This window comes from Cervus elaphus, chromosome X, assembly GCF_910594005.1.
Source record: "Cervus elaphus chromosome X, mCerEla1.1, whole genome shotgun sequence".
Lineage (NCBI taxonomy): Eukaryota > Metazoa > Chordata > Mammalia > Artiodactyla > Cervidae > Cervus > Cervus elaphus.
This window is the reverse complement of record NC_057848.1, coordinates 33,273,843-33,418,021: the sequence shown is the minus strand read 5'-3', so window position 1 is coordinate 33,418,021 and position 144,179 is coordinate 33,273,843. Positions and strand designations below refer to the sequence as shown.

Genomic DNA, 144,179 nt, shown 5'->3' with positions numbered 1-144,179 from the left:
GTGCGTTTTTCTCAAAGCCTGTATTTAACAATGTAGTGTGTAAATGTGCAGTTTAAGGCAAATTCATAGTTTGCCTAGATGATGAATGTCTTATTGAATTCTCAGCTGTAAGACAGAATGGAAAGCTAAGTATGTGGGCAGAAAGGAAGTTCTTTAGATAAGTCAGAAGGAAAAACAAGTCATTCAAACTATTACCAGCTTTTGATCTTTTTTTTTTCCTGGTGGGTTCCAATATTGAGAGACTAAATGAAAAAGAAGACCAGAGTGGAAAATCAGTAAGTTCAAAAAAGACCTTGGGACGCTTACTAAATACAAAAGTAACTGTTGATCTGGTGGATAAAACACTGAAATAACTATAGTAATTAACCTTTTGTGTTGAGAAGTTACCATAATAATTACTCTTTTGAATAAGAACCAAGCCTAAATAATTGAGAAATGCCAAAAAGTGATAGCCCTGTATTAAAAATAATTACATTTATATAAATAAACCCACAAATGAGAAATTAAAATTAATGCTTCCAGAACAAGCAAAATACACTGTGTCAATTTCCAACAGTCCCAATCTGTCTATGTGCTATTGATGGAGGTGTCAGAATTCTGGGCAAGTATTCACAAAGTTCAAAAGAGTCATAACACTGAAGAAATGTGGTTATAAGAGAAGAATATGTGTATAGACGGAATCATGGAAATCATGGAAATATTGCTCACTGTAATATCTGAGCCAGAGGACAAAGCAGTCAACAATTAGAAAGTACAAGGCCTTAACTCCCACAGAATTTTTGGTATAAGCAGCTCTGACAGCACACAGAACTGTTGTAAGATACTTTGTGAGAAAGCTTTGTCAGTGGTAACGCCTTCCTTAATGACATCTGGAAACAGCTGTTTTGCTCCCAAAGGCAGCAATATGTCGAAGCCTGCCAAATACAGATAATAAGAGATACTTACCTATCATTAACAAAATTATGCTTTCTTTATTGACAGAAAAGATCTGTTCACATTGTGAGAGGAGTACATTACAGAACTAGTGAAAAGCTATTGAAAAGTATCATATGGATGGCTGCAAAGCAGTGATTCCCAGCCCTAAATTTGCCACCCTCTAGGATCATCATGCGGAGAAGGCAATGGCACCCCACTCCAGTATTCTTGCCTGGAAAATCCCATGGATGGAGGAGCCTGGTAGGCTGCAGTCCATGTGGTCGTGAAGAGTCGGACACGACTGAGCGACTTCACTTTCACTTTTCACTTTCATGCACTGGAGAAGGAAATGGCAACCCACTCCAGTGTTCTTGCCTGGAGAATCCCAGGGATGGGGGAGCCTGGTGGGCTGCCGTCTATGGGGTCGCACAGAGTCGGACACGACTGAAGCGACTTAGCAATAGCAGCAGCAGCAGGATCATCATGAGCTTTCAGAAAACGTCTCAAAACAAAATTAAATTTGAGGCACTTTAATTTAAAAAAATTATATGCCATATAGCATTTTAAGGAAAAGGGGGAGATGCTATAAAATCAAGCTAACAATAGCAATGTGTTCTAAACTCCCACGAGGTTGGGAGCCAATGATGGTCAGACTGGTATATAATATAGATTCAGCAGTAGTTTTTTTGAATTCAGAACACTCTACCAAGGCACATGATCAAAACAGTTACAAGCAAATGCATGAATTTTCTATGTTTTTCACACAAATAGTAATCTGTGAATTCTGTCTCCAAGTTTTGGACAATTTTTGTAGTTAAATATTTCCTGAATGTCTAAAAACATATTCCAACCCTAGCAACGAAATCATTCATTCATTAAAGAAATATTTATTGAGAGCATGCTATAGGCCAGGTACGATATACACATTGCTGAATAGAAAGTTTGTATCAATCATGTATAGGAGTGTCTATTTCCTTAAGCTCTTGGAATAGCATATTAGAAAATATCTGTAGCAATAGATTAGTAAAAATAGTAACTCATTGTCTTTACCATTTCTTTGAATACCAACCAGTAAGATTGGACACTTTTTCATATGACCATTTGTCTGGTCATTTGACATTTTGAATAATCTGCTCACATCCTATGTCCATTTTCTACTGGTCTTCTTTTGATTCTTTTAACTTCTTTTTTAATTGGAGGAAAATTGCTTTACAATGTTGTGTTGGTCTCTGCTGTACAACAACACAAATCTGCCATAATTATACATATATCCCTTCCCTTTTGAGCCTCCCTCCCCTCTCCCCATCCCACCGCTGTGGGTCATCACAGAGCGCCAAACTGGGCTCCCTGTGTTATATAGCAACTCACCAGCTATCTATTTTACACATGGTAGTGTATATATCGGAGAAGGCAATGGCAAACCACTCCAGTGCTCTTGCCTGGAAAATCCCATGGACGGAGGAGCCTCGTGGGCTGCAGTCCATGGGGTCGCTAAGAGTCGGACCCGACTGAGCGACTTCACTTTCACTTTTCACTTTCATGCATTGGAGAAGGAAATGGCAACACACTCCAGTATTCTTGCCTGGAGAATCCCAGGGACGGGGGAGCCTGGTGGGCTGCCGTCTATGGGGTCGCACAGAGTCGGACACGACTGAAGCGACTTAGCAGCAGCAGCAGCAGCAGTGTATATATGTCGAAGCTACTTTCTCCATTCGTCCCACTCTCTCCTTCCCCCACTGTGTCCACAAATCCATTCCATCCCTGCAAATAGGTATCCTTTCCTTCCCTGCAAATAGGTTCATTTATACCATTTGTGAAGGTTCTTTACATAATACCATGCCATCTATCTGACCTTACTGTCTTTGAGTAGGAGCTTCCAGAGACAGGCAAACTCGCTCCATAACTATCAGATTTGAAGTCAGTTAATGTTGTCAAATATTTTTATAAGGTCTTTGAGTATTCTGGAGTCACTGTATTTCTGTTCACTTCTATTTCTGCACGTAATCTAATTTTATGTACACTAAATCAGGTTATGCCATAGCTAAACGGATTCCAGGAGTGTCCAATAGGCAATATTGTTCAATAGTCAATAAAGAGGAAATTGGACTATAATCTTGCCAGTGATTTAAAACAAAACAAAACAAAAAACTGAAAGATCTTACTATGGTTGCCACCATCAACTGGCTCATCATTCTTGAAGTTGGCATTAACGGCAGCATCTTTGGAATATTTCAACACATTTTTAGAACTGTGTATATTTAGAAAGGACTTCATTGCCATCTAAGGCACATTCTATCACCCTGCTTTAAAAAAATCTTAGCAGGCACACACAATTAGGTTCTAGAGATTTGCGGATTTGAGAGCAATACTGACCTTTTCACCAGAAACAGCAGAAGCTAATTTAAGGTGATATCAGTGTGGCCCTGTAACTTGAGCCATCATCCTCAATGACAGATAGGTATTAAAATTTCCATAGAATTCTTTTCTCTCTGTGATTCAGACTCAATAAACATTTGCTGATCTTAATAGGTGTCAGGTACTTTTATATATACTCTTCTGAGCCTCACCACCAATCTATTATTTATACATTGGCATCTTGATGTTCATATGAGGAAATTGTAACTCAGAGAGGTTATATGATTTGTTCATGGTCATATCATAGCTATTAAGTGGCAGAGATGGAACTTGAAACCAGATTTTCCAAGTCTGAGTCTAGTGTTCTGATGATGACACAACTGCCCTCCTCAGCAAGACTGGCCAGGACATGTATTAATAAATGCCCCAGGCAGCCTCACGTTCTGGTGCCTCTTCAATATTTTAAAAATGTATGCTCAAAATTTATTTAATGAGAGTAGGGAGAGACTGAGATTCTCTTAATAAAAGTGTAAACCTTTTGCATTATGATCAAAATAAAGAATTTACCACATATACTTGCCACAATAACAGCTGCCATTTATTGAGCACTTACCATCGTCAGGTATGAACCAGTCCACATGAACTATCTCCTTTAATCCTAAGAGACTGGCATCATCATCATCACCATCACATACTGATCCCCATTCAGTATGTGAGGCCCTAGGTTAAGTGACTTAGCCAAGGTCATACAGTTAGTAGGGAAGCCAGGATTTAAGCTCAAGGCAGTCTGACACCTGAGCCTTTGAGTTTAACCACTATGATTTACCGACCTCAACTACAGTAAAATCCTAAATTGGCATTTTAACCTACTCATTTCTTACTTTCATTTGTTTTGTTTTGTTACTCAAAACTGAATATGGTGGAGGTAATTTACATGGAGATAGTTACAAAATTATATTTAAAAGATTTTCGAATCCCCCCACCACCTTTTTCATTTGTTTGCTTTTGTTTTCTTGATAACAGACCATTTCCTATTTTCCTTTAGTTTTTGTTTTGTCTTCAGTTTCCTTTTGCAATTTTCAAACCAGGCAACTTTCAGGGAAGTGTATTAGAGGATTTAAAACTCAGATAAGAAAATAAACCCCTCATTCTTGATAAACAGCACTGTGGCAAGCATTATGGTATTTCACAATCTCAGCTCATAGTGGAGCATTGCCCACTTTAAGCAACTCCCAGCTTTCTAAATCTCACAGTTGGTGGCACGCCCTCTAACTTGCATGTGCTCATCAAAAAAATTATATGGTTGGCACCAGTGAGGACTGCTGGCTCTTTTTGCTTTTGACTTTTTTTTTTTAACTCAAGGACCCAACAAACTTAGCAAGAGAGATGGCCAATTTCCATCTCACAAATTATTTTGGAAAGAACTGGAAGAAACCCAAAGTGGTCGGCACCATATTTATAATTTATCCCAGAGGTTTTCTAACACCCCTTTCAAATTGGCACCCCAGGCAGTTGCCTGGCTGGTCCTTTGCTTAATCGCCATTCCTGTTTCTGGAAGCTGCAAAGGAATTGATGGGTCTAATCAAATTTTCACAATTATGCAGAATTCAAGAGTTGAAGAAGAAGGAAGGTATGGTTTGGGTACATGCATATTGATTCATATATTAAAAGACAATTTTCTATGAGTTTTGGCTGAACCTAATGGACATATAGATTCCAGAGTAAAACCCATTTGGTGGGTTTCCTCACCTTGCTATTTGTAAACAGGTAAAACCTGATTATAATGAATGTCAGAGGGCAGCTGTAGCCTGCAGGTTGAATACTGATGCTGAGAGCTGTGTAATTACAATGCAGTTTTATTACAGGCATTGCATATATATAATTATAATGAAGTTTGGATAATTCAGAAAAATGACTGATTGTTAGCAATGTCAGGCCATCTACCATCTGAACTTCCCTTTGTGTTAGAGCAAAGCCTTCAAACAGAACTGGAAATGAAGGATCATGCCTGGCAGAAAGACTCTCCTACCCTGGCTTCTAGTTTGTCCAGTAATTGTGTGTACTTCTATGGAAAGCTACAGACTTTACCGACTGAGTACTTCTGGGATCAAGATCATGCCACTTCCTTTGCCCCTGGCCCCACTCAGCCAGTTTTTCATGGGCACAAGTCTGCTTTGGATCTTAATTAGATGTCTCTGACTAGAACTGAGGGTTTCAAATCAAGTGTAGGGAGTGGAGGCAGTTTTATGTCTTGGTGCCTGAGAAAACAAAGCCTCCCTCTTATGCTGATGAGAAATGCACAGTGATCACAGTTTGGAATTTCAAATGGGAACACATAGTCTGAAAATGGAACAGAGCATCTGAAATCAGAACTGCCCCAGAAAACTTGGATAATTATAGGCATCATGTATTTTGAGTACCTACTATCTGCCAGGCACTGGGGAAAGTCCTTCCCAGGCATATTATCTCATTTAATTCTTTCAACAAACCCTAAGAAGTAGGTCTTAGAATCCTCATCTCTGCATATGAGGAAACTAAGGCACAGTGAGGTTTAGACGACTTGCCCAAGGTCATACAGCGATCACGTGGCAGAACTGAGATTCGAATCCAGTTCTGACTAACTGTGAAGGTATTCTCATGATTACCAAGGGGCCCTGACAGTCTCTGAGATGTTTGTGCTGTGCTGTGCTTAGTCGTTCAGTTGTGTCCAACTCTTTGCTACCCTGTGGACTATAGCAAGCCAGGCTCCTCTGTCCATGGGGATTCTCCAGGCAAGAACACTGGAGTGGTTTGCCATGCCCTCCTCTGGGGTCTTTAAGATGTTTAGGGTCTCAATAATTTCTTTGCAGAAAGTATTCAAGGTAGAAGCCAAATAAATATTCCATTTGTATATAATCTGCACGGTTTTCATCCAAAGACTACATAAATTACAGGCAGGATGTTCAGACATGCTATGCTCTCTCTCGTTCCCTGAACATAAGGGGTGGCAACTTTCCCCACCTTAGCCTCATCCCCATAAGCCTACCCAGGATCTGTTCCTGGCCAGCCAATTTGGTCTCTGGAAAGTGAACTGCCTTGGCTCAACCTCCTTTAATCTCATTTTAAGCAACAGTAACTATGAACTCAGAGATTGGATGTTTAGATATATTTTTAATGTGCATCAAAATAAATAATGTTCTTCTATGATTATCCCAAATCATCTTGTGCCACCAGGGAGACATTTAGCCACATACAGGAAAGCACTGATCTGGGTGATCTCTAAGTGACCTCCCAACCTTTACATACAATGAAACACCCTCTAAAAATAGTTCAAAAGGGATGAGACAAATTTGAGTAAGATGGCAATTTGCCCATCCTTGCTCATTTTCCTCTCTTAAAGTCTCCAATCTCGGCTTTACTGTCCTCCACTTGCTGAGAATTTTTTTTTCATAGCTTTTCAGAAAAAACTGAGCACTTCTCAGGGAGCAAGCTGCTTCTATTTCCACAACTGCTGATCTTCAACCTCTAGCTAAGGTTTCATATCCTTAGAGAAGCTTTCTCTGACCACTCAATCTGAAGTAACCCCTTATAACATTACCCTGTCTTATTTTTCCCTTAACGCTTATCACTATTTGAAACCGTCTTACCTGTTTTTCTCCTATGAAATACTAAGTTCCAGGGGGTTGCTAACTTTTAGCATAATGCCTGGCATGTAGTAAGTGCTCAAGGGGTATTTCTCAGATGAATGAAGTAGGGAATCTAAAGTTAGGGTAGGGCTGTGAAACTGATGAAACAGAGAAAACATAAGGAAAGCCAAACTTTGGGTGATGTAATTCATCCAACAAGGCAAAATGGGCAATGACTTGGGAAGGTGTAAAACTGTCTCAGGTACTCACACAACTCATTGCATCTTGAGTGCTTACTACTATTTGTGCTATCAGAGCATTGTGCTAAGGTATCCCCTGTGAACTGGCTACAGTTAAGTTCTGGGGCCTATGCCATTGGTAAGTCTCAGTTGCATTCTGTAACTTCTGTTTATTGAGTGACTACTACAAGTCAAGCACTGCTCTATGCTAGGATACAACAATAAAGAGGACAAAATTCCAGCCCTCTGGTGAGGGTCAAATTAGGATCAGGCATGCATCTTTATGGGCTTCCCTGGTTGCTCTTGCCATCTCCTATTTGACCACTTCCAATTTACCTTGACTCATGGACCTAACATTCCCAGGTTCCTATTCAATATTGTTCTTTACAGCATTGGACTTTACTTCCATCACCAATCACATCCACAATTGGGCATTGTTTTCACTTTGGCTCTGTCTCTTTATTCTTCATGCCAAACAGGAGATGACAAGAGTGAACATCGACATTTTAGGAATCAATGAACTAAAATGGATTGGAATGGGTGAATTTAATTCAGATGACCATTATATCTACCACTGTGGGCAAGAATTCCTTAGAAGAAATGGAGTAGCCTTCATAGTCAACAAAAAATCCGAAATGCAGTACTTGAGTGTAATCTCAAAAATGACAGAATGATCTCTGTTCGTCTACAAGGCAAACCATTGAATATCACAGTAATCCAAGTCTATTCCCCAACCACTCATTCGAAGAAACTGCAGTTGAACGATTCTATGAGGACCTACAAGACCCTCTAGAACTAACACCAAAAAAGATGTCCTTTTCCTCATAGGGTACTGGAATGCGAAAGTAGGAAATCAAGAGATACCTGGAGTAACAAGCAAGTTTGGCCTTGGAGTACAAAATGAAGTAGGGCAAAGGGTAACAGAGTTTTGCCAAGAGAACACACTGGTCATAGCACACACCCTCTTCCAACAACACAAGAGACGTCTCTGCATATGGACATCACCAGAGAGTCAATACCTAAATCAGATTGATTCTATTCTTTGCAGCTGAAGATGGAGAAGCTCTATAAACTCAACAACAACAAAAAAAGACCAGGAGCTGACTGTGGCTCAGATCATGAAATCCTTATTGCAAATTTCAGAGTTAAGTTGAAGAAAGTAGGAAAGACCACTAGACCATTCAGGTATGACCTAAAGCAAATCCCTTACAGTTATACAGTGGAAGTGACAAATAGATTCAAGTGACTAGATCTGATAGACAGAGTGCCTGAAGAAATATGGATGGAGGCTCATGACATTGTATAGGAGGCAGTAATCAAGACCATCCCGAAGAAAAAGAAATGCAAAAAGGCAAAATGGTTGTCTGATGAGCCCTTACAAATAGCTGAGAAAAGAAAAGAAGCTAAAGGCAAAGGAGAAAAGGAAAGATATACTCATTTGAATGCAGAGTTCCAAAGAATAGCAAAGAGAGATAAGAAAGCCTTCCTCAGTGATCAATGCAAAGAAATAGAGGAAAGCAAAGGAATGGGAAAGAATAGAGATCTCTCCAAGAAAATTAGAGATACCAAGGGAATATTTCATGCAAATGAGCACAATAAAGGACAGAAATGGTATGGACCTAACAGAAGCAGAAGATCTTAAGAAGAGGTGGCAAGAACACACAGAAGAACTATACAAAAAAGATCTTCATGACCCAGACAACCACGATGGTGTGATCACTCATGTAGAGCCAGACATCCTGGAATGTGAAGTCAAGTGGGCCTTAGGAAGCATCACTACAAACAAAGCTAGTGGAGATGATGTAATTCCAGTTGAGCTATTTCAAATCCTAAAAGATGATGCTGTGAAAGTGCTGCATTCAATATGCCAGCAAATCTGGAAAACTCAGCATTGACCACAGGACTGGAAAAGGTCAGTTTTCATTCCAATCCCAAAGAAAGGCAATGCCAAAGAATGTTCAAACTACTGCACAATTGCACTCATCTCACACGCTAGCAAAGTAACGCTCAAAATTCTCCAGAAAGGCAATGGCAAAGAATGTTCATACTACTGCACAATTGCACTCATCTCACATGCTAGCAAAGTAACACTCAAAATTCTCCAAGCCAGGCTTCAGTGTTACATGAACTGAAAAGTTCCAGATGTTCAAGTTGGATTTAGAAAAGGCAGAGGAATCAGAGATCAAATTGCCAACATCCACTGGATCATAGAAAAAGCAGGAGAGTTCCAGAGAAACATCTACTTCTCCTTTATTGACTATGCCAAAGCCTTTGACTGTGTGGATCACAACAACCTGTGGAAAATTCTGAAAGAGATGGGAATACCAGACCACCTGACCTGCCTCCTGAGAAATCTGTATGCAGGTCAAGAAGGAACAGTTAGAACTGGACGTGGAACAACAGACTGGTTCCAAATTGGGAAAGGAGTACATCAAGGCTGTATATTACCACCCTGCTTATTTAACTTATATGCAGAGTACATCAAGCAAAATGCCTGGCTGAATGAAGCAAAGCTGGAATCAAGATTGCCTGGAGAAATATCAATAACCTCAGATATGCAGATGACACCACCCTTATGGCAGAAAGTGAAGAAGAACTGAAGAACCTCTTGATGAAAGTGAAAGAGGAGAGTGAAAAAGTTGGCTTAAAGCTCAACATTCAGAAAACAAAGATCGTGGCATCTGGTCCCATCACTTCATGGCAAATACATGGGGAAGCAATGGAAACAGTGACAGACTTTATTTTTTGAGACTCCAAAATCACTGCAGATGGTGACTGGAGCCATGAAATTAAAAGATGCTTACTCCTTGGAAGAAAAGCTATGACCAACCTAGACAGCATATTAAAAAGCAGAGACATTACTTTACCAACAAAGGTCCAACTAGTCAAAGCTATGGTTTTTCCAGTAGTCATGTATGGATGTGAGAGTTGGACTATAAAGAAAGCTGAGTGCCGAAAAACTGATGCTTTCAAATTGTGGTGTTGGAGAAGACTCTTGAGAGTCCCTTGAACTGCAAGGAAACCCAACCAGTCAATCCTAAAAGAAATCAGTCCTCAATATTCATTGGAAGGACTGATGCTGAAGCTGAAACTCCAATACTTTGGCCACCTGATGTGAAGAACTGACTCATTGGAAAAGACCCTGATGCTAGGAAAGACTGATGGTGGGAGGAGAAGGGGACAACAGAGGATGAGATGGTTGGATGGTATCACTGATGCGATGGACATGAGTTTGAGTAGGCTCCAGGAATTGGTAGTGGACAGGGAAGCCTGGCGTGCTGCAGTCCATAGGGTCACAAAGAGTCGGACACGCCTGAGCAACTGAACTGACTGGCTGACTGATGGAGAATATATTCTTTTCTTTCTCTTTTCCTCCTTGCATTCACTCAAGAAACATTATATGCTAGTCATGGGGCCAAAGGACCTAGAGAGACGGCCCTTGCCCTCAAGAAGTAGAAACTAAGTAGAGGAAGACAATAGAGCTACAATATCAGAGTGGCCTGAAAGAGGAGGCAATATTTAATTCAAGACATAAAGGATAATACTAGAAAAGAAGTAGGGAGGAAAATTCCAAAAAGAACTAATAACATGGGTAAAGAAGGGAACAGAATTCCCTAAAATAAAAATCGGGAAGTGATAGAGCATAGCATGCTGAGGGAACTATCAATAATCTGACTGATATAAAAAGTTTGTGGGGGATAATGGTGAGAGACAAGGCAAGGGAGTTAGTCCGAGGTGTGATTGAAAATGTTCCTTTCTGCAATGTTAAAGACTTTGGGATTCTCCTTAAAGGCAATGAGACTCTAACGAAAGGTTCAAGTAAGGATGAGACAACAGCAGGACAGCATTTTTTTAATGCTCCTTCTGATAATGCTGCCAAGAATGGACTATAGTGGGGGTAAGACTGGATACAGAGAGAATAATCAAGTGGCTCTTGGTGAGCATTGATGACATAAGGCTATAGAAATGAAAAGAGATTTGAGGTAACATTGGTGTACTAAGTGTAAAAGGTGAGACATAAGTAGAAGTTACAAATGATTCAGAGGCCTAGGTAATTGAGTAGATGGAGACAACATTAACTAAAATAGAAAATACCCAATAGGGCCATGTTGTATACAATGAGTTCTGTTTTAGATATGTTGAATTTCAGGTGTCTTTGGGACACCAGGTGAAACAATCTAATAAGTCAACTGAAATATCAGCCTGCAGCTTGGTTAGAGAAGTCAATGATGGAGTTAGAGATTTGGGAGTCATCAGACTACAGGTGTTGAACAAACTGATGACAATAATAAATGTAGAGAAAGAGAAAGGGCTGTTGTCAGGGGCCTGAGGTGCAGGCAGCTAGAGTAGGAGAAAGACCCCAAAGGAGACTGAGAGAAGCAGTAATCTGTCATGGAAGACACAGGAGAAGAAAGGTCCTGGAAGGAAGAGATGGTCATGAGTCACAAATGCAGAGCAGAGGTCATACAGAATAAGGACAGGAAGCGCCACTATGAATTGGGCAATAGAACATCACTAGTGGCTTTTGTTGGAACAGTAGTGAGGGCATAACCAGACTGCTGTGGTTTGAGGACTTAAGAGGAGATAAGGAAGAAGGAAACAGTATATAAGAGGCTCATCTGTCAAGAAGGCTGGCAGTAAATGAAAAGTGAAAAATAAGATGGCAGCACAGTAGGCAAAGTTCAACGAAAGATCGTTTAATGTAAGACTGCCAATGTGAGTGATAGTGGAGCTCTGAGAGAGGAGAGGGCTGATTCAGAGTTGAGTCTCAGACAAGTCAGGGGAAGATAAGTTCTAGCCCCATACTTTTCAAGATAGATTCTAGCCGACTATGTTTCAAACTCTCTGTGGTGGAGGACCAGTTTTTTTAACTTCCAATCTGTCACATATTGGTACTTTTGTAAAATATAATACAAATGATTTCCTAGAAAGATGCACTGAAAAACACAGATACTCAAAATATAAGCCCCAATTTCTCATTATTAGATTGAATGAATATGCAATTACTTTATCAAATTGCTAAAAAACATTTCTAAATTCTTAATTTCAATGCTTATGTAGCTGTAGATCAATATCAAACAGTTTGAGGATTGGAAGGGGTCTACCACCTTCTTTGGGTCCAGTACTTACTTTGGATACCACTATTCTAGACCATAGGACCTAGAAAAGAGAAAGGAAAGAACACTCCTTCTTCCAAGAGAGAGGAAGGAAGCAGGAAAGGATGGGAGAATAGAGAGAACACTTACGAATGGAATGAAGAAGAGTTGAGGGAATTCCCATTTGAAAATCTTTTTTTTTTTTTTTTTTGTAGTGAAGTAGGACGTCTTGACCCTATGGAATGAGTAAAGGATAAAGGGCATGGGGGAGGAGGATTGGAAGAGTATAATAATGGGTTGAAACAATTGCAGACTGATGAAGTTTCTTCTTTGAGAACATTCGCTGAACTTAAACTTCAGGGAACAAGTCTTAAGTGATATTGAAAACACAAAACCAAAAGCCTACCCAAGGTGGGACATGTTCCTCGCCAGATAAAATTGGAATGACAAGGAGCTAAAGCATCAGTGTACAAGTGAACCAGAAATAAGCTGCCACACACACACACACATACATAAACACACACGTAAGGGGGCTTTGAGGAAAGCAGCCTTGGCATTAAGTGGAGAGGCTGTAAGCACAATCTTGTCTAATAAAGATTTGCAGCCTAAATTCACATTACCCAGGTGCTGCAAAATACCTCAAGCTCTGAATTTATTTTAAAGTAGACCCAGATTGGTAGTGCCACCAAGTACCTGGCAGAATGCAAATCCTCTGCAGGAACCCATCCTCACCCTAAACTTCAAAATACTCCCACAAATGATTTTCCAAAGAAATGAGGAAATAGTAATTAAAAATCATTAAGCACACAACAAACAAGACACCATGCATAAGATAAATAGGAAGTTCAAATAAGATAGATTTCAAATAAAACATATAAGTAGTTTTATGTAAATACAATGATCTAAATGCTTGTGTTTAAAAGAGACTAAATTTTAAAAATCCAACCAAATACTTTTTGTAAGAGTTACATTAAAACATAAAGATACAGAAAGATTGACAGTAAAAGGATGGAAAAAGACATTTCACACAAATACTAACCCCAAAAAAGCTGGTACTGCTATAGCAGTATCAGGTGAAATAGATTTTAAGGCAAGAAAGCACTACTAAAGATTTAGTGGGTCATTTTTATAAAAATACAATCCAAGGGGAAGATATAGAAATGTTAAGTTTAAATGAACCTAACAATAGCCTTAAAATAAAGTAAAAATCAATAATACTACAAAAGAAATAGACAAGTCCACAGTCATAACTTTTAACACAACTCTCTTAGTGTAGAACAAATAGAACAAAATATCAATAAGTATCCAGAAGATTTTAATAACACAATTAACAAAATTAATCTAATAGTGCATAGAACACTGAACCCAACAATTTCAGAATACACATTCTCTTCAAGCACACATAGAATACTCACCAAAATTGATCATGTACTGATCACAAAACAAAGGATTAAAATAATACAAATGACATTCAATGATCATAATGCAATTAAGCCAGAAATCAACAACAAAATAATAACTAGAAAAACCACATATGTTTTGAAAGTTTAAAAACATACTTTGAAATAAACCATGGGTCAAAGAAGAAATAATATTGAAAATTGTAAAATACTTTGATTTCAACTAAAATGAAAATACTACCTATCAAAGTTTATGGGATGCAATCAAAGCAATACTTAGAGGGAAAGCTATAGCCTGAAATGTTTATATTTGAAAAGAAATAAAACCTGAAAACGAAAAAACTAGACATTCATTTGAAAAATCTAGAAAAAGAACAACAAAATAAACACAAAGAATGTAGAAGGAAAGAAAACATATGATAAAGTTTATCCAAGATTACAGGTTGGCAGAGCAGATGTGGTTGAAGGTAATAAGTAGGAGGGAATTGAGGAAGCTAGTGAAAGTGTGGGCAGCAAAAGGGGTGAAGTGGAAGTGGTAAAGGAGGGTATAGCAGGAAGATTGGAGAATAGGGATGGGTCTAGAGACCTGAGGTCATAAAGACATGAGATCACGGAGCAATTTGATGGGAGTAAGGGAGTTAGTTAGCTATTCCCTCATTTCTCTGCTCTTCAGAACCAAATGTTTCAACAGAGTTATCTGTATACACACTATGAGGAGTTCCTTGCCTCCCTATTCACTTTCAACCCATTCTAATCTGGCTTCAGGCCTCTCCACTCCAGTGAACCCACAGCTGTTATTGCAACAAGCCACCTCCATCTTGCCAAATACAATAGAAACTTTATCCTTATCTTACTTGAACTCTCTGCAACATTTGACATCGTTCACTTTTCCCTCCAAGTTAAAACATTTTCTTCTTTGGATATTGTGACATGACACCGCTGATTTTCCCCCTACCTCCCTCCTACGCTCTTCTTTAGTTTCCTTTACAGATTTCTCCCAACATTGTGGTACCCCAGGACTCACTGCTGGGTTTTCTTCTCTTTTTTCCTTATACAGCCAACCCTTGATATCCAGAGTGGATTGGTTTCAGAAGGCCCCTACACATACCAAAATCTGCAAATGCGCAAGTCTTACATAAAATGGCATAGGACAGGAATATAGCCAGTCCTCCCTATCCTAGGGTTTCACGTCTGTGGATTCAACCAGTTGAGGATCAAAATCTGAGGTTGGTTGAATCTGCAGATGCAAAAGCCATGGATACAGAGGGCCACTGTATTCTTTCTCTATGTTATCTTATCCAGATCATGGCTTCAAATACCATGAATATGCTGATAACTCTCAAGTTTATTTCAAGACTCTACTCTGAGTATATAACATGTATATTTGACTATCTACTTGACATCTTCATTTGGATATCTGGCAGATACCTTAAACTTATTATGTTAAGAACATTTGCTATTTTTCCCAAACAGCTCCTGTTCCTATCTTCTCCATCCTAGTCACCACTGTTTATCCAGTTACTTAAAGAAAAAATATAGGCATTATTCTTAATTGCTTCTTTGTCCTCACCCAAACAGCGTATCTCGGAGAAGGCAATGGCACCCCACTCCAGTATTCTTGCCTGGAAAATCCCATGGATGGAGGAGCCTGGTAGGCTTCGGTCCATGGCGTTGCTGAGAGTTGAACGTGACTGAACGACTTCACTTTCACTTTTCACTTTCACGCATTGGAGAAGGAAATGGCAACCCACTCCAGTGTTCTTGCCTGGAGAATCCCAGGGACGGGGGAGCCTGGTAGGCTGCCATCTATGGGGTCGCACAGAGTCAGACATGACTGAAGTGACTTAGCAGTAGCAGCAACAACATGTCTATCAGTAAGTCTTTTTGAATTTATCTCCAAAATTTATGTCGAATATATCCATTCATTTCATAATAACTGCTACCACCTACATCCAGGCCTACTCTGGATTGTGGAAGTTTCTTGCCTGGTCTCATCTCTTCCTCTCTGTTCTCTTCGAGTACAATTCTCCACATAGCAGCAAAATTTATCTTATTGAATCCTTCAATGACTCCCCACTTGGCTCTTTGAATAAAAGCCAAAAATCTTTTTTATGGTTATATGTGAGCCACTCTTGTTTTTTAATAATAGAAGACTTGGATAACACTATACACCAACTAAACCTAAACATTCATCTATAGAGTATTTCACTCAGTAACAGCAGAATACATAATCTTCTCAAGTGAACATGGAATATTCTCCAGAACAGACTATATGCTAGGCCATAAAATAAGCTTTGAAGCATTTAAAATGATTGAAATTGAAAGGAATAAAATTGGAACTAAATAACAGAAATTTGAGAAATTCACAAATAAGTGGAAATTAAATAAAACACTCCTAAATAACTACTGTGTCAAAGAAAAAAATCACAAAAGAAATTTGAAAATAGTTTGAGATTAAAAAAAAAGCAAAACTACAACATGCCAAAGATTATGGGATATAGCTAAAGCAGTGCTTAGGGGGAAATTTATAGCTGTAAGACCTTTATTTAAAAAGCAGAAATATCTCAAATCAATACCCTAGCCTCTCACCTGAAGAAACTAGAACAAAAGGTAAAGTACACACAAGGCAAACATAGGGAAGGAAATAGTAAAAATTAGAACAGCGATAGATGAATTGAAAAGTAGAAAAGCAATAGAGGAAATCAAAGAAACAAAAGTTGGTTTGAGAAAAACAGCAAAACTGACAAGCCTCGATGGATATGTGTTTGAGCTAACTCCAGGAGACAGTGAAGGACAGGGAAGCCTGGCATGCTGCAGTCCATGGGGTCGCAAAGAGTCGGACATGACTTAGTGACTGAGCAACAACAGCAATGATCAGGAACAAGACAGGCATGTCTTCTCTTGCCAGTTTTATTTAACATTGTCCTGGAGGTTTTAGCCAGAACAATTAGGCAAGAAAAAGAAATAAAAGGCATCTAGATTGGAAAGGAAGAATTAAAAATATCTATTTGCAGATGACTTGATCTTGTATACAGAAAACACTAAGAAATGAAATTAAAATATTACTATAACTAATAAACAGTTCTGCTAGGTTTTAGGAGACAAGATCAATATATAAAAATCAGTTTCTATACAATGTACAATTCAAAACCTAAAATTAATAAAACAATTCCAACTACAATAACTTCAAAAAGCATAAAATACTTAGAAATACAGTTAACAATAGAGATGCAACATTATACTCTGAAAACTACAAAGCATTGCTGAAGGAAATTAAAGCAGATCTTAATAAATGGAGAGAAATCCCATGTTGATGGATTAGAAGACCAAATATTGTTAAGATGTCAATACACCTCAAAGTGATCTACATTCAGTGCAATGCCTATCAAAATCCCAATTGGCTGCATTTCAGAAATTGACACGATGATCATGAATTTAATACGGAAATGTAAGGGTCACAGAAGAGCCAAAATAATCTTGAAAAAGAATAACAAATTTAGAAGATCCACAATTCCTCTTTTCAAAACTTTCCACAAAACTACAGTAATTAAGACGGTGTAGTGCTGACCCAAGGACAGGCATGTACATCAATGGAATAGAATACTGAGGGCCCAGAAAGAAACCTTATATGTTATTTTTGACTGTTTTCAATGGAGAACAAAGAGTCTCTTCAACAAATATTGTCTGGGACAACTAGATATCCGTATGCAAAAGAATTAACTTGGACCCCTTCCTCACACTATGTAAAAAAAGTTAAATCATAATGAATCAAAGATGAAATATAACAGCTAAAACTATGAAACTTTTAAAAGTAAACATAGATGTAAATCTTCATGACCTTGTATTTGGAAATGCTTTCTTAGATATAATATCAAAAGTATAAGCAACAAATAAATTGGACACCACTGAGAAAGTGAAAAAAAACAACACACAGAGTAGAGGAAAATATATGAAAATGATATATTCTGATATCTCAAATATATAAAAAATTCTTACAACCTAATAATAAGAAGACAAATAACTCAATTTAAAAATGGGCAGAGGAAAGATCCTCTACAACCCACCTCCTAGGACAGTGGAAATAAAAACAAAAGTAAACAAGTGGAACCTATTAAACTTAAAAGCTTCTGCACAGCAAAAGAAACTATAAACAAGGTGAAAAGACAACCTTCAGAATGGGAGAAAATAATAGCAAATGAAACAACTGATAAAGGATTAATTTCTAAAATATACAGGCAGCTCATACAACTCAATACCAGAAAAATAAACAACCCAATCAAAAAGTGGGGGAAAGACCTAAACAGACATTTCTCCAAACAAGACATACAGATGGCCAACAAACACATGAAAAGATGCTCGACATCACTCATTACCAGAGAAATGCAAATCAAAACTACAATGAGATACCACCTCACACCAGTCAGAATGGCCAACATCAAAAAGTCTACAAACAATAAATGCTGGAGAGGGTGTGGAGAAAAGGGAACCCTCTTGCACTGTTGGTGGGAATGTAAATTGATATAGCCATTATGGAAGATGGTATGGAGACTCCTTAAAAAGCTAGGAATAAACCACCATATGACCCAGCAATCCTACTCCTGGGCATATACCCTGAGGAAACCAAAACTGAAAGAAACACACATATCCCATTGTTCATTGCAGCACTATTTACAATAGCTAGAACATGGAAGCAACCTAGATGCCCATCGACAGATGAATGGATAAAGAAGCTGTGGTACATATACACAATGGAACATTACTCAGCCATAAAAAGGAATGGATTCGAGTCAGTTCTAATGAGGTGGATGAATCTTGAGCCTATTATACAGAGTGAAGTAAGTCAGAAAGAGAAACATAAATATAATATACTAACATACATATATGGAATCTAGAAAAATGGTACCAAAGAATTTATTTTCAGGGCAGCAATGGAGAAACAGACATAGAGAACAGACTTATGGACACAGGGAGAGGGGTGGTGAGGGTGAGATAAATGGAAAAAGTAACATGGAAATTTACATTACCACATGTAAAATAGCCAACGGGAATTTGCTGTATGTTTCAGGGAACTCAAACAGGGGCTCTGTATCAACCTAGAGGGGTGGGGTGGGGAGGGAGATGGGAGGGAGGTTCAAGAGGGAGGGGATATATGAATACCTATGGCTGATTCATGTTGAGGTTTGACAGAAAACAACAAAATTCTGTAAAGCAATTAACGTTCAATTAAAAAATAACTAAATTTTAATTTAAAAAGTAAATAAATAAATACAAGTTAGGTTATATATATTAAATAGGAAAAAAGTGGGCAGGGGAACTTCCTAGTGGTCTGGTGGTTAGAACTTTATGCTCCCATTGGAGGGGGCACAGGTTTGATCCCTGGTCAGGGAACTAAGGTCCCCAAAGCTATGCAATGTGGCCAAAAATAAATTAACTAAATAAATATGAGTAGAGGATTTGAATAAACATTTCTCTAAAAAAGATATACAAGTGGGTGATAAGCACATGTTAGTCCTTGGAGAAGTGCAAATGAAAACTACAATGAAATACTACCTATCATCCACTAGCATGGCTACAATAATAATTTTTTTAATAAAAAAGTGTATAAGAGTACATGAATTTTTGTATTGATTACATTGAAATGATTAGTTTAAATAAAATGTCATTAAGTAAAAAAAATAAAATAAAAACAAGCATTGGCAAGAACGTGGAAAAATAAGAATCCTCACATATTGCAGATGGAATTTGAAAATGGTACAGCCAGTTTGGAAAACAGTCTGGCCGTTCCTCAAAAGGTTACATATGGAGTTACCATATGGTATAAAGCATATAATTCCATCACTATGTATATACCCTCCAAATGAAAACATACATCCACATAAGAACTTGTACATGAATATTCATTGCAGCCTTATTTATAATAACCAAAAAGTGGAAACAACCCAAATGTCAATCAATTGATGAATGGATAAAATATAGTATAGCCATATAATAGAATATTACTCTGCCATAAAAAAGAATAAAGTACTGATAGATGCCACGACATGGGGGAACCTTGAAAACATGATGCTAAGTGAACCAAGGCAAACACGAAAGGACAAATATTGTATGATTCCATATATATGAAATGTCCAGAACAGGCAAATCTATAGAAACAAAAAACAGGTTTTTGCTTGACAGGGGCTTGGGGGTGGGTGGCAGTGGAGAGAATGGAGAATGAATGCTAATGGGTATGGGGATTAGAAAAGTGTTCCAAAATTATGTTGCTGATTGCACAACTCCATGAATATATGAAAAATCATTGAATTTAAATGGGTGGATTGCATGCTTTGTGAATTATATCTTAATATAAAAAAGGAAAGAAGAATCAGAGATGTTTGGGGGACTCACAGAGCAGGTGAAGCATGGGAAATTTCAAGCCCTTAGAAAAGTCATAAGCCATCACGAATCATCTGCAGTAGAAGTGAGAGCATGGGGAGGGGGTTAGTTAGAGAGAAGCCTGTCAAGTGGTATGGAAGAAATCCAGAATTCCTTGTGGGGACCTGGGGAAGATGCTGAAAGCAGCTGAGAATTAAGAGGCAGCATAGTTGCCCGGCAGTCGCCGTGGCATGAGTGAACAGACCTAAAGTCAGGGACTGAATGGAGGATATGGCTGAAGCTTAGAGGGCTTGCAGACCACTGGGAGATGAAGTAAGAATCCTGGCACTAGTAGGTAAGGAAAGATGGCTGAGTTTCCTGACCAAATCATTGTGCATTGCCAATAGTGAGAGACTAAGCCATAAATTATAGACATTTAAACAGTGAAGAGGGTGAGGCAAAATGAGCTAGACTTCAACTAGGATCCAGCAGAGATTATGGGACTCACTCACTGCCGTGAACTTTAAATCAAATGTTTGTACAAAAGAGAGTTTCAATTCAGAACACAGTTTTATATTTTAATTGACAACCTTAATCTGTCCAACCTGTGCCCAGTCTGTGCCTCCAGGCAACTGGAGTAGGTGCTCCAGAACATGATGAGATTTAATTATAGGAAAACAACTATGTGTTTAAATTAAATTTGAAGATGGGGCACACTTGCAGTATATACATTTTTTCACCCCATTAAATGCATAGAGGATAGTAGATGAAGTCTTTAAGGAAAAAAGAAAAGAGTGAAATAGTCAAGTAAAGATTCTCCAAACTAAACATCTTTGCATTTTGATTGCTCACAATTCCTGTTCAGTTCAGTTCAATTCAGTTCAGTCACTCAGTCGTGTCCAACTCTTTGCAGCACCATGGACTGCAGCACACCAGGCCTCCCTGTCCATCACCAACTCCCAGAGTTTACTCAAACTCACGTCCATTGAGTCGGTGATGCCATCCAACCATCTCATCGTCTGTTGTCCCTTTCTCCTCCCACCTTCAATCTTTCCCAGCATCAGGGTCTTTTCAAATGAGTCAGTTCTTCGCATCAGGTGGCCAAAGTATTGGAGTTTCAGCTTCAACATCAGTCCTTCCAACGAACACTTGGGACTGATCTCCTTTAGGATGGACTGGTTGGACTTCTTGCAGTCCAAGGGACTCTCAAGAATCTTCTCCAACATCACAGTTCAAAAGCATTGATTATTCTGCACTCAGCTTTCTTTATAGACCAACTCTCACATCCATACATGACTACTGGAAAAACCATAACCTTAACTAGATGGACCTTTGTTGGCAAAGTAATGTCTCTGCTTTTTAATATGCTGTCTGGGTTGGTCATAACTTTTCTTCCAAGGTGTAAGCGTCTTTTAATTGCATGGCTGCAGTCACCATCTGCAGTAATTTTGGAACCCCAAAAATAAAGTCAGCCACTGTTCCCACTGTTTCCCCATCTATTTGCCATGAAGTGATGGGACCAGATGCCATGACCTTAGTTTTCTGAATATGGAGTTTTAAGCCAACTTTTTCACTCTCCTCTTTCATTTTCATCAAGAGGCTCTTTAGTTCTTCTTCCCTTTCTGCCATAAGGGTGGTGTCATCTGCATATCTGAAGTTATTGATATTTCTCAATATATTACAACTCCTGTAACTGCCAAAATAACACTCATTTTGATCATCTCTTCTCTAAAAACTTTCCTTGCCAACCCACAACTAGCTAGTTTTGTGAATTCTTCCCCATTCAGTATAGATATTCACATAACTAAATCTTATTGAAGAGTTAATATAACTTTGTCTCAAGGAAATAGGTAGTGAAATAACATTTGATTAGCTTGCTTGACAATAGAAGATATAAATGTAACAACTAGAAAACAGTCAAAAGTATACCATGGTCCTTTGTCTCATTAATGTGTTCATTAGATAAAGACAGGTTTCAGGAGGGAAGGATGTGATTTGTAATCAAGAAAACAAAAGCTGATTTATCCATTTGAATTAAAAAGCAGGTAAAGAATTTCAGTGTTTATTCACATATTCATTTAAATATAAAAGGGAACTGATCACCACCTCCGCTACCACAACCATGTGTCATATGTGTACAAGGTTAGATCAAAGTGGTAGCTAATAATACTACATTCTGCAGTTGTTCAAGGATGACAGTTGAGAAAGTTTGATGACAGAGGATAAAAATAACACTTGTTTGGGCATAAATGGAAGTTTTTTCATTGAACTATGTGAACATTCCTCATGTCACCCACACCGCCAGAAACCTAAGAAAACGATTTTGCAACATTTTTGTGTGTTCACTACTCATCAAATTGCAGTTATTCTTTTTTTCTGAAATGAAGAATAACTATTGTAAGCATGAGAACAAATTGAGGTAATGATAAAATAATCAGCAACTATTAGGTATAATTCAATTTCCAGTTTTACTGCTGTTACTAATGTGCATAACCTTTGTTCAAGTAGTTTGTCACAGTTGTGTAACAAAGCATTTGACAAGAGTTAGTTAATAGCAATTTACAGGCAGATACAGAAGCAGAAATGCTTACAGTTTGAATGCACTTTGTCAACAAAGAAACTATGGCCTATTTACTTTTTTTTAATTTAAAAGAAACATGGAATCTTTTGCTCCCAGCTTGACAGTCAGTTACAAAAAGCAGAAGGCACCTTAACGTTTCCTCTGGTGGATATTATCACTGCACTCCAGTATCAGCAGCAGCTAGAAACATGTGCTTTATCATACTTTGACCTTTATACTTCAAGTCAAGAGAATCCTGAGCAAGGTCAGTTTCCTCATCCAGCATGCACTTTCTGCAGATGTAAAAAAAAAAGTTTTTTCCCACAGAATTTGATCTGTGGATTTTATTTGTGTTTGAATGAAATATGCTTATTTCTATGGTGGTGACTTTGCAAGAAAACAAGTGCAGAAGTATTTCCTCAAAGGCTAAAAGGAGGCATTACTACCACCACCACTACTTGCCAAGGGATTTGCAAAGCATCTTGAGGCTCATGGTTAGTATGGGAGACAAGCCAGACTCAGGAGAAGTTAGCACAGAGAAAAAAGTTGGAGTGTTTTTCCCCGTTTAGCCAGCCAATTCAACAAAGTCCTTCAGGTAGTAACACCTAATGGTCAGATAATGATGTCTTTTCTACAAGGATTGTGTTTGGGTTTGTATATTTCCTTTATGTTTGGCATTTAAAATCCTTGGGGGGAAAGCTATTTTTGTAACTCAACTGGGATGTCCTTGTCTTAGGGTTTCCCACTGCATCAGTCCCCTAGCCTGGATGATAACCATGATAGTGCTTTGTCTTTCAGATGAAATGCAGAACTAAGGACATGACTACTGGTGCTTATTAAAGATTCCTTGCTATTTTCACAAGAGTAGGGGTGTTAGACTCTTGTCTACTGGCCAAATTCTAAATTGGGAGATTACATTCTGCTTTCCTGAATTCCCCTAGCAGAAGCAGCCATCCATGGTATCCTACTTTGCTTCCTGTGCTACACTGTTGTGTGATGTCATTAAATGGCTCTGGTTTTCTACTCTAGAAGTGACCACTTCTTAGTGCAGTGGTGAATAAATTGATACCTATTGTCTGATATTGTATTTGACCTAGTTTCAAACAAATTAAAAGGTAGGCTCTGATAGTTAAGGATAAAGAACAAAACAAAACACTCTAACAGTACTGGTTGTTGTGAAGCAGTAAAAAAAAAAAAAAAAAGAAAGAAAAAAAGAAAATCTGCTTTCTCTTCTGCAACACAAATTAATACATTTTTAAAAAACTACACTAGTGGTTGACAACGAATTGTTATTTTGCCTCAAACAGAAGGATAGTTCTAACAGCAATGATGAGGTTTGAGAGGATGTGATCACATATCACAAACCAATTAAACCATCTCTTTCGCCTTTAGGTTGCATCTAACTATCCTAGACAATTGATCTGTCTGGGTTTCAAAGAGAGTCTTCATCTTTTCTTCTTAACATATTTCAGTGTTTTTTAATCTTTCTATAAAAATGATGTTCTTATTTTTATTTAACCTCCAGTCCACCTACTGTAGCTTAATGTTACCATCTTTTATCCATCTCTAGCCTTTTATCCTGCACTAGTACTGAGAGGCAGTGTAGCACAACAACATGGTTTTTGGAGTCAGACATGCCCACATTAAAATCCATCACTTTATAGGTGTGTGATGTTGAGCAAGTTACTACTGAGGTTCAATTTCCTCATCTGTAAATGAGCACCCTCTTCAACCTCATGTGAAGATCAAATTACATAATATGTTATTTGTAGGGTTATGGGGTAAGATGAGGCACGGTATTTGGCACCCAAAAAGTGCTCAATAAATAGTAGTTATTTATCTGATTAGGTGCACAGATCTGACTCAATTCATAAACTTTAAGAGTGGGGAAGCAAACTTCCTGGATTTCAACACAAGTTCCCTGGTAGCTCAGTGGTAAAGAATCCGCCTGCCAATGCAGGAGACAGAAGAGACGTGGGTGTGATCTCTGTGTTGGGAAGATCACCTGGAGAAGGGAATGGCAACCCATTCCAGTATTCTTGCCTGGGAAATCCCAAGGACAGAGGAGCCTGGTGGGCTACAGTTCATGGGGTTGCAAAAGAATTGGACATCACTTAGTGACTAAATAACAACAGTGTCATAAACATACTAGGCACAGAGGCTCAAATTTTGTTGACTTATTTTTCCCCTGAAGTGAAATGAACAGCCCTCACCTATTTGCAAGATATCACATACTTAGCTCAAAGGTGACAAAATCGATCCATCCTCTGATGTCTCCAAATATGCAGATAGATACCTCGCTTAGTCTAGATGTTTTGGCAAGGCAAAGACACAACATGAAAAGCTTAGGCTTTCTGTTTCTATGAGGTTTTGTTTCTATGAATATTTTACATTTGATTATTGTCTTGGGCGCCCAGAATGGGAGTGACTCAATCAAACGCCTTCTCATCCATCCAAGCATTCTTCGAGAAAATTTTAAAAGAATACTAACAACTATCTAATTATATACCTGAACAAAATCTTTCAACTTGTGACCAAGTATACTACCTGCCCTGTTTATCTGTAAGATCTATGCTAACTACAGATATATTTCTAATCTGCTTTGTTCCCAAGCCAATCCCCTTTCCCAATAACCCACCGGTGCAAGTTCCAGACCACAATGAACATCTGTGAACCAGTGAGGTGTTGGTTAGGATTTTATTTTTTTGCTTTTAAAGGTTTTTACGGGGCTAGGAAGGAAAGTTGAGGGACACGCATGGGGATATATAGAGTCGATTGGGCTGGAATGTCTGTCAGTAAGGAAAGAGTGTGTCTCTTTTACCATAATCTTGGAAAAAAGATTATGTGCGTGTTCAAATGGAGTCACTGCAGCATGGCCCGTTCCCCGACTGATTCATAAGCGGCGATCTCAGGTGTGGAGTTCCAAGCACCTGCTTGATCACACTCCGGCAGTTCAGAACCCAGCGTATTTGAGGCCGGTGGCTCAGGTTCCACTTAATTTGGCTCAGGTGTCACTAACACTATTTGCAGTGCCCGTCACTGAGTCGTATTTTGGGACTTGGATACTTACTTCGGACTTTCTTGTTTCTCTCCGCTTCCTTCCCATTAGTTTCCCTTTCGCTCCTCCGTCCCCGGGGTGCCCACTTCCTTCCTTTCCTCCCATTCTCCGCTTTCTTCTTCTTCCTTCCTACTGGGCTTTCCGTCTCTCCTCCTCGGAGGGCCGCCGGGCTCGAGGCTGAGGCTCGACTCCGAGGAGGAGGAGGCGCGAGGCCGGCGGGACAAGCGCGAGGTGCCGAGCCGCGAAAGCGCGGGGCGCGCGCCGGGGCGGGGGCGCGCGCGGGCTGGCCGCGTGGCCGGGCGGCCGGAGCAGGGAGCGGCGCGCGCGCGCGTGGCCCGCGAGCCCCTGGCGCGCCCCCGGCGGCCGGGGCCGCAGCGTGCTCGCCCCCGCCGCCAGCTCGCCTCACTTATGGGTCGGAAGCGCTGCGTGGGGGAGACTGTTCCAAGATGGCGGCGGGTTGCTGCGGGGTGAAGAAGCAGAAACTGTCCAGTTCGCCCCCCTCTGGCTCGGGTGGCGGTGGTGGCGCCTCCTCCTCCTCCCACTGCAGCGGAGAGAGCCAGTGCCGAGCCGGGGAGCTGGGACTAGGAGGCGCCGGTACGCGGCTCAACGGGCTAGGAGGTCTAGCCGGAGGAGGTAGCGGCAGCGGCTGTACCCTCTCTCCCCCCCAGGGCTGCGGCGGCGGCGGCGGGGGCATCTCCCTGTCGCCCCCTCCGAGCTGCGGAGTGGGGACCCTACTTTCTACCCCGGCCGCCGCCACCTCTCCCTCGCCCTCCTTGTCGTCCGCCGCCTCGTCCTCATCGCCCGGCTCCCGGAAGATGGTGGTGTCAGCGGAGATGTGCTGCTTTTGCTTCGATGTGCTCTACTGTCACCTGTACGGATACCAGCAGCCCCGGACCCCCCGGTTCACCAACGAGCCCTAGTGAGTACCGTGCCCTCCGTCGCCCTCTCCCTTGCGCTCGGGATGGGGCTCAGAGTTGAGGCAAAGTACGAGTCCGCCTCCCCGCCGGCCGCTGCCCCTGCCCCTCTGGCTGCCCCGAGTCCCTGGAGCCACTCTCCCTGAGTAAGGGCACCCCGCACTTTCTGCCCTCTGAGGCAAGCGCCCCACACTTGGAGAGGGGTGCTGCTGCGAGAGATGGCTCGCTGACTCCCAGAGGTGTTCGCTTTCTCTTTGAGATAACTTCGAGGAGTTTTGACGCTCTCCTTCGCCACCCCGGGTCCCCATCTCCCGGGTTTGGGAGCTCTGGATCCCTCACGGTGTTGACCTCTCCTGGATTGGGTTTCCTTGACCCCCACTGAAAGTCCCGCCGGTGTTCCCGCCCCGCGTACCATGCACATGGAGCGTTACTATCCCATTGCAGCGTAAAAAATAGCAACTATCCAACTTCTGTTCTGCCAGTGATGGAACTTAGCTCCGGAGCCTATGAGCTTACCCATCTTTTTCCTTCGGGTTTTCTTGTGTCCTGGGGAGGGAGGAGGTTTTTTGTCAAAACACATGTTCCCTTAGTACCTATTTTTATCCGAACTTACCCATTAAAATGTGTTTCTAGTGAAGCGCACCGCCGGCTCTCTCACATTTAAAGAGTGAGATCTTTTTTTTTTTTTTTTTTAATTCCACCGTCTGGGTAATAGCTCATTCAAAGAGAGCTGTCCCCATAGAGCCACTGTCAGTTTGTACATTACGCGTGCACTCGCTTTTGTGTCGATTTCACTTTTAAGAAACCCATGTTAGGCTTGACGATTCGGAAAATAGTTAAACAATAAGTGTGTAGGAATTTCTATGGTTTCCCCCGGTTTTGTACTTTTATTTTACCCTTCAAGTGTGTGGTTGAAATTGTTTAAAATAACACTGTTACAGCTAAAAGCCAGGTTAATTCTAATCCCTGTCCATTTGGATGTGTGGGAGATGGGGCACATGTTGTTTTTTTAATGTGTACACTTGAGTGTAAACTGACTTTTTGAGTTAAATGCTCAAGACGGAATGTAAAGCCCAAGGAAGGGCAGAATGACAAAGAGGGTGATTGTTTTTCTTATGAGTACTTAGCATCAATGGGAAAAATAATAGAGAAAAATTTCAGTGAAACTTATACTGAAAAGCATCAACCCTTTTTCTGGTTAAGACAAGTGCCCCTTGTCCCCATACCGTAAGTACCTAAATTGATGTTCTTTTAAAACTGCTTCTTTTCATTTTGTGAGATTAGGGGATTAACTGCGACTGGATAGTATAAACACTCTGCCTAGTCTAAAAATATTCATTTAATATGTAAAGTGGAAATTGCAATAAAATATCCTGGAAATTGTAAATTCGTTTTGTTTTTCTTTGGCTTTGATACTTGAAATGTATTTCATTTGTATTTTTGCCACTTTTCTGTGGTCTGTGCATTTTCTTTCAGACCTGGTTCCTCTTTGGGCATTGGTCATAAGAAATGCGTGAAAGAGCATAGAGACTGACACTTGGTCAAATTACATATCTTGATAACTTTCATAGTTTTAACTCTAGAAGCTTAAATCCTAAACCCACACCTGTACTTAGCCAATTTGCTTTTTGGTTAAAAAGTAGAATTCATTTTGAAAAAGACTGCCATGTAAAAAAAAGTCTATGAAATATTAGGTTGAGTCACTTATTTGTGACTTTTCTGCCTTCTCTTGGATGTCTATGATGTATTAAAGCCAGTCCAGGGATGATACATAGGTTGGCTCAGCAAAGTCATGGGACTGCAAAAATTCACTCCTGTTTAGTTATATGAGTTTGGCAAAGGCTGTTTTACTATTCACGCTCCATTGCTCCAAAGCATATGCGAACACACTTTCAGGAGGTGCTATTTTCACACGTTTTAAAGTGAGTTTGGGTTAACTGAATGACTGTAACAAGAATTTTAAAAGGAAAGTGAGCTTGACCAGCTCATACAGAAACTGCTTTTGAAAGTGTCATTTAAGAGTGGCTACTTTGCACACATAGTTAAGTATTATTTCTCTAATACCCCACCCACTGGATTTCTTTTTCTTGGAATTAAACAGAAAAAATAAGACACCCTTTGACAACTGTGGATATGTTGCAACAATGGTGAAAGAATAATAACTATTATCATTTAGCAGGCCTTGACTGTGTCATGTATTCCACCAAACAGACAAATTTAGAAGAGACACTGAACATGACCAAGGGGAGAATGGAAGTTCACTTAAGTGGAAAGAGGAGTGTATCTTTATTTTCATTTATCTTGAAGTCATTTTGGAGGTGGACTATGGAAAAATTTAGGAAAACTTCTTCAAAGCAGGGTTTGATCATGGGCGTGAAATAACTGGAATCACTTGACAGTGCCTCGGTAACCAGCACCCATTTTCTTTCTGTTTTACATATTTAATAGCATTGTGTTCTTGTTAGTGTGGCTTGGTGCTGGGGGCCATAAGACATCAATAGATACATTGCTCCCCCACCTCAGAGTTATTAGTATCATGGTGTTATGAGCAGTGCTGTTTAGGTCCTGTCTCTGTCCACCAGAAGATGTGCTTTCCGATGGTGGCACATTCTCCTATGGGAAAGCAACTGTTTTCATCCCTTCCCAGGACCTTTCTGCCAAAATGTCTGTCACTGGTGAAATCTGCCTTTTATGGGCTTAGAATTTCCGGTTTCATCAGTGACCCTTCCACTCCAGTAGGTTATTAGAAATTTCCATGATCTATCAGTTTCAGGTTTGGTGGGGAGGATGTCACTATAGGAACAGGCTGTGTGGATACAGATTCTTCACTGTTGCTGCTGTTTCCTTGATTACCTACCTCATTACAAAGAAGGAGCAGTAGCTGGGGCTTGGGAGGAGAATGGAAATCTGTTCAGTGGAGGACAGGTAACATTTGTGTTCAGAGTGAGGAATGAATGAATGAATCCTTGGTCTCAGTTGTACAGCCACATGTGCCCAGAGAACTAAGGTTCAAAACATGATTTAAAGAAAACATGACTTTAGGTGCATTTTACGATTCACAATCAGAGCTTTAGATTTATAGATGGGAACGTTATAAGGGATCCACTGTGCCAGGTGTTGAGCCGGTTCTACTCCAGAACTGTCCTTCTCAACTTTGGCTGCACATTGGAATCACTGACGAATTACTAAAAAGACAGATGCCTGGGTCCCAACCCCAGAGATTCTGATTTAATTGGTCTTGGATAAGGCCTGGGCATCAGGATTTTTAGAATCTCTCCAGGTGATTTTTTGACATGCAGCTGAGGCGGAGGACCAGTATGTTGTATTCGACTAGGCCTTTCTCCTGAGATTGTGATTAATTTGGTGTGAGGTGGTTCCTGGGTACTTGGATTTTATGAGCCTTCTGAGTAATTTTTGGTAAACAGCTGGTTTGGGAAAACATTTGCAGTGTGGTCTGCAGACACATCACCTGGAACTTGTTCGAAATGTAGGCTCACATACCCCATCTCAGACCTGCCGAATTTGAATCTACATTTTAACAGGCTTCCCCAGGTGACTCTTAGGCACATGGAAAAGTTTGGGGAGGTGTGGTTCTCAAACTTTACTTCATAAGCTCCTGTAGTGCTTGTTAAAACACAAATTGTTGGGCCCCATTCCCAGAGTTTCTGATTCAGTCGGTCTGGGGTGGGGCCGTGAATTTGCATTTCAACCAAGCTCCCTGGTGATGCTGCTGCTACAGGTCCCAGGACCACACGTTGAGCCCCACTGGTTCGGACAGCAGTGAAGACCTGAATAAAGTACTTGAGCAATTGTAAGGGAATGGCACTTTTCACGTCAGCTTCCAATAGAAAACTTCCTGCTTCCATGCCAATATCCTTTATCATGTTCTTTCTAACTTACACCAGGGAGACCGAATGCTGCCAAGATCATAATAAGAGTCTGAGGTTCTTGGGATGGTTTCAGTCCGAGGTGAGATTGGGGGGAGGAATCCCTTACCTGGAAACCTGCAGTATGATTTTAGGGTGTTTTTTTCCCAGAAATTGTTAAATGTGAGGAGCACATTTTAGGAATAAAAGCAGCTCAGATATTATATCTTTAAGTGAGTTTTATTGATTTTAGTAAGTAAAGCCCCCTTCTGTTCCCGTAAAAAAACGCTTTGATGGTTAGCTCACTAAATAACATGTTGTAATAAGATTTTAAAAGCTTTTTACTCACACTTATGCTTGCTGGATTGCATTTTAATAATTTCCCTCATTAACAAAGAAACAGAAAAGGATCCTGCTAAGGCACTGGGATTATTCAGTCTTATATCTTTAATACTGTGTTGCATGTCACATCCCATGAACCTTTTATTTTAATCTTCTTACCACCTTTGAAGTTAATGCAGTACTACATTTTGTATAAACCAGAGCACATAAAAGATACTTTACTATTAAACATCAGTAAGTGTGTTTTCCCCTATTGCAGGGAACAAAAGGTGTTTTTGAAAAAATCCACTCCTGGACATGCAGATTTTCAGAGACCCTCATCAGGTGTTTGAACAATTACCTTTTTCTTGTCTTGTCACAGTAGTCAAATTACTGTTTGTCGGTGTGCTTGGGAGGAATTGGGTTGCTATAGGGAGATGAGAGGTAGGCACTTTGTTTCATCAGAACTGAAACGATCCTATCCCATGTTAGTAAGAAAGATGATTTGATAATACAGCTCAGGTCAAAATGATATTAAATCAGCATTTTAAGCACAGACTATTTCTGTTAAGTCTCTTAACAGTCTTCTGACCAGAATAGCTGGAAGGTGTGTGTTTCTCCTAGATGATGCTACTAAGCCATTACAGATTTCCTTATCTATGCTAGTGTAATGATCGTGATGTGTAGTTCTTCTTTTAAAATAATAGTCTGAAAAATTGTTGAGCATTTTGGGAGGTATTATATGGGTTGTTTTTCAACAAGGTCTATTTCCATTGGAAGGCAATCTGGTTTCCTATCTTATGGCAGAAAAGAAAGCAGGGCATGCCCCCAGTTGTCATTTATGCGGTAAAAACCTTCAGTGACTGAAGTGGTAGGATATAGAAATACAAATTACAAAATTATTTTTACATCCATGCATAAAGGTGTATGTAGGGCAAGGTATATTTAGTTACAAAGGAAAACTCGATGCTTATTTTACCTTCTCCCCCATATGGCCAAAGGGAGTGATAACCTAGCTCATAATTTTTCTTGCTTATGAATTGTGTTTGTGCTGCATTCAGGTCCCAGTTAGTCAATAGCAACCAAGAAGGATCTCTAAGTCCACTGGGAAGAAAGACCACTACTGAGAAAGAGAAAACTCTGTTAGCCCAAGCATATATTGTTTTTTTTCTCTAAGTATGTGTTTCTCAGAAACAGACTAACATCCACATTGTTGTCTTTAAAAGACTGTACACTTTTTGAAATTGTGTTAAAACACTATGTCCTATTACTGCAGTTTATTATAATTTGGAAGTCAGTTGTGCTTCCCATTAACAGACCATCTTTTTGAGAATGTATATGTGTGAAACACTAAAACTTGTGCAATGAGATTAGTCAGAGTTCCCTATTTCAATAGGCGTTTTTCTGTTCTCTCCATGTCACACATGCTTGCCTTTTTTAAAGCAGCACAATGACCAGGGCTTTTACATTTAAATTTTCTTAAATAGTCTTTTTTCCCCCCAACTTGTGTAATAATGTCTTTTTGATACTGTTCTGAATCAATTAAGCTAAGTGCATGAGGACCAGCAGTAAAACCCAGGGGCTGCCAAGAATGGACCTTCAGTGTGTAAGCTGTCTTTCCACAATCAGTAATTGGGCAGTTGCTCACAGGACACTGGAGACAGTGTGGGAAGCCAGTGGTTGTGTAGGTGGGAAGAGTAGATTCCCAACAGTAAACTTATTTAGAGTTGAGCTTCTGTCGTTACAGTGTTGCTAAGAGCAAAAATGAGCCACAAGCTTATGTAGTAGAAAGAAAAGTGCCCAAAGGAAAAAGTATGGTGTAATAATGTAGTTGGTTGGGTGGGGCATATTTTATGTTTGGTCCAACCATAAGTGGCATCTTTTCTATCAAGTGTGGGTGTATTTTCTACAGCTCTTAGTGTACCATACTTTCAAACTTGCTCACCTGTAAAAATGTTAGTGTTGAATAGCTGAGTGGAAATTATATGTCACTGGGGGAAGAAACCTGTTTTTTTTTTTTTCTCATTAGCATATATATTTTGCTGAGTTCTGTGGTTGGAAACTAGAGAAATAGAAGAATAATTCTATCCTCACAGAGCTCACAGTGTCGTTTAAGATATGATACTTGACATGCTTACAGAGCAATACATAGATGATTATAGGTGAATTAGATACATCAAAAATACTGTGCATAAGCATGATAATGACATGGGATAAAGGAGTGGCCAAGAAGGCGGCTTTTGGGAGAGGACAACTTTTGAGCCAAGTTTTTAAACGGCAGAAGCACAGAGATTATTGGTAAGAGCCTGTGAACAGTAGATCTAGAAGTCTTACTTGGTTGTTCTCAAACCGGTTGCTGTCACCACCACACCCCTTGCCACAGCACTTGGGGATTCCCAGCAGCTGTCTTCAGTCAGCAACTTAAACACTCAGCATTTGCCATACCACTCCCCTTGCTCTGGTCTCTTAAGATCATAAAACTTCAAGGAAATGGAAAGTAGCCTTTTGGCTTGGGAACCCTCTGAGAATGCTGCATAAGAAATATTGGATCTGATTATAGTTTTTCATATTAGGAAGGGAACAGAATTTATAGATGAGTCCTCTAGAATGTAGGATGAATTGGAAGAGGAGCATAAAGGTAAGAGAGAACAGTGAGACTTAAGGTGATGAGGGCACAAGGAATGGACCCCAGGGACATAGTTCGAGAATCTAGGAAGGTTGGAAAATCAAGAAGTGGAAGGAGTTATCATGCAGGGACTCGCACTCTAGGGCCAGGTTTTGTGTAGGAGTGGAAAGATAGCAGCTCACCTGTTTTTTGGCTTCCATCATTGCCTCTTCTTTTCTTGGCTCTGTGCCTAGCTATTCTTGTGCTCAGGAAAAGTTTGTTGAACAGCTCTGTTGGAATTGCTGTGAAATTTGATCTCAAGTGTAAGGACCTTCCTTCCACCTTTCACCTATTCCCAACTGTATCTAATGTGAGAGAAAGGAGTAGAAGACATGTTGGTTTGATTGAATTTGGATCAAGTATGAAGATAGCTGAGATAGCTTTTGGACAAGGACCTGAAATGAGGCGATTGCATGTGAGTAAAGAGGCATTATGGGTGGAAATCTACCAGATTCCCATTGCTGGGGCAGGTGAATGTAAGAGAGGCTTGGAACATAATTCAGAGTTCATAAGTCTGAGGAACCAGGAGAATGGTGGTGCCACTAAAAAACATGGTGGGGGAGGGGATCAGTTCAGTTGCTCAGTCGTGTCCGACTCCTTGTGACCCCGCGGACTGCAGCATGCCAGGCTTCCCTGTTGATCACCAACTCCTGGAGCTTGCTCAGACTCATGTCTATTGAGTCGGTGATGCCATCCAACCATCTCATCCTCTTTCGTCCCCTTCTCCTCCTGCCTTCAATCTTTCCCAGCATCAGGATATTTTCCAGTGAGTCAACTCTTTGCATCAGGTGGCCAAAGTATTGGAGCTTCAGCTTCAGCATCAGTCCTTCCAATGAATATTCAGGACTGATTTCCTTTAGGATTGACTGGTTTGATCTCCTTGCAGTCCAAGGGACTCTCAGGAGTCTTCTAGAAATAAATAATTGGTCAGGTGAAATCAGATTTTTAATATGTATATTTCAGGTGTTGGCAGTTATCAAATGTCATTTCTTTTTTAATTAACAGCCACAGAGCAGCAAAGAGCTATTGTGATGATTTAGTTGGTCTCTTGGGATCTCTCCAACCTCCCTTTCTCCCCCTCTGCAGCTTTGAGCTGCTGAAATGGGTAGAGATCAGTGATAGTTTTCAGCTTTGTCTTGTTAGTGAAAATACTGACAGAATGTTGGGTTTCCCTACTGTATGTTTATATATTTTCTCAGTCTTCAGCCTTATCAGTTTGAAAGCAGTTAGTGATTTTTTTTTAATTTCCTTATATGTATATCATAGCATAGCTTTCAACAAAATAGAGCCTTGTGGAGGACCATCTCAGGAACTTCTAGTTTCAGGTCTTGGATGAAAGGAAATTTCTGAAGGATAGAAAGTACTATCTGGTACTAGATTCTAGGTCCTCTGTCCTCAAGCTTAGAAAGTAAAGAATCAAACTGGATCTGTTTTGCATCCTTGCTCATTGATCAAAGAGAGTTATTATCAATGGAAAGGATAAGCCATATTGCTTTGTGATCTTTGCAATCTTCAGTGGATGGGCAAATGTGAAAAGTCCTGCTTGAGTACAGGCCTACTAATTCTAGTTTTTAAATAAGGTCTGTGATAGTCTTGATGATTCTTGCCTTTCCCCTATCTGTTTCATTTTACAGATAATCCACACTGTGACCCAAAGCCACATGCAATGCTGGGAGAGCACAGTTGACTGTATTATGCAATATCCTGCCGGAAGATGCTGACCAGCTCTCTAGTAATGGAAAGTAGTGAGATTGACCTAACTGCCTATGTAGCTTGGCTTGCCATTCCATATACTTTCTGTAAGCATATTACACACAATTCTAGTAACATATCTTATATTGAGATCTTAGATTGCTACAAGGTGATGACACCAGATTCTCAGCTTTGCTTCAGGCACTGGTGGATCTTTGAGTCATTCTCATGGTATGGAATTTATGAAAAATCAGTTTTGGTGTTGTCAGCCTGAAGGCCACCACACTGTGTCTGCCTCAAAGAAATGCTCCCCTGCTAGTCACATTGATGGGCTTCTTCTTTGTGACATTAGTATTGTTTGTGTAGCCTAAAAATCACATGGTTAAGTGTAAGTAGTTTGGGGTGCAAATAAGTTATATAACTGGTAAAACTTAGACTTCAAGCGCAAACCTTATTGTAGTAAGACAAATACCCTCTGCGTCCTGATTTTGAACAGCAGTGAGGTAAGTGTTTAGATGATGGGTGCTTTTTTCACTTTTTTAAAAAAAAAAGATGGTAAGTGGAAGACAGTGTTGCTGATTTATTCACTAAAGAAGAATTTCATGAAGTCTTCTGGCCTTTTTTCCTCGTTAGATTATTGCTTTCAATGCATTTTGTCAAGTTCCCCATGATTAAAACAAACTCTCATGCTTCTTTTGTATTAAGAACAAAATCTTCCCAATAGCTTGGCCAGGTATTTGATTTTGTGAAATAGCTCTTTGATGGTAGGAGTAGGGGGCCAGGCAGTCAGTGATTAAAAATTTTTGTTCAATTTGTGGATCCATCTGCCCCACACCCTTGTCAATTCAACACCCCCCCGCCCCGCCATAAGAACAAATGGGAATGATACTGCTTTCTATTTCTCTGACACTAATGAGGTGATATGTGGTTTGTGGTATATTTCACTCCACGAACTCCCCTAACCATTGCCCTGTTCAGCAAGTTGTTTTGCAGAAATCACCCTTTCACACTGAAAGCATGGCTCTGTGGAGAAAGAGAGTCACATAGAGCTGGAGGCAGGAGTAGAGGGCATGTGGGAATCAGGGAAGGAGAAAATAAGATTGTTGTTAAATGAGGTGACACCTGGATTCAGGGCAGATAAAGGGACCGAGTGCCAAGTCTGGAGCAGGGCTGCTACAAGAGGTGTATTTTACATGATACAAACCTAGGTATTCCTCCTTTAGGACCAAGGGTTGTGGCACTCTGGTTAGAAAGAAATGATGGCTACCAGCTACAGATGGCACAGCATGACGTTTAACAACATAAGAGAATTTGTGTATGGGTCCCCCTGAGTGCTCCTTAGAGACCACATTGAAAATCATTCACATTGTGTCCTCAGATTGAGGCCTCTGGGTGAGTTTGGGAGCCATGGGACAAGTAGCTTAAGTATTTTGTTTAGTTGCTCAGTTGTGTCCGACTCTTTGCTTAAGTATAGCCCAAGTGGATAAATGTAGCCGCTCTCTGGTCATTAATCCTTTTTTTTTTTCTTGATGTGTCAATGAGCATAGTTATAAATCCTCAGGTATTCAGATGTGTCTTTATTTTTAGGCCCATGTATTTAGGTATTAATAGCCTCTCCTTAGATGTAGGAAGTTTCTTTTATATAGCTTGCTCACAGATATTCTCCATCACAAAGATTATGGAACAGATACTATGAAAGCAGAGACCCAGCTGTAATTTCTGAATGCAGAATGCAGTCATATGAAGGCATCCTACTGAGCATGCTCAGCTCACTGTACCTTGTCTCCACTGTCTCTTAACAGGACCCACTATGGTCGGTTTAGTTTGTATATTACATTCTCAGAGATAACCGGAGCACCAGCTGTTTTTGGTTAATGACTTCCTCTTCTATCATATAGGTGTATATCAATTTTAGCAAGTATTTTTTATTGTTGTAAAAAACACATCACATGTGATTGATCCTATCAACACATTTTAAAGTGTATAGTACTGTTAACTATAAGTGCCACGTTTAGCTCATTTTTGAAGGTATGTATTAGTGTCTCTACCTCAAGCAACTAAGTTTTCATAGGAATGTTGGAATCTTTTAAAATGTCATCTTACCAACCCATATTAGAGATGCATGAAGCCTATATGCAGGAGAGCCTAATTTAGGCTTTGAGGTATTTATTTTTCCACACTTATTGAAAATTATGAATAAATTAGATTCAAGCCATTATAGGCAGAAACAACCATTTAAGAAAAGTTAAATTTCAAGCTAGTAGCATTTCAGTTAGTATTTGACCTGGCATTTATCATTTCTTTTACTAGTACACAGAAGAACTATACAAAACAGATCTTAATGACCCAGATAACCACGATGGTGGGATCATTCACCTAGAGCCTTGGAATGCGAAGTCACGTGGGCCTTAGGAAGCATCACTATGAACAAAGCTAGTGGAAGTGATGAAATTCCAGCTGAGCTATTTCAAATCCTAAAAGATGATGCTGTTAAAGTGCTGCACTCAATATGCCAGCATATTTGGAAAACTCATCAGTGGCCACAGGACTGGAAAAGGTCAGTTTTCATTCCAGTCCCAAAGAAGGGCAATGCCAAAGAATGTTCAAACTGATGCACAATTGCACTGACTTCACATACGAGCAAAGTAATGCTCAAAATTCTCCAAGCCAGGCTTCAGCAGTACGTGAACTGAGAACTTCCATATGTTCAAGCTGGATTTAAAAAAGGCAGAGGAACCAGAGATTAAATTGCCAACATCTGTTGGATCATAGCAAAAGCAAGAGAATTCCAGAAAAACGTCTACTTCTGCTTCATTGACTATGCCAAAGCCTTTGACTGTGTGGATCACAACAAAGTGTGGAAAATTCTTAAAGAGATGGGACTCCCAGATCACCTTACCTGCCTCCCAAGAAACATGTATTCTGGTCAAGAAGCGACAGTTAGAATTGGACATGGAACAACGGACTGGTTTCAAATTGGGAAAGGAGTACGTCAAGGCTGTATATTGTCGCCCGGTTTATTTTACTTATATGCAGAGTACATCATGCGAAATGCCTGGCTGGATGAAGCACAATCTGGAACCAAGATTGCTGGAAGAAATATCAATAACCTCAGATATGCAGATGATACCACCCTAATGGCAGAAAGCGAAGAACTGAAGAGCCTCTTGATGAAGGTGAAAGAGGAGAGTGCAAAAGCTAGCTTAAAACTGAACATTCAAGAAACTAAGATCATGGCATCTGGTCCCATCACTTCATGGCAAATAGATGGGGATACAAAGGAAACAGTGAGAAGCTTTATTTTCTTGGACTCCAAAATCACTGCAGGTGGTGACTGTAGCCATGAAATTGAAAGATGCTTGCTCCTCGGAAGAAAGATATGACAAACCTAAACAGCGTATTAAAAAGCAGAGATGTTACTTTGCCAACAAAGGTCCGTCTAGTCAAAGCTATGGTTTTTCCAGCAGTCGTGTACGATTATGAGAGTTGGACTGTAAAGAAGGCTGAATGCTGAAGAATTGATGCTCTTGAACTGTGGCGTTGGAGAAGACTCTTGAGAGTCCCTTGGACTGCAAGGAGATCCAACCAATCTATCTGAAAGGAAATCAGTCATGAATATTCATTGGAAGGACTGATGCTGAAGCTCCAGTACTTTGGCCACCTGATGGGAAGAGCTGATTGACTAGAAAAGACCCTGATGCTGGGAAAGATTGAAGGCAGGAGAAGAAGGGGACAACAGAAGATGAGATGGTTGGATGGCTTCACTGAATCAATTGACATGAGTTTGAGCAAACTCCAGGAGATGGTGAAGGACAGGGAAGCCTGGCATGCTGCAGTCCATGGGGTCACAGAGAGTCGGCCATGACTGAGCGACTGAACAAGAACAAATACTGACTCCCTGTATTCAAACAGAGCTTGATTTTCTAGCTTTCCTCTTGGGTTATTATCTCATCTTCTATTTTTTTAGGGCTTTCTAATGAATTTGCTAATAATAATATAAGGAAACATCTGTGACAGGTAGGAGTTTGGCCTTTGTTCACCCACTTTTAAAGGTGGAGGGTGGGACCAAGGCATTGAAGAACATTAGTTTTGACAGTTAATCCTGATGTTTCTTAGAAAATGTGTTTTCTAGAGAGACTGTAAATTGGAAGACATCTTGCTTCATAGGATAAGTAAGGCATTTCAGTCCATATGTTTGTGTATAAACTAGTTAAGCACTTCTTGAAATGGCATCTTATAATGTACACACTTGTTTCTAACGGAAAGCTCACTTCTTAATGTGTTAATAGCATCTGTGAATCACTTCTCGGCCTTTTGGCTAAGATCAAGTGTAACAGCATCTGTGAAATAATGGATATGGTCAAGTCAGGGGTTTTCAAAGTTGTTTATTTGCTCTGTTGTCTACACAACTATATGAGGTTCTTTATCATTAGCAGAGGTACAGATGTTTTTAATAGCATTACTGAGTTATAATGCATTAATTTGGATTTTGGAGAAGTTTCTTGCTTCTTTCATTTAGAGGTGCTTTTGCACTTCTAAAGGAGAAAATGGAATTTTCACCATGATTATCCCTTTGCTTATAGACATTTAAAAATGAATATTTGTTTAAGCTTCAAGATTTATTTGCCAGCATTATCTTAAGACAGTATGTTTTACATCAAAACTTAGCTCTTATTCTAAGCTAGTACTACTCTTCATATTATGGTTAATTCTAATATTTCCATTCAACAAGTGATATAAGTGTTGTGGGCGGAACACTGTGGTAGCCTCCTTTTTCGGTGTGGGTGAGTGATCTATAAAACAGGCATAAGCCATACTTCCCGCCTTTAAAAGGCTTGCAGTCATATTGAGGAGACAAGATTCAGGAAACAAATAATGAAGTCACATATGACTTAATGGCCAAATGAATGATGGAAACAATGAGGTCTGGAGGAGTTTGGACAAAAATGAATGTGAGCTGGGGTTATGTAGGAGGGCTTCGTGGACAAAGTAGCGTCCAGGCTGGGTAGACCTTTTTCGTAGATAGATCAAGCATTCTAGACAGAGAATCAATTTAAAGATACAGAGGTCAGAATGAGCACTAGACAGTAGTCAATGGATGCCGCAAAGGTAGATTGAAGTGGGGGAGATCCTAGCAAGAAAGGAGATGCATCAGGGTACTGTTGCTATAATTCAAGCATTTGGAAATGAAAGTCTGCCAGTTGACAATTTTAAACTATTAATGGCTTGTGAATTGCCTCTTTCTTGGTAAAGTTTCCCTTTTGTTCAGTTAATTATGCCTCAGCAGCTTCTTTAATGTCTTGAATGTCGTGAAGCCTGGACAAGAGACTAGGAAATAACACAAGTAGGAGTCTGCTGTGTACACAAAGTGCTTTCATTCATCAATAGACATTCAGCATAAGTCAGTTAGATTAACAATAGTTATCATCCTTTGCCCGAGTGTCTTTTATGTTCAGTGTTCTTTTTTTCTTCCAAACTTCAGTGTCTCAAACATGAAGCTGGGAAAACTGAATAGCCACAAATATTATATAATTGAAAAAATAAACTAATTATTATGGAATTAAATGACTGTAAGCCATTTTCTTTCTCCCTAAATTAATGAAGAAATTTTAACTTGGATATTGCAAATGTAACCCTCATAAGGTAGGTACTGGGAGTTATAATTATAGGGGGATTGTGTACTAACTATTGAATGATGTCATTTGTTAAGTTAGCTTTAGATTAGTCTAGTGGGTGTATTCCTTATGGTTCTTAACATGCCCTACTCAAGAATGCTACAACTGTTGAAGCACAAACTATATAAGCAAAATCACTGAAGGTTTTATAGTATTATTTAGAAACACAGTTCTAAAATAGTTTCCTGAATTATAATAGAACAGCATATTTTTATTTTATGCTGAACAATTGCCCTTTGAAGACAAAAGAGCAAAATTCTCAGTCTTTTCTTGATAATTTGTCTTTAATTGCACTAAGTTACAGGTTTAGAACCCCCAAATTCTTCTTCAGTGATCACTGTAAAATTTTATTTTAGTAACTCACTTTTTTTTATTCTTGAGAATATATTCAGAATATAAGGAAATTATTTTGAAACTATGAGACTGTCTCTGACAGGTTTTAGCCACATAAACATGAACATTGTGCCAGCATACTCAGGAAATAAAGGAAAAAAAAATACATGAGCACAATGCTCATGAACAGTGTTCTCTATGTAGTCAGTTTATGTTTATAAGTAAATGAGCTCTCCCTTATGTCATAGCCTTGAATTAATGAATAATCTGTAACTTGAATTATCTATTACTATAGCGAAGTGAAGAAACACCAGATGTGAAGAAAATAGTGGTAGTGAAATGTTTTTGAAAAAGAATGGATTTTGGCCTATGCAGGTGATCACAGATCCCTGCCACACAGTAGGGTAGGAGGCCAAATGGAATCCAGTGATTTTGTTGGACAGATCACACAAGGGTGGTCCTTGATCACCCTTAGTATGCTTAAATCTTTATTAACAAAGGTGCAGGCCCTTCCTTGTCAGGGGGAGGAGAGGTAATTTTGTTTATACAGGGCTGAACCACTTAGATGCCAATTTCGTTTTTCACAGGCTTCAAACAATAGGCATGTTAAATAGGCAGTGGCCTCCATGGTGTAGAACACAACCAAGGCTCCATTTTGATGTGGCAAGAGAACAAGCAAATCCAATTTTAAAGTGAGCCTTTGCTGTATTTTATTCAGTTCAACCTAGAGAAATTCAGGTTAGTTTTTACAGAAAAGGAGTGTTTTAAGTCTTGAAGCTTTCTTTCACTTTTTCATGAGAGTTATAATTATTTGCCATCCCATAATAACCATTCATTAACCCTTTATTAACTTAAATAACCTGCACCAACCCAGCAGGGTCAGTGGTGCTTTCTTGTTCTCAGAATTGTTGTATTTATCTGAATGCTTTTAATTCTCAGTCTTTCCTACCCCAAAATTGAAGCCCAAATCCAGGAAGATCCTTCTCTTCCCCTTCCTCAACATAGTTTTTCTCTAGAGCTTCATCATTTTTGAAAGTAGTAGTCTTGAATATCTGAAGGCTTGGAAGCAACTGCATAATAGAATTTTGACCACTTAAATCCTAGCAGTGTTGAACCACTTTGCATTATCTAGAAAGCTATTTGCTGGTCTTGCTAGTTTTGCAGTTTGGGGAGGTGGTGGAGTAATGGTGGTAGATAGATTGTGAATTTATGACTTTCAGGCTTTTTCAAACTGGATTTAATGTCTGAAGGAGTACTTAAACATTGTTTAAGTGGACTGATGAATTCCGAGCAGTGCTAGATCTCAAAGATTTCTAGGTTTTCTAGGCAATTTAAAAGCAGAGAATAAGTGAGATATTCCACTGTGCTCCTTCCTGTGCTTTACCTTAAAGTGGGTATCTTTTTCTCTATGTGTATAACTGACACCATAAGATCTTTGTGGATTTATTTGATATTGTTTGTTATTTGGGGACTGACCTGGCTACATGTAGCTGTACGCAGGAGGGTAAGAACGTGTATTTATGGTTCTCAAGGAGTTATGGCACAGACTTTAGTCACCTGCTTATCTTTGACTTGATGACTCCATTCTCATAGGAGACTGGAGTAAGGGGGAAAGTACTGGATGGGCTGAATTGGGAGGCTGAGACTGACACATGTGCACTCCTGACACTGTGTATAACCAGGTCACTGATGACAGCCCAGCTGCGCATCAGGGGGCTCTGCTCAGTGCTCTGTGGTGACCTCAACTAGAGGGAAATCCAAAAGAGAGGCGATGAATGTACACAAATAGCAGAATCACTTTGCTATACAGTAGAAACTAATACTGCGTTATAAAGCAACTGTACTCCAGTAAAAATTTTTAAGAAATCAATATGAAAATTTAAAAAAAGATTGGAGTGCTTGGAAGGCTATTTGGTACTGTTTACTTATTTTTTCTACTGTTTTGTTTTACACTCTAGGTTTCCATATGTTTAAATAAACGTGTCTTTCTTTCCTAATATTTCTGCAGTCAGGAGTGTTTAATCTGTTGCCTAAGAATGTATTTTGGGAGGGTCAGGAAACACACTGAATATCCTACCTTTGATGAACCAAAGGATACCTTTATTTGTTTTATGAAAATTCTTGATGTTTCTGTTCTCACATTAATATAATTTAGATGAAGAGAGGCAGATTTGAAGAAGCCTGACCCAAGGGATTATGAATTATCCTGAAAGCACAAATAATATTTTAGCATGTAATTTCCCTCATAAAATGTTTTATGGCAGACTTGTTTATGTCATAGATCTGAGTCAAAGCTGAATTGAAGACATTAGTCTTTAACTTATCCAGATTAATATCTTCTGGCTAACAACCAACACTGCTTTATGACTCTTAAACCATTTCCTTACATTAATCATCAGCAGTAGAAATTTGCTTTATTTTGGGGGCCATTTTTTTAAAAAACAATTTTTTAATAACTTCCTGATTTATTTTGTAGTTTACAATGCAAAGAAAACATCCAAAGCATAATTGGATGATGGGATAGACTTACTAACTTAGCAACTCATTCACACATACTAGCCTTAAAGTACGCAAGATTCAAACTCTTTAATGTGTTGGCAAAATGAAAAATTATTTAATCCGTGACTATAATGGTTGCTCATAAATTCCTAAAGTTGCGGATTCTAAGTCCATGAATTCTGAAGATACATGGTGAAAACTTACCATGTTATATACCTTTGTCACATGTTCATGATGGTTTATAAAAATATGTATAGACTAGAACAGTGAAACTGAACAGTAACATCATAAATAGCACTGAGACTACTTATCATTGTTGCTTTTTATGAGTGAATTCCTCTATATTGAGGATTTGGTCAACTTAAGTTGCTTTTCTTGGAGAAGATTTTAATAACTTGCAGTCACTCTTACTGTGTTTCAGAAATTGTCAGTGATACTCAACATTTTTCTTTCAGCAGTGTGACTCTCTGCCCTTGCAGCATGACCCTCAAACCCAAATTCCCATGTACAGTTCTGGGTGCTACTTTAAGAGGGGCAAGGAAGTTATGTGGAAAGCTTTGTGTTCATTCTAATTTTCTACACCATACCCCCCACAACATATGCACACAAGGTATGTGCAGGTTGTTGTCATATCATACATGCAACTAAACTCATTCAGGACCCCCAGAACTCTCCAAATGAAGAACCACTTATAATCTGTTTGACATTTTCTAATTTAGTATTGTGTCACTTAGTTGTGTCCGACTCTGTGACCCCATAGACTATAACCCACTGTAGAATTCTCCAGGCAAGAATACTAGAGTGGGTAGCCATTCTGTTCTCCAGGGGATCTTCCCAACACAGGAATTGAACTTGGGTCTCTTAAATTGCAGGCAGATTCTTGTCTGACTCTGTCTGAGCCACCAGGGAAGCCCATGGACAAAGGAGCCTGGCACGGGGTCCATGGAGTCGCAAAAGAGTTAGACATGACTTAGCAACTAAACAATAACAATTTTGTATAAGGATAATGCTACCATTGGGCATCCTGGGTACCTCAGCTGGTAAAGAATCCGCCTGCAATGCAGGAGACCCTAGTTTGATTCCTGGGTCCGGAAGATCTGCTGGAAAAGAGATAGGCTACCCATTCTAGTATTCTTGGGCTTCCTTGGTGGCTCAGACAGTAAAGACTCCACCTGCAATGTGGGAGACATGGGTTTGATCTCTGGGTTGGGAAGATCCCCTGGAGGAGGGCATGGGCAACCCACTCCAGTATTCTTGCCTGGAGAATCCCATGGACAGAGGAGCCTGGAGGGCTACAGTCCAGTGGGTTGCAAAGAGTTGGACACGACTGAGCAACTAAGCACAGCACTGCAATGCTACCACTGTTGTCAGACACTTAGATTACTTGTAATTTGGTTTGCTAACATTATAATACATAGTCAGTTGTACATGATGAAATAGCAAACATTCTATTAAAATGGGTTTTTAAAATATTTATGATTCTTTGTAAAAGTCAAGACTTAGAGCTTATAATTACTGTCTTCCTCATTTCATGTAAGAGATACATTGAGACCTTTTCTTAGTAAACTTTCATCTGTTATGACTCTAGGCATTGAATTAGATGCTCTGCCTTTAGTCTTACCATGACTTGGATAAGTCAGTCTCTCATGTTCTATAATGTAAAATTAAAGTTTGTGAATCCTTAAAAAGAAGCAGTATTTTAAAAATACGTAAGTGTAGCCAAATGTTGATAAGACTAAATGCTTTTTTTCATGTCTGTTACCAAAAAACATATTTCCTTGTAGTTTCCAAAGGTAAAATGGAATGTAAATTTAGGTTGATCATATTTTCTCTCTTCTAATTTTATAGGTGTTCATGAATACTTTAACCTAGAAATGTACGTGTAGATATCACTAGGGATACCATATGCTTTGCTGAGCCTTTTAGGAGCTGAAAGTTACAATCTTTGGGGGAAACGCCAGTTCCAGAAAGATTTTCAAACTCAAAGAATGGATTTCGGAATATTGGAGTAAGGACCTCAGAAAATCTACTCGTATGAAAAAGCAGCATGAACACTGGCAAAAGTTTTCAAAATCAACTTGTTTTGGAATTCTGGAAATTAACCAGAGGCTTATAACAACCTGAAGAGTATTTATTTATTCATTAAAAACAGCTGATTTTCAGCAAGAATAGTAAACTTTGTTGTGTGTTAACTTGCTCTAATATCCCTATTCCCATAGAACTATAGCTATTTGACCCATCTGGCAGCTCCATGGAAAGGCCCCATTCACAAGGCTTGTCTTTTTTTTTTTTAACAAGGCTTGTCTTGACTTGACCTGACTCATCCTTTCTCAGTGGAAAAGTCTTATCCTCAGGGCATTTTTTAAATAACATTCAGGGGAATTGTTTAACATTGCATCTGCCTGAGGTAGTGATACCAGGAGGCACAAAGAAGGGGCTGGTCAAAAAATTCAAAAGAAGGATCTAGAGATGAGATAGGAAGCTTTAAAAAATTCTGATATATCCCTGGATACCCACAAGGCCATACACGTGTGCAGGGCTGGGTGCATGCCTAGGAAAAACCTGTGAAAGCTTTGTGTGCTTGCTTCTGGCTGACCTTGAAAATCTGCAGAAGCAGAAAATGAAGACTAAGGCAGAGTTGTAAACTGCCAGATCTTTGAAGGTCTGTCCCAATACACGCATGGGGTCCCTTTGCAAAGGGTGAAATATCTGTTGGTACAAGGCATTTTAGAAAAATCTCTTTCCAATTATTAGCTGACCCCTACGCTATTAATAACTGAGCAGAGACTTCAAGTGGTCACAGACTGGGAATACAGGCAACAGAATTCTTCGAGGAATGTCACTAAACAAACAAATAGCAGCAATAACAATAAAACAAAACTTGGAGGGGGGATCAGATTTCTAAAGTTGTTACATTATTTAAAATGTCCAATTTTCAACAGAGAAACAGGAATGTATGGCACATATACAGGGAGATAGCATTTGATAGAAACTGGAGAACAGTGTGGAGATTTCTTAAAAAACTGGAATTAGAACTGCCATATGACCCAGCAATCCCACTTCTGGGCATACACACTGAGGAAACCAGATCTGAAAGAGACACGTGCACCCCAGTGTCCATCGCAGCACTGTTTATAATAGCCAGGACATGAAAGCAACCTAGATGCCCATCAGCAGACGAATGGATAAGGAAGCTGTGGTACATATACACCATGGAATATTACTCAGCCATTAAAAAGAATTCATTTGAATCAATTCTAATGAGATGGATGAAACTGGAGCCCATCATACAGAGTGAAGTAAGCCAGAAAGATAAAGACCAATACAGTATACTAATGCATATATATGGAATTTAGAAAGATGGTAACGATAACCCTATATGCAAAACAGAAAGACACAGATGTACAGAACAGACTTTTGGACTCTGTGGGAGAAGGCGAGGATGGGATGTTTTGAGAGAACAGCATCGAAACGTATATTATCTAGGGTGAAACAGATCACCAGCCCAGGCTGGATGCATGAGACAAGTGCTCGGCCTGGTGCACTAGGAAGACCCAGAGGAATCGGCTAGAGAAGGAGGTGGGAGGGGGAATCGGGATGGGGAATACATGTAAATCCATGGCTGATTCATGTCAGTGTATGACAAGAACCACTACAATGTTGTAGAGTAATTAGCCTCCAACTAATAAAAATAAATGAAAAAAAAAAAAACTGTCCTTGAGGAAGCCCAGATGTGTTTATAAACAAAACTTTAAATGAACTACTATAGATATAGTCAAAGGAAATCATATCTAAATTAAAGGGAACTGTGAATATCTTGTCAAATAAAGAATATCAATAAGAGATAGAAATCACTTTTAAAAGAGCCATATGGAATATCTGTAGTTGAAAGTTTTAATAACTGAAATTTTTAAAATGTACTGAAGAGTTTCAATAGCAGATATGAGCTGGCAGAATTAAGAGTCAGCAAACTTGAAGATAGATTAATTGAGATTATACTGTTTGAAAAAAAGAAAAGTGAAAGTGAAAGCCGCTCAGTCGTGTTCGCCTCTTTGCAACCCTATGGACTATACAGTTCATGGAATTCTCCAGGCCAGAATACTAGACTGGGTAGCCTTTCCCTTCTCCAGGGGATATTCCCAACCCAGGGATCGAACCCACGTCTCCTGCATTGCAGGCGAATTCTTTACCAGCTGAGCTATCAGGGAAGCCCAAAGAGAAAAATAAAAGGGTGGGGGGAAAAATGAGCAGATGCTGCTGCCTGTGAGACACCATTAGGTGTACCAACATACATATAATAGGAGTCCCAAAATGAGAAATAGGGGAGCAGAAGGAGTATTTAATGGCTGAAACCTCCCAAATTTGATGAAAACATTAATGTACAACATCCAAGAAGCTCAATGAACTCAAAGTGAGATGAAATTAAAGTAGGATAAATTCAGAAAGATCCACACCTAGACACATGATAGTTAAATTGTTGAAAGACAGAAACTGAGAGAATCTTAGAAGCAGCAAGAAGTAAGGAACCTATCACATACAAGGGAACCTCAATAAGATTGTTGTCATTGTTCAGCTGCTCAGTCATGTCCAACCCTTTGCAACCCCATGGACTGCAGCACAGCAGGCTTCCATGTCCTTCACCATCTCCCAGAGCTTGCTCAAACTCATGTCCACTGAGTTGGTGATCCCATCCAACCATCTAGTCCTGTGTCATTCCCTTCTCCTCCTGCCTTCAGTCTTTCCCAGCATCGGGGTCTTTTCTAATGAGTTGGCTCTTCCCATCAGATGGCCAAAGTATTGGAGCTTCAGCTTCAGCATCAGTCCTTCCAATGAATACTCAGGACTGATTTCCTTTAGGATTGACTGGTTTGATCTCCTTGTAGTCCAAGGGACTCTCAAGAGTCATCTCCAAGACCACAGTTCAAAAGCATCAATTCTTCGGTACTCAGCCTTCTTTATGGTCCAACTCTCAAATCCACACATGATTACTGGAAAAATCATAACTTTGACTATACAAATGTTTATTGGCATAGTAATGTCTCTGCTTTTCAATACTTTGTCTAGGTTTGTCATAACTTTTCTTCCAAGCAGCAAGTGTCTTTTAAATTCATGGCTGCAGTCACCATCTACAGTGATTTTGGAGTCCAAGAAAATAATGTCTGTCACTGTTTCCATTGTTTTCCCAGCTACTTGCCATGAAGTGATGGGACTGGATACCATGATCTTAGTTTTTTGAATGCTGAGTTTTAAGCCAGCTTTTTCACTCTCCTCTTTCACCTTCATCAAGAGGCTCCTTAATTCCTCTTCACTTTCCGCCATAAGGGTGGTGTCCTCTGCATATTTGAGGTTATTAATATTTCTCCCAGCAATCTTGATTCCATCTTGTGCTTCATCCAGCCTGGCATTTCACATGATATATTCTGCATATAAGTTAAATAAGCACGGTGACAATATACAGCCTTGACATACTCCTTTCCCAATTTGGAACCAGTCCGTTGTTCCATGTCCAGTTCTAACTGTTGCTTCTTGACCTCATACAGGTTTCACAGGATGCAGTTGAGATGATCTAGTACTCCTGTCTCTTTAAGAATTTTCCACATTTTGTTGTGATCCACACAGTCAGAGGCTTTGGCGTAGTCAATAAAGCAGAAATAGATGTTTTTCTGGAACTCTCTTGCTTTTTCTGTGATCCAACAGATGTTGGCAATTTGACCTCTGGTTCCTCTGCCTTTTCTAAATCCAGCTTGAATATCTGCAAGTTCTCAGTTCACGTACTGTTGAAGCCTGGTTTAGAGAATTTTGAGCATTACTTTGCTTACATGTGAAATGGGTGCAATTGTGCAGTAGTTTGAACATTCTTTGGCATTGCCTTTCTTTGGGACTGGAATGAAAACTGACCTTTTCCAGTCCTGTGGCCACTGATGAGTTTCCAGATTTGCTGGCATATTGAGTGCAGCACTTTCACAGCATCATCTTTTAGGATTTGAAATAGCTCAACTGGAATTCCATCACCTCCACTAGCTTTGTTCATCGTGATGCTTCCTAAGGCCCACTTGACTTCACATTCCAGGATGTCTGGCTCCAGGTGAGTGATCACACCATCGTGGTTATCTGGGTCGTGAAGATGTTTTTTGTACAGTTCTTCTGTGTGTTCTTGCCACCGCTTCTTAATATCTTCTGCTTCTGTTAGGTCCATACATTTTCTGTCCTTAATTGTGCCCATCTTTGCATGAAATGTTCCCTTGTTATCTCTAATTATCTTGAAGAGATCTCTAGTCTTTCCTATGCTATATTTTTCCTCTATTTCTTTGCATTGATCACCGAAGAAGCCTTTCTTATGTCTTTCTATTCTTTGGAACTCTGCATTCAGGTGGGTATATCTTTCCTTTTCTCCTTTGCCTTTAGCTTCTCTTCTTTTTTCAGCTATTTGTAAGGCCTCCTCAGACAATTAGTAAGATTAATTAGCTGATTTATCATCAGAAACCATGGTGGCCAGAAGGGAGTGGCATCAAGTTATTTAAAGTGCTGAAAAAATGGATTTTCAACCAAGAATACTGTATCTAGCAAAACTATCCAACATAAATGAAGGAAAAATTAGGAAAATGAAGGAAAAATAAACAGAAACAGAATTTGTTGGCATAGGTCTGCTCTTCAAGAAATACCAAAGGGAGTCCTTCAGGCTGAACTGAAAGGGCACTAGATAGTAAGTTGAATGCTTATTAAAAAAACAGTATTGGTAAAGGTAACTACATAGATAAGCATAAAAGTCAGTGTAAAGTTATTTTTGTAATCGTTCTCCTGTTTGATTTAAAAGAACTGCATAAAGCAGTAATTCTAAAAATGTTAATGTGCTTATCATGTATAAAGAAGTAATTTGAATGACATAATAGCTTAATGGAAAAGGGGAGGGACAGAGATTTTGTATACTATTGACATTGGTTAGTATTAATGCAACTGGATTTTTTAAGTTAAGATGTTAAAACATTTCCTGGGTAGCCATTAAGAAAATGACTCAAACTGGAGCAAGGAATTGATAGTTTCAGAAATCTCAGTGCTTTGACATGCAGGTTAGATGATGGGAGTGCAATTACAGATTATTTTCAAGGTTAAGTTCTATTTGACAATTTCTTTTATATACTGTAAGCCAAGCACAAGTATATTGTCTATGTAGAATATTTTGGGTTCCTTCTAGATAGACCTTACTAAAATACCAACCAAAAAAAAACCTTCATAATCATCAATTCTCAGAACATTTCCATGAATTATGGGTTTGTTCTTATTCCAGTTTTTAAAATGAGAAAATTATACCAGTGTTTAAGCTTTGCCTATTTCTTCTATGTATGATTTTTGACATTGTGAGAATTGTAATACTCAAGCATTGGTTTTATAACATATCCCTCCTCTCCTAAAAGTGCTTAATGACATATGTTTATTTTTTTATATTAAAATGAGTATGTTTCATAATTTTATGACAGCCCTCAGGGAGCTGTAGACAGTTAAAAATCTCTCTCTGAGCTTGCTTACCTTTCTTCCAGAACTAATTCCCAGAGACCTCCAGTGGGATGTGCTACATCTATCACATAATGTGAATATCTATTGCCCAGAGAGTTGTTTTTAGCTCAGGTAGAGTCTCTTAAGAGACTTGGGAAAAATTTCTTTTTTTAAAGTAAGTATGGCACATCAATAAAAAAGTTGAATGATTTCCAATAGAAATGTCTGAATTTTAAAAGTGAATTATCTGTCAATGTGCATATTCAATGCATCCTTGAAAAAATAAATTCAAATAAATATTCTTAAGAATTTACAATGTTCAATGTGAGAGATTCAAAGATAGGTAAAATGTGGTTCCTGCCCTCATCACAGCTTGCTATTAAGGACAAGTGTGAAGGACTGTAATATGATTTTTTAAATTGCCTTTTATATTAATGCTTGCTTTAAAAATAAATAAGAATTACAGTAGAGTTTTAATATAGCCTAACTTTTTGGAACTTAGATAACTTAACTAACCAAATGAACTAATGAAGTTGCAGATAATAAAATCAGTTATAACTTAAAATATCAGTGATTTGTTTCTATGGGGAGAAAATCGGCTCTAATTTTGACTTACTTTCAGTTCTGTTTATTTGAGGAGGAGGTAATGTGGCAGACAAAACGATTAAAGGCTCTGAGCAGTTTTGCATGAATCTTGACTTAGCTGCAAATAGCAGAAAACAAGGACTTCACTGCTTCTGGGGGCTGGCTGTCAGGATCAGTGATGTCCAGCAGGCAAAGCAGGATTCCTTGTAAAGTAGGAAGCTAGTGAATGGGTGCTCTCAGAAGGGACTACATCTTCTTCTCTCTCCCCCTGGGGATCTTAGTCTCCTTATTTAGCAATTGTTTACCAAGTTTAAAGAGCAAGTAGCTTAGCAATTTCATAGTAATGTTTCAGCTTAGAAGCAAACTATACATGACTGAGGAAGGGAGAAAGGATGTTTCTAGTATACAGATCAAGAAAGTGCTGGATTCACCTCCATGAAGTCAGAGCAGCATTCTCAAGGATGTTATGATAGCATAATTTCTTTCTAGATACACTTGTAAAAGTCTTTTATTTGTCCATACAACAAACCCTCTATGCTATTTTAAGCAAATGTATTCAGTTATACATTAAATGATATTTTTAAGTTATTTAATTTTTAAATTATGAAAAGTTAATTAAATAAACTGTCTTCAAAGATAACTGACCTAGATATTAGTTACTGTGGGAATAATGAGATTGATAAGGCTTCCCTGCCCTTAAGAAGTTTATACTCTAGTAAGAGAGCTTTTGGGCTTCCCAGGTGGCTCAGATGGTGAAGAATCCACCTGCAGTGTGGGAGACCCAGGTTCGATCCCTGGGTTGGGAAGATCCCCTGGAGAAGGGAATGGCAATCCTCTCCAGTATTCCTGCCTGGAGAATCCCATGGACAGAGGAACCTGGCAGGCTGCAGTTTATGGGGTTGCACAGAGTCAGGCATGACTGAGCGACTAACACTTTCAAGAGAGCTAAGTTATACACTTAGATAACTGTACTACAAATACGTCTTACCTTATAGAGGGACGAATAAAACCTATAGAAGTTAGGGGGTGATGAGCCTGGATGGCAGGTTTTAGCTCAGATGACTATGAAGAGTCATGTTGTTGATAGACATATAGATGTTAAAGTAAAAATGAAAGTTATAAATCACCCATTTTCCCATTCTGGCCTTCACTGGAATAAGCCTGCACCTTTCTGAGCATTTGATGTCAATAGTTGCTGACCTGGGAATGACTTATGCTAATGAGAAGTTATTTTTTTTTTTTTGAGAAGTTAATTTTTTTAGCATCCCTTCCAGGGCAGAATCAGTGGTAAAAAATCCTTCTAGTTGTGGGGTTTTAAGAGTAGGTCAAAAGGAAGGGCCAGGGTAAAAGGTCAGATTAATTCAAGAAAATCTGTCACAAGATATGCGAGACTTTGTGCCAGAGATGGCTGATGCGGCCCTTTCTCCCTGGAGAGCCTAGCTCACTGTCTAACAGGTGAACACAGAGTGCCAGGTCAGTGGAAGAACCTATCCCTAAATCCCATCCCGTAATCCTTGGGCCTTCTAAACTGAGTGAAGGGGAATACATCAGATGGAAGATATTACTTTAAAACCTTGTGACAGGAAGACTATGCCCCTGGAGTGAACTTTTTTTTTTGAAGAGGTAGTATGTGTATATGGTGGGGCTTCCCAGGAGGCTCAGTGGTAAAGAATCCGCCTGCCAATGCAGGAAATGCAGGAGACAGAGGTTCGATCTCTGGGTCAGGAATATCCCCTCGAGGAGGAAACGGCAACCCACTCCAGCGTTCTTACTTGGGAAATCCCATGGACAGAGGAGCCTGGTGGGCTACGGTCTACAAGGTTGCATAGAGTCAGATACAACTGAGCACACATGTATCTGATGTGTCCATGGTATGAAATTCAGACATCACAAGAGAACAGTAAGATGGAGATCTCCCTCCTACCCCTGTCTCCCAGCTACCCAGTTACCCTCCCCTGCTGCCACCAGTTTCTTGTGTATCTTTCCATAGATAATCTATGCATATACTAGCATTTGTATACATATACATATCCTTTGTTTTGCACAAAAAGTAGCATACTATGCATACTCTTCTATACCTCTTTTTTTTTTTTTTTTGGCAGTTAAGTGCCAATCTTGGAGATACTTCTACATCAGCACACTGAGAAATGCCTGGTTCTATTTTTTCTTTTAGCTTTTTATTATGAAATTATTATGGACTCACAGGATATTACAAAAATAGTACAGAGAGCTCCCATGCACCCATCACCCAGCTTCTCCTGCAGGTGATATCTTCCATAACTACAGTGTATTATCAACACCAAGAAATTTGAGCACCACTGTATAATTAACTAGAATCCCAGTGCCGGTTTCTGTTTAATGCCTGCAAGATATCCTGTTGTATGGATGTACCATGATTTATTTAACCAGTCCTTTAGCAATGAACATTTAGATTGAAGCATTGCTAGCAGAGGGAAAGACAGGAAGCAAAATTATGTATTCAGGGCCACTGCTAGCAGAACATTGTCTTTGTGTGAATTTGAAAAAAAGTGCCCTCTCTGGGTGGATGCAGGACCTCTAGGTGCATGGTTTGGAAAGCAAAATACAACCTGAGTGACTGCATTTAGCATTGCTACATGTATATCTCTTTGCACATAAATGGGAATCCATATGTAAGATAAAAGAGTGTAATTTAAAATCTACAGCATGGCATCATTGCTCCAATTTCAAACTTTGAAGCTGTCTTCTTTCTGACTTGGCATGTCCTCACACCCCTCCCTAATGCCTCAGTCGTTGAATATTTTCTATTATTTGTATGCATGTCCTTCTCCCGCTTTAGATGGTAAACTCATTTGATAGCAGGGACTTAATGTCTTCATCTTTGTATCTTCTTTCTTTTCCTCTTCTCACTCCATTTTTACCTATACAGATAGAATATTGCTTTATATAAAAGGACTGAGTACAATTTTGTTTGTATTTGTTCCTAAGGCTGAGAAATTAAGAGCAATGAGTTTTTAAATCTGCCTCTCAATTCTTCAAGAGGTGTCACGAAGTTTTAAAATCAAAATTATTTTGAATGAAAATGCCCACACATGCCACATTTGTAGAGAAAAAAAGAGTGTGTCGTGAAGTCAATCAACTAATAATAGGGTGCTGCAATTTCAAAAATATTAAGCATTAAAGTACTGAAAGGAACAAAATCAAATAGCTGAACTCCTTGTAAAATTGTAAGCAGGTTATTGGGTTTTGGTTCCACTGAATATTGAAATGTGGGAATAAGAATAATCCTTCATAAGGGAATTTTAAGAACTCATGTTGTGTACTAAAGAAATATATACTGTTACAGATAAAACATTTTAAAGCTCTATTCACAAAGAACCTGAATGTATTATATATAATATATGTATTATATGCTTATGTTCATATGTACCATTCTGAGAAGTTGCATAAATCTTGTGCCCTAAAAATACCCAGTTTCATCAGGTCTTAACTTTATATGCCGTTGATTTAGGATGAAAATTGTCCACTTTTACCACTGGCCTTTTTGTTACTGTTAAGTACTAGAAATATTCTATGCAATTTTAATTGCATTAAGTATTTCATTAAAACTTACATCATTAGAACCATACGCAGTACGTATCAGTACTATTATAAATACATAAAGAAGAATGGAAATGTATTGTTTTTTAAAACCACCTTCTATTGTGTAGAATTTATATTTCCAGTGTATCAATACCTAAATATAGTTTAGTAGGCTAACCATACAGCCTGATTGGCATAAATCTTACACAAGTAACAAGTTAAAATAGGTAATAGTAGTTGCAGAATAACTTGATTTCTTGGTGTTTTTGAGGCAAGGAATATGGCTTTATCTGGAAAGCCAGCTGACTGAGAAGACGGCAGACTAATGTCTCAAAGTAACCATTTTGTTGGGGTCTGGATGCTAGGTTCTTTTATAGAAGCAAAGAGAGAAGCAATGAGGAACTAAAGTTAAAAGGCAGACTAGAGCGGGAGAGGCAGTGGTGAAGTAAAGTAAAAATGGTCTTCAGTCTTGTAAAACATCTCCAGGAATGGCCAGCCTTTGGAAGGGGTGTGTTAATCTATTTGTAGCCATTCACAGGTAGGCTTCCCTGGTGACTCAGTCAGTAAAGAGTCTGCCTGCAATGTGGGAGAGCCGGGTTTGATCCTTGGTTTGGGAAGATCCCCTGGAGAAGGAAATGGCAACCCACTCCAGTATTCTTGCTTGGAGAATTGCATGGACAGAGGAGCTGGTGGGCTACAGTCCATGGAGTCAGACAGGACTGAGTGACTTAACACTTTCTCTTTCACAGGTGGGCAGGGTCAAATTATCTCTGTATGAGCAGAATAACTTGATTTTGAAGATTAAGTCTACAGCATAGGCAGTGAATGGATTTGACATCCATTTTAGGTAGTTACGTATGCTTATGTACAATATTTAAGGAGGTAAGGGTTGAGGAAGTTGTACTGAATAAAACTGGGGGAAAATGTTCACAGTGAATTAACAAGTGAGGATTGCTTTGCCAGCAGCACATAAATATTTTTTCATTACAGGGAGTGACTGTTACTAGAAGAGAATTGAAGAAAACATTTGTTTTCCTTGGTTGTTTGCTGTAAATATTTTTTTGTACCAAATCAACAAACTACTGTGGGTTCATTTTGAGACAGAACATTGTTATCTTGAGGCTTTGTCATCCTGATGTTAACTATAATGAGTTTTTACCTGTATTCCAGGAAATAAAGCAAGTTGGATTGATTCCAGTAGGTTTTATTTTTCAGCTTTCATGCTCAAGTCAGATTGTGTGCAACTCTGAATCATGGTTCTATAAATTCTTGGCTATACTAAGTAAATTACAGTATATCTTCCAGTACAATTATAAGAATGCTGTAACATGCAGGATTCTTTTCTAGAGTGTTTTTATGATTAAAGATTCATTTCCTCCTGAACTTGGCTGGATAGGTTTTCATTCAGCTAGTATTGAAGATCATTGTCAACTACCACTTGAATGCCCTCTATGTACTTGACAGTTTACTGTGGACAAATAGGAGTTTAAAGAATGGTTTGGCAAGCTGTTTTATAAGGGACAAATAGGATGGGCATGTTTACTTTGTAAGCATGTGTGTTTATGCACACACACATTTCATGTTAATCTTAGTCTGGAGACTTTCAGTATACAGTTCATAGAATAATTTACCAACTTGCTCTTGTACTGGGACATAAGTAAGGAAACATCTTTTCTATTTAACTAACCAGGTGGCTATTTCTATGGCTATGATGTATGTCTCAAATTATAACTTGATGTAATGAAATTTTACATGTATATATGTAATCACCTCTCATTATCCCTGCCTCTGTAAGAGACCTTAAGGCAAATAGTGCAAAACAGTAATTTCCTTGCCTTCTTTTCTTGACTTTTCCCCTCATTCTGTGAGCTGTTTATATGTGCTTTCCTTACCATGCTCCAGTGCCTTCATTGGAGTGGCCATACCCCAGGCCAGTAACTGAAAGAGGGGAAACTGCCACACATGGGTGATGGGGAGTTGGGTATTCATGATTATACATGAAAATGGGGGAGGAATATTAGTCATGTTGACATTAGTGGACTTATTTGTTGGAAAAGCATTAATGGGAGATTTTGAATTACGTTTCAAATGATAAGAATTTAGAATTTGATTTGGGGAGAGAGCATTAGACATTCCAACCAGTGAGGATCACAGAGTTGATTTAGTTTTATTTAGGGAACTATCAGGAAATGAGGATATTTGAGAAATATAGAATCAGGAGAGGGAAGGGTGGAGAAGCTTGAAATGAAATCATTTGTTCATTCATTTTGACTTGATTTTCTGACCTATTATTAGGAAATATTGGTGTAGGAGTTATATGGTTGAAACAGAGTAAGAGATTCAGTTCAGTTCAGTTGCTCAGTCGTGTCCGACTCTTTGTGACCCCATGGACTACAGCACGCCAGGCTTCCCTGTCCATCACCAACTCCCAGAGCTTGCTCAAACTCATGTTCATTGAGTTGGTGATGCCATCCAACCATCTTATCTTTTGTCATCCCCTTCTCCCCCTGCCTTCAATCCTTCCCAGCATCAGGGTCTTTTCTAAGAGTCAGTTCTTCGCATCAGGTGGCCAAAGTATTAGAGTTTCAGCTTCAGCATCAGTCCTTCCAGTGACTATTCAGCACTGATATCCTTTAGGATTGACTGGTTTGATATCCTTGCAGTCCAAGGGACTCTCACGAGTCTTCTCCAACACCATAGTTCAAAAGCATCAATTCACAGTAAAACAGAGTCATTGTTGAAGGGAACATTGGAATAGTTTAGCCCAGAGAGGACTCTGTTCTGTGTAAGGATTAGCTATGAAGTTAAATTCATGAGGAAAGAAGAGGTACAGGGCTTCCACGGTGGCTCAGCAGTAGAGAATCTGCCTGCAATGCAGGAGTCACAGGAGACGCGGGTTCGATCCCTGGGTTGGGACAATCCCATGGAGGAGGGCATGGCAACCCAATCCGGTATTCTTGGCTGGAGAAGAAGAGCCTGGTGGGCTACAGTCCATAGGGTCGCAAAGAGTCAGACCCAACTAAAGTGACTGAGTATGCACACACACAATAGGTACAGATAATAATACAGGAAAGAAATGGTATATAGTTTGGCATTTTACTGAATGATAAGGATAGTGATCTGGAGGTCATGCTACGCTTCCAGTATTCATCCAAAGAGAAGGACTGTGCCATTACCCAGTGGATTTAGAGAGCTCTGTCAACCACACCGGTGAAACGCTGCTGAGTAATGTCTATATTTTTGCTTCCAAGTATACTTTGGTGATCTCTGTTTCTTTCCTCATCTTCTGAGTGCAAAATCTAACTCTTGAAATTCTGGTAGAATTTGTGGGGAGAAGTCAAGAACAGTACTATTTGCCAAGAACTTAGGTGTCATGTACTCTTTTGGGTGTTTTACATACTTGCTCCCCCGCCCTGTCCCTGTTTCTCCACCAAAGTAAATCTTCTGTAAGCGTATGTGCAGGTGAGTGAGAAGGCATTCTGCTGAGAGAGAATTCTCCACCCTGCCAAAGCCTCTGTCCCCTAAAAATGTCCAAAAACAACGGTACTCCTTCAGCTCTTTGGCTGGGAACTTTCTAGCCTTCCTCCTTGCTTTTGTTCTATCTTCAATTTATGTTGTCTGGTGGCTCCAAGCCACAGATCTTGAGCTGCTTTCCCCAGTCATGATCCTCTCCTTTCTTGCTTGCCTGAGCCCCCACACCAAGCGTCCTTTATTCTGCCCCCTCACTCGTCATTCACAGCATTTTTTTTTTCATTCACAGCAATTTTATCATTTAGTGTTTTATGTTAAATTTTATTTATGTGGTTTTTCTTCTTCACTTACTAGACGATGAGCTCCTGATGAGGAGGGATGATCTTTGTCATTTCCGATCCCTAGTGGATAGCCCAGAGTAGGGAAGCTGCTTCACAATGATTTGTTGTCTTAAATTCACCCTCTCAACTGCAGTTTAATCTTGTTTATCCTTGTGGGGTGATGACCCTCTAACCCATTCTTGCTGTTGAGAAAGAATGAGGCCAGGAACACCTCTTAGCTTTCTTTGTAGTCTCTCTTAATTCAGACAACTGCATGCCCTCCAGATAATAGTCTGAGTCCTCCAATGGCTGAGTATTCCCCACTCTAACCTGTTCTGTGTGGTGCCGTGTATACTAGTAACTTCGAAGATTAAGGTACAAGAAATGGTTGAGGTGAGGAATTCTGAGCACTAGTTATACACACTAATTTCTTCCCTAGAATGATGATACCTGGGAAAACAGGGAGCCCTTGGCTACTGAAGGAGGTGTCAGCCACTCCAGATTGAAATTAGATCAAGTGACGCTAATTGCTGTCACTCTGACTGATCAGATGTGGTCTCTCCAAGTACAATGACAAGGTGGCTTCTCTTTTCCAGGGTTGGAAAGGAAACCAGAACAATTTGAAAGTTGTTACTCAGCTAGGTCTGGAGGGCCAGCCATTTCCGTAAAGTGAAAGATCCTCTGAACAACAATGCCTGCTCAGTCTTAGTCACACTAGATGACTGCACCCGTCAGAATGTCTCTGCATTTTGATTTCTATTTGGGAAAAGCATCTTGGGAAGGAACATTGACACAGTAGTAGTAAGAGGTGGTTTATCTTTCATTACACTCTTTTGGTATCCTACTCTTAAATTCTAGTAGGTAGAATTATTTTCTCTCTCTTAAACCTGGTACTTGCACAGGAAGGTAAATTGTTCAAACTCACCTACTTGTGACTGACTTGATAGTAGCAGGTCTCATAATTGACAAAATCACTGGCAGTGAGGCCATTGATTCTCTAACCAGTCCAGTTTTTATAACCAGTGGTTATAAAGTTCTGCTTAACTGTCTATTGGATCTTAAAAAACTATGAATTCCTGACCAAGATTTAGTATTGAAGGACCTTTTGTCCCTCCTTACCATCAAGGGCAGTAAAGTAGTCCAAAAGTACCCTTGAGCTGGTATTTTTAAAAAAAACAGAAAAAGAGACACAGATGTACAGAACAGACTTTTGGACTCTGTGGGAGAAGGCGAGGGCGGGATGTTTTGAGAGAACAGCATCGAAACATGTATATTATCAAGGGTGAAACAGATCACCAGCCCAGGTTGGATGCATGAGACAAGTGCTCAGGGCTGGTGCACTGGGAAGACCCAGAGGGATGGGGTGGGGAGGGAGGCGGGAGGGGGGATCGGGATGGGAAATACATGTAAATCCATGGCTGATTCATGTCAATGTATGGCAAAACCCACTACAATATTGTAAAGTAATTAGCCTCCAACTAATAAAAATAAATGGAAAAAAAACCAGTAGCTAATATAAGATATTTGGGATGGGCCTGACGATCTTTTACTAAGGTCTCCAGATTTTGGCCAGTGAATTTATAAAACCCAAAGGGTCTGGTGAAAAAGGAAGAAAGAGAAGATGGCCCTAAGTAACTTCTCATAAATGCTCTTAAGTTTTTAGGGGTCATGTGCCCATACAGCCTTCATTACTCAGGATGAGTCATAACCAGAGCCTGTATGGAGGTATTGTGAAACTTTGTGCAGTTCTTTAGCCATACTGGTGTTGGTTTCTTTTAAAAATAGACCATTTCCAGACAGTAACCATATATTCTGAAATTCCCAGGACAGCCCTGGTTTTGTTTTGTCCCATTGTGTCCCTAAGTATACTCATATTCATCAGACACTGTACCAATTTTTGGTTTGGAAAATATAGACACCAGACATATAAGGACTTCCTTCTTGCTCTGAGAAGAGTCCATCATGGCCTAGCCTTGCTCTTCTAACCTGCTATTTTCACTGCCAGCAGTTCTCTCGCCCATGGCAAGAAACCTCTTTTCCATTCCCATCTTGCTTCCTCTTTTTACTTTAACCGTTCATGGGTTAACTTCTCTTTTTTCTTAGGCATCTCTTTGCTCAGGAGTCTAGCAAGCAGTATATCTTTACACTCTCACAAAGCTACTTGTATCCTAGCATGTAGGTAATACCCTTTATTTTCCCAGGACTTTCTTGGAGGTTGAGAACTGTTTCTGTGAGATCCTCATTTTCACAGGCCTCCACAACAGATTCACTAAGAAGAAGCTGCCACTATCATTTATGGAGTGTTTCATATGTTTTAGAACTTATGTAAATTTCTTTAAAAATCTCATTCAATCCTTTCAAACTGTGAGGTTGGTATTATTCCTTTCTCACAGATAAGGAAACATGCTTAGGTTAAGTAAGTTGTGCAAGATCCTTCCTTAATAGCCTGCATTTGGAAATCCTTACTCCATTCCAGGTAAAATGTTAGTTGTGTACATACCAGGCTCAGAATCGTGGATAACCTGGCCAAACATTTCAGTGCCATATTAGAAAAGAACCTTTACCTTTATACTTCCCTGAAGCAGGAAATGTATATTTCTGTTCTCTTGTTACATACCAGCGTCCTCAAACTTGAGCATGCATGGAAATCCCCTGGAGGGCTTGTGAAAATGCAGGTGGCCGACTCTACTCCTGGAGTGTCTGATTCAGTAGGTCTGGGGTGGGACCTGAGAATTGAATTTCTAACAAGTTCTCAAATGATCCCAATGCTGCTGGTCCAGGGACCACACTTTGAGAATCATTGTTATAACAGATCATTATTTGTTGTGTTCTGGGCCCTATGCTAAGCACTGGGGATATAAAAGTGAAAAGGGCAGATAGGACCTTTGTTCTCCTAGAGCTTATAGTCTAGTGGGAGAAATAGATGACTGAATTAATTTTATTTGTGTTAAGTAAACAGCATCAACATGAAGAGTAAGAAAGTTGCTGTCCTCTACTTTGGGCTTTCCAGGTGGCTCAGTGGTAAAGAATCCGTGTTCTAATGCAGGAGACATGGGTTTGATCCCTGGATTGGGAAGATCCCCTGGAGGAGGGTGTAACAAGCTACTCCAGTATTCTTGTTTGGAGAATCACATGGACAGAGGAGCCTGGCGAGCTATGGGGTCACAGAAGAGTCAGCCATGATTTAGTAACTGAACAACAACATCCTCTACTTTAGATAGGTTGAGAGAAAGTCTCTTTGAGGAGGTGCTGTTTAGTCTAAGACTTAAAGGATGCGAAGAGTTCATTAAAGCTTTCAGTATTGGCCTTTTTCAGCTCCAACTTCTGTTTCCATCACTGGTGATGACTACCTTGGGAGAACTCCATGAATTTCAGAGTGACCTCTGGGCAGTTCATTCCTTGGCACTTTCCATAGCCTTGGCCAAGCTTGATTGCATACTTCCTTCATGACTATTTCCCTCCCCTCTACTTAACCCTTGCACCCCTGCAATATAGCTACAGGGGTCAGAGGAATTTGAAGGGTAGAATTTTGTCTTCTGGCTCCATCTGAATCACATTCCTTAGTATCTTATGGCTTAGGAAGAATATATATCTAGGGTAGGGCCTGTGAACTTAACCATTCATGACCACTGCCTTCACTTTAGAACTATTTATCAGTGACATCTTAAGATTCTGTTTTATTTGCCACTTGGCAAATTTGCCCTGAAAGAGGTGTCAGCATAGGAATTCACATGACTCCCTAGCTACTTGATGTTGGGTTTCTTTAAAGAAGATTCCCAGATTCCTGTGTTCTAAGAGGATGCTTTCTGCTTTCCAAAAGCCCATCAGAGCAACACAAACCAAACCTGCTTTCTAGTTATATTGACCAAACCTGGAAAAAATTCTAGGTGTTTGAAGATGACTTTGGTCCCATCTGCCCTTATCTCTAGCCCTCTGATTTTTAGTTCTGATTTTAACGTAGACTTTTAGTTTGATAACGTATCTTTTTTGCTCTGGATCTTCCCTGCCCTGAGTTAACTAGCTTTTGCTTGGAACCCTCCCATCTATAGAACCATTTCCTTGATGTTCACTTTTATTGTGTTTTGATGAAACATTTCCGCTGGTATTCTGTTCCTGTAGAAGTAAAGGGACTCTTACCAGATATTTCTCTGGGTGTTTTCAGGGAGGGCATTTTTTTGGACCTAGGTATACTTTTTTGAGATAACGGATTTCCTTAGTCACCCCTCTATAAATCCCTGAACCCTAGGATGTTTATCACATGGGAAATACTGGAAACTGACTTTTCTGGTTGCCAAGGATATCCTGAGTTTACTTAAGTCTTTTGAACAGTCATCCAGTGCTTGCTTCCATGGGCTCTGATGTCTTTTCTTCCTACCTAGGTAGGAGTCATATTTAACTACTTCACCTAAATTGAGAATCACCTTTTCCCTATGGATTCAGAATCTTACTGTTAATCTGTGTCCTGACAGTATAGAGTGGATCAGCAATTTTTGTAAACCCTTATATCAACCACAAGAATGACTGAAATAATAAAAAAGGAAATGGGGAAATGGTATGCAAGCTCACTCATATCTGGAGATGATAAATTTTTTGTGTGACTTTGGAGTTAGATAACCATGGGTGATAATGTCAGGTCTTCCTCATACTAGTAAGCAACTTCTCAGCCTCAGTTTTCTCATTTGTAAATGGGGATAATAACACCTTTTTAAAAAGAGTTACTGTGGAGAGTAAAATGCATTATGAAAACACTTAATCATATTTGACTCATTGAGGGCTTCCCAGGTGGCACTAGTGGTAAAGAACCCGCCTGCCAATGTAGGAGACATAAGAGATGCAGGTTCAATTCCTGGGTTGGGAACATCACCTGGAGGAGAGCATGGCAACTCAGTCCAGTGTTCTTGCCTGGAGAATCCCATGGACAGAGGAGCCTGGCGGCTACAGTCCATAGGGTCACAAAAAGTCAGACACCACTGAAATGACTTAGCGTTCATGCTCTCATTGAATGTTAACGTTCACTTTCCTCCTTAGTGTTCTTAACATCCTGAATCACTTGACTGATCATGGCATAGTCTCTCATGGTGCACCTATCAGCACCAGAATCTTACATTTCCCCAGATGTGAAATCCATTCAAGAACCACCTGTGAAATTATAATACTTATTAGAAGAAATTATAATATTAAATTATAATACTCAAGTATCCCTACTTCTCCCAGGTATGCCAGGAAGGAAATGAAATGTTATTGAGGGGCTACTTATTAGAGGTTTCATTGGCCAAAAATGATGATAACGTTAATAATTGTACCTTTACAGATACAGCATTGTAATAGTTGGCAGTTACAGAATCTTCTAAATGGCTCGTGTTCTTGGATCCTTATAGCACCCTATCAAGCAGACAATGCACTTGCCTACATCTTGCATATCGGTGTCTGAAGATGAAGGGAATGGAATGACTCCTTCATGGCCTTCTGACTTGAATGGTGGGGTGGAGCCTTGGGCCTGTGTCTTCAGATGCCTCATCCTGATTTTTGTTCCCTTCCCACTCTACCCGTGCACTTTTATCCTGCTGTAGCACATTGATCTGAACTCTGTCTGAGGTTCAGATACATGACTGACTCTATGACTAGAATTCTAAGAACCAAAAGTCTTGTAGGTTTCCCCCTGATTTTATCCCTGAGACATTTATCTCCCTAAAGGATATCTCTAAAGTGTGAAAGTTTTGCACTGTTCCTAGGGGCCTGAGAAAGGTGTTTATGCTTTTGATATAAATTCTGCGTGCCACAGTTAGACATCCACTACACATTCAAAAATAGTATTTCTTGGGCCTAGACCCACAACAAAGCTCTTTTAGTGTGATTCTCAATCTTTTAGATTAAATTATTTTATTCATTCTACAAACATATACTTAACCCTTGCTATGTGCCCAGGGCTAGGAATACAGCAATGCAAAAGGCATGTACGCTCTTGGAGCTTACCATCTGGTGGGTAGACAATAAACAAATAGGTAGTGATATGTGCTATGAAGAAAAATAAAGCACTTAAATTTTTTTTCTCGAACCATGAGATTACTAAATCGCAATAGCTATCAGTGACCCCTGTAAGACTTCATAAGAGTTAGTTATTGAGAAGATGGCCTCAGAAAAGGAATGTTGCCTCTGACAGCTCTTAGCAGTTTCTGCTTTCCTTTCCATTCTTTGTACTAAAACCTTGCTTTCTTACATGGTTGTGAGAAACCCTGATCAAATTGGATTGTAAGGACACAGCCAAGCACTTAAGACAGACTGAAGAGGAGAAATATAATCTTGTAACAAATGCACTTAGAGTTGTGTTTATCTTTTATTCTGTGAGTGTAATGCCTTGCTTTATAGTATGTTACATTGAAAATAGATGGATTTTTAAGTATTGATTCAGCTATGCTACATGTAACAAAACACAGTATTAAAAAAAGCAGCCTCCTCAGATGCTTCTAGTTTTATGGTGTAAGGCTGTAGAAGTTCTTTCTGACATAAGTGTTTTAAAAGTTTTGAAGAACAGGGAGTCTAAAAGTTGGAAAAAAGCCAAATATACTTGAGTTTAATTTTTAAACTATAACTGCCGTTTGACCTTAAATTAAGACAGTCTGTTTCCATTGTGGTGTTTTACCAGTTTAACAATGAGAACATTTAAAGCAGCTGCCACCAATTAAAATGATTCAGAAATGCTGGTTGTGAATAAATATTCCTGAAGTTTTAACTCAATGAAGTCAGTCTTTTTTTTTTTTTTCCTTTAGTGGGCACTGTCTTTCTGGAAAGCAATTTTGTAAAATGCATCAAGAGCTCAAAAATGTTCATACACTTTGAACTGTAATTATGTTTCTAAAAAAATCTATCCTTAGAAAATAAATCTGAGCTCTGGATAAACTTTAATGCACAGAGATGTTCCCCACAGTTTTCATAAGAGGGAAATGATTACCTAAATTATGGTACACTCATATGATGGAATATCATAGAGCTATTAAAATATTTTTGAAGAATCTTAACCAAGTAGGAAAATATTTATGCAATTTAGTTGAAAAATAAACTATGCAGTTTGACCATGGAGTATGATCTTAACCATGTGAAAATATTTTCATAGAAAAAGGCTGTCAGGAAACATTGTAAGTTTTCATTTTCTTTGGGTTGTGAGATTATGTGTGGTTTTTATTTTCTTGCTACTTTTCTGTACTTTCTTAAGAATTTTTTATAGTGAACATATATTACATTTATAGTGAATCAAAATATATAAGTGTTTTGATCCTTTCAGTGGGATGCTTTTTATTAATACCCAGTCCATTTATACTTATTATGACATAATTTTTTTCCAGCTTTTCACTTGTAGAGCATTTCTTCTTTCTAGTGAAGTTTTATGTTTTTAATATTCTGTTTAATTTTTATGATATACATAGTGTCAACAATTTTATTTATGCTTGCTCTAATTTTTAGGTGTTCTTCTTTAAAGCTAATAATTGAGTTCCATGTTGGAATACTAATTTTTAGGTGGTTTATATCAAACAACACACATACATTCATGCATGCATGCATGCTTAGTCACTCAGTTGTATCTGACTCTTTGCAACCCCATGGACTGTAGACTTCCAGGCTCCTCTGTCTGTTGTCTTGCCTGGGATATTCCAGGCAAGAATACTGAAGGGCGTTGCCAGTATTCTCCAGGGGATCTTTCTGATCCAGGGATCAAACCTGCATCTCCTGTGGCTCCTGCATTGGCAGGTGGATTCTTTACCACTGAGCCACCTGGGAAGCCCCATATATATTCATGGTATGTGGTGAAGAGAGTTGGCCTGAAGCCACAATGCCTGGGTCCAAATCGTGGTCCTATCACTTAGTAGCTGTGTGACCACTGACAGATTAATTGCTCTCTCTGCTTCTCAGTTTCCCTATCAGTAAAATGGGGGATAATAATAATATCTACCTCATAAGGTTGTGGTAGGAAGTTAAAGAATAATTATACATATAAACACTTGAGAAAGTCCTGGCGCATAGAAAACAGTCAGTAAAAGTTAGTTTTAAGTAGTATATATATACAAATGTATATTATGTTTGAATATTATTATCATTTCTAAAATGATCTTTTTTATCTGTCTAATTCTTTTTTACAGTTGGTAATTGGTCAGTTTTCTTTTCATGCTTTGAAATTATTTTTTAAAGTTACCATATTTTCAGCAGTAGAAACCTTATTGATTAGTTTTCCAATCATATTTTCTTTTTCCATATTTGGAAGTGATCATCATTCATGTGAGATGGAATGATGGAGGTTGGTTTTATTTTAGGCATAAAAAATTTCTATTTATATACAAATAGTTAATGTATTCATTACCAGTTATTCTCATCTATTAAATTATTCATTTATTAAAGTGCTAGAAATACTATTTAGTAGAGAAGGAAGAGGATGGGCAGGTGAGTGAGAGTGTATCTGCAAGTAATAAAACTACATTTGTCTCATTTTAAGCTCTATAATTCAGACTTCTCTAATTCAAATTGATCTTCCCAGACAGATTTGGGGTGAAAAGAGAGCTACCTTTTAGTGAATCATGCACTGGGCTTACGTATATATGTATATGTAAAATACATAATATGTTATATATAATATATGTATGTTATATACATATATAATATATGTATGTTATATATAATATATATTATGTATATTACATATATTACACTTATGTATATTATGTAATTTTGTAGTCCACATGAGAACTATTTTATTATAAGTAAAATAATCATTTGCCAATTGTTCTGTCTCATATTACAGAATATATTCCTGTGGAAAACAATTTGGATTTAACTGATTAACGGCTCTTTAGCTAATAATTTTGCCATTGCTCAGTTTCACTTCTTTAAGAAGAGGTGCTTTTGTGTTATGTTTACATTGTCAGAATGAGGAAAGACACTGGGCAAGTTTGAAAGCATGAAGCTGGCTACTGAAAGACTCTAATAAAAAGATTTTTCATCAATCTAGCAGTACACAGCTGAGACTAATAGAGTCCAGACATCTGCGTCTTTAACTGGAAATTTGTATAGTGTTTGTGTGTGTGTGTGTGTGTTTGTATAGTGTTTAATGCCAAGAAAATGTTGGAGAAGTAGGCCTGATGGGAAATAACAGTTTCCCTGGTCTTTGGTTCTATAGCTGTATAGAAACCCTGGACTATTAAGTTCCATATGTGCATTTCAGATCTGTAAGTAGAACACTCTGTGTGTGCATGTGTGCGTGCTCAGTCGTGTCCAACTTTTTGTGACCCCATGGACTATAGCCCGCCAGGCTCCTCTGTCCATGAGATTCTCCAGGCAAAAGTACTGGAGTGGGTTGCCATGTCCTCCTCCAGGGGATCTTCCCGACTCAGGGATGAAACCTTCATCTCTTGTGTCTCCTGCATTGGAAGGTAGATTCTTTACCACTGCACCACCTGGTTTAAAATAAAGTATTTTTTTTAATCTGTGGGATTTATCTAAAAAGCAAAGGTTTGGGGACTGTTCTTTCTGGTTTTACAGAAGAGGACTAGGTGGACTCTAGGGGGAAAAATTAGCTTTCAGGGATGAGTGTGTACAATAGCTCAGGTGGCAAAGCTTGCTTTCTTGTGTTAACATGATGAAGCTGAGTAGGTCAATCTCATCTCCAGACCCTATACACCACCATTAGCTAGTCTGTAGTCGGCTGTGTACCTAGCAGTTCAGCTGGAGGCTTTTTAAACCTGAACCTTTAAATATACAGAGGAAGTTGTTGTACTGGTGCCTGTTGGTAGGGCTGCTGTGTTCTTTCTTATCTTCCCAGGGAGTTTGGTCCCTTTGTTTAGCTTCTGTTTCATTTGTTTATAAAGTTACAGACTTTGAAGTAGGCAGTTATATAGGACTGCCTAAAGAGAAGTGTACAGCAAGAAGATAAGCAATTTTCCTTCTCACTTCACTACGTCATTACCTCGGTTTCTCTGTCAATGTAATTCAGGGATTTTGCTTTTTTCTCTGGCTTACTTCCTGCTATCTTAATTTTCATTGGAAACTTACATTGTTCTGTGCCTCCCAGGTTAGTGATTCAGTTTACTTTTTGAACATTGAGCTTTCATGGTATTGCCTGATGTGTTGGTAGGAAATTTTTAAAAATAATTTTGGATATGATAATTTAATGGCACATATTGCAGATTTTTTTTCTGGTTTGTTCCGTCATAAGAGATTTTTTTTGTGTATCTGATTTCCTTAATGTGGAGTTCCTGTGTTTAAGCGACTGTCCTTCTATAGATGTGGCATTGTGATTGCAAGATTTATACCAAGACCGATAACCTCAGTTTTATCTTGTAGTGAGGTAAATAACTGAGCCCTGAGATTGTTTAGTCATCATAGCTGAAAAAACAACCCTTTAAAAATAGTAATAACAAAACATACATGCATCAGACATCATTCATAGTTATTGATGACTTCCTCAAGATTTTTTTTAAGTGTTGTAAATAAGGTTGTCTGGATTGCATTTTTTGTTGTTGTTTTAACTTGTATGAAAGGAGAATAAGAGGAGAGAGCTATTTTTGGCATGGGCTTAAAGAAGGAAATATCAAAGTGACTGGTAACTGACACTTTTGTCAAGTTCAGTTTATACTTGACTGCTTTGATTTTTTTATTTCATTACTTTGGATTTTAGAGTTCTTGATTTGATATTTTTAAGAGTGACATCTCTAACCTTTTGGTTCTGAGCAGTGCATTGCCTCTGAAATTGGTTGAGTCACTTCATATTCTTCTAAAAGTGCACCAGCTGTCAAAGCTGAAGAGATGTGTCCCTTTGCTTTCTGCTTCCTGAACCATTTTCCTGCTTACTGTGGTTGTCTACTATTTGTGGTAGGCTTTTTCCACATTTAGTATGTGAAACCTACCACAGAGTTTGACCCTTAAGTGACTCAGTGTTAAAAGGCTTTGAGACTTCCACTGTGGTCCACGAAGGAGTAACTGGTATAAACCATGTTCCCTTCTGCCTCATATACCCCATAAACAATTCAAAACTGGACAAAAATATATGAAACAGTGTTTTCAGACATTGGGCAACAGGTAGCACAGGACTGTGATCCCTGAGAAAAACGGAACAAAGAAAATGAGTCCTGCAGTCACCCTGGCTTTCTGTCTGTAGGTAGTTTCTGGACCGTAGCATTGTGAGAGGGAACTCAGTCAGAACCTGCAGTCTTGTTGAATTGAGTTAGGAACTCAGGGACGTCTACCTAGGTGGCAGAAATTTGTGGAGCAGAGTACTGAAAGGGGAAGAGGGCTAGTCAGAGAAATAACTCCAGAAATCTGCATAAATTTCCCCTTTATCTTTGGCTGAATTATGAATCTGTGAATGTATTGAGAGAAACACCATGGCGCTGGACAAAAAAACTATTTCTCAGGAGCTATGAGCTGAAAATTTACCAGAGCTCATACAAGACTGAGAGAAAGATTTCAGTTCCCACAGCAAAAGTTGAGAGACCTTGTTGAACACCCAGAACATTCAATAGAGACCACGTAAGAGTTACTCCTTAGTAGTAGCATTAATGTAGTCGTAGAATAAAACATACTTTGAACCCAAAGTAACAAAACTTAAAAATTAAGCCTTGAAAAAATAATTATTCGCAAAAAATTTAGATGCACAACAAAACAAGCTTCAATAATCTTTAAAAGAAGACAGTAAATTGTAAAGGGCTTCCCTGATGGCTCAGAAATAAAAGCACTCAAAAATACAATGATTATAATAGCTGATATCCAGAGAATTACTTGACATTCTAAGAAGCACTAAAATGTGACCCGTAAGCAAGAAGAAGTCAAGTCAGTAGAAACTGAATGAGAAATAACAGTTACAGAATTAGCAGACAAGGACTTCAAAGCAACTATGACACTGTGCTGAACAATTGAAAGATAAACATCAATGTAATGAGGAAAGAAATTTAACACAGAAGCAAATAGAACTCCTGGAACCAAAAAAGTACACAATATGAAGTGACAGATTCACTGGATGAGATTAATAGCAAATTAAATTGCAAAAGAAAGGATAAATGCATTTGAAGACACAATAACAAAACTATCCAATCTGAAACAGAGAATGTAAAAAAACTGAAGAAAGAGAAAGACTCAGTGGTTGATACTGCGGGACAATATCAAGCAGACTAACATGCATGTAATTGGAGTCCCAGAAGGAAAGGAGAGACAGGAATAGGCAGAAAAATAGTTGAAAAAATAACGACATACCATTCACCATTGCAACAAAAAGAATAAAATACTTAGGAGTATATCTACCTAAAGAAACAAAAGACCTATACATAGAAAACTATAAAACACTGATGAAAGAAATCAAAGAGGACACAAACAGATGGAGAAACATACCGTGTTCATGGATTGGAAGAATCAATATTGTCAAAATGGCTATTCTACCCAAAGCAATCTATAGATTCAATGCAATCCCTATCAAGCTACCAACGGTATTTTTCACAGAACTAGACCAAAGAATTTCACAATTTGTATGGAAATACAAAAAACCTCGAATAGCCAAAGTAATCTTGAGAAAGAAGAATGGAACTGGAGGAATCAACCTGCCTGACTTCAGACTCTACTACAAAGCCACAGTCATCAAGACAGTATGGTACTGGCACAAAGACAGAAATATAGATCAATGGAACAGAATAGAAAGCCCAGAGATAAATCCACGAACCTATGGACACCTTATCTTTGACAAAGGAGGCAAGGATATACAATGGAAAAAAGACAACCTCTTTAACAAGTGGTGCTGGGAAAACTGGTCAACCACTTGTAAAAGAATGAAACTAGAACACTTTCTAACACCATACACAAAAATAAACTCAAAATGGATTAAAGATCTAAATGTAAGACCAGAAACTATAAAACTCCTAGAGGAGAACATAGGCAAAACACTCTCTGACATAAATCACAGCAAGATCCTCTATGACCCACCTCCCAGAATATTGGAAATAAAAGCAAAACTAAACAAATGGGATCTAATGAAACTTAAAAGCTTTTGCACTACAAAGGAAACTATAAGTAAGGTGAAAAGACAGCCGTCAGATTGGGAGAAAATAATAGCAAATGAAGAAACAGACAAAGGATTAATCTCAAAAATATACAAGCAACTCCTGAAGCTCAATTCCAGAAAAATAAATGACCCAATCAAAAAATGGGCCAAAGAACTAAACAGACATTTCTCCAAAGAAGACATACAGATGGCTAACAAACACATGAAAAGGTGCTCAACATCACTCATTATTAGAGAAATGCAAATCAAAACCACAATGAGGTACCATTACACGCCAGTCAGGATGGCTGCTATCCAAAAGACTACAAGCAATAAATGCTGGAGAGGGTGTGGAGAAAAGGGAACCCTCTTACACTGTTGGTGGGAATGCAAACTAGTACAGCCACTATGGAAAACAGTGTGGAGATTCCTTAAAAAACTGGAAATAGAACTGCCATATGACCCAGCAATCCCACTTTTGGGCATACACACTGAGGAAACCAGATCTGAAAGAGACACGTGCACCCCAATGTTCATTGCAGCACTGTTTATAATAGCCAGGACATGGAAGCAACCTAGATGCCCATCAGCAGATGAATGGATAAGGAAGCTGTGGTACATATACACCATGGAATATTACTCAGCTGTCAAAAAGAATTCATTTGAATCAGTCCTAATGAGATGGATGAAACTGGAGCCCATTATACAGAGTGAAGTAAGCCAGAAAGATAAAGAACATTACAGCATACTAACACATATATATGGAATTTAGAAAGATGGTAATGATAACCCTATATGCAAAACAGAAAAAGAGACACAGAAATACAGAACAGACTTTTGAACTCTGTGGGAGAATGTGAGGGTGGGATGTTTCAAAAGAACAGCATGTATACTATCTATGGTGAAACAGATCACCAGCCCAGGTGGGATGCATGAGACAAGTGCTCGGGCCTGGTGCACTGGGAAGACCCAGAGGAGTAGGGTGAAGAGGGAGGTGGGAGGGGGGATCGGGATGGGGAATAAGTGTAAATCTATGGCTGATTCATATCAATGTATGACAAAACCCACTGAAATGTTGTGAAGTAATTAGCCTCCAACTAATAAAAAAATTAAAAAAAATAAAAAAATTAAAAAAAAAAAAATAACGACAAAAATTCCAGTTATTATGGAAAATATAAATCAATAAATCCAAAAAGCTCAATGAACCCTAAGTAAGATAACCCCAAAGAAAACCACTCTAAGACAATCAAATTGCTGAAAACCAGTGGATAGATGGAGCATTGAAAAGAAGCTAGGGGGGGGAAAAGAAACAGTACATATGGAAGAACAAAGATAAGAAATCATACACATCTCATCAGAAACAGTGCAAGTGAGAAGACAATGGCATGACGTCTTTAAAGTGCTAAAGAAAAAAAAGTACTGCCAATCTCAAATTCTGTCTCCAGTAAAAATCTTTTTAAAAATGAAAGCCAAAATAAATGAAGGAGAAATGTATTTTTTCAGACAAAAAATTGTCACCAGCAGACCTGAAATATTAAAAATTTCTTCAGACTGAAGGAAAATGATACCAGATGGATACCTGAATCTCTAGAGGTAATGAAGAGTTCCAGATAAGTATGGTAAGTGGGGGATGAATATGAAAGACTTTTGTTCATTTAAAGATGTTTTTAAAAGTTAACTGATTGTTTAAGGCAAAATTAATAATCTATTTAGAGATTATAATGTATATTTATAATGTATATAGATGTAAAAGGTGTGACAGTAGCCCCAAGGCATGGAAGGAATGAAATGGAAGTACACTGCTCAGGTTCTTTTTTTTTATTTATTTTATTTTATTTTATTTTATTTTTTTGCTCAGGTTCTTATATGTATAGTGATGTCATATTACTTGAAGGTTGATAATGATAAGTTAAAGTTAAAGATGCATAATTTGCACCCTGGAATAACCAACAAAAAAGTATAATAAGTTAATAATGGCAATAAAAATGAATATTAAACTATACTCATTTAATGCCAAAGAAAACAGAAAAAGATGAGCAGAGAAGGGATGGGAAACAGAGAACAAATATCAAATATAAAGAATACAACAATATTAAGGCTACATTAAGTAGTTTTCCAATTAAAAGACTGCATAAAAATCTAAGACCCAACTATGTACTATTGCCTGTAAGACACCCATTTTAAGAATAAAGACACAGATAGGTTCCAAATAAAAAGATGGGAAAAGATATATCATGCAAGCTACTAATCATAAGAAAGCTGGAGTATCTATGTTAATATGAGACAGATTATGCTTCAGGATGGGGGGCACATTTCATAACGATGAAGTGTTCAATTCATTAAGAAAGGAACAATCCTCAAAGGGTGTGCTCTTAAAAGAGCCTCAAAATACATGGATAAAATCAAAATAGATACAACTGAATGGATAAGTAGACAAAACCACAGTTAGAGTTGGATATTTCAACACTCTTAACTCAGTAACTGATAGAATAAATAGAAAAGTCAGTGAGGAGATGGAAAATCTGACCAATACTACCAACCAACTTTACCTAACTGGTATTTATAAAATAGCAGACCTAACACTACCAGAATATATCTTCTTTACAAAGTCACATGGTACATTCATTAAGACCACATTCTGGGCCATAAAACAAATCTCAATATATTATAAATAATTGAAATAATATGAAGTATGTTCTCTGATCAAAATGGAATTAGAAATCAGTAACAGAAAGCTATCTGGAAAATTCTCAAATATTAGGAAAGTACACAGTATACCTCTAAATAAATCATAGTAAGAAGTAGTTACGGGGAAATTAGAAAATATTTGAACATAATGGTAATGAAAACACAACATATTAAAACTTGTAGGATGCAACAGTGCTTAGAGGGAAATGTATAGTCTTAAAATAAGGAAGATCTAAAAATCAATAATCAAAGATTCTGACCTAAGAAGCAAGAAAATGAGCAAATTAAACCCCAAGTAAGAGGAATAAAATGTTAGAGTAGAAATCAATAAAACAGAAAACCAACATAGAGAAAAATCAGTGAAACCAATAGCCAGCTCTTTGAAAAGATCAATAAAATTGATAAGCTGATAGCTAGATTGATACAGACAAAAAAGAGAGAAAGATATAAATTAATGCAAATTGCCAATATCAGGAAAGGAAGAATGGATATCACTACCAGATCCTAGAGACACAAAAAAGATAATAAGGGAACATTAAGAATAATTTTATGCCAGTAAATTCTACAACTTAGATGAAATGGAAGAATTCCATGAAAGACATAGATTACCAAAACTGACTCAAAAAGAACTTGAAAAGTCTGAGCAGCTTTATATCTATTAAAGAAATTAAAATTGTAATTTAAAATCATTCCATAATTAAAATCTAGGCTCCAGTAACTTTAACGGTGAATTTTATCAAATATTTAAGGAACAAATAAACCAAACTTGTAGGAAAGAGAGGATAAAATTCTTGCCAACACATTCTGTGAGGCTGGCATTGCCATGGTGCCAAAAACCAACAGATATTAGAAGAAAAAACCACATGTACATGAACACAAAAATCCATCACCAAAATTAAAAAATATTCAGTATTCACCTTAGAATATATACAAAAGTAACTCATAATGAATTATAAACCTAAATGTAGAAGCTAAAATTATAAAACCCCTGGAAGAGAATAGGAGAAAATCATCATAACTTTTGGATAAAGAGTTCTTTTATTGAACACAAAAATATAAACCAGAAGAGAAAAATTGATAAACTTCATTAAGATTAAGAACATATACTCTTCAAAAGATACTATTAAAATGAAAAGGCAAACCACTGACTAGAAAATTGTATTTGCAATACATATATGTGCTACAGATTGGTTTTCAGAATATATTTTTAAAGCCTGCAACTCAATAAAAAGAAGAAAAACAATCCAATTAAAAATGAGCAAATGAGTTGAACAAGCACCTTCCAAGAGAGGATGCGTAAATGGATATTAAGCACTTAAAGAGCTGCTCAGTATCCTTAGTTATCAGAGAGCTGCAAATTAAAACCACAGTGAGACATTCCTACACATTAACTTAAATTTTTTTAAAGACACTACCAAGTATTGGTGAGGCTATGGAGTCACTGCACACTTATGCAAAACCGATAGGAAGGTAACTGGTACAGCCACTGGAAATTGGTACAGCCAATTGGAAATAGTTTGGCAGTTTCTTACAAAGTTAAGCATATACCTACTCATGCTCAGCAGTTATCTTTGTAGGTAGTTACCTAAAAGGAATGAAAAGTTAGGTTCACACAAAAACGTAAATCCAAGTATTATCATAGTAGCTTTATTTATAATAGCCCTAAACTGGAAGCAACCCAAATATCCATCAGCGAGTGAGTAGATAAACAAAACCACTCAGTGGAATATTACTTAAAAAGGGCCAAACAACACGAGTGAACATCAAATGCATTGTTCTAAGTGAAAGAAGCTGCACATGAAAGACTGCATACTGCATGATTCCATTTACTTGAAATTCTAGAAAAGGTAAAGCTGTAGTGACCAAAAGCAGGTCAGTATTTGCCAAGGTCCAGGAGTGTGGGGAGGGGATTGATTGCAAAGAGACACAGAGGAACTCTTTGGGGTGATGGAAATGTTCTATACCTTAATTGTGGTTTAGGTTACCTGTATATATACATTTGTCAAAATTCTTTGAATTTTACACTAAAAAAGGCTGATTTTATTATCTGCAAAATATACTTTAATAAAGTTGATTTATAAAAAGAAACACTTTGGAAGTGAGAATGTCAATTCCATGTAAAAAAAATCATAATCCCTTGGATATTTCATGATAGAGGTTCTTAAGAGGTTGGTGTATTTTCTGAAAGTTAAAGAGAAGGGGGAAGAAAGAAAACAAAGGCAGCGTAAGTTGCCCTGATAAAAAATATGGTCTCAGTTGAGTACTTTGTCCCTAAATCCTGCCTTTCTTCTTCCTCCTAAAGGCTTGCTGAATTCCTGCCATAAATCTGAGTCTATCTAGCTCCTTTCTCCCAAAGGAGCAAGTAATCCAATACAAGGACCTTAAAATCAACAGTTACCTTTCTAAACTCAGAAAACATGTGAAAAACAAATATATCATACTTTTATTGCTGGTCTTACTTACTAAGCTGGGCTTCCCAGGTGGCTCAGTGGTAAAGAATTTGCCTGTCGATGCAGGAGATTCAGGAGATGCAGGTTCAATCCCTGGGTTGGGAAGATCCTCTGGAGCAGTAAATGGCAACCCAGGCCAGTATTCTTGCCTGGAAAATTCCACGGACAGAGGAACCTGGCGGGCTACAGTCCTTGGGGTCGCAAAGAGTTGGACAGGACTGAGCACACTTAAGAAGCTTGTGCATTACATGAGACCTCCTTGGAATGGGAAATAAGATAAAAATCTAGAATGAAGAAGCTAAAAAACTTTCCAGCTTTTTTTATACTAGTGTTTAAATCAGTCAGCATATTTATTTCCTATGACAGGATTGCAGAACATAGGTCATTAGCTGGGGAGGTAAGATGTAGGGACAGACCTAAACCGCAACAACAACAAAAAAAAACCTTAGTTGTTTTCATTGTTTTAAGTGTTAATGAATTCCCTGAGCATCCGGCTGAGCATCTGACGTACAGGTGGACAAATGGAAGTATCAGAACATAGTTCCATAGAAGTTTTTAATGGCATTTTAAAAAGTTAAAGTTTACTATATCAGTATTCATTCTAAAACCCCTGGATCTGGTTCTAGTCTCTTAGTTTTCCTTATATTGAGTTTAGAAATCTTCGGACTTCAGTAGGTCATTTTTTTGGCCTGGTCTGTTTTATATTAAAATAATTAATTCTTTTCATAGTTAAGGTTGCGTCTCAAACCTTAAGCTCTTTGAACAAATGGTTTTGGAATAGGAATTCCAAACAGAAATTATTTTATTTTTATAATCTATAGCAATTGTCATTTAAAATTTATGAGTTAGATTTTCAGATAGTAAAGATTTATGGTTTGTTCCTGTTATGAGAAAAAATACAAGCTATTTTCATCCTTCAAATGCTACCATATATTAAATTTAGTTCCCACTGCAGTGTAAACTAATAAGAGAATATGTGCAAATGTAGTATTGTTTTCCAGTGCAGATAGCATTCTCATCTAATTTGGGACTTTAAAACTGAAAATAATAATGAGACTATCTCAATTTATTAAGCCTGAGACTGAGTTTTTTTAGTTTACTGAAAATTGTTGATTTGGTCTTGCTAAAAGGAAAAAATGGTTCTTTCAGTTCAAAAATTGGCAGAATCAAGCTAATCCTTTAAAGTATGCTTGTGATTTGGCTGGTTGTGTGTTGGTGGTGATTACCCTTGATTTGTAAGACACACGCACATACTCAACCTTCCCAATCATCTGTAAGACTTTAGATTGCCTCTTCTCTGACATTTGCCAGTTAAATGAGCATTATGAATATAATGCTGCTATGATAGAATTTCTGGGACTACCAGGCAGAGAAAAGTAGTGAAATATTGGTCATTCCTGATTCCCACTTTCAGGGTGTGAGGGTCTTCTATACTATCCCGTGCTGTCTGTTTAAGCAATGTCTCCTTATTTTTCTGAGCCCTATGGGATCAGGAAGTATCCTGGAGGGAGGAGTGTGGTATAAGGCTGTAATGGTGATTTAGTGTATTTTCCTTATCTGCAGTCAAGGATTGGTGTGGATGAGAAAGTATAAAATACTTTAGAACCTTACCTTCTCTCCCTACCCCTCTCAACCGTGTACCTCCTCTTATTCCTCTCCCTTCAGGGATTCCTATCAAGTTGAATTTCAAATTATCTGAAAGAGTTAAGCTTCATTCACTAATTAATGATTCATTCATTCAGAAGCCTCATTAAGTAATATGAATTACTTAAATAATCAGATTAGTACCTAACTAAACAGTTGTTAGGAGAAGGCAATGGCAACCCACTCCAGTACTCTTGCCTGGAAAATCCCATGGATGGAGGAGCCTGGTAGGCTGCGGTCCATGGGGTCGCAAAGAGTCAGACACGACTGAGCGACTTCACTTTCACTTTCCTGCATTGGAGAAGGAAATGGCAACCAACTCCAGTGTTCTTGCCTGGAGAATCCCAGGGATGGGGGAGCCTGGTGGGCTGCCCTCTATGGGGTCGCACAGAGTCGGACAAGACTGAAGCGACTTAGCAAAACAGTTGTTAACCAGTGGTATATGGGAATTTTGATTTGGTGGAAATTTGTAGATATTAGATACAACACCTGAGTTTTGAGTTTAATGAAAGCTAGCTAGGCAATAGGAAATAATGAAAGTTTCAAGGGAGTGAGAAAGGGTGTTGGGAGGCCATCAAAGATAAAATGACCGATTTTGCTATGGCTTCTAATGGGAATAGTATAGAAGCTTGCAAATTGGGTCTGGTGTTTCTAGGCTGATCGAACATTTCCAGTTTGTCCCAGTATCTTCTCAACTAATTTCTCTTGTTCCTTCTGAGAGGAGAGGGAGAAAAGGATATTTGTGCTTATGTTCACCTATGTGGTACTGTGTAGTAGTTTTGGGGTTTTCCTGTTCTCTGGTATTTTAGAAGACATCTGAAAAAAAAAAAAGACATCTGGGTTTGCTACTCACAATTTTAAATTTAATTAAAATTTTAAATCAGTAGTAAGAAAATCTGCAGAAGTAGCCGGGTTCTAACACTAACTAGTTGACCCTACATTATGCCTAGATAGCTTTTTGCTTTTCACCTGTAAAACAAAGAGGGAATAGATAATCTATTAAAAGCTCTTTCACCTAATAACCTTAGATAACTTATTACATAAAGTTTGAAATATGTGCTAGTGTTTTTGTTAGTGATTTGCTATGTGTCCCCACAAAATCCATATGTTGAAACCCTAAGCCCCCAAGACTACATTTGAAACATATAGTTGAAACCATAGCCCCCCAGGGCTGTATTTGGAGTTAGGGTCTATAACGAGATAATTAAGGCTAAATGAGGTCATAAGGATGGGGCCATGATAAAATAGGATTAGTGTCCTTTCAAGAGATACTAAAGAGCTCACATGGATACTCATTCTTGTTTTGAAGTTCAGAGGAAAGGCCATGCAAAGACTAAGCAGCCATCTACAAGCCAGGAAGAGAGCTCTCAGAAACAACCCTACAAGAACCTTTTATCTTGGACTATCCTCTAGAATTTGAGAAAATTAATTTCTGTTGTTTAAACCACTCAGATTATGGTATTTTGTTATGGTGACTTGAGCAGACTAATATGAGATTTAATGATAATTGAGTACATTTTAACAAATTGAATCTGTTGTTTATACAGTTTGGAAATGAAATATATAGCTTCTTTGTGTTGAAATAGGATATGAAAGGTTTTAATGTGGTTGTGGAAGGAAGACTGCCATTTCTGTGGTTCTCTGAGCTTCTAGGTACTGTGGAATTACAGTGTTGAGTTGGGTGTTATGAGTAATACAGTGGACTAAGTTGGTGAGGAGCCTGAGTTCAGTTGAAAAGCAATCATTGTTTGATGGCAGAAGAACCAAGCTAGAGGAACTTCTCTCTTTTCCTGTATCTACCTATAATGTAAATAACCTTGTTGAAGACCCCTGTAGCATTAATTAGTATATTGATAGGGATTGACATTGTATTGTTAATGTTACCACCTACAAATCTCATTCTAAAGAAGAGTAAATTGCCAGAGTAGGGGCTTGCTAATGTCCAAGGATATTTTTAACCTTTGTTTTTGCCTTGGTATGGCAGAGGAAGTATTATGGTAAATATATTAAGTAAATATGCCTTTTTCATGGTTGTACCCCTCTCCCACAAACATATTTCTAATCTATCCTGATCTACATCAATAGAATAGTCTTAGAAGAGAGGCATAGGAAGTGGCATGCAACTTGGGAGTATCCTGCTCAGATTTACATTGCTGTTCTGGACTTTTGCTGATTTCACGCAACTGCATTTCCCCTGAAAGCTACTACTGACCTGATAGTACTGTCTGTCAGTTGGCAGGGAGGATTTACCTAGATGAGGTGGTTACTTCCACTTCCTCTACAGACTTGGAAAAATGGAGAGTGTTTACTTTACCCCAAACATTTCTCAGAACATAGTGGCACAAACTGTTCAGAAGTGGGAAAATTCCTTGAAAAGCTATGTCTGGTTACTTTCAAATAAACATTTCCATTAATATTTCATTTCATTTTGAGCCCCTTTCTGGTTTCTAGCATTTTTTTCAATGTATGTTGGTGGCCTCAAACCATATAGTGAAAGCATTTAAAACCATATAGTGAAAGTATTTTCGAAAAACATTTACTCTTTGTCTTACTATGACTATGAACTGTTTTTTTTTTTTTTAATTTCCCTGTCATTGAGTAAGCAGCTCCTCTCAACAGCCTCAAGTCCCTTTTTCTACTTTGATCTGTCTCTGATTATGCTGATGTTTTATATTGTTTTGGGAATTCATATGTTTTAATAACACATTTAAGAATGAAATTGCCTATTTCTTCCCTCTGTGTGTTAGGAAAAGAAAAACTTCTGTTGCTATTTTTAGATGATATGCATTGAATGTTCCCATAGCCATTGCCCTGTACAAAGTAGTTACAATATACAAGATACAATCTCTTGTGCTCCATTGTGTTTATTCTGTTTCAGTCTACTTTAAAATGCTTAACTTCCCAAGTTATTTTCCCCATTAAATAAATATTGCTTTTAGATGTTTGGGGTTTTTTATTTCCACTTAACATGTTCTTTATAAAAGACTTTGGATGAGCATTTGCAAATGAGAAATTTGAGTCCCAGATTTTGAAGGAGTAGTTTCATTCTGTCTACTAAAGGTCTGATTTCTTCCATCTTCAGGCTTCTGTCCTAAATACAGTGGGGTTGTCAAGTAGCAGTCCCTCCCATCTTTGACACAGATACTTCCCTGCAATACCACCCCCACCAAAGAGGATGTTGCCTGGGGCAGGTAAGGAACAGGGAGAGTACAGGTGATTCTGCATCTGCTCTACCTCTGTGAGGGCTCTTGAGAACTTAACAGTGCCTAAAATTCATAGAGTGTTAAATATGGAAGAGACCATAATTAGTTATCAGGAATGTCAGACTACTTCTTGGTCTCTGAAAGCACTGTGTGCTTTTATTTCTTCATGCCCTTGCTTATTATGGAGCACCTGTTCTCCCAGGCCAGGAGAGCCTGGCAAAATGCAGCTTATCCTCTAGCACTCTACCTTCTGAGTGAATCATTCCTTCATCAGTCATAGCATAGCCTAATAAGAAACTGTGAGAGTTGGCCCATAAAGAAGGCTGAGTGCCGAAGAATTGATGCTTTTGAACTGTGGTGTTGAAGACTCTTGAGAGTCCCTTGGACTGCAGAGAGATCAACCAGTCAATCCTAAGGGAAATCAGTCCTGAATATTTATTGGAAGGACTGATGATGAAGCTCCAATACTTTGGCCACCTGATGCGAAGAGCCAACTCATTGGAAAAGACCCTGATGTTGGGAAAGATTGAAGGTAGGAAGAGAACAGGATGACAGAGAATGAGATGGTTGGATGGCATTACTGACTCAATGGACATGAGTTTGAGAAAGCTCTGGGAGATGGTGAAGGACAGGGAAGCCTGGCATGCTGCAGTCCATGGGGTCGCAAAGAGTCAGACATGACTGAACAACAACAACAACAAATAAGAAACTGTATATAATTTCTCCCACTATGTGCTTGAATACCCTCCAACACATTTCATAATATAGTGTTTAATGGTGTTTTTTTTTTTAATGTACTCTACAAATTTCGAATGTTTGCTTGAATAGACAGGATTACAGTGAAAATGGTATGCTTATCTATTTTAGTGGGATAAATAAGTGGATTGAAGGAAAGGTGCTTTTAAATGACTTTCATGTTTTTGATAGCAAATAAATTCATTCCTACTTTTAGGTTTCCCACTTAAGTCACTGAAGAAGAGAATATACAACTTAGTTCTGTGTTATTGAGAAGCCATCATGGAATTTTAAAGACATATTATTATATATGGTACAGAATGATTCACTTTGTTTTGAATCTGCCAAGGGATCTTACATACAGATCTTTTGTATAGGTATTGTTATGGGAGAGGATTGACATCTTACTGTTCATTTAATGATTGCTGACATTGACCCTAAGTTAGAAGGTGAAAATGAAGAGGTGAAATTCATCTTTAAAGACAATATGTGTGAATTTTAGGATACTAGTATTTGTGCAAGTAATAAAATAATGGGTGAGAAAGTGATTCCATCTAATACTTATATTCCTGATCAACTAGTAATCAAGAGCAATTAGAGAAAAATTTCAGCTGGAGCATTAGAACCCTGTATTAAGTTATAAGATAGTACATATGATGTAGAAAACAAACAAAAAAACCCCCTTAGAATTTACCTTTTGCTTTTCATTTTAGTACCTTTAGTATAGGTCATCCAGCATGTGAATAATAACATTGACAAAACTTGGCCTTATACTTAGTCATCTTTTTCAATGCCTCTGGGCATTTGGCTCTTAGAAGGAGGTAATTCTTAGTACCACTCCCTGGTTTGGATTGTTTATTTGGGAGTCTCTCTGCCATTGTGGTTACTTGTTGGAACACAGCATAATTTAAATGTTCGAGGTGGGTGACTGAAGTGCTTGAATAGGATATCTTTTCCCCAAACTGCTGATGACTGATTAGAGAGTACTTGAAATAATGTGTTCTCCAGTATATTAATATAAAATTATAAATATATTAATATAAAATATAAATATATTATACATAATTATATAAAAATATATGACATATAGTATATCCCATAAAATTTTAGTTTTTAGAAAGCTGAAGTGTATTACGTTATACCAAATTCTGTGAATACTCATATTAACAGGGACCATCCCCAACTATAGAGTGTTAATCTTTTTACTAAATGTTCTAAAATGTATGAATTAATTTATTTCATAAAACCTGACAAAGTTGCATCTATTTATAAAAGAGTTGTTTTTAAAATTAACCATTAATTGAGGCTGTGAGTGCTTTGCTGCAGAATCCAAACGAGTGTTAATCTTTTTACTAAATGTTCTAAAATGTATGAATTAATTTATTTCATAAAACCTGACAAAGTTGCATCTATTTATAAAAGAGTTGTTTTTAAAATTAACCATTAATTGAGGCTGTGAGTGCTTTGCTGCAGAATCCAAACATCTACTGTATTAAACTTCGTTTAAAACTATTACCACATGTTATACCTATGGTATAGCATCAACTCATGTTGATGTATGGCAGAAATCAACACAACATTGTAAGGCAATTATCCTCCAGTTAAAAATAAATGAATTTTTAAAAAGTATATAAAAAATAAAGTCTGCAGACTGTGAACTCAAACAAAAAAAACTGTATTACCCTTCTTAAAACAACAATCCAAACAACTAAATTGTTTTCTTGTTGCCATTCTAATTGACATTTTGATATTTGATGCTTGAAAGATTTTATTTTATTTATTGGCAGTAATTTTATCTAAAAATTGAAATAAACTTTCTGGTTTCAGAGTATTACTTTGTTAATATTGCTGTTGTCCTTCACCTCTCCAAACCCTACTCATTCTTCTAGGCCAAGCTGAAGATGATCACACTCGATGAAATTTTCTCCTATCCCAGTAGCTTAATTTGTGGCATTTTGGACAGGGCTTCTAGCACTTAGTTCCTTTTGCCTTGTGTTAGTTAGCTGTGAGCAAGCCCTCCTCCTATTACTGGCTCTCAGAGAGCAAAGGCTATGTCTTAGGCAACTACAATAGCACCATCTCCAATGGCATATATCTTCAATAGCACCTTTCATAGTGCTTTGCACCCCCACCCCCGTGTATTCAGTAAGTATTTATTGAATCTGTTGGTTTTTACTCCCTGATTTTCTAGACTAGACTTAGGAGTCAGTCGGTGACTTGGGTTTTAAATGAGGAATCAGGCAGTAATGGCTCTATAGTCAAGACTGCCCAGGTTTGAATTCCTACTTCATGCTGTATTAACTGTGGTACTGCTTCGTCTGTAAAATTGGAAATGTTAGTAATAGTATCAGGCCTCTAGAGTTGTTGATGAGGATTAACATAGATAATCTGTTAAAACCACTTATTGGACTTTCTAACATATAGAGCTTCCCAGGTGGCTCAGATGGTAAAGAATCCACCTGCAGTGCAGGAGATGTGGGTTCAATACCTGGATCAGGAATATTCCCTGAAGGAGGAAATGGCAACCCACTCCAGTATTCTTGCCTGGGAAATCACATGGGCAAAGGAGCCTGGTGGGCTACAGTCCATGGAGTCTCAAAAGAGCCAGACACTTAGTGACTAAACCACCACCAACATATAGAATACATTTAATACAGTGTAGCTATAATTGTTTCTAAATGCAGCTAAGCCCCTGAGGGCCTGTCATCTAGTCTTTGTATTTCAGGCACCTAACTTGGGTATAGTAAATATTCAACAAATATTTCTTTGAATTGAATTGATTGATTTACCCTATTTTTATCTTCCATTACAGCCCACTGTTTGTAACATGGAAGATTGGTCGAGACAAAAGATTGCGTGGATGCATAGGTACTTTTTCTGCCATGAATTTGCATTCAGGACTCAGGGAGTACACACTTACCAGGTGAAGACCAATTTTTGTTACCTCTGCTTCTACATTTAAAAAAAAAAAAACCTTATGAAACTTAAACTTGATTCTTAACTCCTTTTCCTTTCCTGAATTATCAACATTCTTGAATCCTTTCATGTCAGACTTTTTTCTCCTCGACCATTTGCCATATCTCTGATAAAATGTTATTGATAGATATTATCATAATATAGAACACTGTGATTACATGTATTCTGCCATAAATGTCTTTAAGTGTTTTTTTTTTCTTTTCAATGATCAGCTTATTTTGTATAACTTGAAAATCAGTGACCAGATATCCATGGATTACTTACATGTATTATTTCCATAATAAGAGTCATTGTGTCTTCTTTGTTAGGCTTTTAAAAAATTGTTGATGTCTATTCCGCCTCACCCATTCTGTTAAACTTTTATGTACTTCTGGAATTGAAGGGAGAACCTAAGAAGAAAGTGATGCAACAGCCTGACAGCATAATAATTCACATTCTTTCTTTACCCAGAATTAACTGTAGCTTACTTATTTTGTTTCATCCAACACAAGGACAAAGTAATGAATGCCTCATTACAGTTGTTAAAACTTTGTTCTTAATTTCTGAACTCAATAAAAAAGCTATCTAGCATGCCATCAGGTTTTTTTAGTTCAAGTTTAGATTTCTAGCAAATTGTGTTCTAAAATTATTTCAAAAGAAGAAATTCCTTAAATAATAAGCTATTAGTAAAGGAATTTCCTGTTTTTGTTCATATTTCAGGGTGATTATCTGATGCAGTTTCTATAGTTGTAAAATGCACGGTATCTGTCCAACAGGAAATTGGTCCCTGTTGACTCTTGGTACGTGGGGCAAGCTGCTCAATCTCCAGTAGATAAAGCAGTGTTTACAGTAGTTGATATACTTTATAGGAATGTTAGGGAGATGTCAGGGGAATGAAATATCAATAATAATCAGTCACTGTGTTGCTTCAGGATTACTGTTGTAGAAGCTTCATTATTTTACTATAGAATTGCATCAGTGCAGCTCATAATCACCAGTTATTAAAATGCTGGTAACTGAGTTTAGTATTCTTATATTTGAAGATGTAGCTCATAGCTACAGGGTTGTCTTAGCTTACACCAAAGCCCAGAAAGAAAGGGAAAGGATTGGAGGGTCACACTGATTCTTAGATTTTTACAGGTATTAGAAATGGAGTGTTTGGACTTGATTAACTAATAAATAAATAACAGGCAGAAAAGGGGTTAAAACACACATTCTGGAAATAACTACAAGATAGTACAAATATAAATCTAGGCATGTTATAGATTTTCTTCCTGACATGAAATATCATGGACTCATTTTGGGACTTAGCAAATTCTGCCAGTGACTATCTTTTTGGGACAGGTGCATAAAATTACCTTTTAAATAGCTAATGAAAGGCAATTTATTATACATTTCCTAAAATAAGTTGTTATGAGGAATACTGGTTCCTTGGTATTGCTTGAGAAAAGAATTCTATGGCCAAATAAATTTTGGGAACACTAGTTAAACAACTTTAAACAGCTCTGCTCACTGCAGGATTTCTCAGAACCCTTTTATCCTCCCACCCTCTTATGTTATGCCGTTAGTGCTCCAAGGAACACATTTTCAGAAACAGAAGTATGTTATAAAATTTCCATTTTTCTTTAAAGTTGGGGTGTCCAAGTAGATAGTATACAAAACCTTTGTACTTTCAAATGAAACCGTGGCAGAAATCCCAGCATCAAACATTATATACTTTAGAAATCCTTAGTAGCAGTAACTGTAGTAGCAGTTTGTTTTTACTTTAAAAAAATATGAAATTCTCTTGTGTACATTGATAAAAACGGATGAAAATATCCAATTTTTCTGAACTTGTGTATCTGTCTCCTAGGGCAATTACCAGAAGAATTACAGTATATTTTTTCTGACAATAATATGATTCTGAATGAATCATTCAAATAGTTGAACTTAGAAATTTGTATTTGTACATACACAAATGCAGTCTATTACTCTTCCTGTTTACTTTTCAACTTTTTCCCAATGTTTCTGTACAACTTGCTGAAATCATATACAGCACATTAGAGAGAGATGTGTGTTTGTGTATGTATATACACACATACGTACCTGGTCTTCTCATTTTTGTTGGAATTAATTTCTTTTTTTGCTTAATATGATAATAAGAATGAAGTTATTTGGAAGAGAGGAACAAAGAAAACAAGTCTCAAAATACACAGTTGTTCTTTTTTCTGGATTCATATTAGAGTCAAAACTGTGGTGTCATTTTTAAAAGTGGCATAGGGCACTTATCATTTCTACATGCTGTTGTTATTAGTGGTATTTATAGCTCCTGTTTTTTAAGAACTTACTACATGTCAGATACTGCAGAGGAGCTTTATATGCATGGTGCTCACAACAACTCTTAGGTATTAATATCCACATTTTAAAAACAGGGAAACTGAGATTTAGAGAATTTAAATAATGTACCCAATCACACATCTAGTAAGTGGTAAAAACAGGATTCAAACCCAGGCTATCTGACTGCAAAGTGCAAGCCCTTAACTACTACATTTAAGATAAGATAAAATAAAATTTTCTGAGAATGTATGTTTTGCAGCTTCCTGGTGAAAATAATGAACTTGAAAGCAGGTTCCTATAAATTGTTTAATCATGGGTCAGTAATTCTTCAAAAATTCTAGTTAGCAGTTAAGACTGAAGTTTAGAACATTAATTTAAATTTCAGAAAATCCATAGATGGGGTTATAAAAAGTATATAACTCATGGTTGCATAGACTAGTCAGAAAATTGACTTGGATTAATATTGTATAAAAGAATAATGCTTTTTACAAAAATATACTATCATATGAAATGAAATCATGTTCTTTGCCTGTATGTAAATTGTGGGTTAGACTCCAAGAAGAATACAATTCTTTTGAACATAACAGTTGGTAATTCTTCGAGTCTGGTCTTTCAGTCTTAAAACCTATATATAAATCATAAAACTTAAAAATGGAATCAAATGAATTTAGTAGGTTTGGAATAAAAGAGAAAGGAGAGAACAAAACCAGAAATAGTGAAATTAAAGACTCATCAGGTATAGGTGTCCTTTTAAAAAAAAAAAATAGGATATCTGGTAACTCACTGTTTTCATCTGTGACTAGATATTATTCAGTTTTCTTCATGTTACTCAGCTGTACTTTTTTTTATTGTAAAATATGCATAGCATAAAATTTACTACTTAATTTTAAGTGTGTAGTTCTATGGCCTTAAGTACATTCACATTGATGATGCAACCATCCACCATTCATCTCCAGAACTTTTTTATCTTCCCTAACTGAAACTCTGTACCCACCAAAGTCTAACTACCCATTTCCCCCTTCCCATGCCCCTGACAACCATCATTCTAATGCTTTCTGTCTCTATGACTCTGACTCTTCTAGGTACCTCACATAAGTGGAAGCATACCATATTTGTCTTTTTATGACTGGCTTATTTCATTTGGCATAATGTTTTCATGGTTCACCCATGTTGTAGCATGTGTTAGAATTTACTTCCTTTTTAAGGCTAAATAGCATTCCATTATATGTATCTTCTACATTTTGTTCATTCATCCATGCATGAAAACTTGGATGGCTTCCACTTTTTGACTGTTGCACATAGTGCTACCATGAACATGGGCATGCAAAAACCTGTATGAGTGCCCTTTCTTCTTTTAAAAAGCTAACCATTATATAGAAGATAGTGATCTAGTTTGTTTGTGGTCCCTTAATCTCTAAAACCTAAGTGTAAGAAAAATGACCAGGTACTTTGTAAATGAATGCCTAATCTGCATTAACTTTTTATGTATAAATATACTGCTTTAAAATTAAAATACTTGTCATAGCCCAGTTTTATGTTCTTCTAATTAAAATTTTGATTTATTGTAGACTGAAATAAGACCTTATACATAGGCTGAGGATTTCTCCCAGTTGTAAAAATACATAGTTCCTATGTAGCAGGAAAACTTTGTGAGAATTACATCATGGAACTATTAAGTAGACTATTATTTCCTTGACCTGGGTAAAAGCAGGAAAGATTATAGCAAGTAAGAAGCAGGACGGAGAGCTCAGAATTACTGATAGAAGTTTATCCATGGTGAAATTAAGATTCACAAATTAGTATATATATTAGTGGTCAAAACGTCAAGGTAGAAATATTCTTTATCCGTATTGAAAAAGAATAATTTCTAGCGTTTATCAAGCTAGTTGCATTAGTGGCTTTTACATGTTAGAAAGCAAAGACAAATTTATTTCCCCTTTTTCAGTACTTAGATTATATAGTTTTATAAAAGGAGAATTACAATTAGTATAGATGAACATAAACATCTCAGTTGAAGAAAATTCCTTAAGATCTTGGTTAATAAATTGTTCAGCGAAGTGTAGGTCTATTTCTTTATGTAAATTCAAGTTGATAGTAATTTTTCTAGAATATATAAGTGATTAATAGATGTGGTCTTACTTCATAAAACAGGAATATGGCCTATTGTCATGCTGAAAAGGCTATCTTTCTTTTCTTCTCCTTTACTTGGTTGTACTTAGATGGCTTGGCAATGAAATAATTATGCAGGTGCAGGCAGTGTCTGGAACTTGATTCAGAACTGTACTACTTTGTTGCACTGCTTAATTCTGAGAAAATAGCAAGGGAGGTTTGTTCTTTCTAGGGAATAGGGTGAACATATGAAAGCTGATGTGTTTTGCTTTGTGTGACAGAATGTGTGTGTGTGGGTGGGGCGGGGATGAGAGCGAGAGGATGATTTTTTGTTTACATGTTGCAAATGTTCACTTACTATTAGGCTTTTTGAGATACTGCAAATAGCTAACAACCTACTTGATTACTTTCAAAGGTCCTGGCTAGATTGGGTACTTTTGGGTAAGTAGATTCATTGTAAGCCAAATTTGCTTTTATATTTTGGTGGTGTAATCTGGCATTTTTCTAAAGCAGTATGAGTTTAAAAGCATTGTAAGCAGCATAATTATATTTTCCCCCTCAGGGGGGCAGACTCTTTTGTGATCATTCTTATTCTTGATTATTGTAGGTAACTAGACTTGGGTCATCGTGAACAATTAGTTTAAACAAGCTCCCCAACTCCTCATGGTAGCATCACCGGGATTGATTTTTCTTATGAAAAAAAAAAAAAAAAAGCTGTAAATGAGTCACTTCTGACTATACCCTATTGTCAGTGAAGCTCATTCTGGAGATGTTAAGGCCAGACTGTTTTTGGCAAGTGCCTGTGGCAAGGCTCTTGGCTAAAATATGGTTTTTTGAGACAGAAATTAGATTTATCAAAAACACTATGCAAAATTAATTATCTTAATTTATGATCTACATTTTGTTACCTTTTACAAATGATAGCATGGCTTGAGTACTAAAATTTATGCCTCATTTGTTAGTTTCAGTGTATAAATTACCAAGTGAGAAGCTGTCAGATTTTATAAGCATTTAATTTGAGGTGTAGTTTGGAACCTCGGTTGCTATATGCCCTTTACTCAAAATTATCCAAAGAATAGCACAGCTAAATATGTCAAAATCTGGAATCTTCACTTTAGCCACTAGTTTAATGCACGCCTTCATTATTCCATGGTTGTGCTAATGTGCAGAGATGTGGCCAAAAACTGGGCAAGAGAATGTAGCAGGAGAAACCAAACAGCAAGAACCATTCTCAATATGGGTGATGACTCCTGAGTTATAGAGACTTGTCTGAGGTCATATAGCACCTACTGCCACAGAAATTAAGTGTATTGAGTATATCAGATTCTAATTCCTTATCACATCTTCCAGATCTTCAGAGTCTCCAGTTGGAATCTCTGCTTCCTTGAGACACAGGCACAATGCCTTTGGGTCAAAAATCAGTAAGAAGGTGAAGGTATGAGAGAAGCTGAAAATTGGTGAAGGTGTGGGAGAAACTGAAAATGGTGTTTTGCTCTGTCAGAGCTCTTGGTTTTTGTGTTTCATAAGGAGAGGGTAAACTAGAAGAAATCGAACCTATTCTTGGATCTATCTCTAAACTTTACCCCTTTGCTCTTAAAAGGCTGCTTTTTTTCCCTTTAATTATGTTTAAACAGTTGATCCTGTAAATTTAGTCTAAATTTTGCCTTAGGAGTTGATAGTATAGTAGGAGAGATAAGTTAATAAGTTAATAAGATAATTACAATCCTAGGTACAAAGTGATTTTTGCCAAAGTGTCAGAGGAAGTCTTACTGGATAAACGGACATTCTACATCTGTAATAAAAGAAGAAATGTATTTAAAGCAATTTATGAGATTATTTAGTCCATTCCCAGTTCACTCTGAGTAAAAGCAAAACACTATACCACTTTTTGGTTTCTTTTTTCCTATGTGGACAAAAGTCCAAATTATAGGGATGTGTGTAAATTGTTATTATCAAAGTGACCATATACAAGGTATTGGGTATTCTGAGAGATTTTACTAACAAATATTTTAAAGGGAAAGGGAATGAATTTACTATGGAAAAAAATAAAACCTCAGAAACAGAGTACACACACACACACACACACACACACACACACACACTTCACCAAAGAGTGTATTTTAAAGGGAAAGGGAATGAATTTACTATGGAAAAAAAAATAAAACCTCAGAAACAGAGTACACACACACACACACACACACACACACACACTCTTCACCAAAGGGAATGAATTTACTATGGAAAAAAATAAAACCTCAGAAACAGAGTACACACACACACACACACACACACACACTCTTCACCAAAGAGTGTATTTTAAAGGGAAAGGGAATGAATTTACTATGGAAAAAAATAAAACCTCAGAAACAGAGTACACACACACACACACACACACACACACACACACACTCTTCACCAAAGGGAATGAATTTACTATGGAAAAAAATAAAACCTCAGAAACAGAGTACACACACACACACACACACACACACACACACTCTTCACCAAAGGGAATGAATTTACTATGGAAAAAAATAAAACCTCAGAAACAGAGTACACACACACACACACACACACACACACACACACACACACACACACACTCTTCACCAAAGGGAATGAATTTACTATGGAAAAAAATAAAACCTCAGAAACAGAGTACACACACACACACACACACACACACACTCTTCACCAAAGGGAATGAATTTACTATGGAAAAAAATAAAACCTCAGAAACAGAGTACACACACACACACACACACACACACACACACACACACTCTTCACCAAAGGGAATGAATTTACTATGGAAAAAAATAAAACCTCAGAAACAGAGTACACACACACACACACACACACACACACACACACACACACACACTCTTCACCAAAGGGAATGAATTTACTATGGAAAAAAATAAAACCTCAGAAACAGAGTACACACACACACACACACACACACACACACACACACACTTCACCAAAGAGTGTATTTTAAAGGGAAAGGGAATGAATTTACTATGGAAAAAAATAAAACCTCAGAAACAGAGTACACACACACACACACACACACACATACACACACACTCTTCACCAAAGAGTGTCTAGAGCCAGTTGGAATATAGCACTGATGCTTGGCAAATGAAGAAAACTAAAAGTTAATAGTTTAGATTTCACTTTCCTTTTGTCCCATTAAAGTAAATTCATGTTTTGTTCCAGTCCAGTAAACTGATATCTGCCTCCTTTCCTGAGACTCACTGCTTGAAATATTCTTCATTTTGGGGGGGGGGGGGTGAAAGACTGAAGTGGTAAAGATAAATTAGAACACAAATATTGTATGAAATTTGTGTCATATTAGATGTGGTCTAAAATCATACCATAGGCATTTAACAATATATTTACTTTTGTCTGAACATTTTAAAAAATAAATATTGGGTCTACTTATAAATGTCTGAAGTATTTGAGTCATTAGGGCATGAATAAACAAGAGAATGGATTTGTATCTTAGTGTTCTGGAAGAAGAAGATGCTAACACCAATGTATGCTCAAGGTGATTATTCACGTCTAGAATATCATGCAAATAATATACACTTACCTCTCTAAGGGACAATGTTACTAGTTATTTGAGTACTCTAAAATAATTGAATGTTGAAGTTTGGGGGCAGCAATTTCATATTAAATTTTCAGCTATTATTTTATGAGCGTGAGCAAATACTTGTTAAAAGACTTCCTTAATAGGCAAAAGAAACAACCCTCTTCAGTGATCTTTGCCCTTCCCCCTAACTTTCAACTACCTCAGATGTGGATATCTGAAGTAGTAGCCTTTGGAAAACATTTTCCTTTTCATTATTTATAACAATTTGGTGTTCCTTAACACCTAAACACTTAATTGTTAGCCCTCTATCTTACATTATAAATATATTTGTTTTAGAAACAATTTCCAGGTTTTTTTTTTTACATTCTCCCTTACTTTTTAAATAAAAAGCAGGCATTCAATATGTCTTATGATAGGTACATTTTCTGAGCTGCTTCTTGTTAATGAAATTAATTAAAACACCCATAGTATATAACAAATAGACATCAACAAATGATAACAAAAAAATTCTACTGGAATAAGAATTTCATAGGTGCTAAGGATTTTTAAAGGTGAGAATTAGTATTTAATAACTTCTATTGAGAATGTACGTCTAATCATTGTTAATATCAAATATAGCTTTTCAGTATGTTTAAAATTTAAAAGTGAAGAAAATTCATTAGATTCATAAAGTATAGATTTACAGTTGGTCTCATGTTCAGAAAATTTTTAAATTAGTTTCACAATTTTACTTCAGCCCATGAAGCTATCTTGTAAATAAATATATGAAAACCATAGGCTTCATCATTCAAATCAGGTTTAGCAGGTTTTGTCCTGTTTTTAAGCCTCATTTTTAAAATTTATACATTGAAGTGCTAACTCTTGTGTCCTTTCTAGTGGTGAAAGAGAAGATTAGAAAAAGCCATAAAATAAATCCTTCAGAAGCTTTAATTAAAGGGATTGCCCAGAACTCAACTTCCTGTTCCTATACCTGACTACTTTTAGGACTGCTTTATATGTTCCACAAAGCTGTTTTAAAAGGCTGCCATTTCACTAAGGATGGGGGAAAGAGAAGCTCCCTTAAATTCTTCTGGCTGCTTTAAATCTAAGTCATTCTTCAGAATGCCCTTCCGCTGCTCCTTGGCTAAGGGGGGTGGATTGATTTGCTTACCTAAATAGGGAGAAGGCTGCTAAGCCTTGGAAATGAGTGGAGCTGCGTTGCAATATTATGAAGAGCAATAAATAACCCATACACTGTGGTTAGACTGATATTGCTAATGAGGTCACAGGTTCAATCCCCATTTGGGCCACTTGGCTTTGTTTTGCTCTGATTGACAGCCTGCACCCTAGACCCTGGGCAGTGGATTCCAAGGGACTTCAGACAAGAACATATGGGTGACTCAGTACCACACCCCAAACCTCAGCATTGGCTCAGCATTTGAAACACGCCACACTTGGAGTACCCCAAACTGAACTATCTCAGAAATAGGTGTGTGCGCTTATTCGCTTAGTTGTGTCCGAATCTTTGTGACCCCATTGATTGAGCCTGCCAGGCTCCTCTGCCCATGGAAATTCTCCAGGCAAGAATACTGGAGTGGGTAGCCATACCCTCTTCCAGGGGATCTTCCCAACCCAGATATCGAACCCAGGGTCTCCCACGTTGCAGGCTGATTCTTTACCGTCTGAGTCACCAGGGTAGCCCAAGAATACTGGAGTGGGTAGCCTATCCCTTCTCCAGAGGAACTTCCCAACCCAGGAATCAAACTGGGGCCTCCTGCATTGCAGGCAGATTCTTTACCAGCTGAGAAGCCCAGAAATAACTAAGTCCAATAATAATTGCTTTGACTGTCAAAAAAAAAAAAAGAATGTTCAAAATGTTAGTTTCTTTTCAAAAGCCCTCTGAAGGGAGCCAGTGTGATAGTGGAAAAAAGAGGTTTTAAGAGTAGTGGTGGGACTGAGAATACAGTTTGGGTTTCAACAGGCCTGAAAATGCTGCGGACAAAAGGGGAGATCTCTGGTTTGATCCCTGGCCTCAGAGAAGTCTGGAGAAATTGTGTCTTAGTTCCTCTTTCCTGAATTTCCACCTCTAAAAACGAGTAGTGGCTGGGAGTGGGAGCCATCTCAGATAATAGTGGATTTCAGCTGAAGCAACTCTTAAGCACTTCAGTGGTGAATGGATGACTATGTTAAATTCACAAGGTTATAAAGACATGTTATAAATGTAATTACTCCTTTTTAAAAGACAGTTTTTGAAAAGACTGCCTTTTAAAGTTGTCATCTCTGGTGTATTAAGATGTTCCCATGCTTCATGCATAAGCTCACTAAGGTGTACGTCTGCTGTCTAAGCATCTGTGCCCTCCCATGCTGTTGCATCGTCCTCGTCATAGCTTTCATTATTGCTTAGAACAGCACACTTAGCCCATCAGACAGAATGGACACAGACTTACCCATTGGCATGACTAAACTCTCCTCATTTACTTTTGGTGGTTCAGATGGTAAAAAATCTGCCTGGAATGCAGGAAACAATCCCAGGTTTGATCTCTAGGTTGGGAAGATCCTCTGGAGAAGGGAATAGCTACCCACTGCAGTATTCTTGCCTGGAGAATCCCATGGACAGAGGAGCCTGGTGGGCTACATTCCATGGGGTCGCAAAGAGTTGGACATGACTGAGCAACTAAGATACACTATACCCGTGACACAAAGACCCTTTCTGCCTACCCATCTTGTCTAGAGTAAAATCAGAGTCATTCCAAAGCCTGTATTTCACTCAGAATTAAGTTCACCTTCTAATGTGCCACCGTTTTTTGTCTGCCCTTTCCTCTCCCCCCAATTCCTATTCCCATCCTTCTTCAAAAGCACAGCACCCGAGGCCTTAACCTCACACTCCAGCCGTGTACACTCCCACTTCCCAAATGTAGTCTTCCGTGTCTCTGTGGCTTTTGAACATTTTTTCCTCTGCCAGCCACACCTCTCTCCATTTCCAGCCAGTCCACTCCTCCTCATCCTTCAAGACTCAGCTTGCTCATTACTTCCTCTGTGAGATTTCCTAGACACTCCCTAGCAAAGTTGGTCCATCTCTGTGTTCCCGTGGCACTTTGTTCAGGCCTCTATTAGAACACTGAACACATTGACTTGCAGTGATTAGCTTTACATGTTTGTCTTTCTGTTTTGAAATCGCTCTCAGTAGTAGTTTACCAAGCCACATCAAAGCAGTTCAACAGAAACCAGGCTCATGACTTTGGAGCAACTTCCCTTGATCCTAAGAACCATTTTTACTCTCTTCCCTTTCTGTCTGCTTCTGTTAGCTTAGGTTTGTTACCTTCTCTTGCTGCCAGTGTACTTGAGTTGGTAGGAGTTGCCAACGCTGATTGGTAGTGAGAGGGGTAGTTTAAGGCCACTTGGAGCTAGACTGAGGCAGAAGATAGGGATCCTTACCCAGTACACTTTAGAAAGCAGGTTAACATAAAGTCAGTCTCTTGTTGTAAGTGCTATAAGTGACTAAATTGATGCTCACCGTGGAACCATAGAGCGGGAAGGCATCCTTAGAAGTCATCTAGTCCAACCCCCATCAGGTACTTTTATCTCTCTTAAAGTCTCCCAAGAAATGGGCATCTAGCTTCTATATGAACCTCTCCATTGACTTGGAACTCGCTCCAAGTAGTCATTTCATTCTCAAACACCTCTAAACCCACCACCACAGCTCCAGTTACCACATAGTTTGGGTTGAAGTGCCAGAAGTCAGAGATTGCCTGTATTTAGCACGTTATCCTTTATAGAAAGCCACATTAACCAACAGTGGTTAAATTTGCCCTCTGAGTAATGGCTGAATCTTTAGAAGTTTAGGAGTGGTTAAGATACACAGCTTTACAACTGACTCCCATCAACCCACTCATAACAATTTTCACTGGCTCCTTATTGAAATCTTTGAAGCTGCTACCACTGCATCTTCTCTCACTGCCTATGTTAGACTTTTGAAATTGGCTGGGCCAGACAGTCCCCAGATTCCAAGATAGAACTGGCACTAGAAATTTTAGTACCCCCAACAATTTATCGCAGAAAATTCTGTGAGAGTTAGAACACAAATCTTCTGACATCACCAGAGACTGTCACTACAATTTTCACAAAAGAAGGTATCCATAACAGCATGTAAATTAATTTATTTTCATTTTATGTTAAGAAGCATACAGTCTCAAGGCACCCTGTTATAATCATTTTGTAATGTAATGTCTCACTCTCAAGTTATCTGCCTTGGGTCAAGTTTTTGGCATGTTTACATAAAATGAAGAATGCCCTTGGAGTGACTCAACCAAAACTACAGGTGTAACAGGATACCGGTATTGAGAAGCCTGAAGTAAATGCATATATATATATATATATACACACACACATATATATATATAGTTTATATATATATATGAAGTTTATATATATATATATATATGAAGTTTATATATATATATATATATATATAAAGTTTACTCTTAGATTTCCCTTTATGTTCAAACATGCCTCTAACATACTACTAGTTATATTTCCTAAGCACAATAATAATTTCTATCTTTGTGGGTGTGCTGGACCTGTCCTAAGTATTTTATATAAGTCACCTCATTTAATCTTTTCAACAACTGCATGAAATTGAAGGTATTTCACTTATATACAGTTAGGGAAAACCAAGGCTTAGAGAGGTCGAGTGACGTGCTGAATGACAGCTACTACATGACAGCACCTGAATTTGAACCTGATTCTGTCAAAGTCTGTTCCCAACTACTGTGCTCCACTGTGCTCTACTGCTCCGCTCCAGGGACACTGTTCCCTTTTCTCCCATGAAAACTTCTTAAAGCTATTTGTTCTGCTGAGCTGGTACCCCCTGGTCTCAGCTAACATGAAAAACAAACACTGAATAATTTTTCATTCAGGGACTCAGTTTCTTAACTCAGTATCCCCAAAATCTCCCTTATACCCTCAGCCTGTTCACTGCAGTCTTACTCAACTTCTCCTGGGTTCTTTCCTTTTAGAATCCTGTGGTGCAATGTCTCCCTCATGTGCTCTTTTTCTTCACAACCATCCTCTCAGTTCAGTTTGTGTTCTGAACTCCTCCCATAGTCCCATCAGAATGGATCATTCTCTCAGGGATACACACTTCCCAAGCTTTGATTTCTCTCTGTGCAATATTTGCATTTAACATCAGCCAGTTTCCATGGAACGCTGGTTCAGCCTGCAGCTTTCTACCCAGGCATAACCCACTGGACTCTACTGTGACTTTTGAAGGGTTTGGGGAAGGCTTCACCATCAGGGACTGAAGATAAAAAGCCCTGGTTTTGCTCTTCTCCACAGTCCATCAAAAGGGAGACATTTTGGAGGGAAGAAATTAGTCTGTTCCTTGGAAATTAGGGAAACAAATTTCAAATTTCTAGATGATTTGGGGCAAGTTTACTGCTGTAGTTTTCATTTTTCTAATTTGAAGTTCCTTAGGGCAACTTATAAAACAAGAAACAGCTATATAAATAAAGGACAAATATATCCATGACTGACATTTTTCTTATATTAATAAGAAAGGAATTTCAAAAAGGAACTGTATGTATATGGTCATGGACTCTATCAGTTTTACCAGACTTAGATTTCTTACGATCATAGGGTTTAAAAAGATAAAATGATGCAGATTGTGTCTCTTTTTTAGTGCAGCTGAATTCAGGGATCTAAGTATTTGGAAGACAGGGGTGCATTACCTTTTTAAAATTTTGAGGTAAATGGTAATAAAAGCTTTAGAATCATAGGCTTTGTGCATATCTTCTGTTTTTGCCCCTAATCCACTTAAATTTTTTTCTTTTTCTGAAACAAATAATACATTGTTGGAAATCTGTTTTCAGAAGAGGTTTTTTTAAAAAATATAAAGTTTTTTTTCTGTAAAGGAAGATACTTTTCAAAATGTATATTCATATACTGCCCGTTAATTCTAAGCTTACTGTCAGTGTTGGTTGTTACATTGTCCATGTCACATGTTTCTTAATAAGCTTTCAAGAATTTTGCAAGTTTAAGAAGTTGTCATTTCACGTATTCAAGACCCCCCATACCAGAGACTCTTCATGGCAGGCAACATGGCAAATTAATGATGCAGTGGAAGAGAAACCAGTAAATGGCTTGGGGATGCCAGGCCAGAAATTAGTAGTGTATTTTGTCTTTGGGATGTCAGTGAGGCTAAACAAGACATTTAAGTGTCACTTGTAGGCTTACTTCATAGGCCAAAGAGGTGGGAGGAAAGGGTGATAGGTGATAGGGGGCCTGGTAGAGCAGAAATTCTGAGGAATTGTTTAATGTCAGAGTTGATTGCTGCTGTTCTGTCTGTTGCCTTAGGTGTATTCCATTTTAAGTTCAAGACTAAGAAAACCTTTCAGAAGGAAAATTGAAACATTTCAAAGCAAATAAATTAGTAAACACTCATGGCTCTCCAGTTTCCCGTGGCAGATTCTGTCTTCTGTTTCCCAAAGGAGTCGCCCAGGGTTTTCCCCAAACTCTCCTAGTTACTGCTGCTGCACTTGTGTGCTCATTACACACTGCTTGGTGCCTCAGTTAGAGGACTTGCTTTATCTTGCCTTGCAGTGTCCTTAGTTTCTTGCTTGATTGTCTTCCCTACCTAGATGGGTAGTTCCTTGAGGATGTGGGGTAAATTTTTCACATCTTTGCATCCCTTAAGTGGCTGTGGGGAATTAGGCATAGATCAAAATAAATGTTTGAATAAAAGCATTCAGTTCCGTTAGTATAGTGAAGTAATTGTTTACTTAGGTGGATAAGGTAATTAAAGAAAATGTTAGAAGCCTATGCAAGGGAAGCGAGAAATGAAGATTAAAGCATCTCTGAACATGTAAACCATAGGACAACAAAATTATTTTGTAAAGGCAATTTACTTTCATGTTTAGGAACGAACCTAGATATAACCTACGGTGAGGCGTATCTGTATTTTGTTTTCTATTTATAATTTTAAATCAAGGATTTTTTATACATTGTTTGCTTTATAATTGCATCAGTTGTCATTTAATAAAGGGTGGGAACACAGTTCTTATGGGAGACTTTTTAGGTTGATACAAAATTTCAATATCCTAGTTGCAGCTGTTAAGTTTTGCTATTATAAAGTGAAACAACTGAAATAAAAAGTTTACAAATGCTCCATGGCAAAACCTATATATACTAATTCTAAAAATAAGATGATTGAGAAACAGAAATAGCCTGAAGAAAGGAAACGGGAGTGATATTTAACATCCTATATATTACCTGTAGTGCACAATTGCAAATAAGCATTTGGTGCCACAAGGCTGCTTACTAGAATTGTTTCATGAGGGACATTTTATTTGCAGTGGCATTGCTATCCATGTATTTTTAAAAAATCCTCAGAAATGGCCATTTCTGTGAAGTTTTACTTGTAGTTTCTAGTTGTAAAAAGGTTTCAGTGAGCAGGTGATGGTTTGTCAGAAATGATCTTTCTGTGACAGCTGGACACTTGAGAGGGATGAAAGTTTGAGGTGAGCAATCCCAGGTCATGTCTTCACATTGTGCCGTTTTTTGTTTTTTTTTTTTGTATCTAGTTAAATATGCTTGAATCTGTTAATGGATGAAACCACACAGAAAGGCTTTGTTGACGAAGAAATAAAACTTGAATTCAACAGACAAAACTGTATCCCACCCCCTCTTTCCCAAAGAAGACGACTTGGGCTAGGGACTGCGACAACATTTTGATCATTGTGTTCAGCAAGTTCAAAAAAGTCCTCTTGAGGGATATGACCTCTAAGGGCTCCCATCTGTGATTTATCTGTGGGAATATTTGCTCCAGAGTGGATCCCACCCTACTATGAGCCCGACTTTCCTTGTCATTCCCCCTACAATAAATACTATGCAATATTTGTCTGTGTAACAGATAAACAGTTTGGGGATTAAATAGAATGCAGTGGGGAAAAAAGAAGTCTTTTTGACATGCATTTGATAGGAATGTGTTAATTTCAACAAAACATCTGGTATTTAAAAAAAAGCTGTGAATGCAGGACATTTGAGGGGGTTATGGAAGGAGAAGGGATTTACTGTGCTTAACAATTGCCAGTAGTCATACCACTTCCAAGTTGTGATTTTGTCAGACTTGGAAATTAAGTGGAATCAAGTCTACTCAGCCCTTCAGTGGGAGAAGATCCAAATCCAGCTGCAGGAAGAACCAGTTACTGATTAAGAACTCAGCCTCTACCCAGTGTCTCCTTGCTAGTTTTAATTAATTTGCTTCATATTGCCCTTTTTAATTTCTGGGTTAAAAAAAAAAAAAAAGACTGCCTTTGTGGCTTACTGGTTGAACTTGTCCAGCTGAATCTACAGTAAAAGGTCTTTCTTCATTGGCATTATTTTACTACAGATTTCAGTGTTCTTACTGTTCTACTTATTTTCTTAATAAGGTAATTCAAACTTAGAATAGTTATTATAGTTTCAAAGCTTGATTGAAAGATGTATTCAGTATTTTCTCTAAATAAGCAGCAATTATAACAGCAGAGCTGTAGTTAAAGATAGAATTTATTATAAATCCTGATAGTCTTGCTTCTTAGTTACATCAGGCTGAATGAAGGTTTATTCAGTTCAATTCCACATTTATTGAGCACTTAACTCAGCACGATACTGTACCAGGTACTGTGGGGCTACAAAGGTGAACAATGTGTGATATCTACCCGCCATGAGCTTGTAGTCTTATAAGAAAGATGGTTGGTGATGGACAGGGAATCCTGGTGTGCTGCAGTGCATGGGGTTGCAAAGAGTTGGACATGACTGAGCAACTGAAATGAAACTGAAAAAAAAGAGAGATGGACAGGTACACAAAAGAACAATAAGGAAGAAAGTGTAAGTTCTATTTAGATGTATAAACAACACTACTGAAAGTAAGAAGAATTAGTTATGGTTGGATAGACTGGAGAAGGTTTTACAGAAGAACTGACATTTAAGGTGAACCTCTGCAGACATTTAAGACTCCATTTCAACATTCAAAAGTGAGGATGTGGAGAACGTATGCATTGTGTGTCCAAAAAAACTTCCTGAGCCAAATGCAAGGAGGCAGAACAGTGTGTATGTTGTTTGGGGCAGAACAGTAAAGTAACCCTGTGTGGCTTGAGCTCCAGTGAGGACAATGGGAGAGAAAATGATAGACTGGGGCTGGAATTTTTTTCTAAAGGCATTTAAATTTCCATTGAAAAGTTTTCAGCAGAGTAAGAGGGTCATTCAGGATGAGTTGGCTGCTTGTACATAGGATGGAGTGAAAAAGATGAGAGACAAAATAGTGCAGAGGCTAATTTTAAATATTCTAAATGAGATATGTTACAGGCCTGAACTAGATTAGTAGCATAAAGGATGTAAAGAGACATATAACAGAAACACGGTAGTGCTAGAACAAGATGAGGCTGTATGTGGGGAATAAGGTAAAGGGAAGAGTTGACGATGGCTCTAAAGGTTCTTTCTAATGTGATGGGGAGATGGCACAATTACAAGTGATAAGCAATGCAGGAAAAGGCACACGTTTGACACATTGCTTATAGAAGAGTTGTTTTTAATGTCATCGTAATTTTGGCTTTAATCTTAGGTTATCTTTTTTTCCTGAATTTGAGCATTGAAGACTTTTTAAATTAAAATTTTATTGAAAATTGTTTCAAGATATGGTAGTGAGAGTGAAATAGACTATTTAATATATTCTTATATCATTGTCTTACTTCTGTTTTCTTCTGGTTCACCACACAGCACTTTTTAAGATTAAGGTGTACAGCATCATCATGACTTGACATACATACATACATCATGAAATGATGACCACAGTAAGTTTAGTAAACATCCATCATCTCATATAGATACAAAAGAAACATTTTTTAAAATTTTTTCCTTGTGATGAGAACTCTTAGGATTTACTTTCTTAACAGCTTTCATGTACAACATACAGAAATGTGAATTATCTTTGTCATGTTGCACATTACATCCCTGGTCCTTATTTATCTTATAACTGGAAGCTTGTGCCTTTGACTGCCTTCACCGAATCCCCCCTCCTACCCCTCACCTCTGGCAACCACAAATTTCATTTTCTATCAGTTTGTTTTTGAAATATAGCTGTCCTACAAACAGTGTTAGTTCCTGCTGCATAACATAGCGATTGGATATTTTTATACATTTCAAAATGATCACCACAAAAAGTCTAGTTTCTGTCCATCACCATACAAAGATACTACATAATTATTGACTGTATTCCCCACATTGTACTTTTTATTCCCATGAGTCATTTATTTTGCAACTGGAAGTTTATACTTTTTAATCTCCTTCGCTTTAAAAAATATATGCATTATTATATTAGATAGTAGTATTATTTAATATATTATTTTATGTAAAGTCATAGTAAAGAAAATAGAGGAACAGGATCCTTGATAACATTATTTTCTTTTAACTCATGCTTCTAAGAGAAGCTTAGAAAATAAAAGATAATTTTTATAGGCTACACTTGCTTGAAAAAAACATTGATGTTGTAACATTTGTTAAAGTACAGCTAAACCCTCAAAATTCCTTTTCTAACCAAATATACATTTTGTGGATGAGAAATCTATAAAGAAATAAATGTTTGTAAACACTGAGTGGTTGTTATGGAATTTAAATATCTGTGCTTATTACCTAAGAATGTCTGGGTTTCAGGGCTGAATTAAAATGTATTCCAGGCTTCCTTAAATGTAAACAGCATGTCTTTTGATTTGTCTAGGACAATGGAAACTGACTGAATTTTGTACTATGATAAAAGTCAGCATCTTGTCTTCCATCTATTTAGCAATACTTCTTGGTAATCTTTTCTCCTTTGGGGAACTTTCCAGATGTTTTGTGAATATGATTCCAATTTAGAAGAATTGTTTTTATATTGTAGCTGACTGATGTCCTAACTCTGAAACTCTTAGACTAGTGTAACTCTATCCAAGGGGTCTTCTCCAATGCGTGTAGGAGTGCTCTGTGACACTTTGGCTTCCTTGACTGGCCTAGACTCTCAAAGCTGCCTGTGGGGGCAGTTTCCTGGAGTCAATGAATCCATCCCCTATTGCAGTACTTTCCATTAACAAAGAAAATAACATTTCCAGGTATCCGGGGTCACTGAGTTAGAGCAGTGTTCATATAGTGCAGTAAAACTGAACAGCTAGTCCCACAAGATTATTTAGATGATTCCTTGGGAACAAATGTCGACTTGTACTTTCTGAAAGGAAAAGAAGCCCTGAAATTTAGTGAAAATAACAGGGTGGTTGCTGTTGTACACGTTGTTAAAAGAATCATTTTCAGATAAAAGATTGTGAACATTTATTTTTATGCTACTATGTTGTAATAGTCTAGCATTAAGTAGTGAAACAGCCTCAGACAAGTGTCCAATCTGTATTATGACTACATTTATTTCTTAATTTTTCTTTAGAAAATTAATCACCAATGGTTAGTTTTATCTGGGTATGGATTATGCCTTTTTTTGATCTCCCATGGAAAAACCTTCCTAAAGCAGAACTTTCAGCTACCTTACTCGGGCCTAGTAGTTGACTTGTGTCTTGTGTTTGCTGACCACCTTAAATATTTGCCTACTCTTCAGTTCAGTCGCTCAGTCATGTCTGACTCTTTGAGACCCCATGGACTGCAGCACGCCAGGCTTCCCTGTCCATCACCAACTCCTGGAGTCCATCGTGTTGGTGATGCCATCCAACCATCTCATCCTCTGTCGTCCCCTTCTCCTCCAGCCTTCAGTCCTTCCCAGCATCAGGGTCTTTTCCAGTGAGTCGGTTCTTCGCATCAGGTGACCAAAGTATTGGAGTTTCAGCTTCAGCCTCAGTCCTTCCAATGAATATTCAGGACTGATTTCCTTTAGGATTGACTAGTTGGATCTCCTTGCAGTCCAAGGGACTCTCAAGAATCTTCTCCCAACACCACAGTTCAAAACCATCAATTCTTTGGTGCTCAGCTTTCTTTTATTGTCCAACTGTCACATCCATACATGGCTACTGGGCATAATTTAAAAAGTAAAATTCTCATTTAAAAAGACTCACAAGCTTATGGTGTCTGATTGTAGATGCTTTTGAAACTGTGGACCCTCTTTTTCCTCTCAGTTTGGCACTGATATAGAGACTGACACAGATGATCAAGCCAGTAGATAAGGAGCCCTATGTTTTTTTTATTTCATTGAAGTATCATTGATTTACAACGTTGTGTTAGTTTCTGGTGTACAGCAGAGTGTTTCACTTATCCACACACACACACACACACATATTCTTCTGTGTTATTGTTCATTACAGGATACTGAATGTAGCTCCCTGTGCTGTATAGTAGGACCTTCTTGTTTATTTAAGATTCCACTTATAAGTGATATCACATGATATTTATCTTCCTCTGTCTAAATTCTCTGAGAATGATAATCTGTAGGTCCATCCATGTTGCTGCAAATGGCATATCATTCTTTTTATTGGCTTAGTAGTATTCCATATATGAAAGTGAAAGTGAAGTCGCTCGGTCGTGTCTGACTCTTTGTGACCCCATAGGCTGTAGCCTTCCAGGCTCAATGAAGTATCACTCTCTCTAGTCAGAATGAACATCATTTAAAAAGTCTACAAATAAAACATGCTGGAGAGGGTGTGAGGAAAATAATTTTAAAAATAGAGTATAGATATTCTTGCCCAAAACCATTTCAAAGAATCTTTTCCCTATAAAATGTACTGGCTAGCATTCACTTTAATTGGAACACTGACCTATGATTATTTTATTCACTATTCTTGTGGGACACCTATCAATTTTAGTGTCCCAAAGTTTCTTAAGCAAACACATTTCATGGTTCTGGTATTATCAAAGTTTCTATAGAAACTAGAAGTCTGGGAACCTTTTTTTTTTTAGTCCTAGTGTTCTGATTTACAGTTCTGTGTATGAAAGGAGGAAGTCTTATCACCTCAACCCAAGTGAAATTAGTAAAGTACCCTTCCATGATATGCTAGTTCTGCATGTCTTGTGCTTAAGGGAAACCAGTAGGAATCAAGGAGCTTACAGTATTATTAGAGTGGTCAGAGCTAAACTTGTGACAGGGTAACCTGGCCTCTCAGGCAGTGAGCCATGATCACCGAGGGAGCTGGAAGACTGCCCTGTGCTAGTGAAGTGAGAGCCAATATGGAGGTATGAGGAGTCACAGCCTCAGAAGTAACAGCCTCAGGAGTACTTCCTTTGGAAAGTGATGCTACTTTGTTGTGCTTTCATTTGATATTTGTTTCACAATGACTGAATACTTAGGTTTCCCCAGGACTTTGTTGCTCTGCCTTTGATTACATTTGTTCTGGTGTGTAGGTCTCTAACCTAAGGGATGTACACTTTCTTTTTGCTGTTGTTCTTTCTCCCCCTCTTTTACAGCTAGATGTAACCTGAGGTATTAAAAGTCTGTGACTTCTTTAGATCAGACAGTAAGTGACTGAACTCAGTCGGAGACTTGGGCCATATTTCTGACTCAGTTATTAGTGATCTCCCATAGGACTTAATACTCAGAGGTCTTTGAGGGTGACCACGACTGTAGGCAAGTAGCCTAGCAACACCAAAGTGGAAATCAGAGCTCCCAAATTCAAAATAATTGCAGGAAGTCCAGTATAATAAATAAAAATGAATATAATTTTCTTTTAAAATAGTTTGCTTGTTTTAATGACATAGGTAACCCCAAATGGGCTGAGTATTATTAAATAAAAGTCTTCAAGAGATCTGCTTTTTCATATACACAAAAGATGTGTAATTATGATGTTACAGTATTTGTAGATGGATAATTCTACAGTTCTGAAAATAGTTTCTCTTTCAGCAAGTCCTGTACTTCTCTTCCAACCTTAATTACAAAGTTGATTTGCTTAGAGAAGCAGACCCTTCTTTTCCTGTCAGCATAGGTCTGTTTGAATTAGCACAGATTTTTGAATTAGTGGAGCTCAAATTAATGACGTTTTATTCTGTTACGAAGAGTTTGTTTTCCATCACTGATAATTATTTCCAGGAAAGTTAAGTCCACAGAAATATTCTCTCAGTTTCATTCACATTGTTTACCAAAGTCTAAGAAGTGGCTTTTTGGTTACATGGGGGAGGGAGAGGCTGTGGCAGTAGTAAGGGAAAAAGAGGTGCTACAATCTGGTCTCTCAGATTTGTGAAGCAGCCTCTGAGCAGAATTCTAAACCAATATTATTTTTGTAAAAGGCAAACCAGACCTGGGAATGTGAAAGTCTAATGTGACTGAGGGAATGTACGCTGATGCATACTAATTCCTTAACCCCCATCAGCCCGGTGGGTTGTTAGAATGTCTCAGTTGAGCATTCTGACAGCCCCACAAGTGGGACATCAGCGGTCCATCCATCTTCTCCAGAGTCAGCTCCTTTCCCTCTAGATCATTCTCATTACCTGTGAGAGTTGGTTTCCAACAAGTTTCCTTTTCCCCTTAGACACTTACTTACCTGAAATCTCACAGAGTAGGGTGAGAGTATGCAGAGGATTTTTTTTTTTAAGGAAAATTGTTTTTATTTGTGACCTGACGTCTGATTTCTTTCAGACCCTTGTTCATTTAGAGAGACTGTTATCTTGTGCTTCTTTCTTCTGTGCCTGCCCTGGCTGACTTGTGATTCATCCAGTTCATAAGATGTTCCTTTATAAGAAGGTGTCAAAGGCCTGAAAAAAGATGAGTAATATGGGCCCCTATATGTTCCAAACTACAGAAAAATAGTAGTAATAATCACCACACAAACCTAAGAGGCCACTGAGCTCCTCAAGGTTGCAAGGCATCTGTGTTTTCCTCGGAGTAGGGAGAGGTCACTGAGATCAAAGTAACTCTGTAACTCTATCATGGGAGTAGGTTATTATCTATTTATAGCAGTCTATGAGTTGTAGATTGAAAAATGTTGCCAAACTCTGCTGCACTGTGAATGCACAGTAATCTAACTAAAGACTCAAAACACCAGTTACCACCTTCTGAATGAGCAACATTTAATAGATTTAATGGATATTAAACCAAGGAAAACACACTTCAGTGGACAGTTCTTCAGTTCATGGATAAAAGGCTATTTAGAGTATAGGGGAATGTTGACTGTTTAATAAAGCACAGTCAGTGGGGCCATTTAATATTTATTATACTGCCAATAAATATTATTAAATATACAGTGATGTGAGACTACCTTCCTGTATTCTTTCTTTCACTATCATTGACTCACTAGCTACTGAATGCCAGGCACTGGGTATACAATGGTGAGCAGAAGTGGACACAGTCTCTGCACTCAAGGAGCTGATGTTCCAATGAAATTAGACATAGAACACATGCAAAGGTGTAAATAGTCAAAAACCAAGTTTTAAATTTGAGTTTCTATAGGGTTTTGCTTAGTCTTGTAGATTTTCTTGACATAGTCTAGTATCCATAAAGTTAAAAGTAGTAAGGCTCTGTGAGTTTAAGTACCTCTCTCTCTTTTTTTATGTCTCTAAAATATGACTTAGTTTGAAACTTGTACTTATCGTTAGGTACTCTGAGTTGCTCATATAAACACCAGTTGTACCATAGTGAAACTTCAATGAAGCAAAGTGTTCCACAGGACTGCAGCTGAACATACTATGCCCCTATAGGTAGAGTTGTACTCAGCACTCAGCACATAGCAAGCATTCAGTAAATATTTACTGCATTAATTAGTTCATGGTCATAGGTATCTCTTCCATCAGTAATCGTTAAGACCACCACTTACTCATGGCAAGTTTTGCTGCTGTGGGGGACAGAACTATTGTCACATGACTGTAATTTAAACTGCATGGCTTTTATCCATTGCATTTTTTCCATCCCCAAATGATGCAGTTTCCTTTTAGCATCTATTGTGGTTTTCCTAATATGTACTGCAGTACAGAATCAGTAATTGTTGTTATTTCAGCAGCATATTGCAAAGTATTTGCAACATATTTCATTACCCCATGTGCTTGTCTCATGGAAACAAAAATCAAAGTGGACCTTTTCACTGGGAAAATTAAGTAATTTTTAATGGTAATAGAATGGGAAACTATACAAGTAAAATTTTTATTAGCCTTTGAAAATTAGATTTATCAAGATATAAACCAAACAAGAGATGAAGAGTTAAAAAATACCCTTTTCTGTTTGACCAGGCCTACTGTAAACATATTTGTTGAAAGGAGTAAAGTAAAATCTGTTCCAAGTTAAGACACTGGAAGATAGGTTGGATTAAAGTCCAAGGGCTTTAGCAGGACATGAAGAACCACATATTTTTCCCATGCTGGATCCACGCATGGTGTTGTGCTGTTTACTGGAAAATGGGTGTTCAGGTTATCTTGCCCTGACCAGCTTTATAGTCTGACATATTTATAGACATACCACCAGAATATAAGTGTGGCATTTACAAGGACAGATTCTCTAGTTGTGAGAGCTGGAGAAAAGGGAATGAAATACCTTATTTTAAAAATGCAGAATTAAAAGGCAAAGAAAATGAGTGTTTTCTAAATAAATTACAAAGCAAAATTCCACTTACTCCTAATTTTTACTGCTCAGCCATTTTTCTTGATCTTGCTCTCTGATTCCATACATTCCAGAGTGTTCAATGGATTTGTAATAAACTATAAATAAAAATAGCTGTCATTTATAAAATCATGTAAAAGTATTAAAATTAAACTATACTGAGAATGAATAAATAAATAAATAAATAAATAAAAAATGTATAACTTTTCTGCTAAGCAATCCTCCTATGTAGCTCAGCAGCTAGAGAGAAGTGCCGGGCTGGAATGGATTGCCTGGACTGCACTGGGGAAAGAGCAAGGGAAAAGCGCACTGGGGAGAGAGAACCACTAACTAGGAGTGAATAAGAATAAAGAGACGTGAGGAAGGAGTGGACTGGAAATGCAGAGGAGGGCAGTGATAAAGACTGTGTTGCTCTGCTGCTCCCCCACCCTTATCTGTTCAGTTTCTAGACTCTGTGTGACTTCAGCATGCTGACAAGTCCCAGGGGCCTGGCACTTGGGAAGCTCACTGTTTCATTGTCGTAGCTATTCCCCAGTGTCTTTGGCAGCACTTTCTTCCTCCTCCATGCTGGAATATTAGTGGATTAGGCCAGAGCTGGTCAACAAGTATGTGAAAGAATACTGGAAAGATGAATGGATGGGGGACAAGGGATGTCTGAAGATGCAACAGGGGTAAGCCCTGACCCCACTACTCAGTAGCCATGTGACTTTGGGCACATTACTTTCTGCTCCAGTTCCCCCAGATGTCAAGTGAACGGTGTGGACTAGACGGTCTCTAAGTGCTTGTGGCTCTGGCATTTTGTGACTCTGTGACTATAGGGGGTCTTGTTCTCAGAGGAACACCTATTGTGGTTTCTAACATAATGTCAACTTAGCTTGTCAACTTCATGAGGCTGTTTTGAGTGTCAGGATAAAAGATGTGAAGACCCTTTGGAAAGTCTATGAAGAATCATATAAAACAAAGATGATATGAATGGTTTAAAGGAAACTTCCCCCCCCCAAAGATATCAGATAGTGATAAAAATGAAAGAGAGTTCCATTTAGATGAATGTTAAGGAAAGTTACAGAGGCCTTAAAAACAGGCGTGTAGTTTTGCTTTGTTGTTGAGATATATGCCTTGGTAAAGTACGCAAATCAAAGAAAGTGATTCTGTAAATGTGTGGTTAAGCAGCTAGGCTGCTAGGGTTGAGGTCCTTGACTTTTCTTCCCAACCCTCAAGCAAGGGTACCTTAAAACCCCAGAGAGAAAGAGGCAGTGGATTGGCTTGTACCTTTATCTGTCACCATCACCCATCTACTCCCTGAAGGCTGAAACAGAACATTAAAACCAGTACTGAAGGGAATGGGTCATCCTGACCCAATGGCCGCTGCCTTGCACGCTGGTCTGTACACTTGTCCAGTAGAAGCAGCAACTGTATATGTTTGTTTTAATGTTCTCCTCTCTCCCCCCACCCCCATTCTTCTCTTTCATCTCCTTGTGACATTTTGCAGTTCTTCCTTCCTTACCATAGTAGAGTAATAAGAGGAAGAAAAAGAGGAAAACATCCAGAAGCTGGGAGCAGGTAAGAAGAGAAGGAAAAGAAAGATGAAAAACATATCCTTTGAGTCAGTGGAGAGGGCTGGAGTCTTTCGCTCCCTCTTCCTCAGCAGGACTGAGTTAAATTGATCAGTTGATTTTGTACCTCATCTTCAAGACTGACTGAATTCTTTTTTCCTTTTATAACTTTCGTTGCCTGTCAGTGACATCTGAGAAAATCATAGACAGGCCATCCAATAAGAACCAGCATGTTAGCTCTTAACAGACCTGCACCAGCTAGCACTGACAAGAGTTTAAGAAAGGACAGTCATCTCTTACCATAGGTAAGACTGAACCGCCTCACACAGCACATCAGTGAGAGTGACACCATATGTTTTTGCAGTTTACAGAGTTCAACTTATAGATTTGATTACCATGGAAAGAAGGAAGGGAAAAAAATTGCATGACTCTTGTGGTGAGTATGAGGGAGCTTATTCATTCATGTTGGAAAAGCAAAGTTAAAAAATCAGAAACAGGCCTGCCAACCTAGATATGTCCAAGACTAGTACTTTGGTAACGCTATTATGACTTTCAGTAGATTAAATTTCAAATTGTGGAAAGGCTTCAGAATAAGGAAAGGCTTAGTGTCCCACTAATAGGCCTTATTAAATTTAGATAAAACAGATGTTTTTCAGTGACAGCAGCTCTGAATCACCAAGATCAAAATGAAGAAAGCAAAAACAAGCCAAAACTTTCACTAAAAAAGTACTATTTGTCTTCGTTGCAGAACCTGCCCACACTTATAACCTACAACATCCAGTTAAACCCCAAGAGAAGCCTTATTAATTGGGGGGAAATTCCTTAGAACTGATTGAATGTGCATATACCAAAGTTGATTCGCTAACATTCTAGAGGCGGTGCTGTGAAAACAGAATGGAGCCATAAAGGCAGGCTGCCCAGATTTCAACTCTTACCTGCTTTAATGACCTTGGGCAAGTTGCTTCGTCTCACTGAACTCAGTGAACCTCAGTTTCCTCATCTAGTTGTTTTGAGGACTCAACAAGATAACACATGTCTAGCACCTAGCACACAGCAGGCACTCCATAGGTATTAGCTGTTTTGTATTTAAAGCTCTTTTTGCTCATAGTGTCGTGTCTAAGTATATCAGGACCAATTTCTTAGAATTTGATTAAGAGCTTTAGAGTAGCAGTCTCCTAAGGGCAGTAAGTACATCTAGACCATCCATTGTGGAGTGGGAAGAAAAGATTAGAAATTCTATATATGATCTTTTACATAAAATATAAGAAAGTACTGACACTCCACTGATATTTAATGTATGCATTGACCCTGGTGCTCCCGTTTGGTCTATGTCAGTGGGTCATTGTTGCATACTCTAAATTGAGGGATCTTGAGGAAAGTCTGAGAACCACGATTTGCTAGGAGTTGACGGTGGCACACTACTTCTTTCAGTCACTTTTGCAGTATGTTGCAGCGTATTTCAGTTTACGAGCCTGGTTAAGTAGATGTATGGTTCTTAGTATTATCTTCAATTTCTGGTTTCTTTGCCGGAATCTTCTTAAGCCATTTGACTATTATGCATAAGTTGGCTAAAGCTAGTTAAAGCCACTCAGGGTGGACAAATGGCTTAAGAACATTCCTGCAAAGGAATAATGGAGTGATGATCATAGTCATAATATAGCACAAGGCAAGGACAAGAATAAGGTGGAGTTAGCTGCCACTTCTGCAGGTCACCTTGTAAATTGGTTGGCCAAGTCATCAAGTGAAAATGAATATAATCTAATCGGATCTGACAAGATGTCAGTCCCCCAAAGAAGGAAATTATCAGGAACATTATTTGAAATATGTATTTATACCCACTGTTTTCAACAGCAAACTTATTCTAAGTCTGTACTGTGCTTTGGATATATTCACTGTACGTGACTGTGATACATACTTTGTAAATAAATATACATATTGAGGATGTATGCTCAGACTTCTTTTACTGATAAGAATGCTCAATCAAAACAGTTTGGAGACCACTGGGTGAGATGAGGAAAGCATGGAGCTTCTCGTCTCTCATCCTGTGTCTGCTGCTTAGAGAGTGTTTACATTTTTTTCCTAAGGATTTTGCTGGAGCATAACCAGTAAGATTAGAGAATAACATATCTAAATCCATTGAAGATAAATTGAGCACAGTTCAGGGAATTGCATCTCTTGGTAGACATTTTTTTTTGTATGGAAGTAAAAAGCCAATCCCTGCCCTGGAGATTTTTAAAAACCTAGCTCAGGAAAACTAAGTTACATTACGAAGCAACATATGAATATGCATGGCTGCAGGGTAATGGCAGTTCTTGATGAAGAAGTATGTTGCTTGATGTAGTAGACGTCTTACTAGAAAACAAAAATGTGTATACATTTAATTTCTGTGAATTTACCTGCAATTCTGGGTCATTTGGTAACCAGTAAACCAGTAGCAGAGAGTGTAAACAGATCCTTCCAGAAAAGACACTAACCTTGCCTCGCAGCCTTCCTATCAAACTCTTTTACATGTGTTCCTGTATTATTTTGCAATCTACTATTCTTAAATCCTCTGTGGCTCTTCACATAATAAAAGGCATACCACAGATGCTTAGTAAATATTTTGAAAATGAAAGAAAATGAAGGGTTCTCAAAAACACCAGAACCTGAAAGGGTAGCCATTATTCTCTTTCAATGGTCACAGTCAGTTCCTAAAGCAGATAATTTGCTTTGATCTTCTCATAAGGTTGAAGGGTCAATTTTAGTCCTGAGGCTCCATTCCTGTCACCAGAAACATGACATGGAGGCAGCCCTGTGGGCATAAACTTAATAAAACTTTGATGGTGGCGGGGGAGGGGCACTATTTACTGAGCCCCTGGTGTATGTAAGGCGCTTGTGCGGGTATTATTATTGTGTTCACTTGTCACAGTAGCTCTGTGAGGTAGGTACTATTAGTATCCCCATTTTATAGAAGAGGAAATGGAGGCTGGCACAAGTTAAGAGACTTGACCAAATGTCACACAACTAGCATGCAGTGGAGCCACAATCCAAATGTAGGCATGTCTGATTCCAGAATCCAAGCTTTTGATGATTCTCCTGTGCTGTGTTCTATAGGACTTTGAAATAGGGCTCATATTAATGATGACTTCAATTTTGCATTTTTGGGAGCTATTTTTATCAGTGGTAAGTGACGGGGAACTGTTGTTACACCTTGGAGAAATGCTTCTGATGACCCTGGGAAAGTGATACTTGTTCAGGGTTGTAGAGGTTTTTCTAGATTCTCCGAGGAAGGCAATAAAATTGACATTTGATTCAACTTGAGAGGTAGTTCAGTTTTATAGTATCCAAACTTAGAGAACACAGGGGTCAGATCCCTCGAAACTTTGAAAGTCTTTGTCAGGTTATTTTTGTGTTACATTCTCTTCAAAGTAGAGATAATCTCATGTTTTCAAATTCCCCAAGATGGAATCTGTTGGTGGTCGTACTGTAATCTGTTTTCCATACCTACAGTTTTTTTTTAATTGCCAAGACTATATTGAGAGTACTGTTCCAGTACTGTATAGTAATGAATGGCCCAAGTCACATTGAGTCTTCACGATGAACCTGAGTCATACAGAGAAAATTATGTCCGTTATACTCTGGTGGAATATATTTTAAAAGATTTCCATCAGAAAAATAATTAAAAACCAGTTTCTAGCCCTTCGTTTCTAAAAACAGGATCAAGTAAACCCAGAAACTCTGCAGGGAAAGCATCATGTGGGCGCTACATGGAGAGAGAGGAGGAATACCTGCCACATACACCAAACATTTAGCCATCTGTTTCTTCATGTATCTTTTATTGATATTTTCCAGTTGTAGTTCTGCTCCACTAAATCAAATTCACAGCCTTGTCTCCTAATTTACAGGTGAGGAACTTGTGGCTAGGAGGCAGATTCTTGACAATATTGCTCTGATCATCACAGCATGCAGCCCAGAGAGTATTTATCCTTCCTGGTGGGCAGCTGTGGCCATCTTCAGAGAGTAGAGGCTTTTAAGAATTCCAGATTAGAGCAATTCAAGAGCTTTAAGCCATTCAGAGGGCAGTAGGTGATAACAGACTAAAGCCTCTGTAAATCCTATAGGATAGGCGCCAAATAACTTACATGAAAACCTTGAGCACCCACCGCTCTAGATCTCGCTCTCCCTCCTACCCTTCCATTCTTCCATCCTTGCGTTCTCTCTCTACCCCTTTGTGTGTGTGTGTGTGTTTTAACTTTCTTTGCTTCCCACTTCCTTTTTCTGCTTCTAGTTTTTTCTTCCTCTCCATTTTTCTTTCTATATATTTTCATTTTCTTTTCCTCCTTCATACTTTCTCTTCCCTTTGTTCCATGCCTTAGTTCTTTCCTCCACTCCCTGCTAAGTACCCATCCTATCTTGCTTAGAAATACATATTACAATTAATAAATTGTAGTGTTAATACTCTTTAAGCAGCAAGTAGGTTGTACTCATTACTCTAAAGGGGAAAAACATGTCCCAATTAAGTAACAGTTTACATGTGGCTTACAATTGAAAACTTCCTTTCTTATGGGTCTCAACTCTCACCAAAATGAGGTTCCCTTCCTCACTCCTTAAGCATGACCTTGTCCTTTGTTGTTCCTCTCTACACTTAGGTTTGATGAATAGTCACTTACTTTTTTGCATTCTGCTTTGTGCCTATTATATATTTATTTATTTTTGGACCATGGGAAGCTAAAATTGATACTTAATGTGAAAGAGAGGATATAGATAACTTTTCAGATTTGGGCTTATTCTCAGCTCCCGGAGTTCAGACATGTCACATGTCCATTCTGTTCTAGAAGCTCTGACGAAGAATGGCAGAATTTCCAGATAATTGAAACCCCTTGTGTAAAAAGTTGTTTTTTTTTAAATTTTTTTAAGATTAATATATACTTGATTTGCTTTTCTTCACCTGTCCAAACAAGGACTTTAAATTTTAGTTATTTCTTCCTTGTCCTGGAAAATGATTGCTTGTAATATGAAGCCTTTCTCAGTTTGGTATCTTTCCACTGGTTAACTGATTATGGTCATCAGTGTTTTAGAAAGCAAAAGAATGAATGAATGAGTGAGTGAATGGCTAGCTATCTAGACTCACAAATAATTTCTGTTGCATGCTCTGTTGTTTTTGATGAGCCTTGCCATGTCTAAGGCTTTGTCTCTTTTCAGCTGTTTTTTTCCCCCTCATAGTTTCCAGGTACTGTCACAAACCATGTGATTCTTTGATAGCTAAGCTTCTAATATTTTTTTTAAATGTTCATTTTCATTAAAGTGCTATTTAACATTAGATATTAACTTTGACAGATGTTAATGCTGCTTCTCAATTAGGTGGAATATATTCTTGGGAAGATGCCAATTTGAATTGAATATATTTGAATTTGGTATTGAATCAAACTGTTGTTTAAACCTTAGCCATCCATCATATGGGTGATGGAGCAGCCAACAGATTTTTTGTACATAAGTGGTTTTTTTCCTAGCAATATTTAGACATTAGAAAATGGCTTCTTATTGTAACAAAGAGAACTTCATACAAATTTACTACAAGATCTCTTTTTTTGTCAGTTCTTTAAATTGGCACATACTACTTTGGTATAAAACCCACTCCAGTATTCTTGCCTGGAGAATCCCATGGACGGAGGAGCCTGGTGGGTTACAGTTCACGGGGTTGCAAAGAGTCGGACACGACTGAGCGACTTCACTCACTCAGTTACTTCGGTATAAGATGCTTTCCATGGACAGTATTAATACTTAAAAATCCCTTTTGATCCTGCAGATTTCCAGTAGACAGTACGTCTAGCTCTATTTGCCCCTTGGCTACTAGTAAATGCTGTTAAATTATTATTTATCTTTTTTAGGCAGAGGCACTGCAGGTATGAGATCAGAATTGCCTAGTAAGGCAAGCATTTTGTTTTAAAATTTAAAAAAAAACAACAACCTCATAATCCTGTCAAAAGTAGCAACTAAGGAGTGGATACTAGAAAGAATTGTGAACTTGCATCAGAGAATCTGGGTTGTCCCCCTACTTGTGTCACTACCTAGCTGGGTCAACCCCGAGTAAGTCACTGCCTGACTCCCCATAGCATATTGTCTCTAAAGGCTCAGCTTCCACATCACATATTCTATATACAAAAGGGAGCAGGGCCAAGAGAAGCTGAATCCTCTTGTTTATCAGCCATCTACCCCAGTCTAGCAGCTCTGAGGTAGTCTCCAGCCTCATTTTTTTCATCTTTTTAATAATCCCTTAAATCCTCACTAGGCTTTCATTGCTAGTTCTTTTCCCTAGGAATTTGCATTTAGAGATACTGAGGGCTTCCTGCCTTTTGGAATTTGTCTATGCACATGAATTTAATGAAAAGTTACCGAAGAAAAATGCAAGAATTAAAAGTCTTGTTTGAATGAGTGTTTCTGTAAAATCAGACTGTTTACATCATGATTAACATACCTTTATTAGTTCAGTGTTTTGAAATTAATACCTTTGAGTGTCGTATAGCAAGGCACGATTGTTATTTTATCTCATTAGCCATGCTAGCATTCTCCCACTCACTCTTTGATCTAAACATTTTTTTAAGTCCCTGGTGAGTGAGCAATAGACTCCATATCACAAGGAAAGCTTCCTAGCCTGGTCCTCAGTTGCACTTAAATTTTGTTGATTTGAAATAGTTTGAATTGTACTGAGCTAAAATATATCTTTCACTGGTTTGCTAGGAAATAAAATAATAACCTGCCTCAGAGTGTTGAGAAATTAACTGTATGGCAACTTCAACATGTGTATTTTTAAAATATATATAAAAGCTAGAGCTAGATACAAAACTCTCTTCATTAAAGGAGACCTAGTACTATAATGAAAAAGGCAGACAGTAAGAAGTGTTGGCAAGCATGTAGGGATATTGGAACCCTTGTACATTGCTGGTGGGAATGTAGGATGGTACAGCCACTATGGGAAACTATTTGCTGGTTCCTCAAAAAGTTACACAGAATTACCATGTGATCCAGCAATTCGACTCCTAGGTATGTACCCAAGAGAAATGAAAACATTACTTTCCACAAAAAACTCATACATGAATATTCATAGCAGCATTATTCATAGTAGCCCCAAAGCAGAAATAACCCAAATGTCCTTCAACAGATAAATGGAAAACAAAAATATGATATATCCATAGTATTGAATATTATTGTGCAATTAAAAGGATGATGTGCTTTTACAAAATGTACTAAGGTGGCGCTAGTGGTAAAGAACCTGCCTGCCAATTCAGGAGACATAAGAGACAAGGGTTTGATCCCTGGGTTGTGAAGATCCCCTGGAGGAGGGCATGGCAATCCACTCCCTGGAGAATCCCATGGACAGAGGAGCCTGGCAGGCTACAGTCAGTGGGATTGCAAAGAGTAAGACACGACTGAGCGACTAACACATACCGATACATCCTGCAACATGGATAAAACCTCAAAAACATTATCCCAAGTGAAAGAAGCCAGACACAAATGGTCATGTGACCATTTGTATGCTCATACCATTTGTATGATTCTACTTATATAAAATGTCCAGAACAGGCAAATCCATAGAGACAGAAAGTAGATTAGTGCTTGCCAAGAGCTGGGGGGAGGGAAGAATAGGGACTGACTCCTAATGGATATAGGGTTTCTTTGTGATGTGATGAAATATTTTAAAATTGGATGGGGTAATGATTGTATAATTCTGAATATACTAAAAATCGTTGAATTATGTACATTGAAAGGGTGAATTTTATGGTATGTGAATTGTATGTCAATAAAGCTGTTTTATAGGAAAAACATTAGCAACTGTATTACTGTAGTTATTTGAAATTATAAAAGTGTATTTAAATTACATTTCTCCCAGGGGCTGGGAGGGGGGAGGAATGAGGAGTTAGTGTTATTGGGTGCCTTGTTTCAGCTGGGCAAGATGAAAAAGTTCTGGAGATTGATCAATGGATGGTGGTGGTGGTTGTACAACAAGTGAATGTATTTAAGCCCAGAGAAATATACACTTAAAAGTGGTTAAAATGGTGATTTTTATGTTGTGTATATTTCACCACAGTAAAATCTATAACCCTAAAAATAATATTTTATGTTATTCTAATGTATAAGGCTTTTTACCCTCTCTTTTTCTTTTCAAAAGGAAAACTGAAAGTGTGAATTTGGGTTTTTATGCATGGGATTCTTCTGTTTTTTACAACACCTCTCCTGGGTGGGGTTGGGGGGTATTATACACACATCATATGTGTCTTTATGTTGGCTTTGGATGAGAACTTGAAAATATTTCTTAAGACTTTATTTGCTAGTTGGAAAATAAAAGAAGCCAAACCATAGGAAATTTACGTTGTTAAATTATGAAATAGTGAAATGCTATTCTCAGAGTATGAATTATCATAGATTTCCTGGTTTTCTTGGTTAATCTTGGCTCCTTGAATGGGGAAAACATGTATGCTCTCTATATAACATCTCTGTCTTTCTGTAAGCATTTTCCTCTGTATGGCAGGATAGAATGAGCACCACAATGTATCGAAAATACTTAACAAACATAGGGGTATATTTGTACAATACAGTGAGTGAGTTTCTGAATGGAAAGGAAGGGGTAGAAAAAAGAAAATCCAGCAATGAGGAAGTCACTGAAAAAGGAATTAAATTATTTCCAAAGGTCACGGAACTTTGTTATGACCCAAGCAGTTTGTGGGCTCTGTTTGTAACCTCTAAGGATTAATCTGTGAAAACGTTTCTAAGCCTGGCTCTGCTATACAGGACATTTGAAGATCGACAGCACAAATGCCATTAATACAGTGGGTAGTCAGAGGTGTGTTTGTTTTCTTGACCAGGAAGTGGTTTCTTTTAAAAGCACAGGAGCACACAGTGCCTGTGTTTGTGTGTGTGTCTTTGTCTTTTCTGTCTGTTCTACTGTTGCAGGAAGAATTATGGTCTTCCAACATTTTTGTCCTTTACAGTGAGGTTTTTCTAGAATTTGGCACTGTGGTACACTACCCTTGATTACAGGATTGAATCAGAGTAGATGTACTCAGAAATCCATTGATGTGATTAATGGTTTCCTAATCATAATTTTATTTCCTAAGATTAGCCCTATTTCCTGAAGTTTCACAATTTTTGAGTAGTATCTTGAATTCTCCTTTAGAGGGGGCTTGAAATCTTTGTACTTTTAGTCCATAATTTGCATGATAATTTTCATTTTCTTTGATTTCTTTTGCTTGAAGAAAATAGCATTTTTACCTTTTTTTGAACTTTTTCTATGTTGTTCTATGGTAGCTGTCCAACCTAGTGTGAACCTTTTTTTTTTTTTAACAACATGAAATATATATATATATATATATATATATATATATATATATGTTTTTTCTACCAGTCAGTGCTAGATGTAGAATTCTTCCCCTAAGTTTACACTGCTCTAGTTTTTATTCTCCTCAAAAATCAAATAAAACATTGTCAAATTCTACAAGTAACAGGGAAGTATACAAGGAAATGACTATACAGGAAATGTAATTGATCATTCACTCTTTACAATTGAATCAGTCACAGGATTGGCTAGTAAACACAATCTGCTGAATGAACAAAAATAACTTCTAAAATCTTTGTAGCGCTTGAATGCATTTGGAGATTTTGGCACCTTTCTCACCTTACTGATTTTTTAAGAAATTCTTACCTTTTTCAAATGATTGTCTGCATTTGAAACTAGGAACTCATATCTAGTGACTGTTTTAATATTTGCTTTGTTTTCAACAGTGCCCTTAAAGATAGCCGTTTTCCCCCAATGACAAGGGATGAGCTGCCACGGCTGTTCTGCTCAGTGTCTCTGCTCACTAACTTCGAAGACGTCTGTGATTATTTGGACTGGGAGGTAAGACAATAGAGAATTTTTAAAGAAAAAGGAAGGTAACTCCTGAGTAATTGTTTAAAAATTAGGCCCAAGATAACTCTTTTGTAATGGAGATGGAGATAACGTGGATAAATAAACCTCACAGCTGATCAATGAAATGTGAGTGAAGGAGTTTTTCTTTTTTTTTTTTTTGAAGGCAAAGTACCTTATGTTGTTTAAATACCCCAAACTAAATTTGCTCTTCATTTTTATCCTATTAACTTCACCACAGCACCTCATAAAAGCTGTTAACAAGTAGTAAGCAGGATTGATTAGAATTTATTTCTCCTTTCTGGTATGACTGCCACCAAACAGTTAGGTAGTCGGAGGATATATCGCAGTAACAAGTGGCGAAAGGGTTAGGATAATATACCAGTTGGGGAAATCAGCTCATGGATAATAATGGGGTGTTGATTAACTACAAGTAAATTATGCTAATTCATTCTTGGATACCTTAATCTATGTACTTCCACACACGAACAAGTAAGAGTGTATCTAGGGTATCTCTGTGCATTACAATTACAGTAGCCTATATTGGTCATCTTTTTGTTCTTCTTTAGTATATGGGGTTGAGTTGTTAAGAAACTTCAGATTCTCACCATGATTTGTTTTGGTGGTTGGGTGGTGTTCGTTAGTTAGTTAGTTAAGTCACTCAGTCATGTCCGACTCTTTGCAACCCCATGGACTGTAGCCCATCAGGCTCCTCCATCCGTGGGATTCTCCAGGCAAGAATACTGGAGTGGGTGGCCATTTCCTTCTCCAGGGGATCTTCCCGACCCAGGGATCGAATCCAGATCTCCTATATTGCAGGCAGACGCTTTAACCTCTGAGCTACCAGGGAAGCCCTGGGTGGTGTTAGTTGAGTATATATCTATGAAATTTTACATGTGAACATACCCATGTTACCTGGCTGCTTACTATATTCCAGGCATGTGCCTCATACATGTAAGTGCTGAGATTTGGTCTCTGCCATAAATATCTTATAGTCTAATAGCAGAGAAAAGAAGTATACACAAGCACAAAGAAATTAAGTGGTATAAGAATGAAACATTGGGAATTCAGTGATACACAGAGCATTCATGTGCATATAGATACTCATAAATGACTTGACTGTATCATCATGATATAACATGATGTTTAATTCTACTGCCATTTTAGAATGACTATCCCCCATGGTAAGTGAGATATTTTATTCTGTGGACAGGCCACTTTCTTAACAGTTAATTTTATTTTTGGCTTCCCCCTCACTCCTTGTGATATCCTTGACAATTTACTCCACTGTGTTTCAGTTTTCCACATACAGAAAAAAAGACATTTATAAAGTTCTTAATCTTCATTGAAAAAAATCTCCATGATATAAATATTGTTATGCGAGAGCTATTTAAAAAATTCTTCAGAGAGTAGGATGAAACAGTCCCTTTCTGGGGTTTGTGGTAGTGTTTTCTTTGAGCATTATTAGAATATGAAAGCATCTTAAGATTTTTTTGTAAAGGAAAAAGTAAAATTTGTTGATAGTGTTGACCCTGGCAAAGTTGGAACCTTTTATAGAATTAAAATATTCCAGTTGATCCTTTTCTGTAAGTTTTATTGTTCCTATTTGAATTTTTCTTAAAGAGATATCTACCGGTATTATAGAAATACCTCAGTACTTTATTTTTAAGTGATCCCAAATCATATCCCTTACTTATTAACAAATAATATTGTAATTGCTTCCTCTTCTCTAGCTAGACTTATATTTCTGCTTTCTGAATCACAGGGCGCTATGTGTGTATTGGTAGGGATGGGAGTGATAATAGCAGAAGAAGCCTGAGATCTAGGGGGTGACTGGGCTACAAAAACATTCCTACCTTTACTTGCAGCCACTGAGTTGGAAGTACAGTTCAGAAAGGGTGCATCTGTGTGTGCAGAGGTGTGCACGTGTGACATGTACATGAATGTTTATTGCATAAATGTGTGTGCATATGTTCTCGGGGAAGGAAAAATGGGAAAAGCCAACAGTTGCTAAATAGGTATGGGTAAGCACACCATCATCTTCTTTAGTCCACATCGAGTAGTGTCTACAGCTAAGATGAACCTAGATACTATTGGGCTTGTATGTTCATGATATATGTTATCTTTCTGTTGGGAGGGTAAAAGGTAAAGCACTTAAGAATTGGTACTGTGTATTCTTTTAGGGTGTATTCATCCTCTCTGATCACCATCTGCTAGTTTGAATTTTTAGAAGATTCTCTATGTTTCTACTTGGCATTATATATTTAATACAGCCCTTAAAGTTTAAATATTGATGTCTATTTAATGATGCTTTTCTGTTAAAGAAGCAACAAAAAATATACATATATTTTTGTACTTTTAATATATAAGCATTTGAAAGTGATTTAAGTACTGCTAGAATAGCTATGCTAAGAGGAAAAGACTGTCATTTTCAGTTACTTCATCATAGTTTAAAGTATTTAGCATAAGAGAAATTTGTTCCCAAAGAATAAGGATGAAAATTACATTTTTAAAAAGAGTGTGATTTGGCCTTTAAAAAAATGTACCATAATCAGTATTTTAAGGATTATCCTTAACAATTTTGAGAAAAGCATTGCTACTTTAAACACAGAATGCCAAAGTAGAATTAAATAAATTTTTTAAAAAGCATATGTCAGTAACCTTCCTCTGCTAAGTATATACCCCAAAGAAATGAAAACAGATGTTGAAACAAAACTTGTCCATGAATGTTCATAGCAGCACTATTCACAATAGCCAAAAGGTGGAAAACAACTCAAACGTCTCTCAACAGATGACTGGATAAAATGCATTATAGCCAAAGAATTGAATATTATTCAGCCATTAAACAAATGAAGGACTGATACATACTACAACAGGAATGAGCCTTGGAAACATTATGCTAAGTGAAAAGAGCCAGGCACAAAAGGCCACATCCTGTATGATTCTGTTTATAAGAAATACCCAGAATGGGCAAATCGTAAAGATAGACAGCAGATTAGTGGTTGCCAGGGGTTTGGGGGGAGGGTATGAATGGGAAGTGACTGCCTAATGGGTACAAGGTTTCCACTGGAGGTGATGAAAAACTTCTGAAACTGGATAGTAGTGATGGTTGTATAACATTGTAAACGTACTTAATGCTACCTATTTTGTACACTTTCAAGTGGATAAAATGGTAAATTTTATGTTATGTGTATTTTATCAAATAAAAAGGTACATGTGCATATGCATATATATGTATATATTTTAAACTACTGCCCACAATAATATAATAATTCTAAAAAGAATAAAACTTTTAAAATTCAAAAACTAGAAAGAAAGAGCTGCAAGCCATTTGGAATTACACCATTCTGAGATAACTGTTAATATTTTGGAATTCTTTCTCTTAATTCTTTTTGTGTCTTTGTATCAATAAAACTACATCTTTGCTTATGTAACTGAGATTATATTACATTTACAGTCACTATTAAAAAGAAGATTATAGGGGAGCCTGTTATGGTTTATCTTTGTATATATGTTAATTATTTTTTGTGGAATTCCTTTATGAGGAGTCAGTCTATATTAAGAAGGTATACATTTCACTTTGAGAAATTTCACACTGTCAAATAAGTATAACTTTTCTTCTAAGAATGAAATATCCTATTCACCATAAGTATCTAATTTTAACCTGTAATACAAAGTACTATGTATGTTTGTACCAGAGGGGGAAACAGGAGATGATTACAGAATTTCAATGGAGAATTTTTAAGTCAGGGATCGATCGGTAATGAGTATGTTATATATGAGCAGAAACCTCGAACATAGCGCTTTTCTGGTGGAAGTACAGTTTGAGAGTTGACCCCCGTTGGTGAAGCGTGTTACTGCAGTAGAATTCCTAATTAAAAGGACGAAAATGCTCAGATCAAAGCAGGAAGAGGGCAAAGTCTGGGAGTCCCCAGGATAGAGTTAGGTAACTTCAACAACAACAAAGACATCCCTGGGGTCATGAGGATGAGGGACGTGACCAGAGGTAATAGACACCTAATTTTCAAATGATCAGGAACAAGTGAGCTGCCACAGGGCTGGCAGTTATTCTCTTCTTCAGCCAAGGTTTTTAACTCAGCCTATTTGGGATCTCTCTTTTGGTAACATGTCCCTAATTTTATGACAGCATTTAGTAGGAAAATAGGATTTACATCAGACCTCTAGAGGCTAGAATGCTTCTATCTGATAATGTGAAGAATGCGTGATAAGTGGTTTCACAAGTGGATGTAACTAATTTTCACGTCACTGTTGAATTGACAAAATGATCAGTAATGCTTCCATCTGTTATATTTCCTCAAAATGAAATGTGTCAAAATGAAAGTGTCTGCAGGTAGCCTCTCAAGGAATCTTCATAGTCATTAAAAACAACAAACCAGCCACCAAAGGCTTGAAAGACAAATTGGAATAGGTTCCCTCCCTTCTGAGAATTGCTGACCAATGCCCACATCATGATCTACTTATTGCCCTGATAGGTATGAGAAGAATGAGGAGTGATTGATCTGGGCAGGGGCGGGGGCGGGAGTGGGTGGATGGGTAATGATTAACTGGTAAGTTGAAATACCTACCTGCAGCGGGTAACATGGTTGTTAAATGAGGAAAATTACATCTCTAGGGAGATATCTGAAGTGATCTGCCTTGTGTTTGAACACAAAAACTTATCATTGTTCTGTATTCTTCAATTGACAACACTCTTCGAATTCTGAGTGGCAGGATGGCTGACAGACATGGTGCTTTAGAGAGGGGGAAGAAGAGCTCATGCAGCACGTTGGAGTCCTCTGAAATGATAGGGAGCCTAGAACTTGTGTAGTTACACTGTTTGGGAGCCATGTTTCCTTTTAAAGATCTGAAAGAAGATAAAACCAGTGACATCATACTCCCTGGAGTTTGACTCAAGGGGTGATTCTAGGTGTGTCATCTACTAGCTGCTCATTTTCAGGACTATATAAATGAATAAGCCTTTTGTTTGTAGAAGAACTTGTATAGCAAGTATACTACCAGTGATCCTGTGGGGAACTGATGTAGCAATTTGCTGACAGATGTCAAAATATTTTATAAATTGTAGTCAGGCAATTTATAATAGTCTTTTATCTCTGCTTTAGAGACAAGATCATTTTGAAGGCATGAGGAAGGCATGTTTTCTGCATTCTGAAGTAGACCTGTAGATCATATTTCAATAGATTACTGATACTGTCACAAACCATAAGGCACTTTTTGCTATATACAGCTTCCTGAATCACTGACATTTCACCTGTGTATACAGTTGTCACTTGTGGCCCTTAAGGCAGACTGCTTACATGGAATCAACCCATCCTGGGTGGGGCTGGCCAGCATGATTCTTACGTGGAGCCAAAAATCTGTCCCCAGACTATAAAGGTAGACCTCAAGTCCCTCCTAATCTTACTCTGTCCCCAAAGCACCCAAGCTTGTTGAACTCTTAGTACCCAGAGAACTGTACTTCACTTTAAAAAGCAAGCTCCAAAGCACACCTCTTAAATGATCACAACTCCATTTCTGACATGTTCAGTTGCAGTTAATAGGGCACTTTTGTAGCAGCCTTCATGAGAATAAACAGATGAGATGAATAAATCAGCTACTGTCATCTCACATATATATTTTTTAGAAGTTCATGTTCTTCTTTTCACCCTGTCTCCCCACTTAAAGGTTTTACATTTTTCTGGCTCCTGTTAATGTTCTACTGAAAACAGTGTTTCCATTCATACACAGATGATTAGCATGACTCATGAAGTCACCAAGTAAAATGACTTCTAGTGGTACATGTTCTGTCAACCCCAGACCCTTGCTTATTTTTCCCAACTACGATAAACACTGTGTTTTGCTTCTCTTCTAACCTAAGGTTTCTGCCTTTTAAAAAAATACATAGGCTTCATCTATCTAAGAAAATGTTTTTCACAGTATTTTCTCAGGGACCTTGAGGTGGTTGTGTAAGATGTCACTATCATTAGGATAACTTAGTCTTCATCCTGATGCTCTACTTTGAATGTTTTTTCAAGTGCTGTAGAACATTGGGAAAGGAATGCTTCACACTTCCTGGCCATCTAGAAAGAATTTGCTGTGAGTCACAATTCAGTGTATCAGAAGCCTAGTGAGGAAGCAAGCCGAACAAAGTAAAGTAACCTCTAGAAGGTGATTTAATGCATAAAAATTTCCATTAGCTATTGATACTGTTAGTGAGATGGGCTGCTGTAGTCTATTGTCAAGCCTCCTCCATTTGCTTCCAGCTTCCCTCCCAGGGCATTGTTTTGTGGGGGAATTTTTTCCTGCTTCTTCCCTCAAATCCATAAACTCTTCCAGCCCTTTTCTTGTAGTAGTTCCAATCGACTACTCTTTCCTGTACAGGTTGCCTCTGTGTGCGTATCCCTAGCATTTGATAAAAAGAGAGAGCTGAATTGTGGAAACGAGGGGACTCGGGTTCTCTTCCTAACTGCCACTACCCAGCTTGCTGCCCTTTCTGGACCTCTGTTTCCTCCCCAGGAAGTTGGAAGAGTTGGACTAGATAATTCCTAAGGTCTCTCTGGATGCTGACAGAGTGTGACGCTGTGACAACGGTTTTAAAAATGGCTTGTTTTGTTTTACATCCAGGGAATGAATGAATGCTAGCCATTTAGAAGTCATAAGAGGTCCCTAACTTTTAAAATGGCCATTGCCAACTTAAAGTAGGCAACAAAGTGAAAGATTGTCCATTTTCTAAAATTTTACGTTCTAAATTTCTTTTTCACAAAAGAATTCTCTTCAGGAAGAAGAATACTCAATTCTAAACCATAAATGCTTCTACTTTATTACTGCATCATACTCTAAGTCAACATTATAGGTATAAATCTAAATTAAGCAAATATATTAGGGACTGATTATTTACTTTACAAATAGATATTTTCGTTTGCAGAAGGACACCCTATAGGGTTTCTTTACTATCTTTCTCATGACTTTAAGATTAATTTATTTACATAAGTTCAAGCCATATGTAACTTTTTAGGAACAAATCTCTTTTGTAGAAACTGAGTAAAACCATATTGAGTCAGATACTCAGTGTACAGTTCTAATGTGTATAAGATTTTTCTCAGTTTCTTATCAGGCAAACAACATTTTTATATTGGGTACATTTTCAAGAGATGTTTTTCCCCTCAGCCTTCGAAAAGCAAACTAAAGCAGATCTCTAGATCTGCTTTTAAAAAAATGTATAACTTTAGTTTCCTTGTCTGTAAATTCACTCCCTTCCTCATCCCCTTTTAAAAAATGGTAGGAATGTATTTTTCCAACTTTTGACGAAAAGCAGGCTTTTTATTTAAAGGTCACCTGTGTTGCCTGAGCTTTCCTTGGAAAGCTTCAGGATGTTCAGTTTTTAAGGAATGCTCATTATAATTAATCATTACAGAGAATGGGCTTTTCCCCCCTTAATTGCACTCTGAGCTGTCACTTGTTCCCTGCAAAACCTTAGAGTAAGAACATTTTCTTTCATTGCAAATGATGTATAAACATGTTTGGCTTTATAGCTTTTCAAAGTACCTCTTCATTAACTATGCTTTATTTTAAAATCTTAGCTAATTATTTAAAAGTTCATGGAGATGATTATTAGCTAGTCCAGGTATTTTAGAGCTATGCATTTGCTATGTGTTTGCTATTAGTTTGCCATTAGTTTGCAATAAATAAACATTTATTTATTGAAATAAATGTTACCAGATTGTTGTTCAGTGGTCTTTGTGAAATAAATTGGCAGCTTTATGTTCCTGATAGACAAGATGTCTGAGTCTCCTACATGAATCAAAATTGGCAGTAATTGGTCTTTTGGTAAGCTCTGCAAAAGCCAAGAATTGGTCCATGGAGACTGAACTAATTTCTAAGCTAAAGGTGTCTAATTTGCAGGGATTTTAGAAAAGAGCAATACATACGTATTTTGGTCAAGGAGACCTTTGCAGGTGTTTTCACAAAATAACAATAGGGGAAAAAAACCATCTCAGCTGAGGTGGAGGGTGCAGTAGAGTTTTTAAGGTAGAATATACTAAAAGGTTACTTGTGCCTAAGTGATGGCTTTGCAATCAATTACCCTTTTTGTTTACTTTTGTAATATTTTTTACAAGGACAACTAAGGGAACTGGTCAGATAATGGATAAAAATAACCTAATAACAATCCTTGGTGACATCTCAGTTGGTTCAAGAGAAGGTTATTCTTTAAGTCTCATGAAGGCAAGAGCTGTCCCTAGATAGTACGAGGATTACACATCATCTTTAGTTTCTCCTGCAAAATTTTCAAAAGGGATGATTTTTGTAATATGCATGTATTATTCTTATAAATTTTAAAAAATCCATGTTTATAATTTTTAAAGTTCACAGAAGTAAAAATTACTAAGAAGAAAAACCCTGAATTGCAGCAACACTTTTAAAAATTTATTATTTGGTCAGATTCTGAAGTGCTCATTGTTAGCCATTGTTAAGTGTTAACTATCAATCAGATGGGCATCTTCAAAGCTTCAGACTTAACTTCTGAAGTTGATGGGTAGAGTAAAGTGATGAGGAATCACAACTTTGGGAATTTGACAGGCAGGTTTGGACAATATGTAGTTGACATTTTTTTTGTAGTCAACATTATCAGGATTGGGGGAAATGATTCATTAGGATCAGTACAAATTGTCATCAGCCCTTATGATGAAAATGCTAATTTTTCTTGCCCAAATAAGAATTATTCTTGGTGGACAACCAAGTTTGGTGGATTTGCCTCTTTTATGTGGAATTTGCTCTTGTTGAGGAGAGTAAGAGTCAGTGTGAAGAAGGCTGAGCTGGGGATGGGGCAAAAGGTACTGTTGGGCTGTGAGTTGAATGAGTTGAAGATGCTGCGTTGTGGATTTTGTGCTTTCAGGCAAAATATCACTTGTGGCTTTATCCTAAAAATAGCAGAAACACCAGACTCTGGGTCAGACCCATAGTTTGTCCAGTGCACTGTTTGTTTCTGTCCGTGATGCCACGGGTTGTTTTGTGAGAGAGCCTATGAGAGAGCCTCATGTGTGTCTCCTATGATGCCAGCCTCTAAAGCTCGGGGGTGTGCCAAACATCCTGAGCGCCTCTCTTTAGGAACATAGTCCTTTCATTCAGTTCAGTGGAACTGGCACACCGAGCCTGGCAGGTCAGTCTTAGGTGAACGACCAGCGACTGGCTGCTTTGTTCATTGCAGAGCCTATTTTGCCAAATGATATCAGCAACGAAGCTGTGTCAGACAACCTCTGATTCTTTGACCTGATATTTTTTATTTTATTCAAGGTGAACCCACTGAAAATCAGTGGAGTGAAGCTATGGCCATACCATTCATTACAGGGAGAACCCAACATTTGGTTCTGAAAATTGGGAAGAGTGGGACTAACAGGGACATTTGCTAAGACAGGATGAACCTGAGGAAGTAAATTCGTTTTGTTGGCCAGGATGTGATCAGGGGCAGATTTAGCTTTGAGGGTCAGGATGTGTAGGTAATTGTGGACCCAAATGGTCCAAGGCTTGCATGGAGCCTATACCACTTAGCCAGGTCACATTTTATACTCACTGATGATTTTAGCCAGATGACTGTCATGTTTCAGCATATCCAGATTGTTGGCTTGCTGATTAGGCTCACAAGTAAAAGCGAGACCCTTTTGTAGAGCTGCTAGTGGATTATAGGGTATTTTAGACTTTGACTATGCAATTGTACAGGGCATAATATGGACCGTGTATTATAATGAGGAGGGGAGAGGGCACTTTTTTTTTTTTTTAATGCTCCTGCATTGAGAGGCACTGCATTAGGGGGTAATAGTTTTAAATGAAGCCACATTTCTAACAAGGGGTGAGATAACGAGGATAAATGAAATTGGCAGACAGTCTAGAAGCTTCATCTTAGCCATTATTTATAATCTCTTCTCCTACCAAACCATTTTACTATGTAGCAAAATTGATTAATTTGCATGTATCTCTTTTTCCTGTGCCCACATGCTCTCTGATAGAGGAGTGAACAAATAGAGAAATACACAAGAGAGGAAAGAGGATGAGGCCGAGGCCAGGGGGAGTTGAGGATGCATAATCCCCACACTGAATAATCACCTCCGGGTCCTAACATTCATCTTGATATTTAATCATTCTGGGCCATATTGAAAACAAAAGATTGTATAATAGCACTAATAAAAGTCACTTGCTGTGGAAAGGTTCAGAATAAATATGGCTTTCTTTTTAACATGAAATAGGAATCTGTTGAACTACTCTTCATGTTCTGTCACAGCACACACAGATACAGCTCTGTTTAATTCCATATCCTCTTATCTATAAGTCCTACATTTAATTTACTACCATTTCAGTTGATTTATAGCTTTGCTTAGTAAAAGTACAGCCTTGATTAAAAGGATATTATCACAGCTGATGGACCTTGAAAACATTTTTCTCCCCAGACCTTCTAATAGTTTTGAAAATGACCTGAAGACTCCAATAAGGCTAGATTTTGCGTGTCTCCAGTTTTTGCTCACCTGGCTGTAATTTTGGGCAGCGGTGGTTAAGGGTGTTGAGTGACGTAGTTTTCCCATATGCTAACTCCTTATATATCCTAAGAAATGGAAAGGTACTGTGATAGTGTTTTCGAGCAAGTTTGCTTCAAGGACTCCCAGACCCCTAAGTCAGTTGCCCTCTTATCTAGCTGTTCACTGCAACTAGAGCCTTTGTCTCCTGGGATGCTGCTGGCCCAAAGGATTCTCCAGTCTGTCGAAGGGAGGGAGAATTCAATTATTGTACATGAGGGTTACATTTTGGAGTTAGAGCTGTGACAGATGCCTCCCTCCAACAATGCAGAATTAGTTTTGGTGCTCATTTCAGTGAAGATGACTTAATTTGCAAGGCCAGTGATTTCCCCAGGTTAGCCAAATTTGGTCATTCCCCACAGTAGGCCATTTTCCACTCTCCTGTTTTGATTGTGCAGTGTGACTATTTGGTGGTGTCTGTGGTTCTGGGAGCAAGGAAAATGCTGTTGCTCAACAGGTGAAAAAAGGCTATTATACTTTGATTCTGTTCAGAACATTATTAGCATTCTCCTGATTCTCCTAGTCAGAAAAAAAAAAAAATGAGTCACCCTGGCTTTGGCTTTATATCTCTGTGGAGTATATTTTTGACGTATGAAATAAGTTATTTCTCACAAAGGAATCACTTGAAAATCACCTTACCTAAAGTTCAATTTACAGGGGCTTTCGATTGTTCAGAATCATAGGAACACAAAAAAGAGTTAAAACTTGTAAATGTGGTACTGATTCAAAATGGGAGAATTTTGATAATTTTTTATATCTAATTTGATGGTGGGGCCTCCTTGAAATACAATAGTAAATCAGTTTCATTCATGAATAATTTTTATTTTGGTCAATATGCTCTTCCAGTTTGGTCTTACCGTCTTCATATCTATCTATCTACCTATATCTTTATTAAGATATTATTCATGTACCATACAATTGGTCTTACCTCTTTTCATTTTTAAATTACTAGGTTTCAAAATCTCTGTAATTTTTTTTGAAAAGCACAGAATGTACTCTATGAAGAAAGGATTTATGTGTAAATCACCTCCAATTTGCCTGAATCGTTTTTGTTTTTCAATACTTAGCCACAGTTTGTCAGCGCTAGACTGATTATTAGAGGTTATCTAGTTAACCCAGAATAAAAATCACCTGGGGAGTTATTCTTTTTACAAACTATACCTACGAACCTGCTTGAAATTCTGATAAACTTTGCAGCCCCCAGCCCCACCCCAGACCAATTAAACAGTACTGATTAAATCTAACATTCTCATCTCACAGATAGGGAAACATTCTTTCTCTCACAGTTTTGATGAGACACCTTAATAAACACCAAAATTCTTTTCAATTTTAACATGACAGGTTTTTGATAAATTGACTTGAAGATGCAGAATTCACCTCAGTGAATGACAGCAACATAAATTATTTATACCGTATGTTTTTAAAAACAAATTATGAAGGATCTGATATTGTTGAAGGAAAAAATTTCAAAGTCACTGATCAGAAAGTCAGTATACAGAAACTGTTGCAAATTTGTCATTGTCTCAATATTTTGTCAGGCACTGGGGAGATTAGTAGATGTCCTTTATCCTGGAAATGCCTGATAGCTGAGCACTCATATGTCTTCTCAGCTGTCCATGGTCATTTCCCACAGGGGATGGGAGGCCTTATTGTGTTAGTTTTTAAACAGCTGCCCTGATTGCATTTTCAGCAGAAGGATATTCATAAGAATACTGATATTAGATAGAAAAAATAGCCACAGAGATAGGCTTTAATAAAAAACATAAACTTCTCAGAAGATCTGACAGGCTCTAATGGATAGATGTGTGAAGACCTGGGGAAAAAAATAAAATAGCTTTTCCAGAGGACTTCTTATTCCTGAAAAATAGAAATTTCAGGCTTAGTGCAGAAGAAGCAAAAGGCCTTTGCATCCATACAGATGAATGGATGTAACCAGCTGCTCTGCAAAGAAGCCTCTTTCTCTGGTAAAAATGTTTACCTGGTCTTAACATCTTCCCTCCTGGACAACCTTAAACTCCACCTAGGAACCCTTGATCTATAGCAGCCATACATTTGGGAGAGCAGAATGGAGTTTGTTATACTTTGAAATGCCATTATCAATGTATATAAAGAATATAAGAACTTTGTATGGTCTTTAGCTCTATACATATGACCAGAAAGGACAGATTCCTTTTGATTTGAAATTTTACTGCTCTTAGATTTGGCAGCAGTGTTGTAGACAGACAGGGTTTGCCACAGGCACACTTCAATCCAAAATACATTTTTTTTAGACATAATGGGTGACGATGCAGGATCTGGTTGTTAGATTTTTTTTGTTTTATCTGTGTTTGTTTATCTATATCTAATCACGGTTTCAAAGAGACTAGACAATTTGGGAAGGGAGTCAGCCACCACACAAGTTCTGGAGCTCAGTCTGAAATGGTGTTTGCCCCTGAAAACAAAAAAAACATTTGTTTGTTTGGATGATTGTTTGCTGTCTCTCTAAAGTCGGTTCCCTTGGTCTAGTTCCTTATTGGCATGAGCTACAGTTTGGGGGTGGGGACAGGACACTTGCCATTGATTGTCTTATTCTACACATAGCCAGAGTGGTGGTCCCAGTTCCATAGAGAATGGCATACATAACCTGGTGTGTGTGGCTGCTGCTGCTGCTAAGTCGCTTCAGTCGTGTCTGACTCTGTGCGACCCCATAGATGGCAGCCCACCAGGCTCCCCCATCCATGGGATTTTCCAGGCAAGATTACTGGAGTGGGGTGCCATTGCCTTCTCCGTGGTGCATGTTGGGCACATGTAAGTCAATGTCTTCAGTCTCCATGGCCATGACACTGGCCTTCAATCTCCAAAGTCAGTGTTTTGGAAAGAGAAGAGATATGCCCTTCCAAAAAGCAAGGGGAAAGAAAAAAAACAAACAAACTGCATTCTCTGAAAGTCAAATTATAACTTTTTCTTTTTTTTTTTCTATGAAGAAAACTGTACTAATAAAACTGCCAATTTCTGCCAATTTCTTTCAGGTGGGTGTACATGGCATTAGAATAGAATTCATCAATGAAAAAGGATCAAAACGCACCGCCACCTATCTACCGGAGGTTGCAAAGGAGCAAGGTCATTGTTGTACTTTATTTTATACCATCTGGTGAAGAATTTAAACAAATATACAAATTAAAATGTGCTATTTGACCTTGCAGTTATATCTGATAATTGATCACTGTCAGATTATAAGAAATGATTCTCCTCTCACTGCCACTGCAATGTCTGTCTGAAATTGGTGAATTACACAGAAGTTGAATCTCTGTACTAAAGTTTGACAGCAAAAACATAAAAAAATAAACTTTCAAAAAAGGAAAGATTTGTAAAAATTGGGCTTTTAGGCAGTGGTTTGCTGTAAATTTGATGGGCCACTTTCCCACATTCCACTGTGCTATAGCCTTGTGGCATAATAAGCCTTTTGTTTGATGGTCAGCCACACACTTCATTGTCATTATCAAATCTTAGGTGGTTGCCATTACTCATTCTGCTACTATTAAGACTGTTAAGTTTCCCGTGAAGATTAGGAGCATTGAGAATAAATGAACTATTACAGTGTTTTATTTGTTCCTCATCAACAAATGTTTTTTGACTTCACATACATAGCACAAAGCTTTAGGAACTACCAGTGTAACACAAAATACATTTCATTCTGTAGTATCTTGTCTTTCTAGCTGCTACTAAATTATAATTTCATGTTAGTTGAAATGAATCTCTTCTTTATCTCATGGAGCTTTTCTTCTCATCAGAAAGCATGGGTAATTTGGTTTTACCATATCTGTTTAATATAAATGTGATACAGAATTGAAAAATTTAATAGTAAACCCCCAAACAAGTTATTAGTCTTTAAAGCAGCTCTCTGAAGATTTATTGGGGTTACTTTTGAAAATTTCTTAATTCTGTAGTCCTGTTGACTCTGTAGAGCAAACATGAGCTTGAGGGCCTGGGGTATGAGTGTGCATCCTGTGTCAGAACCCATAAAAATGCCTTTGAATGCTGCACACAGATACACATGATTGACTCCAGAAGATACCATTAGAAATGGTGATTACCATGAGTTAGTGTGGGAATCCTATGTCCTACTGAGTTGGCTCAATGAGTCTTTTCCCTCCCTTTTAAAGATGTCACCGTTAGAGGAGAGTACAGTGTTTATAGTTTGTTACTGCGACACCCCTGAAGTTACTGCTGGCCTCTTAGGCTCCGTGTCTTGGAATGCGGTTGAGATAAAGAAGCCAGTATTGCGAGCCAGCAGGGATAGCTAAAATTGAAGGTGTGCCATGGTATACCTGCTTCTGCACAGGGTGAAATCTTAGCCCTTCTGTGTGCCTGTTTTTAGGACCAAAGGGGTTGATAGCAGTTGGTGACAGTGATAGCTGACCTCTACAAAGTCGTTTTGTATTTAACCAAAGGTGCTTATTACATGTGCTTGACTGGTATTTTATCTGGTCTGCTCTCCGCAGGATGGGACCACATTCAGACCATAGACTCCTTACTGAGAAAAGGAGGATACAAAGCTCCGATTACTAATGAATTCAGGAAAACCATAAAACTGACCAGGTACAGAAAGTACTGCCTAGTGCAGGGCTGACCGATATATTTTGATGTGCATACCTGTAACCTTGTGTAATCTTTTCTCTAACTATACTTGCTTCTTTTTTTCTGAAACAGAGTGAAATGAATGGCAGGGCCATTCTGAGGGTGGATACAATGGAACTCAGCTCGACAGTAAAGCCTGTATGATGTATGAGCCCATCCTTCCCATCTTAGCTCTGTGTGATTAGTCTGGCTTTGTTAAAGCAAACCTTCTGAGCCTTTAGACTACATTATGGAAGAAAGTTACCTGAGTTTATTGGCCAGCTTTTGACATGCCTTAGCAGGACCCCAGGATCCTGATAAGCAGCCCTCAAATTTGAATTTCACTTTAGAATCTTGGCAGTGACAGAAAGCTTGCTGAAAAAAACACAACTGAGCTAGACTCACAGATGCTGAATGAATTTCTGCAAGGACTCATGGGGTACTGACTTAAAAAAGGAAAGTATCAAACATTTTAGGAAAATGGGTTGTTGTTTCCATTTCTTTTAATTCTGCAAAACCACATTGAATGCCTATACTCTAAAAATGAACTATTCTCAGCTCTGAGGAGTTACAGTCTAGGAGAATAGAAGGGCATGTGCAAAAATAATTATTAATAGAAGCAAAATATAATGGATGGTATGAGATCATAGAGTAGGGAAAGAGGAATTCCAAGAGGGGGTTGTGGATAACAGAAAATTTCAAAGAGGAAGTAGATTGGAGGCCAAGTATAAGAATTCTACTCATTGAAGAATGAGTAGAATATTTGACAGGTGGGGAGAGTGGGGGAGGAAAGGGGTTAACTTAAAGAGAACTTTCTGAGGGGCTTCCCAAGTGGTGCAGTGGTAAAGAATCCACCTGCCAATGCAGGAGACGTACTATATGCAGGTTCGATCCCTGGGTTAGGAAGATCCCCTGGAGGAGGAAATGGCAACCCACTCCAGTATTCTTGCTGGGATAGTCCCCTGGACAGAGGAGCCTGGTGGGGTACAGTCCATGGGGTTTCAGAGTCAAGACACAACTGAAGCAACTGAGCATCAGTGTACAGAGAGAAGGTGGTCATCAGGGAAAATATGGCCCAGAAGGTAGAGAGTAAGAAGTTTAAACTCGACTCTGTAGGCAATAGTAACCACTGACGGGTTTTGAACAGATGGATTTGAAATGTAAAATTAGAATTGGAAACAGGAAAATTAGGAGACATTTCTATTATCTAAGAATCTGTGGCAGCAATCTAAAGAAGGTGAAATGGGAGCCTTAACAAGAGCTGTGGCCGTGGGATGGCATGAAAGGAAGGAAAAGAAAATATTGTGGAAAAAAGTAAAAGGACTTAGTCATCATTCAGAAGTAGGGAAGAAGAGCAAGTGAAGGCTTTCGTCTAAATAAAAGGGTCCAAGGCAGTCCCTTTGACCAAGACATGGACCACATTGAGGAGAGTTCCATTTATGCACTGATTTCTGGATTTGAAGTGCTTCTTGGGATATCTGTATAGAAATGTCCAATAGGTCACTGAAAATGTACATGTGTAGAGCTCATGGCTAGAGGTGGTGATTTGGGATCATCTGTAAAGACGACATACTTGAAGCTGTGAGGCAAAGGTTCACTGAACTGGGACAGAGCATAGGGACAAAGGAACTGAAGGGAGAAATGTAGGAAACTCTTACAAGGCATAAGGGTAGGATGAGTGATCAGAGAGATAAGGAGCGGTCCAAGAGGTTAGGGGAGAACCAGGGGAGTATGAAGTTATAGAACGTAAGGCACAGAGAGCTTCCAAAAGGGAGTGGTGAGAAGTATCCTAATGGAGAGGTAGAAAACACATGACTCTTCTGAGAAGTGTGGCAATGAAAAGAAGAAGAAGGAAAAAAAAGATGGGGGAAAGAGGATTGAGATACCACAATCAAGACACGTTTTGTGTTGCTGCTATTTTCCCTTAATGGCAAGGCCTGAGACCTGTGGACAGAAGGAAAGGAATGGTAAAAGAAAACCGATGGAGGATCCCAGAAGAAAAAGTAGTCAAGTGAATGAAATGTATACATGACAGTAATAGACTGGCTTTCCTCTGTTCTTTCCTGTTAGCAAACCGGAGCTGAGAGGGCAATACGATTTCTAGAACAATTTAAATGAGGAGTGAAAGTGTTCATCGCTCAGTTGTGTCTGACTCTTTGTGACCCCATGGCCTATAGCCCACCAGGCTCCTCTGTCCATGGGATTTCCCAGGCAAGAATACTGGAGTGGGTTGCCATTTCCTTCTCCAGGGGATCTTCTCAACCCAGGGATTGAATCCGGGTCTCCTGTATTGCAAGCAGATTCTTTACCATCTGAGCCACCAAGGAAGCCCTAAACAAGGAGTAGTAGAATGCAGAGTCCCGGACTCAGACTCTGGATTCCTGGGTTCTGTTCTCACCTTTGCTGTGTATTAGCTGTGTGACAGTGGGCAAGTCACTTCTCTCTAGGTCTCTGTTTCCTGATATAGAAGAATTATGTCTAAGGATCCCTTCTAGCTCTGACATTCACATATCACCTATTTCGTGATGTTAACTTTGTCTCTTCCAACTTTCTTTCAGGTACCGTAGTGAAAAGATGACCTTGAGCTATGCTGAATACCTTGCTCATCGCCAGCATCATCATTTCCAAAATGGCATTGGGCATCCCCTCCCACCATACAACCATTATTCCTGACACTGAGCCGCACAACCAGTCACTGGGCCTCTCTGCAGACCTCTTCCCAGGAGACCCTACCCCTTCTTGGTCTAGCTATCTGTTTTACTGTACCATTTTATGATGATAGTTTCCGTTGCCATGGTGAAGCTTTGACATTGTCAACTAAGATCATCATGGTAACGGGTAGGAAAGTGGCATTTATTAAGAAGATCCTCCTGTTTTATTATTTTAGATCATTGATTTTTTTTTGCAGCATATATTAATTTTGGAGTTTTCTTTCCTTACAATATTATGTAGAATTTTGCTTTGCTATTTCAGTCAGGTTTGTCTTTCTGTCCTTCTTGCCTTCCTTTCTGTCTTCTTTCTTTCTTTCTTTCTCTCTTTCTTCGCTTCCTTCCTTCTTTTGACTGTGGATGGAAGAAACTGTGCAGTTTTTAAGGATTTCATTTAGGTTTTTCCTCTGTTTTCCTTCAGTTTGCTTGTAAGATAGATAACTTTTGATAGCCATGTTTGGGAATAATTCATATCAGATTCAGGTATTTGTATACTTTTGAATTTGTCTAAAATTCATTTTGCTACAAGAGCTTAGTATGTGGGTCTTTACTGCTTAAGTATATGTTTTTCCCATGGTTAAAATATATGAACTTTCATTCTAGTGTAGAATATTCAAAGGTCCATGATAGGACTTGTCACACAGAGTGAGAAATCATTTATGCCTATTGTGCTAGTTATCATAGGAAAAACTGCCTCATCACTTTATAGAACCAACTTACAAACTGAAACACTGTTTTAAGAAAGTACAAGCTACCTTTGAAATATGCTACAGAAATCATTTTGAAAAGCAGCATATATCAGGAAGAGAGCAGATACAGAATTTAGTGCCTTTGAGAAGAATATAATGAAGTGGAATTAAGAGGGGTTAGAAAAAAGGCAATTTAGAGAAATATTCTTATAAAATTTTATTGTTTATATATGTGAAACAACAGATTAGACAAATTGCTTACTCTTGAGTATTTTTTTAAGCTGAAAAAATTTATTTTGAGCAAATAACCAAAAAGAGACACATTTCTATTATATATTAATTTAAATTTGTTAGCTTTAGGTTTCAATAACTCATGATTGGCCAGAGACAATTTTAGCTACCATTTAAAGAAATGGTAATGATAATCTAGTGAAACAAAAGTTCATACATGTCGTGATTTCAGACATGTTTATCATGGGGACGATACTGGAGTTTTAGAAATACTATAAAATCGCTTGAATCTCTTTCTGCACTACATACTTTTGATAGAAACACATTTACTATATTGAGAAGATGTTATTTTACCCCTGCAAAAATGGAGTTGGCATTTAGGTATGACATAGTTGCTAGAGCCCAGCTCATTTGCACGCTAGTTTTCCCGTGATGTATACACAGAGAACTTCCTCGAGTCAATGGGAGGTCTGTATGTATACCCCCAGGAAAAATGACAGATGACTCTGGAGAAAGATTATCTTCATATTTTGGTAGTAAGCATATATAAATATATGTGTATGTAAACATTTTTTTTTCAAACAGGAAACAAAGATTTCAAGTGATGAATATAAGTACAGTGCAGAACAGAGTCTAAAACCACGTGATGTCACTGAATATCAAGATGGCATAAGTTATACATGTAGTTGCTGTGACAAGTAACAGACTGCTAGTTCAGAATTTGAAACCCCTTTTCTAGTTTGTGAGGTGAATTGGCTGAATTTCTTCTGCTGGCCCTTGCAGCAAAGCAAACTGCTTTTATTTTTGATGAGAATTCTCAGAAGTTCTTTGGTATTCCTTCATCCACAGCATCCGTTGTTGAAATAACCATTTTCAGTTGTGATGCCTTAACTAAGAAGCCAGTTGTTAGCCTGAAATGGAACCTCGGTAGCCAGTTCCATTGAACCTAGAGATTAGTTAGAGAAAGCTAGCTGTTGGCCTTTAGAAAGGGATTTTGAGTCCTTTCATTTCTATTTGGGAGCATCTTGGAGCAGATTAGTCTTTCAGTATAAAAACAAGTGGCTACCTGATGGAAATTTTTTCTTGCCCTTATAGGGAAACTGAGCACAAGCTGAATGATATTGTCTGCTGCAAAAAAAAAGTAAATAAAACAAGCAAACTGAAGAGAGACAGAATAGACCAATATTGATCCATCTTATCCATCATCTCATCAGTTCAACAGGCTCCTCATCCTGGGTGAGCTCATGGTTAGAAGTTTTTTTTAAAGAAAAGATCTACTACATGCATATGTGAGTGTATATACAATACATACATATGTGTGTGTTAATGTATTTAACGGTGCTAATCAATCTTGAGCAGGTCACGTGACTGGTCATGCGGACTCTAAAATCATATCAGATTTTTTAAAATTCTTGATATATGCAGATGTTATACAGATTTTCTTACCAGTGTAATAATGTTATACTGAAGAAATAACCATCCTGCAGGCTTCAGAGGACGAGGTCAGCAATATTTCCCACCATGGCTTGGGGGAAAAGGATAGTTTTGTCTCCTTTTGTATTCAAATTAATGCACAGTGCATTTTTTGTGTCTAAGTAGCTGTTGACTAAAAGATTTTGTAGTGTAAAAGGTGTTATACAAACTTGTAATGGTGTGCTTCAAACAAATGCTAGACCCTTTCACCTTTGTCGTATATTACAAAGCTGTTAAATATGTGGTTTGAATTAACTTTGAACATGTTGAAATATGTAGCATGTGTTTTTAACTCAGACGAAGATTTCTAATTGCACAGGTTGTGTTCTAGCCAGTTGTGGTTTATTTGTTCAGAAACACAAATGTGAATTGCACTCTTATCACCAGAATATTGTATAAGTTCAACGATCTCTAAACAGCTCAGAAGTAATACTTGAACTTCATTTGAGTAGCACAAAGTTTACATAGCCCCCCTTTTAAATGTTAATTAGTTCCATTTATGTTTTCTGTTTTTCAAATGCAACTGGGTATTTTTTTTCCTCTTGGAAAATAGTACGTATTTTACTTTGGTATGTAGCAAAAGGCTTCCATTTCTGGAAGGGTTCTCTTGTTCTTAAACAAGGTCAGCCAGGTACCAGATTCTAAAAGAACAATTGCCCCTCCCCCTTCTCCCATTAAGTGGCCTTCTGACTGTAGGAGAACGTGCTACTGCCCTGCCCGTCTCCCCTATCATGAGAGGCCGGTGTGATTGATGGAGGAAGTGCAAGGCTTGCTCTTTACCCACCCCACCCCCCGCCGCTCTTCAAGCAGTTATAAGATTTTCAGTCCACTGCATACAACCCCAATGCCCAGCACACCGGAAGTTTGTATACTGGCCTCTTTTCATGTCTTCAAATGTGCAGGAAATTCGAAACTGTCACCTGGAATAGGTTCCATCTCTTCTGTGTGTTAGATCAAACCAAAGAAGCCCCCAGCCATGCCCAAATGCTGCTCCAAAAGCCTGCCTTCCAGTCCTTACAAAAACCTTGCAGGATTAAATGTGTTAACTTTTTTATTTTTGTACAGTTTCTAAGTGATTTTTGCTAGTGATGTTAAATTGAATTAAGTTTATTTGAGGGGTGTGAGCACCTCCTCCATTGAAATAAACTGGTGACTTTCCTTTTATTTTTTAAGAGCGGAAACCCATTGTGTGCCTCTCGATTTAAGGGTTTCTGATTACATTATTCTTAAGACCAGCATTGATCCTTTATATACAAAGATATGTTTTCCTTGTTTTTTATTACTGTTTCAGAAGAAAATAAACCTTTTATTTTGCTCTGGACCCAGTAACTGCGCTGGTACATAGACGCACTGAGAAAACAAACTTTTGTAACCACCTCTGACTGTTTTTGTATATGAAAGTTGATTACTTTTGAAATATTTGGATCTAGTTTCTAAGTTATTTTAGTGTTTTATATGTTCCCCAAAATTACTTTGAATCAGTCACCAGCATAATGAGTTCTTGGTGATGCAGTGGTGAGACTTGTAATGAGCAAAGCTACCTGGAGTAGCTCTCTCGTCCTCCCTTTCTTAGTACCCTGTTTTTTGATTACAGTAAGACATCACCAATTATCTGCAGCCCCTTCAAGTATAACTAGGTCCTCTTTCCTTCCACATTTAATTGCTTAATAGTTTGAAGAAACTGTTGGAAATGGGCATTTTATATGACATGTATGGCTTTAAAATATTATAAATGAAGAAAAAGAAAAATGAGAAGGTTTATGTGGGTCTGTAAGGTATGGCTGTGGAAAGATATTGTAGTAGTTTTGACACTATTGTTATTACCTTTAAAATCATTTACCCAATAAAATGTTAAAACTGAATTACCATTTGTGGTTTCTTTCTTTAACCTGCCTCACCAGAGGATTTGGGCCTCGTGGGTACTCCTTAACTAAAAGCTAACAGTTGAAGCCGCTGAAATAATATGTGTGCAGGCTCAGTCGCTTGCTCAGTCATATCCAACTCTTTGTGACCCCATGGACTGTAACCACCAGGCTCCTCTGTCCATAGAATTTTCCAGGCAAGTATACTGGAGCGGGTTGCCATTTCCTCCTCCAGGGGATCTGCCCAACTCAGGGATTGTATCTGTGTCTCTTGCGTCTCCTGCATTGGCAGGCAGATTCTTTACCACTGCTCCACCTGGGAAATAATATACTTAGGAACTGATACAGATTTCTTTCCAATCTGGCACTTGGGAAATCTCATCTGCCTACAGCTGTTCCCTACCATATGAGTTACCTATGTCATTCTTGTGCCCAGCCCTAAATCCTGGCCTGC

The 144,179-nt window shown here is 38.1% G+C and overlaps 1 protein-coding gene across 2 annotated transcripts; it reads left to right on the top strand.

The window, feature by feature from the left end:
* The first annotated feature begins 25,862 nt into the window (after window positions 1-25,862).
* Window positions 25,863-143,725, top strand: AMMECR1 (AMMECR nuclear protein 1). Of its 2 annotated transcripts, XM_043895254.1 has the most exons (6): window positions 25,863-26,501; window positions 85,517-85,627; window positions 121,484-121,598; window positions 135,175-135,265; window positions 136,648-136,744; window positions 139,321-143,725. In XM_043895254.1, the coding sequence occupies exons 1-6, from the start codon at window positions 26,029-26,031 to the stop codon at window positions 139,433-139,435; spliced, it is 1,002 nt and encodes a 333-aa protein (XP_043751189.1). In that variant the 5' UTR covers window positions 25,863-26,028; the 3' UTR covers window positions 139,436-143,725. The 2 variants fall into 2 exon arrangements, with proteins under 2 accessions (XP_043751189.1, XP_043751190.1); XM_043895255.1 differs by lacking the exon at window positions 85,517-85,627 and having other exon boundaries at window positions 25,990-26,501.
* Window positions 143,726-144,179: the final 454 nt, after the last annotated feature.

Coding starts and splice junctions, on each gene's coding strand:
- AMMECR1 (XM_043895254.1), top strand. CDS start 26,029: ATGGCGGCGGGTTGCTGCGGGGTGAAGAAGCAGAAACTGTCCAGTTCG. Junction 85,628..121,483: donor AGGGAGTACACACTTACCAG/GTGAAGACCAAT, acceptor TGTTTTCAACAG/TGCCCTTAAAGATAGCCGTT. Junction 121,599..135,174: donor GTGATTATTTGGACTGGGAG/GTAAGACAATAG, acceptor AATTTCTTTCAG/GTGGGTGTACATGGCATTAG.